General features: G+C 33.6%; 1 protein-coding gene and 47 non-coding genes across 49 annotated transcripts; 23 read left to right on the plus strand and 25 right to left on the minus strand.

The window, feature by feature from the left end:
- Window positions 1-14,425: 14,425 nt before the first annotated feature.
- Window positions 14,426-59,264, minus strand: LOC143042520 (uncharacterized). 2 transcript variants are annotated; one of them, XM_076214877.1, is made up of 6 exons: window positions 59,192-59,262; window positions 49,372-49,425; window positions 47,441-47,605; window positions 40,971-41,067; window positions 32,188-32,318; window positions 14,426-14,839 (listed from the first exon to the last, which is right to left on the minus strand). In XM_076214877.1, exons 2-6 carry the CDS (start codon window positions 49,372-49,374, stop codon window positions 14,570-14,572), a joined length of 666 nt encoding a protein of 221 aa, XP_076070992.1. In that variant the 5' UTR covers window positions 49,375-49,425; window positions 59,192-59,262; the 3' UTR covers window positions 14,426-14,569. The 2 variants fall into 2 exon arrangements, with proteins under 2 accessions (XP_076070992.1, XP_076070991.1); XM_076214876.1 differs by lacking the exon at window positions 49,372-49,425 and having other exon boundaries at window positions 59,192-59,264.
- A 1,852-nt stretch (window positions 59,265-61,116) lies between these two features.
- On the plus strand, window positions 61,117-61,189 carry Trnav-aac (transfer RNA valine (anticodon AAC)). The gene has a single exon. It is a non-coding gene; the product is annotated as a tRNA-Val (tRNA).
- A 1,365-nt stretch (window positions 61,190-62,554) lies between these two features.
- Window positions 62,555-62,627, minus strand: Trnav-uac (transfer RNA valine (anticodon UAC)). Its single transcript has one exon. It is a non-coding gene; the product is annotated as a tRNA-Val (tRNA).
- A 406-nt stretch (window positions 62,628-63,033) lies between these two features.
- Window positions 63,034-63,106, plus strand: Trnav-aac (transfer RNA valine (anticodon AAC)). The gene has a single exon. It is a non-coding gene; the product is annotated as a tRNA-Val (tRNA).
- A 1,366-nt stretch (window positions 63,107-64,472) lies between these two features.
- Window positions 64,473-64,545, minus strand: Trnav-uac (transfer RNA valine (anticodon UAC)). The gene has a single exon. It is a non-coding gene; the product is annotated as a tRNA-Val (tRNA).
- Window positions 64,546-64,951: 406 nt separating this feature from the next.
- On the plus strand, window positions 64,952-65,024 carry Trnav-aac (transfer RNA valine (anticodon AAC)). The gene has a single exon. It is a non-coding gene; the product is annotated as a tRNA-Val (tRNA).
- A 1,365-nt stretch (window positions 65,025-66,389) lies between these two features.
- Trnav-uac (transfer RNA valine (anticodon UAC)) lies at window positions 66,390-66,462 on the minus strand. Its single transcript has one exon. It is a non-coding gene; the product is annotated as a tRNA-Val (tRNA).
- A 406-nt stretch (window positions 66,463-66,868) lies between these two features.
- Trnav-aac (transfer RNA valine (anticodon AAC)) lies at window positions 66,869-66,941 on the plus strand. The gene has a single exon. It is a non-coding gene; the product is annotated as a tRNA-Val (tRNA).
- A 1,365-nt stretch (window positions 66,942-68,306) lies between these two features.
- Trnav-uac (transfer RNA valine (anticodon UAC)) lies at window positions 68,307-68,379 on the minus strand. The gene has a single exon. It is a non-coding gene; the product is annotated as a tRNA-Val (tRNA).
- Window positions 68,380-68,785: 406 nt separating this feature from the next.
- Window positions 68,786-68,858, plus strand: Trnav-aac (transfer RNA valine (anticodon AAC)). Its single transcript has one exon. It is a non-coding gene; the product is annotated as a tRNA-Val (tRNA).
- Window positions 68,859-70,224: 1,366 nt separating this feature from the next.
- On the minus strand, window positions 70,225-70,297 carry Trnav-uac (transfer RNA valine (anticodon UAC)). The gene has a single exon. It is a non-coding gene; the product is annotated as a tRNA-Val (tRNA).
- Window positions 70,298-70,703: 406 nt separating this feature from the next.
- Window positions 70,704-70,776, plus strand: Trnav-aac (transfer RNA valine (anticodon AAC)). Its single transcript has one exon. It is a non-coding gene; the product is annotated as a tRNA-Val (tRNA).
- Window positions 70,777-72,141: 1,365 nt separating this feature from the next.
- On the minus strand, window positions 72,142-72,214 carry Trnav-uac (transfer RNA valine (anticodon UAC)). The gene has a single exon. It is a non-coding gene; the product is annotated as a tRNA-Val (tRNA).
- Window positions 72,215-72,620: 406 nt separating this feature from the next.
- Trnav-aac (transfer RNA valine (anticodon AAC)) lies at window positions 72,621-72,701 on the plus strand. Its single transcript has one exon. It is a non-coding gene; the product is annotated as a tRNA-Val (tRNA).
- A 1,365-nt stretch (window positions 72,702-74,066) lies between these two features.
- Window positions 74,067-74,139, minus strand: Trnav-uac (transfer RNA valine (anticodon UAC)). Its single transcript has one exon. It is a non-coding gene; the product is annotated as a tRNA-Val (tRNA).
- A 406-nt stretch (window positions 74,140-74,545) lies between these two features.
- Trnav-aac (transfer RNA valine (anticodon AAC)) lies at window positions 74,546-74,618 on the plus strand. Its single transcript has one exon. It is a non-coding gene; the product is annotated as a tRNA-Val (tRNA).
- A 1,366-nt stretch (window positions 74,619-75,984) lies between these two features.
- Window positions 75,985-76,057, minus strand: Trnav-uac (transfer RNA valine (anticodon UAC)). The gene has a single exon. It is a non-coding gene; the product is annotated as a tRNA-Val (tRNA).
- Window positions 76,058-76,463: 406 nt separating this feature from the next.
- Window positions 76,464-76,536, plus strand: Trnav-aac (transfer RNA valine (anticodon AAC)). Its single transcript has one exon. It is a non-coding gene; the product is annotated as a tRNA-Val (tRNA).
- Window positions 76,537-77,900: 1,364 nt separating this feature from the next.
- Trnav-uac (transfer RNA valine (anticodon UAC)) lies at window positions 77,901-77,973 on the minus strand. The gene has a single exon. It is a non-coding gene; the product is annotated as a tRNA-Val (tRNA).
- A 406-nt stretch (window positions 77,974-78,379) lies between these two features.
- On the plus strand, window positions 78,380-78,452 carry Trnav-aac (transfer RNA valine (anticodon AAC)). The gene has a single exon. It is a non-coding gene; the product is annotated as a tRNA-Val (tRNA).
- Window positions 78,453-79,817: 1,365 nt separating this feature from the next.
- Window positions 79,818-79,890, minus strand: Trnav-uac (transfer RNA valine (anticodon UAC)). Its single transcript has one exon. It is a non-coding gene; the product is annotated as a tRNA-Val (tRNA).
- A 406-nt stretch (window positions 79,891-80,296) lies between these two features.
- Trnav-aac (transfer RNA valine (anticodon AAC)) lies at window positions 80,297-80,369 on the plus strand. The gene has a single exon. It is a non-coding gene; the product is annotated as a tRNA-Val (tRNA).
- A 1,366-nt stretch (window positions 80,370-81,735) lies between these two features.
- Trnav-uac (transfer RNA valine (anticodon UAC)) lies at window positions 81,736-81,808 on the minus strand. The gene has a single exon. It is a non-coding gene; the product is annotated as a tRNA-Val (tRNA).
- A 406-nt stretch (window positions 81,809-82,214) lies between these two features.
- Window positions 82,215-82,287, plus strand: Trnav-aac (transfer RNA valine (anticodon AAC)). Its single transcript has one exon. It is a non-coding gene; the product is annotated as a tRNA-Val (tRNA).
- A 1,365-nt stretch (window positions 82,288-83,652) lies between these two features.
- Trnav-uac (transfer RNA valine (anticodon UAC)) lies at window positions 83,653-83,725 on the minus strand. The gene has a single exon. It is a non-coding gene; the product is annotated as a tRNA-Val (tRNA).
- A 405-nt stretch (window positions 83,726-84,130) lies between these two features.
- Window positions 84,131-84,203, plus strand: Trnav-aac (transfer RNA valine (anticodon AAC)). Its single transcript has one exon. It is a non-coding gene; the product is annotated as a tRNA-Val (tRNA).
- Window positions 84,204-85,567: 1,364 nt separating this feature from the next.
- Window positions 85,568-85,640, minus strand: Trnav-uac (transfer RNA valine (anticodon UAC)). Its single transcript has one exon. It is a non-coding gene; the product is annotated as a tRNA-Val (tRNA).
- A 405-nt stretch (window positions 85,641-86,045) lies between these two features.
- On the plus strand, window positions 86,046-86,118 carry Trnav-aac (transfer RNA valine (anticodon AAC)). The gene has a single exon. It is a non-coding gene; the product is annotated as a tRNA-Val (tRNA).
- Window positions 86,119-87,482: 1,364 nt separating this feature from the next.
- Window positions 87,483-87,555, minus strand: Trnav-uac (transfer RNA valine (anticodon UAC)). Its single transcript has one exon. It is a non-coding gene; the product is annotated as a tRNA-Val (tRNA).
- A 406-nt stretch (window positions 87,556-87,961) lies between these two features.
- Trnav-aac (transfer RNA valine (anticodon AAC)) lies at window positions 87,962-88,034 on the plus strand. The gene has a single exon. It is a non-coding gene; the product is annotated as a tRNA-Val (tRNA).
- Window positions 88,035-89,398: 1,364 nt separating this feature from the next.
- Window positions 89,399-89,471, minus strand: Trnav-uac (transfer RNA valine (anticodon UAC)). The gene has a single exon. It is a non-coding gene; the product is annotated as a tRNA-Val (tRNA).
- Window positions 89,472-89,877: 406 nt separating this feature from the next.
- Trnav-aac (transfer RNA valine (anticodon AAC)) lies at window positions 89,878-89,950 on the plus strand. The gene has a single exon. It is a non-coding gene; the product is annotated as a tRNA-Val (tRNA).
- Window positions 89,951-91,312: 1,362 nt separating this feature from the next.
- On the minus strand, window positions 91,313-91,385 carry Trnav-uac (transfer RNA valine (anticodon UAC)). Its single transcript has one exon. It is a non-coding gene; the product is annotated as a tRNA-Val (tRNA).
- A 406-nt stretch (window positions 91,386-91,791) lies between these two features.
- Trnav-aac (transfer RNA valine (anticodon AAC)) lies at window positions 91,792-91,864 on the plus strand. Its single transcript has one exon. It is a non-coding gene; the product is annotated as a tRNA-Val (tRNA).
- A 1,375-nt stretch (window positions 91,865-93,239) lies between these two features.
- Trnav-uac (transfer RNA valine (anticodon UAC)) lies at window positions 93,240-93,312 on the minus strand. Its single transcript has one exon. It is a non-coding gene; the product is annotated as a tRNA-Val (tRNA).
- Window positions 93,313-96,872: 3,560 nt separating this feature from the next.
- Trnav-uac (transfer RNA valine (anticodon UAC)) lies at window positions 96,873-96,945 on the minus strand. The gene has a single exon. It is a non-coding gene; the product is annotated as a tRNA-Val (tRNA).
- Window positions 96,946-100,504: 3,559 nt separating this feature from the next.
- On the minus strand, window positions 100,505-100,577 carry Trnav-uac (transfer RNA valine (anticodon UAC)). The gene has a single exon. It is a non-coding gene; the product is annotated as a tRNA-Val (tRNA).
- Window positions 100,578-100,984: 407 nt separating this feature from the next.
- Window positions 100,985-101,057, plus strand: Trnav-aac (transfer RNA valine (anticodon AAC)). The gene has a single exon. It is a non-coding gene; the product is annotated as a tRNA-Val (tRNA).
- A 1,370-nt stretch (window positions 101,058-102,427) lies between these two features.
- Trnav-uac (transfer RNA valine (anticodon UAC)) lies at window positions 102,428-102,500 on the minus strand. The gene has a single exon. It is a non-coding gene; the product is annotated as a tRNA-Val (tRNA).
- A 407-nt stretch (window positions 102,501-102,907) lies between these two features.
- Window positions 102,908-102,980, plus strand: Trnav-aac (transfer RNA valine (anticodon AAC)). The gene has a single exon. It is a non-coding gene; the product is annotated as a tRNA-Val (tRNA).
- Window positions 102,981-104,354: 1,374 nt separating this feature from the next.
- On the minus strand, window positions 104,355-104,427 carry Trnav-uac (transfer RNA valine (anticodon UAC)). The gene has a single exon. It is a non-coding gene; the product is annotated as a tRNA-Val (tRNA).
- A 407-nt stretch (window positions 104,428-104,834) lies between these two features.
- Trnav-aac (transfer RNA valine (anticodon AAC)) lies at window positions 104,835-104,907 on the plus strand. The gene has a single exon. It is a non-coding gene; the product is annotated as a tRNA-Val (tRNA).
- Window positions 104,908-106,283: 1,376 nt separating this feature from the next.
- Window positions 106,284-106,356, minus strand: Trnav-uac (transfer RNA valine (anticodon UAC)). The gene has a single exon. It is a non-coding gene; the product is annotated as a tRNA-Val (tRNA).
- Window positions 106,357-106,763: 407 nt separating this feature from the next.
- On the plus strand, window positions 106,764-106,836 carry Trnav-aac (transfer RNA valine (anticodon AAC)). The gene has a single exon. It is a non-coding gene; the product is annotated as a tRNA-Val (tRNA).
- A 1,374-nt stretch (window positions 106,837-108,210) lies between these two features.
- On the minus strand, window positions 108,211-108,283 carry Trnav-uac (transfer RNA valine (anticodon UAC)). Its single transcript has one exon. It is a non-coding gene; the product is annotated as a tRNA-Val (tRNA).
- Window positions 108,284-108,690: 407 nt separating this feature from the next.
- Window positions 108,691-108,763, plus strand: Trnav-aac (transfer RNA valine (anticodon AAC)). The gene has a single exon. It is a non-coding gene; the product is annotated as a tRNA-Val (tRNA).
- Window positions 108,764-116,211: 7,448 nt separating this feature from the next.
- Trnav-uac (transfer RNA valine (anticodon UAC)) lies at window positions 116,212-116,284 on the minus strand. The gene has a single exon. It is a non-coding gene; the product is annotated as a tRNA-Val (tRNA).
- A 407-nt stretch (window positions 116,285-116,691) lies between these two features.
- On the plus strand, window positions 116,692-116,764 carry Trnav-aac (transfer RNA valine (anticodon AAC)). Its single transcript has one exon. It is a non-coding gene; the product is annotated as a tRNA-Val (tRNA).
- The last annotated feature ends 23,820 nt before the right edge of the window (window positions 116,765-140,584 follow it).

Raw genomic sequence — 140,584 nt, forward strand, 5'->3', positions numbered from 1 at the left:
GCAAACTCGTGCTGTTGGATTGTTCTAGCTAGGTCTATTTAATTTCATACTATAGATGAAAAATAAATGTTTATCATCTTTTTCAGAAGCCTGTATATCTTCCAAAAACATTTACATTCGTTGAAATAATATCTTTAAATTATATTTCAAAAATTAATACAACCTTTTTAAAGGGGCACTAACTTTCAAATTCATGTTCACCGATTTTAATCAAGTTCTCATATTTGATTTATAACAATGTAAAACATTTATCCAAACTATTAAAAGTCTTAAATAGACAATAAACAGGACACGGGCATGAAAATACGTAGCTTCGTTTCGTGTGTATTTTAGTATAAGCGTGTTCATATAGATATAAATAGATTAAGGGAGCTACCATCTGATTTTTATGGGGGGGGGGGGGGGGGGTTGGCTAGGATGAAATTTGAAAAAAATAGGCAGGACAGGAGTTATGAGTAAAAAAAAGGCAGGATGAGACACTTGCAAAAAAAAGTCAGGACGACAATTTAGGTAAAAAAAAGTCAGGATAAACTAAAAAAAAAAAGGCAGGACCGAACAGTATGAAAAATAAAAAGGCAGGACAGAGATTACAGCTAAAAAAAATGCAGGACAAAATTTTCATCCTAGCCCCCCCATAAAAATCAAATGGTAGCTCCCTAACACAATCACAGATCTCAACAATTATTTCTAATTTCTCAAAATGTTTCAATGACAGAACTGATCACAATATTTGTCTTGATTTTTTGCAAATACAGATTGACGCAAAAATCTTCGACCACCTTTTGAGAAACCTGGATTATCATATAAAAAAAGAATATGTGGTATGATTGCCAATGAGACCACAAGAGACCAAAATGACATAGAAATTAACAACTGTTGGTCACTGTACGTCCTTCAACAATGAAAAAAGCCCTTACCACATAGTCAGCTATAAAAGGCCCCGAAATGACAATGTAAAACAATTCAAACCTGAAAACTCACGGCCTTATGTATCAAAGTACATTATGATGATTAGTTTCACTTGTATCTTTTGGCTAATAGCTTTCAACGGACTGAACTCAGTGAATCAAATCTGCCCATAATGGGGGATGCATCTATAACTGGAGTTTACTTGAGGCAATGAATATGAAGATACTCATATATTGGCATCACAACCATAAACCGCTTTGTATCGCAAAACCAATGTTATAGATTGGCAAGTAGAAGTCGTTATTCATGTCCTTTATCCAGAAAAATCTACTGCAGAAAATAACCATATGAATTATAACCAAATCATTCTCATCTTAAAAATGCATAAATTATTTGCTACTAAAATGCAAACAATCAGTCATTTAGGGAGCTACCATCTGATTTTTAGGGGGGGGGGGGGGGGGGGGGGGGGCTAGGATGAAATTTGAAAAAATAGGCAGGACAGGAGTTTTGAGTAAAAAATAAAAGGCAGGATGAGACACTTGCAAAAAAAACAAAATCAGGACGACAATTTAGGTAAGAAAAGTCAGGATAAACTAAAAAAAAAAGGCAGGACCGCTCAGAGTGAAAAATAAAAAGGCAGGACAGAGATTACAGCTAAAAAAAAATGCAGGACAAAATTTTCATCCTAGCCCCCCCTCCCCATAAAAATGAAATGGTAGCGCTAGCTCCCTAAGCAAACTCGTGCTGTTGGATTGTTCTAGCTAGGTCTACTTAATTTCATACTATAGATGAAAAATAAATGTTTATCATCGTTTTCAGAAGCCTGTATAAGAATTTTTTTTTTGTGTGGATCGATCAGTCAATCAAATGATTTACCTTTGTTTCACTTTCAATGTTGACATTCTTTTCCTTTAAATAACTTTACACATAAAATTCACGTGTTATCCATCTCAAGCTCAGGGTTAAATTGAAGTTCACATGAATACTTGCAAGTGAATAATTCATAATCTAATGGTTTTTTTAGCTTATTTTGACAAAATGGCTGCTAAAAGCGATTTATTATTTCACTATTCAGGGGCGGATTTAAGGCGGGGCGTGGCGGGCGTGCGCCCCCCCCCTAAAATTTGAAAAGCATGGGTTGTTTTCAACTTATTTAAGTATCAGAAGAGACCATCACATCTTTTTTAACATTCAAATATATATATAAAAAAAGTCAGTTTAACAGAATAAACTTGACCCACGATTTATTAAAGTTCTATAAATTATTTCGAAGGAAGGTGTGCAACGCGGAGCTGCGTTTGATGACAAATATAATAGTTTTTTTTAGCAGTTAAAGTAAAAACAAATATTTTATTGTATTTGCGGTTTTATAATCAATTTCTTTGATAATCTAAGTTCCAAAACATCCCTTACTCACTTTCACAATTTCATCATGGCACGGTCAAGAAAACAGTTTGGCAGCCAGTTCTTTCATAATATCCGTAATGAAAGATAGAAATATTGTTTCAAGCAAAAGGTTAGTTTATAAATTTGTATCTCTGTGGCTATATTTATTTCTCACTTGCAACCTAAAAATTTAGTCGAATTATGTACCGTATTACATGCTTGAGATCCCAAGAAAATAATCTTCGTAAATGCATCTCAATCTGATTTTAGTTGTTTGTGGCGAACACAGTTAAGTCTGCCGGCACGACCTCCGAAAATTAAAAAAAGTAAAAATCAGATATTATGAAAGGACAATTAAAAATCGCTGGTAGAATTTAAAATTTTCGTTAGCAAAACATAATATTATTATTGGTCAGGTGAGCAATTTTGATCTGTCTCGTCTCACTTTGCGTCCGTCGGTCCGCCCGTCTATATCTGTCTAACTCTTCACATTTCCATTGTCTTAACCAAATTTGGCAGTACTGGTGTTATGGAGTGTTAAAGTAATTCTTAAGTAAGATTAAATTTCACATTATTGAAACAATTGGCTTAGACATATTTGCGATGTGCAAAACAATTATTTATTTGTGGTGTTCCTGTATTTCTTTATGTCACAACTACCAGCACCATGTCTTTCAATTCTTTTAGTTAAGATATTACCTGATATTTCTATATAAATAATTTTACAACAGGTGCTGGTGTCTTGATTGTAGATTGGTTTGCACAGAAACACAGAATCAAAATAAAATGTTTCATGACTACGGCTGCAGCTTTATAACTGTAGCTTTATAAACTCATTCATATATGCAATATAAATCTTTTAGTGCGTAAGTTAGAAGATTGTTGTAGATTTGTGGGAGATCTTGCCATCATAGCTCGGTGGTTCTTCGAAGAATAGGGACATATCTGTCCGTTCATCTGTCGGTCAGTCACTTGATCTTTGGTCCGGATGATCCACTCAGAAGCATACAAATCTATTACTAGTATGTCATTATTGTATTTTCCCTCTGAAGATATTCGATTGACTAAATAATATGAATGTAACACCAGTTTTTGAAGCAACCATTGACATTCGCTAGATTTTTTTATATGGAGGGTCAGCTTGTGTACTCCTGATTGAGGTCTGCCTCTATCCTTATTGTCTTCAGTCCCGTTTTCTGGGAAATATATGGGGATAGTCTCAATGACTTTTAGAAGCGCACATATTTCTTGTTAATTGCGGTGATTGTAGATTCTTGTAAGGTGTGGATTAAGGCGGTTTTAGCTTGAAACTTTAATTTCTCGCTAATTTTACCACACAATAGCTGGAGATATCTACATATCACCCCTATAGAAGAATATTTCAATAATTTTACCTCAAAAATTGTTTCGCCTCGCTGCGCGCCCCCTAAACGGAAATCCTGGATCCGACCCTGCTATTTGCATTTCATTAATGATTGAGCAAAAACAAATAATAATATATTAGATTTTTTATATGTCTCGTAGCTAGTGTATGAAAGGCCGATCATGTCAAAAACCCGATAAAGTAACGCGTTAACATTTAACGCGATAAAATCACATTTAACGCGATAAATACAGTTTTAACGCGTTAAAACAAGATTTTAACGCGTTAAGAAATCAATATATTTAACGCGTTAAACTTTGCAATTATCAAGTTTGGGATTTAAACCGTAGGTGAAAAAGACGTTTATCGCGTAAAAATACCCGTCGCACTGGCCATATGTGTCATAATGAATCGCATTAACGCGTTAAATTCAACACAATTACGTTGCTACGATACATTACTTTAACGCGTTAAAACATCATTTAACGCGTTAAAATATCATTTAACGTTTAACGTGATAAAACATCCTTTAACGCGTTAAAACATCGTTTAACGCGATAAAACATCCTTTAACGCGTTAAAACATCGTTTAACGTGTTTAAACATCGTTTAACACGTTAAAACGTCGTTGGATGGAGTTATGGAATAATGTTGCTAACGAATACAATGATCTGTTCGCATTTTGTGGAGTATCGTGGTGTTCTGGACATTACAGACGATGAGGATAATGAAGATATTACATTTCGTCTTCCTCTCACGATTAAACCATTCTCTTTAACAAACCAGATTTCAAAATAGCAAACACGGTTTGTTACCTGAAAACCATACAAGTTTTAATGTCCTATTTGTAACAGGTATCTTGACAACATACTATCAAAATCAAGTGCTGCAAATGAAAAAAAAACACCACAAACACAAGAAGATGACACCAATGAAGACGATAACATTTTAGCACAGCCTTCAACTTGTAGCCTTGGTTCACACCGAACAGCAAGGTATAAAGGGTCTTAAAAAAGACTAGTGTAAAACCATTCAAACAGGAAAGCCAACGGTCTAATCTATAAAAAGAAAATGAGAAACACTTATGAAGCACATCAACAAACGACAACCACGGTACCAGGTACCTGACTTAGGACAGGTGCAAACAAATGCAGTGGGTTAAAACGTTTTAATAGGCACCAACCTTTATCCAACTTGAAACAATAGTGTGATATCACAACGTAGAAAGACACACTTTAAAATATCAACTGAAATGGCTTTACTCAATCAAATGACATAATAAAAAAAAAAATAACTAATGAAGATACACTGAACGAATAAATTTGATCTATGACTGAATGTAAATACAAAATAAAACAATGGGATTAGAGTCAAAAAATATCAGAAAGACAATCATAACCTTGAACAAAATTCAGGACTGATAACGGACAGAGAAAAGGACGGACAGTCAGAGAGAGTCTCTTTCAGCTTTACAGGTAGGGCATTAATTATAGCGCCCATTTTAAGGGGGGATAAATAATTTGTTCTCCATACATGCCATATTACAGAACAACGCAGTATTTAGAGGTAAAAATGTCGAAAATGAATGATTAGGCGGCAAACAAAAAAAACCTACTTAGTAAGTAGTAAAAATAAAGAATAACATCCTCTTTCCCTAATGGATATCAAATGGTCATCCTCTTACTTTTGGCACATATTCATTATCTTTATGGGCATGGTTTACTAGATACTGGATGCCTGCTCTTAAAAGCCTCTTGTTTTAAATATGTTCACAATTCACACATGATTGCTAGCTGATAAATTCATAATGGATACCAGGTTTGAAATTTTGTATTTGCGCCAGACGAGCGTTTCGTCTACATAAGACTCATCAATGACGCTCGAATGAAAAACTAGAGGCTCTCAAGAGCCTGTATCGCTCACCTGACTCTACTTGGGTTTTTGAAAACGTATAAAAAAAGATTTTTTGGTTTAATATTGCATTCTGTTCTGTGGTTTTCTAAAAGAAGACATTTGTATGTATTTCCCTTGGGTCCTATATTAAACTAAGTCCCTCGCTTGCGGCCATATTGGATGATGGATCGGCTACAAAGTAACAACACTTGGTCAGCACCTCATCAGGAACATTCATGCCATGTTTGGTTCTATTCCATTCCGTGGTTCTCTAGAAGAAGTACAAATGTAAAAAGTTAACGACGACGACGACGGACGACAGACAACGGACGCCAAGTGATGAGAAAAGCTAACTTGGCCCTTCGCGCCAAGTGAGCTAAAAATTAAAAAAGGGCGGTTATCTGACTGACAGCCGTGTAACAATATCCGATTGTAATGTTTAACTGAGGTATGGTTGATAGATATAGTAAAGATATGTCATGTTTTCACCATCTGCAGCAAAAAAACTTCACTTGTAGAGACTTATGTAAGTATACGTCAAACTAACATAGTTTATGTTAAACCCTAATGTTAGATACAGACATCAAAAGATGTAAAAAGACCAAGTAAAGTATCTGAAAAACCTGACATATAAACAAAATTTATTCAAGACGAAGAGTAAAGACAGGTTGACAAATTTAAATCTAGCTGGCCTTTTTAAATTAACATGATCAGTCCATGTAAGTAAGGTTAAGTTAAATTAAACGTTGCTTTAAACACGTTACAGTAGTTTTTAGCGCTGTAAAGTTGCATTAAACGCGTAAAAGTTGCATTTAACGCGTTAAAGTTGCATTTAACGCGTTAAAGTTGCATTTAACGCGTTAAAGTTGCATTTAACGCGTTAAAGTTGTTTTTAACGCGTTAAAGATGCATTTAGCGCGTTAAAGTAGCAATTAACGCGTTAAAGTTGCATTTAACGCGTTAAAGTTGCATTTAACGCGTTAAAGTTGCATTTAACGCGTTAAAGTTGCATTTAACGCGTTAAAGTTGTTTTTAACGCGTTAAAGATGCATTTAGCGCGTTAAAGTAGCAATTAACGCGTTAAAGTTGCATTTAACGCGTTAAAGTTGCATTTAACGCGTTAAAGTTGCATTTAACGCGTTAAAGTTGTTTTTAACGCGTTAAATGCATCTTTAACGCGTTAAAGTAGCAATTAACGCGTTAAAGTTGCATTTAACGCGTTAATGTTGCATTTAACGCGTTAAAGTTGCATTTAACGCGTTAAAGTTGCATTTAACACGTTAAAGTGTCATTTAACGCGTTAAAGTTGTATTTAACGCGTTAAAGTTGTATTTAACGCGTTAAAGTTGTATTTAACGCGTTAAAGTTGCTTTTGACGCGTTAAAGTTGCATTTAACGCGTTAAAGATGCATTTAACGCGTTAAAAACTGTCTGTAATGCGTAATGACACATTAAATGTATCCATTAATGGCCAAAAGATTAATGAAAGTCACTGTGAAAAAGTCCTGGGTATTTTTGTTGACAAAACTCTTTCTTGGTATGATCAAATTAATCATATAATCAAAAAAGTTAATTCTTCATTAGCTTTATTAAAAAGAATCAAGAAATACTTGAATCACAATGCACGAATTATATTTTACAATGCGTATATTCTTCCACATTTGGATTACTGTTGTTCAGTATGGGGAAACTGTAACAAGTTTTTAGTTGACAGTTTACTAAAATTGCAAAAAAGGGCAGCTAGAATTATTTTAAACGAACACGATATTCGTAAACCATCTATTGAACTATTTAAGGAATCTGGAATTATTCCTGTTACTAAGAGAATATTTTACCACAAATCATTATTAATGTATAAATCAAAACACCAACTGGCACCAAAATATTTATCCAATCTTATTGTGCCTACAAGTAGTAAACAATCGTACAATACTCGACTTTCATCATCGGATAATTTTATTGTCCCTAAATCAAATACAGAATTATACAAATCAAGTTTTTCTTTTAATGGTCCAAAAGTGTGGAATTCACTGTCCAGTGAAATTAAAAAATCAAAAAGTATATCTGCATTCAAAAACTCTTACAAGTCATTTTATTTTTTAAAGTGTTGAATTTATAAGTTAAGCCACAATGTATACCATAGTTGTTTTTGTTGTTGTTGTTATATTACTTTATATACTTCTATTGTTTACATGTGTGTAATAGTAGATTAATTATTTTTTATTCATATTGTTAACATTGTATGTAGAGAGCCTTATTGAACATTGGTTTAATCCAAATGAGTTACTCTCTTTAAATAAAGATATTATTATTATTATTATTATTATTAAAGTTGCATTTAACGCGTTAAAGTTGCAATTAACGCGTTAAAGTTGCATTTAACGCGTTAAAGTTGCATTTAACGCGTTAAAGTTGCATTTAACGCGTTAAAGTTGTTTTTAACGCGTTAAAGTTGCATTTAACGCGTTAAAGTTGCATTTAACGCGTTAAAGTTGCAATTAACGCGTTAAAGTTGCATTTAACGCGTTAAAGTTGCATTTAACGCGTTAGAGTTGCATTTAACGCGTTAAAGTTGCATTTAACACGTTCAAGTGTCATTTAACGCGTTAAAGTTGTATTTAACGCGTTAAAGTTGTATTTAACGCGTTAAAGTTGCTTTTGACGCGTTAAAGTTGCATTTAACGCGTTAAAGATGCATTTAACGCGTTAAAGTTGCATTTAACGCGTTAGAGTTGCATTTAACGCGTTAAAGTTGCATTTAACACGTTCAAGTGTCATTTAACGCGTTAAAGTTGTATTTAACGCGTTAAAGTTGTATTTAACGCGTTAAAGTTGCTTTTGACGCGTTAAAGTTGCATTTAACGCGTTAAAGATGCATTTAACGCGTTAAAGTTGCATTTAAACGCGTTAAAGTTGTTTTTAACGCGTTAAAGTTGCATTTAACGCGTTAAAGTTGCATTTTACGCGTTAAAGTTGCATTTAACGCGTTAAAGTTTTTTAAAAAGTTGCAATTTCTGCGTTAAAGTTGCATTTAACGCGTTAAAAATGCTTGTCACACGTGAAAGTTGCATTTTTCTTATCTTTTTACGCGGTAACCTTCTTTTAACGCGTTAAACCCTCTTTTAACACGTTAAACCTTCATTTAACGCGTTAATTCTTATTTCAACGCGATAAGTAATTAATGACGATGATATCAAAAATGTGCTGAAAATCAATAAACTTTATCGCGTTAATTGACAAAGTTATGACACATGTGGCCATTTCATTTAGGAAGTTTCGAGTAAAATCTGACGCCTTAAATTGTAGTTATGGCGAAAGAAGAAAGTATTTTCGGTAATTTTTTGTAGTTTTGTGCTTAACGCGTTAAATAATAAAATAACGCGTTAAAAATTATTTAAACGCGTTAAAACTGTATTTATCGTGTTAAATGTGATTTTATCGCGTTAAATGTTAACGCGTTATTTTATCGGGTTTTTGACATGAACGGCCTTTCATACTAGTGCCCCTTTAAGTGAACTACAATTTTAAGTATTGTTTCGTTTTCAAAACAAAATTACTCGTATTTCTTTGTGATATTTTGTTTCAATGGTCAGGTTGATTTAATCTGGTAAAAAATACGCAACTGAAGTCACATTATTTTTCAATCTGCTTTATTGGATATGTAAATTTTCATGAATATCCATTTTGTTATTTTCACTTCTTTATCCAGATTATTAGCATTTAAGCAACAACACATTTTTGCAATTTTTGCGCAATATAATTTGAATCAGGGAAAACAAAGATCATATATCTAAGGCAAAAGTACCAGTGGCGGATCCAGAAATTTTCATAAGTGGGGGCCCACTGACTGACCTATGAGGGGGCCCGCTCCAGTCACGCTTCAGTGATTCCCTATATAAGCAAACAAATTTTTTCCAAAGAAGGGGGGCCCGGGCCCCCTAGGCCCCCCCCTAAATCCGCCTCTGAGTACAAGGACCATTTGAAAAAGATTAAATTTTCAAAAAAACGGAAAATAAGGCAACTATACTAATAGACTATTACAATTTAAAATGGTATGATATTTTTTACCATTAGAAGTTTGAAAGACTGATACAAACTTTAGTTAAACAGAAAGATTACGGATATTTCAAAGTTTATATTAATATAAGGAGATGTGGTATGAGTGACATGAGACAAGCATCCACCAAAAATCAACTAAAGGGGAGAAATCGTTTCGCCAAAAATGCGTCCTTTTGCGGTTTTTTTTCCCAATGCTACGTTTGCGCCACCTGTTTTAAAATTACGTGGTATCATTTGCGCCAAAAATAAAACATACAATTGCGCCAATTAGAAGAAAAATGACTTCCCTCCTCCTTTATTCGGACTTGGAACCGGCAGTTTACACGGCAAATGTTTCCTTTCTTTTATAAAACATATCTTCTTCTTACTGCTGCTGCATGGGTACTTCCCAATTAGATGTATGTAGTAGCTTATAACTTCACTTTATTGTCCAAAAACTCAAACATTGAAGGATGAAATGCATAAAACAGTCAATTATAATTTCTGTTACTGGTACGTCTTGTGATAGATAGTTTCAGCCCATACGGGTGGTGGAAGAAATGCACTGTGTCATCAACATATGTGACTTAAACATAATCAGCAAAAGATTCTTTTTTCTTCTTTTTGGCATATCTTAAATTAAATATTCAGCAAAGCAATAAGTTTTCTTCTCCTTCTGTACATGGACTGTCTAATGAATTTCTCTCCAGATGCTTATCTTCGTGGTGAAATATCACCGAACATAATGATACTTTTTAAGCAAAAAAATAAGCATAAATATATATTAATCCTTAATATTTATAATAGATATGTGAACAGGTAAATTGGCGCAAATGAGTTCTGAATATTGGCGCAATTGATACATTTAGATAACAAAAATTGGCGCAATTGATACATTTAGATAACAAAAATGGGCGCAAATGATACCCCTGAAAAACTTTCTATAGGCTCCACTGTACAGCTACATTTACATGAATCACATCTAACCGTTTGTTTGGCAAGGCGGGTTAGTATTTAGGGGAGGATGGAAGGGACAGGAAGCACGCCCCTTTTAAAGAACTTTAAATATGGTAAACAAATGACCTATTTAATAGTATTTTCAAATGTTGGCTTGCTTTACCCCCACCCCCACTTTAAAGTGTTTGGTCCACACCCGGTTTATTAAACACTGCTGACATCTAAACTTTTAATGAGGCTACTCTATGTTTGACCGTTAAAATTAGATAGCGTTTCAAATTTTACTTTAAATTAAAATCGATTAATTAACCAGTCCTCTTCTGTAAAATTGTTTGAATAAAACGTGTTTTACTGCTACTCCCTTCCCACAAAATGGAATCATGGACAAGTTATAGATATTTCATATTTTTTGGAAAGTTTTGTGTTGTTTCGTAAATTATACCATAGTTTTTGTTGAAACCCCTCGGTAACCTCACTCGACTTCGTCTCGTGAGGTTATTGCCGGGGGTTTCAACCAAAGCTATGGTATAATTTACGATACACCACAAAACTTTCCAAAAAATATGAAATATCTATAACTTGTCCATGATTCCATTGTACTTTTACTTCCATTTTGTGGGAAGGGAGTAGCATTAAAACACGTTTTATTCAAACAATTTTACAGAAGAGGACTGGTTAATTAATCGATTTTAATTTAAAGTAAAATTTGAAACTAAAAAATAATTTTATTTCTTATGCATTTTGAGGCCCCCAGAATTTCGTGAATATAGGCCAAGAGACTTTATATCGTTTTCTTATGTAATTGTTTCCCGTACTTTCGCGCACACTATTGTTAATGTAATGTAACGTTATTGTTACGTATCTTATCTTACGATCATAAAGCATCTCAACTAGCAAGACGTTATTTTCTTCCACAACAAAGGTGAATAACCCTCAAGATAATACCCCTTAATAGACCCCAAATGCACAAACGCACGAGTGATGGCTCACCTAGACATATTAGTCTACATTTTATGAAACCCTAAGTTAATCTGACAAGTGGTTTTGGAGAAACGCTGCTGACAAGTTCATTTTTTAAAGTGGCGGAAGAAGAAAAAGAAAAAGAAAAAGAAAAGGAAAAAGTATAGTAAAAATAATAACTGAGCAAAAACAATAAGTCTCCAAACGTTGTTTGGGAGACTTAACAAGTCTTCAATCATGACTATGAAAAATGTAGAAATAATTGGTGTTCTGACTTCAAAGATATACGGGTTCGACGACTTACAGAAAAGAGCGACGATTTACAGAAAAGAACCGAAAAGGACCAAAAAGAACCGAAAAGGACCGAAAAGAACCGAAAAGGAAATCGACCTTTTTTTTGTATTCGAAGGAAATTATCAAATTGCAAATTATAATAAGTCTATAAATGAAAAGATATTTATTTACAAAAGTTTCTTGGGTTTTGAAATATTATACTGCGACAGGACTACCTAACTCAAATTTGGAAATTTACAGGTAGGTCGGATGCCTATCTTATATTAAAGAAAATATAGAATAGACAAAAAAATATAAGAAATATTAATATTTATATGTACTGTCAAACAATCGTTCTACGTGAATTATATTTATAAGTATCATTATTTTGTTCAATCTCGACCGCTAATTTAGTTGGAACATTACAACAGTTCCTTACAAATGTTTGGGAATGTGTATGTACATTCCATTAATCAGTTAATACACACACATATATATAATGACACGAAAAAAAGACCTTTTAATGTTACCATACCCATATACATGTATTATATATCTCTGTTATTAACAAACGAAACATTTTTTAAAATGTTAGGATTAACATTTATAGTACGAGAATATTGCTTTTCATTTCAATGATTTTTACCGCATGAAACTTGGTATAGTGGACTATTTTGAGCGCAAGGACGTTATAAGTATGACTTTGTTCGAATCCATCTTGAAGGAATACTATAACTGTTGATGGAAAAATGACATTGTGAAAACTCCAAAGTTGAGAACTTATGTGAATCTAAAGGCTAATTTTGGAATAGAAACTTATGTTAAATTAAATTTGAACAAAACTGAACAATCTTTCCTAACACAACTGAGTTGTGGAATTCTTCCTTTGAGACTAGAGACGGTAGATATAGCGGCGAGCAACCAAATGAACGCTTATATAAGTTTTGTAACAGCAATTCCATGGGGGAGGAATGTCACATTATTCTCCATGTTCCTTCTATAATGACTTGAGAGAATGTACTTTTAATGATATATTTTCTGGCAATGAACTACTAAATATTACAAACGATGAAAAAATTATCTTTTTGATGACAATCCTAGAAAGCTGGCTAAGTATACAGTGAAATCATTCTGGCATAGGCGTGTAGTGTTATATACACGAACAGTTTGATAAACAGTATATTGCAATTTTAATTATGATCGTGTAGTTGACATTATTGATTGTATTTGACTGTAATATGAAAATGTAAAAGGTTACTTCATGGTCAATCTGAATATTTTCAGTTTCTTTATTATAAATATTAATTTATTATGCATTCAACTTGCCATTTACTAAATCGATCTTCTAAAAACTTCATTGTTTTATTTAAGTTTGAATTTTTCATTATTAATTAATTATTTTAAAATTAGCTTAATCTTACTTTTCATTATTTTGTTTGAAATCCGTGATAAAAGAATTACGTTTTATGAGTATAAAGTGACTTATAGACCCAATGGGTCGGGTGTATTTCATTGTGTATGTCATATATTTGTACTTTACTGATCTGTGATTACACATGTCACTATAATAAAAATTTACTTACTTACTTACTTACTATATATTCGTAAGTAAAAACATCAAATTATTACTGTGGAAAAACCTATTGAATTTCTTCTGATTATTTTGTTTTCTTCCGCCTAATTTTGTTCTTGCGATAAATATTTGTTCTGCAATATGTCGCTTAGATATTTGGTATATGATATGGAACAATTTATGCTCCTTTGAAATTTACCCTGCATAACCAAATAATTTTCTTTGTAGGAGTTATCTGCCCGAACACTGTTTTCCTTGTAATCGTAAAAGAATGCAACAAATTTATTTTATAAAATTGCTCATCACATCCTTTGCCTGATTTGTCCTATTTTGACCGAAGCAATATGAACACTCCATATGAGAGTTATTTCACATTATGCATTTGATATAAGTGATATGAATTTCTATCTTAGAAAGTAAACCATAAGTGATAGAGACCTAAGATTTTTAGATTTGAGGTCCTTGGTATAAAAAAATGAAAATTAGGTCAAGGTCAAAGATCAAGGTCATATTCTAAATTTTGATTTTGGCTTATTTTCAGTTATTTCCAAAAACAGTATAAGTTATTGACAAATTATTTTTACTAAATTGTTAGTTGCGACATGTCGTAACACGTAAATTTTGATTGCAAGGGTATGTTGAATGTAAAAGGAAGTTTTTCCCCTCTTGTATTTAGAAATATGCGTATGGTGATACATGTATAACTCATTAACCAAATATAATTAAGACCTATGGTCTTTTGATTTGAGGTCCTTGGTTTAAAACTTTCAAATTAATCTCAAGGTCATAGCTTAATTTGACGTTTTAGATTTTGACCTTTGCTTTTACCTCATATGTATACATGAAAAAGCCATGGGACATTTGCAATAGGTTTCAAACCATTTAACCTTGAAAAAACAACCGGAAATGACCTTGTTTAAACCGAAGTAGCTATATTTTGTACTTTACTAATTTAAAAGTATATAAAACGAGATATTTTTGGAATCAGTGTCAAGTAAACACTCAAATAATACCGAAAGTAAAATTTTTCAAACCGGAAGTAACAAATTATCGCCCTCATTTAAAAAATATTGTATAGAAACCATATATTTTTTTAATCAGCGTACTAAAACGCTGTTTATGACATTTTAAACCGGATTTTTACTGTTATCATATCAACATACTTGGTTTTTTTTTGGTGGAAAGACCTTCAATTGTTCTCTTGGTTTTTAATTTCAAGATTCGTTTTGTTCACGTTTTACCCTGCCAATAAGGTGAAACTCCTCGTTTGGTTTCATATTAGTTAGAAATGCCATTCGATTTGATAAGGCAAAGAGTGCAACGACCGAACCAATATCCCAAGCATCATCTTTCGTTAATCCAAATTCGTACAATTTTTCGAAGTTATCGTCGGTCAACGGTTTGCAATGACAAAGCTGATCAGCAAATTCTAGAATAGCACGCTGTCGGTCTGTAATGTCTGCTGTTTTCCAATTCGCTGCAATCTAATAAAGAGAAGGCAAACTACAATACAATAAACACATCATAGATACAAACTTAGATTCAACATTTAATAAACATTCTATTAATTTTGAATTTACATTCGTATAAAAAAGAGACATATTCATATAGATATATATATGTATATATTTTGTTACAATATACTTTTGTCCTTTTGAAAAATGCTGTTTGTGCTGTATTTAGAGCCAAGAACTTTGTTTTGTATGCATACGTATAAAAATTGCGGTTTTTATCCAACACAATCATATGTTTGAACGTTGTTTTCAATTTAGACTTATATATATTATATTGTATGACAAGACAAAGAGTAAAACGACCGAAGCAATGTCCCAAATATCATCGTTCGTTAAACCACATTTCATAATTATCATCGGTCAATGGTTCACTGTGTCTAAACCACACCGGCAAAAATTGTTCGGACTCGATGGTATCTAACATCCGACACAATGACGGATCATCAATAGACAGAAGAAAGATAGGTTTCTCCTTATTTTCTTATTTTATTTATGATATCGAAGTATATATATAACTATTTTCTATTGTGATATGCAATATTTTCTACAACCGTTCTATATTAACGGAGAAATAAGTAAAAATGCACATCAAAATGACGAATTGAGTGAACCTTGCCTCGAAATTGTTTAATTTCTCGTTAAATTGTTCACTTTGTACGGAAAAAAGGGTACGGGAAGATAGATACAGACACGGAGATTAGTGATTATAAACATTTCAATACTTGTATTTCTGAGTATGGAACGAAAGAAATGGGTCATGTCAATATGGAACTGGCCGGTTTTGTCAATGTTTACCACTCGGTTTTGTCATAGAATTCACAATGCATAACCCGGTTTGGTCAAATAAAAAAAAAATCGTAATCGCATCACATTATAATTGATCATAATTTAGCTTCAGCGTTAAAAAGAGGTTTTGTGGGTCGTTGGAAAACAAGTTCTTTCACAGGACAACGGCTTATTATTTATCTGATCAGTCTCAGATTCAAATAAATAATAAGCAAATACTTATAGAACACATGATAATTTTAGTCTTTGCATTCAAAAATTGTTAACAGCAGAATAGATAAAAATGAGTTATAACGCAAATTGAGGTTAAAGCTCTCAAATATTCGTTTTCTATATGAATTATGGAAAATATATTTAAACTTGAAATTAGAGTTTATGGTCTAAAAAATCCAAACACACAATTTGATATGGGCTTATGTGATTTTCTCTCACAATAGGATGGGCACCTTTACAAGTAATCTAATCTTTCTATGTATGTAAAGTTAAAAATAAATCTTCTTAAAGATAAACGTTGATAATAAGACAAATGTATATGCATGCATAATCGACATAGAAAATGAATGTAAACTTTATAGGAAGAAAAGGATTACAACTACCATGCATTAAAAATAAAAAAAACATTTATCACTAATTGTAACTATACTACTACACATGTGTGTATAAATTAGTAGTCTCAGGTCATCAACAAAATTCAATAATAATTATTTTGTTAACCCAGTTAACCTTACTATAAAAAACGGGTCTGTACTGTCGCCATTGTGTTATGATGATCGTACACTGACGTTGGTCAATATATTTTAATAATATATACGGACAGAGGGATTCAGTTTATTTCAAAGTCTTTAGAGGACGTAATTCGAACAGCTTTTACATACCGCCGAGCGTAGAGAGTCGAACAATATTTTCACTATATTTTGCTTTAAAAATCGTTAAATACATGGATTAATATAGTTTTGGCAATCAAAGGTAGGTTCGGGAGCGTGCAACCTATACGTCTTCTAGATTCGCCATTTGTCTTATAAAGTGTATACCGAATTAAAATATTGTAAGAAATAAGAAAACAGGGACACCCTTGAAATCGGATTATGTGAGTTTGATTATGTTTATTATAAACATTTTCATTGATATTTTTGAACAAGCGAGACCAAGTGATTCGAATTCATATAGCGTTTCGGACTATTTGTATAAAGCTGCATATATGTCAAAAGTTAGAAGGTTTGACTGCAATATATACAAGTATGGAACACAGATCTAACGATTTTTTTTTCTATTTGCCCTTGCCCTTGACCTCGTTTCTATATTATGTTTCCTTTGGCCACATGACGATTTAGGTCACAATGAACTTCTTTCCTTGATTAATTGGTAAATGTTAAGGGTTTGTGTTGTCGGTTTTAATAATTAGAATGTGTTTATGTCCGTCTGGCAGGATTCATTAGACCTCGAATTAAATGGTTCCATAAACAATCGGTTAAGTTTCTGTGACCATTTTATTTTTTTTTATCTTACAGACCTTTAAAAAAAATTGAATTGCGATCATTTAAGCATTTGTGACATGTCAGTGCGTACACTTAAATATCAATAATATGTCTTTTTTTGTTGAAAAAAAAACCGCCAGTGAAATTGTTTGCTATGTTCGATCAAGTTATCTCGTTCGTGAAATTTGTGAAATTTTCAGTTGTTACACAATTTTTTTTTCAAAAACGGTGCAATATTGTTTGGAATTCTTGGTTGTTTTTAGCTCACTTGACCCAACAGGAAAAGTCGTGTTTTCCATCACTTGGCACCGGTCGACCGTCGTTCATTATCTTTCAATACAATGTTTTACATAAATTTTCACATCTAAAATTACTAGGCTGCATTTCACAAACCTTATCTAAAATCATATGTCTTTTTCAATTATAATTAGGATACCTGGTTTTAAAAAGTTTACTCTGACCCCGCTTATCAACCAAAATGGCCGTCATGGCTAAATAAAATAAACATAAGGGGGCATGCAAGTGCATGATGTCAATTTTTTAAAAACGGCCGTAGACATAGAAAATTCGAAAGGGCCAGATGATTATTTTCAAAATGTTGAGCTCTACCATTTGTCCATTTACTTCAAAACTTTCACATTACTTCTTAAAAGAGTTATTGCATTGTCCTTAAAGGACGAATTTGAAGTTCTTTGTATCAATTTCTATCTATTGTTTTTAAACATTTGAAAGTAATATAGCAAAAATGATATAGGAACCAAGATATACAAATAAGTCGACTTGGCCGATTTCATTAAAAAAAATTATTGACCTTTAATTAAAGAGTTTTTTTTTCATTTCTTTGCGTTTTAACACGCCCGTCACAATTTTGACAGGACGTATTATTGTATAAATCCGTCCGTCATTTCCTCCATCTATAAGTCATTATGTCCGTCAGTCAGTCTATCTATCCGTCTATCCTTATGTTCAGCGTAAACATATCGCACCGTAACTTGAGAACAGCTTATCTTATTTTCATGAAACTTAAGAAAGATACTTCTTATAGTGGTCAAATGATCTGTAAACCTTTTAGTGAAAATCAAATTAAATCTTTTTGAGTTACAGGACTTTGTAAGTAAAACATGAGTATGTTTTTTTTTAACATGTTGCGCCATATCTAAATCAAAGCGCTGTAAGCGCTGAAGGCAGTTAACCAAAAACCAAGGCAACCGTAATTATGAAAACTGTGGCAAAGTTGCCTCAACATTAAACATTCATATATAGTACATTTATGTTTATCTAATGATTTATTTAAAAAAGGCAAATAATTTATACGTTATCAAGGTTTCAAAAGCAATGCATATAGCAATGTATATTTTTTATGGTGAGTCTGCAGTGGTACAAGTTCCCAATGATTGCAGTTGTTCTACTTGGTAGTTAACCTTGGTTTTATTTGACTGCTAGAAGTTCAAGTTGACTTAGTATGAACATGTAATAGTATGAATGGACTGGTTTCCCTGAAAAGAAAACTGAATTTGTGTTCTATAGTACAAAAGTTATGAGACACGAATCAGACAAATGTTCACTACAACAGGGATCACAGGTGAGGTCTGACCGACTTACCCATAGTAAATGTAAATGATTTTTTATTTTGTCCAATACATATGAATATATATAATTTAGGGGTGGGGATCTCAACGGTTTTCAAGTTCTCAAACAGGTAGGAGGGGAGAGGATTTTTTTGGGAAAAAAATTGGTTGCTTATATAGGGAATCACTGAAGCGTGACTGGGAGCGAGCCCCCTCTTAGGTCAGTCAGTGGGCCCCCACTTATGAAAATTTCTGGATCCGCCACTGGGGTTAGGGTGACCCTTGGGACTTCCCCTACATTTCATTTTATTTGTTATATTGTCCCATACATAAATATATATGGTTTAGGGGTGGGGATCTCATTGGTTTCCAAGTTCTCAAACAGGAGGGGTAGGGTGACCCCAGGGACTCCCCCTATATTTCATTTAATTAGTTATATTGGCCCATATATGAATATATATTGTTTTGGTGTGGGGATCTCGACCGTTTCCAAGTTCTCAAATAGGAGGGTTAGGGTGACCACAGGGACTTCCCCTATTTCATGTGATTTGTTATATTGTCCCATACATGAGTATATATGGTTTAGGGTGAGGATCTTGACCATTTCCAAGTTCTCAAACAGGAGGGTGTACAGTGACCCCAGGGACTCCCCCATCTTTCATTTGAATTGTTATATTTTCCCGTACATCAATATATATGGTTAAGAGGTGGGGATCTCAACGGGTTTCAAATTCTCAAACAGGAGGGGGTGGGGTGACCCAAGGGACTCCCCCTATATTTCATCTGATTTGTTATATTGTCCCATACATGAATATATGGTTTAGGGTGGGGATCTCGACCATTTTTAAATTATAAAACAGGAGGGGTGGGGTGACCCCAGGGACTCCCCCATCTTTCATTTGAATTGTTATATTTTCCCGTACATCAATATATATGGTTAAGAGGTGGGGATCTCAACGGGTTTCAAATTCTCAAACAGGAGGGGTGGGGTGACCCAAGGGACTCCCCCTATATTTCATCTGATTTGTTATATTGTCACAAACATGAAAATATACATGTATGCAAAGCATGGGTTGTTCTCAGCTTAATAAAGAATATTCCGATAATTTTACCTCAATTTTTTTTTAGCCTCGCTCGGCTCGGAGAAAATTTAAGTTTGCGCCCCTCCTAACCTAAAATCCTGGATCTGCCCCTCATATGGATTAGGGGTGGGTAGCTCGACCGTTTCCAAGTTATTAAACAGGAGGGGGAAGAGTGGCCCAAAGGATGCTACCTATATATCATATGATTTACTTACATTCAGGTATATATAATATAGTTGCATTATTTGTGAAAATAAAGAAAGAAACTTTCAGCTACTTTAATTGACCCTTCAAAATTGAGATAAAAAAATAACCCTTCGAAATTGCAGTAATATGTTTACACTTAAAAAGCATCTCACATGCATTATCATCATTTATCACTGATAAAGAAAATTTAGACTGTGACCATGAACATGTATATTGTTAGATATACTGTTCCCAGCTGTCACGTTGTATTGGATTTTTAAATTGAAATTTGTCAAAAAGAATTTTGAGTTTCTGTATTGAATATTTTTTCTGCTTTTTCTTTCTTTTACATATATCTTTTGGTTTACAATTCTAGTGTTTATATTCATTTACCATGCATGGATGTATTTTTTCACCTGCTTGGATTTATTTTGTAATTGACCGCCAAACCCGGAATTACCCTTATTCGCTTCCGGAATCGGATCCGATATTGTAAAGTTGTGTCTATACAGCCGCCATTGTTATGTGTTTACAATGTTGTTTTTGTCAATCAGATACGATTTTACTCGAATTTATACAATATTTATCGGCGATTTTCTGTATAAAGCTAGCGGTTGAACAAAATGAACATCGCTGTCATGAATAATAATGATAAAAATAAGTTTTTAGCTCGTTTAATTGGAGACTTTGGTGAACAGGTTTGCGAAGTTAATTCTTATTTTCTTTCAAAGTGGAAGGTGACTACGTCGGGCGTAGCTAGAAACCAACTATCCTAGTCGAAATTCCGCTTGCAAAAGTGGAATGTCGCGGACCTCGGAACAACGCTAATTTGCACACCTGCCTCCAAATTGAAAAGATACGAAAATTTCTTTTTCTAATTTGAAATTGCCGCCAACAGCATGAACAGTTGAACTTATTATATAATAGACTACTGACGTAGTTGTACTACGTATTGATGACAAACAATATTCCTACGACTTTTGCCATTTGGGAAATTTAAACTACTTGTCTTTAGAGATTTTCGGCGATTAAATATTTCATACGATTGTTCTTTGACATCTTGGCCAAAAGCACAAGTCATAATGAACTACACAAGGATTCTTAATAAGCACTACTTCCTATGTGTAACTTCAAAACTTTTGGATAAATCGACGATCGTTTAAGGTTTTTCTGGTCATATTTTTTGTAATCCAGAATAAAAAGTATTAAAAAGTGTTCAATTAGTTATATATAACATAGTAGCGAGCTAGATAATAACAATGGCAAGTATTTCAGCATTTATTGGGTAGAACACAAATCTAGGGTGCTCGCATAATGCAGCTTAACTGCATAAAAACGATTTATCATTGTTGCATCAAACTTTACACACTTCTTAGTTATATATAAATTTTAACTTCTGCATACTTTTTGTTGATGTTTTAAATTTTGTTTAAGCATTATTTAGTTTTTCAGTAAAAAAAAAGGGGGGGTGACATATTGCGATGTATCTCAAAACCAATATAAAAAATACCATAATGTTATAAAATATTTAAATACAGTGTTTGCTATTAAGTATTTATATTCCATTTAAAATTAGTTTGAAGATAAGTGAAATAAGGGATACGCCTTACATTAGGAACATGTCTATTACTATAACTACCTACATATATGTCCAAAAGTGCCCGTTTAAAATAAATGTAAACACGTCAAGTTTACTTTACAACAAATATATATTCAAATTCTTTCGAAAGACAATGTTCAGATCCGTGTTAACGTTGCTTTTCATAAATTGTTGGTTTAAAAAAAAAAACCGGGTGATATATATAGACGAAACCGGGTGATTGTGTAGTTAACAACATTGACAAAACCGGTGTATTTTAATTTGACATGACCCATTTTTTTCGTTCCATATTCAAAAATACAAGTATTGAGATGCTCATAATAGTATCAATCTTCCCATACCTTTCTTTCCCCACAATGTGAACAATTTAACGAGAAATTAAGCAATTTCGAGTCAAGGTTCACTCAACTCGTCATTTTGACGTGCATTTTTACTTATTTCTCCGTTAATATAGAACGGTTGTAGAAAATATTGCATCTCACAATAGAAAATAGTTGTATATGTATATATATTCTTCGATATCATAAATAAAATAAGAAAATAAGGGGAAACCTATCTTTCTTCTGTCTATTGATGTTCCGTCATTGTGCTGGATGTTATATACCATCGAATCCGAACAATTTTTGTCGGTGTGGTTTAGACACAGTGTGGTTTGCAATGACAAAGCTGAACAGCAAATTCTAGATTTCATGTTGTCGGTATATAGTACACTATTGTTGATGTTTTGTACACTTTTTTGGCGATTGTATAATCTATTGATTGTGTACAGGCCCACGTAAGAAATATCGTTGACTAAGACGGTATATAGAAGTTATATATATATATATATATATACATATATATATATATATATATATATAAGTACGTCTGAGTCAGTGACAACTCTACAACAGATGTATCCATCGGATCGCCATCAATGATGGTGATACATGGCTGTGTACATAATGTATATACAACTCGTCTAAACATCAACCCAACAATGTTAGATCTGTAAATTTGCTTTCGCAAATTTTTTATTCTTCCCTCGCCGGGATTCGAACCCATGCTACTGTGATATCGTGACACCAAATCGCCTGCACTGCAGCCGTCATTATATAAGGCATGAAGATAATAACATCTTCATGCCTTATATATCATGTACTGTAGTACGCCGCTAGATTAAAACTGACGAGGAAAGGTAACACACGGCCAGCGAAAGCTCTTTTTTTTTGAGAGCCCAGGTGGTCGTGTGGTCTAGCGGGACGGCTGCAGTGCAGGCGATTTGGTGTCACGATATCACAGTAGCATGGGTTCGAATCCCGGCGAGGGAAGAACCAAAAATTTGCAAAAGCAAATTTACAGATCTAACATTGTTGGGTTGATGTTTAGACGAGTTGTATATACATATATATATATATATAGACTTGTTTATAGTGCCTAGAAAATCAACCTAACGATGTTAGAGTAGATTTGATTCGTAACTTCCTCCCTGGCGCCGGGGCTGGAACCTGTACTTTTTTTTCTAACTTCTACGACAACACCGCCTAGCATTGCGCAGAGACCTTATCCCCTCCTCTAACTCTAGCTTATAGATTTGAACGTTGTTTTCAATTTGTATTATATATTCCCTCCGGTTTATATAATCCGTTCAACCTATTTTGACTGTTTAAAATTCAAGAGTCTATCCTAAATTGAGGTAAACTAAATGACCTTCCAAATACTTTTCGATCCCTAACATCACTGAAGAGCCATTAATTGTCTAAAACCGGATATGGTGTAAAAAAAACCTTAGCACCTCATGTTGTGGTTTACCATCTTTGCTGCAAGTTTTTTGTTTTCTACTTGGTATTAAGTAAATATAGAGATCCATTTTGTTACACCTTGTGATCAATTTATTTGGCGATCGCCAATGGCAGTCAGCAGGGTTTAAGAACATCAGCTGTTCAACCTGCTAGTCAAATGCGTTTTGTTAAAATATATTTTTTCCCTCTTTTGGTCTTTTGGAAAATGTTGTTTGTGCTGTATTTAGACCCTTCTACAGTTGACAATGTAACTATGTCTATGTATGATTGCTGATCACTTTATCTTGAATGATACCAGGCCCGTAGCCAGGAATTTCCAAAAGGGTGGGGGGGGGGGGGGTATTTGGACCCACGAACTCGACTTTAACAGTCAAAATTTGAACAGAACGTTGACTTTAACAGTGCTTATTTGTTTTCAAGGGGGGGGGGATTCGTCCGAACCCCTCGAACCCCCCGAACCCCTGGCTACGGGTATGGCTACATAATGAATAAATATTAGAAACCCCCTTATCTTCTCTTTTTATCAAGTAAAAATGGATATGCAGGTGTTTAAAGGAATGGAATTGTTGTTCTTTTAACAAAAAAGGAAGATATGCAGTTCAAACACACAACAAAACCATTGCGTACATCGATAAAAAGGTCGATAAAAAACCTCCAGTTATGAGACCAAAACTCCAGCTGAAAATTTCCAAATCTCCAGTTGTGGCTTGACAACTCTGTCACATGTAAAATCTAACAGAACTTTTTAATGTATTAATTAGCGTGTTTAAGGTGGTACCTAACACTACAGGGAGGTAACTCTGTAAAATCAGCTAAACGTTTTCATTACGTTGTGTTGTTAAGGGAATATTGAGCTTCTCAATGATCAAAATAAGTGTTTGTCAAACTGCTATATAACCAGTGTAATTTTTCTGATAAAACGGTTGGTTCAAATTTTTTGAAATTTTTATATTTTTGTAAAAGGGTCAAAGTAAATACTTTGTCAAAATTTTAAGAAAATTAAACGAGCCAAATTAATTTATTATAAGTTAAAGTGCTAGGTACCACCGTTATATTCTTAGACATTTAAGAATACAACTTAAACACGCTAATTAATACATTAAAAAGTTCTGTTAGATTTTAAATAGAAATACGCAATATTTCGCTAAACAAATTAGCTTCATCAGGCGTGTGCATCTCTCAAGGTGAAATCGGATGCATGACAAAAAAATATTTTTGTAGCTTAATAAAATTAACGGTACCAATTTTCATGCACCAGATGCGCATTTCGACAATACATGTCTCTTCAGTGATGCTCGTGGCCAAAATATTTGAAATCCAAAGGTTATATAAAAGATGAAGAGCTATAATCCAAAAGGTCCAAAAAGTATAGCCAAATCCGTGAAAAGAATTAGAGCTTTGCATGAGGGAGATACATTCCTTAATTTATAATAATTTCTATCATTTTGTAACAGTAAATTTTAATAACACAAAAAAATCCGTATTTTCATGCCAGTACTCTACCCTCGTTTAATCTGTACAAGTTTTGAGGAAAAGTGTAACATATTTATTGATGTTGCATAAAATATGTTTGTAGCTACAACTACATAAAGTTGGAATAAAAATTTTAACACATTTATAGTTTTTCGATTAATTGTATGAATTTCTATAAATTAATTTGTATGATTTCAAGATAATTATGGTTTTGATTTGCTTTTAAATCTTTTTTCGTCCCGTTATGACCCCAAAACCTCAAAGATATTCTAGTAACATCCAAAGTATCTAAACAGGAGATATCACAAATCGGAGGTTATAAACCGTGCATGCCGAAGGGAAAATTGTAAGTGCTGCAAAGTCGCAAACATCGAAACCCAATTCGTCAGCACAGTCACAAAGAAAAAATACAACATATTTGTAACATCAAATTGCAAAACGCAAAATTGCATTTATGTTTTAACGTGTGGAACTTGCAAATTACAATATGTTGGTGAAACAGAAACACCATTTAACATCCGACTAAATAACCATCGGTCATTTTATACAAAAGAAAGAAACTGCCCAATTACAAGACACCTTTTAAGAGCAGGACATGATTTTGAAAACGTCACATTTCAAATCATTGAGAAAAATTAAAATAGGGATACACACGGAAGACAAAAGAGAGGAGAGATTTTGGATGCACCAGTTACGAACTCTTGAACCTGATGGACTCAATGAGAGGGACGAAAAAAGATTTAAAAGCAAATCAAAACCATAATTATCTTGAAATCATACAAACTAATTTATAGAAATCATACAATTAATGGAAAAACTATAAATGTGTTAAACTTTTATTCCAACTTTATGTAGTTGTAGCTACAAACATATTTTATGCAACATCAATATATATGTTACACTTTTCCTCAAATCTTGTATAGATTAAGCTACAAAAATATTTTTTTGTCATGCATCCGCTTTCACCTTGAGAGATGCACACGCCTGATGAAGCTAATTTGTTTAGCGAAAAATTGCGTATTTCTATTTAAAATCTAATAGAACTTTTTAATGTATTAATTAGCCTGTTTAAGTTATATTCTTAGACATTTATATAATTTTAATTCAGTAACTGTATCAGTTTATTTTCACAAACTGATCCAGGTTTAAATAGATTGAATGTTGATTGTTGCTATTCTTAGACATTTTATATATAGCTGATCTGTAACAATAACATCTTCATGCCTTATATATCATGTACTGCAGTACGCCGCTAGATTAAAACTGACGTGGAAAGGTAACACACGGCCAGCGAAAGCTCTATTTTTAAGAGCCCAGGTGGTCGTGTGGTCTAGCGGGACGGCTGCAGTGCAGGCGATTTGGTGTCACGATATCACAGTAGCATGGGTTCGAATCCCGGCGAGGGAAGAACCAAAAATTTGCGAAAGCAAATTTACAGATCTACCATTGTTGGGTTGATGTTTAGACGAGTTATATATATATATATATATATATATATATATATATATATATATATATATATAATGTCTAAAAATAGCAACAATCAACATTCAATCTAATTAAGCGTGGATCAGTTTGTGAAGATAAACTGATACAGTTACTGAATTAAAATTATATAAATGTCTAAGAATATAACTAAAACACACTAATTGATACATTAAAAAGTTCTATTAGATGTTAAATAGAAATACGCAATATTTCGCTAAACAAATTAGCTTCATCAGGCGTGTGCATCTCTCAAGGTGAAATCGGATGCATGACAAAAAAATATTTTTGTAGCTTAATCTATACAAGATTTGAGGGATGGGTGTAACATATTAATTCGGTCATAAAATATGTTTGTAGCTACAACTACATGAAGTTGGAATAAAAGTTTAACACATTTATAGATGTTCGATTAATTGTATGAATTTTTATAAATTAATCTGTATGATTTCAAGATAGCTATGGTTTTGATTTGCTTTGAAATCTTTTTTCGTCTCTCTCATTGAGTCCATCAGGTTCAAGAGTTCGTAACTGGTGCATCCAAAATCTCTCTCTTTTTTGTCTTCCTTGTGTATCCCAATTTTGATTTTTCTCAATGATTTGAAATGTGATGTTTTCAAAATCATGTCCTGCTCTTAAAAGGTGTCTTGTAATTGGGCAGTTCCTTTCTTTTGTATAAAATGACCGATGGTTATTTAGTCGGATGTTAAATGGGGTTTCTGTTTCACCAACATATTGTAATTTGCAAGTTCCACACGTTAGAACATAAATGCAATTTTGCGTTTTGCAATTTGATGTTATAAATATGTTGTAATTTTTCTTTGTGACTGTGCTGATGAACCAGTTCATCAGCACAGTCACAAAGAAAAATTACAACATATTTATAACATCAAATTGCAAAACGCAAAATTGCATTTATGTTCTAACGTGTGGAACTTGCAAATTACAATATGTTGGTGAAACAGAAACCCCATTTAACATCCGACTAAATAACCATCGGTCATTTTATACAAAAGAAAGGAACTGCCCAATTACAAGACACCTTTTAAGAGCAGGACATGATTTTGAAAACATCACATTTCAAATCATTGAGAAAAATCAAAATTGGGATACACAAGGAAGACAAAAAAGAGAGAGATTTTGGATGCACCAGTTACGAACTCTTGAACCTGATGGACTCAATGAGAGAGACGAAAAAAGATTTCAAAGCAAATCAAAACCATAGCTATCTTGAAATCATACAGATTAATTTATAAAAATTCATACAATTAATCGAACATCTATAAATGTGTTAAACTTTTATTCCAACTTCATGTAGTTGTAGCTACAAACATATTTTATGACCGAATTAATATGTTACACCCATCCCTCAAATCTTGTATAGATTAAGCTACAAAAATATTTTTTTGTCATGCATCCGATTTCACCTTGAGAGATGCACACGCCTGATGAAGCTAATTTGTTTAGCGAAATATTGCGTATTTCTATTTAACATCTAATAGAACTTTTTAATGTATCAATTAGTGTGTTTTAGTTATATTCTTAGACATTTATATATATATATATATATATATATATATATATATATATCGGATTGGGATATCGAGACAACACTGTCTACACTGTGTCCAGCACTCTAGACCACTCGGCTATCTAGACTGAAATTCAGTTTTGGCTTGCTTCGTCAGTAGAATCTAGAGTTGTTGCAGAACATGTAATATTAGGCGTGAAGATGGAATTGATTGTAGATTAGCTAAAGTCTATCGTAAAGGATCATATAATAAAGTCACAGAAATAATTATTTTGATAGGTACGTCAAAACAAGTGAAAACTCTACAACAGATCGATCCATACGAGGGGATATACGTCTGAAAACACTTATCATATTCATAAGTACTCTTAATATTAGCAGATATTATATTGTAGATAAATCTGCAAATGTGGGGAAGCAATATGTGTTTCTGTCCTCGCCAGTATTCGAACTCATGTTATTGGGATATCGCCGCCACGCGGACAACACTGCCTGTACTGTGGCCAGCGCTCGAAGACCTCTCGGTCACCAACCAAGACTGAACTAATAATTCAGCTTTCGGTGATCTAGTGTGACCTTTCTTAGTCAGTAGAATCTTGAGTTGTAACACAGTTCATGATATATTATATCAAACATGTAGATGAAATAGATAAATTATCTATCGTGATGGATCGTAAGATGCAGTCTCAGAAATAATGTCGCGTACGGTGTTGGTGATAATACGACGTTTGGCTTTCCAGTTCGCTTCTATTGCAATTTGTTCAAAGTTTCGGAATTGATAACTATATACATATATACATCAAAATGTGTGGTATAAAGAGTAGAAATGGAAAATGCCTTAAAATCAATACATTATTTTCATTTTATAACTCGAATGATCCCTTAATAACCGATTTTGCGCGTGTGGACAAGTAACACCGCAAAATATGATCCCCGTTGCTTTGAAGCTAGTCTTGTCATTGTTCAAATTTATAATAAAAAAGGTAATATCCATAAAAAGAGCAGTCGTTGATGTTAATGGCGTGTGTTTTATTTATGACGTAACCGTTAACTGGACAGGTGTGACGAGGACGAAGAGTTCACTTTGTTTTGTGGCCAAGCCGAAAATAGTAAAAGAAAATATGGATACGGGAGAAGTTAAGAGTGATAATTTATATATATAATTCCGAAAATAATACATCATTTTATTCCGTATAGAAGAGGGTAAAAAAATAAAAAAAGTTTGTTACAATATTTCAAAGTATCGTGGCAGAATTTATGATTATTGTAATTTTTTATTTCTGTCACAAAACCCAAATCTCTCATTTTATAAAGAGCTCTTCAAAATTCGAACGAATGCTGCAGACCCAAATGACAATTTTCATATCCACCCTTCCCCTGTCAAAATTATACAATACAAGTAAAATATATTATGTATTCTTTAAGTAAATATTGTTTAAATTATGTCCTAAATTGATAAATTTACTAAGTCCGTTTAAATGTCACACTTGCCGTTTTTTGACGTTTCGGCGTAATTCTTAAAAGTGTCTTATGAAAAACAATAGGCATTTGCGGTCTTTGCTACGATCTGAAATTTTATTTAAACGTGTAAAGATGTTTTTAAGTGAATGAAAATAAAATATGTAGAAGTTTCAAGGGAAAATATTAAAAAGAAAATAAACGTGATCTTTTTGTTTGTGTCTTGTCAAAATGTCACAAAACGCCGTTTTTTACATTTTTGTTATAAATATGGATAGTCATATACTACAGTTTTGGTGGGGGAAACTTTTGAAATTATAGAAGCACAAAAAATACTATATAACTTTAAAATATACATTTCAGGGATTTATTTGAACTCATTTTCTACTATATGTCGAAAGTATACACGACACAGTCAGCAACTACTTTTGTCTAGTTGTAATGTCACACCATGCTTTTTTACTCGTTTTGACGTTGTCTATAATTTGACATGTCAAATATCTCATTCAAAACCATAACTTTTTTATGAATCTTTTTTATACAATTTCTCAACATATTTTTATCGAAACTAATTAAGATTAATAACTGTATCTCTTTACTTGTTAATTGTTGAGATTGAATTTCCTTTTGTATATGCAGTTGGCAAATTAGATTAAATTATTTTTGTTGTTGTAAATTTTGAATTTGCTTTCAACAATTGATACTTGAGACCAACACAGGTATTGCAATAAACGCTTCAACTTATAACATTTTTATCTGGAAACTATCAAAAGTGGCTAAAAGAAAGCAGCAGAAAAGACATTAATTTAAAAAAAAAAGAATGAAATTTCCTGTTACAATCAAAAGAAAGTGAAAATATCTTTGCTCCAAGGGAATACTATATTAATAAATAATAATTATCTGAAAAATTGATTAGCTGTTTTAATCTAACTGCTCTTTACGAAAAATTTGCTGCTTTTGCTTTTCGGTTCTATACGTAACAAGTCAAGCAAACCGCTCATATAAATTATGCTGTGAGCTGCACGAAATTAAATGAGTAGTTATTTATATATATACAATGCATGAAAAATGACGTCAAATTAATGTTACCGAAACTAACACCAACACCGTACGCGACAAGTGACAACTATACGACAGCTCTATCCATTGAATCACTAGTGAAGGTGATACACGACTGAAAAACATTATATTTACATAATGACTCTTCCCTAACCGAGATTAAAATTCATACATATATATATATATAAAAACTCATAAAAAGTGTGCAAAACAACACCAATATTTAAACAAGAGACCCAAGAGCCTTAATCGCTCCTATATTTTTTGCTTTAATCTTTCATCAATGATTTGTTTTTACTTTTTCAATAAATATTTCTAGTAATGAGTGGCTTTAAATGTATCTGTCATATTGTCTTCAAAAACAAAACAAAAACGCATTTACCCCTATATTACATTTTTTCGTTCCCTATTGTTAATTTTATCTCTTTGGATGTTGATGTTTCTTTGGCACCATCTAACGGTGTTTGAATTTCACAACTAGTTCGCTATGCCCGAGTCTGATGTGACGTTTTAGATTTGAACGAAAGTAATTTATGTATTACTGGTCAATTATTAAGGCAGGGATTTCGTTACCACAAATTACTTAAAACCTTTACTAAGTTCTTCCATAAATATAAAGATTTGGTTTTTGAAGTTCGATTGGACTTGTATAAAACTTATTTCAAACAGGATAGCACATCCTCATTTGTACGGAAACGCGGTTTACCGTGCCCGGAAATTTAGAACCAATCCTGGTAGACTTATAGTTCATTTCATAAACTTATTCTATTCTAAAAAAGTTTTCAATTCAACACTGTAATTATATCATTGAATATTGTTTTTATTTGTATTAATATTGAGTTTGATATCAGTAATCTAAAAGCAAACTAGACATCAATGTTATATACATATTAACATTCATGGATCGACAATCTTTCGATACCTGTATATTAGCATTGCACAAGGTCATGTTTTTCTCTGACTGTTTATGACGTCTTTGACTAAATCCATTGGATGTAGGATGTGTACTGATTGATAATTTAGTCTCAGATCTGTATGTAATGTCTTTATGTTGTTGGGACATACAAGTACACGGCCACGTCCACTCTGTGTATTATTTCTATTTGTATCCATCTGATGACTTCAGCCTTTTTCAACTGTATTTTATAGTTCGTTCTTATGTTGTAATGTTACAACACTGTCCCAGGTTATGGGAGGGTTTGGATCCCACTTTCACGTTTAACCCTGCCACATTTTGTATATTTGTGTTTGTCCCAAGTCAGGAGCCTGTAATTGAGTGGTTGTCGTTTGTTGATGTGTTACATATTTGTTTTCTCGTTTGAAATGTTTTACATTTGTCATTTCGGGGCTTTTTATTTCTGAATATGCGGTATGGGCTTTGCTCATTGGTGGAGGTCCGAGGCCGTACGGTGACATATAGTTGTTAACTTCTTTTTTATAATACATTGATGAATGATCTACCTTCAGTCATAGATAGTACCTGTGAGTATGTTACTCCTGATAATTCAAAAATCCCATGTCTTCTTTATGTGGACTATTTAGTTTTACTTTCAAACTGCGAACAGGGATAACAAGACCAACTAACAATTTTATATATACATACTGTATCAATCTCCTTTAACATTCCGAAAAAAAAACCAACATTTTTCTGAACAAAGAGGCTGCATTTTTAAATAGCGGTAAGTTACATATTGATATTTGGAACAGCCTCAAAATTTTACAGAATAAGACGCAATTACTGCGTATATATTGAATGAAAAATAATGAAAAAGGTGGCGTTGCAGCATCATTTTTTCCCCGCAGCAAATCTTCCTGGTACTGAAATAACACATACCTGATCAGCTAGATATGGGTCTTTTGAATATATTCTATGTAGAGCACCATGGGCAATTATACAATACAGGCAACTATTTACAGCTGATGTAGCTACGATTATCATTTCTTTATCCGCTTTAGTGAGGTTACCTATAAAGAAATAAATAAGTGACTAGCGGAAATGGTTTGATCGCAATTTGTTTAAACACGAAATTGAATAATCGTGTGTTATCTTAACCTGATGGACAGCTATTCTGCTTTGCTTTATATTTATTTCGATCAAAGAAGTACGATAAAAATTTGTTCACTCGTACTTTGAGTCCGAGTGATACGTATTTCTAACTTTTTATAAAGGCGCATCTTGATGTTGAACCCTGAACATTTGGGGCAAATATGGAGTATTGACACAACAATCAACATTGATTCAGCTCTGTATTTGGATTGGGATAAGATATTTGTCAAAACATATAGGTTTCTGACATTCAATGAATGTGGTACATTCTAAGAATTCAAAATTTTGAAATTTGACATTTACCTTTCAAGGTCCATTATCCAAAATCAAAATACATGTTTAGATTCAGCACACCAAAGAAAGTTTCATTTTGACCATTTTGACCTCAGTGTGGACCAACTTGAACACGGTGCTCAAGTCCTCAAAATCTAAATACACGGTTAAATCAGCATTTATACAAAAAATCCAAATATTAATTTATTTGTTGAAATAAAACATAGTTTAATGTGGGTCCCCGGTTCGAACCAAGAAAATATCTGTGCACAAAATCAAAAATCTAAATGCAGGTTTAGTTTCAGCATATCAATGATTTCAATTTTTGTTAAAATCAAACCCAGTTTAATTTTGGACTGTTTGGACCCAAATATGGATAAATTTGAAAACCAGGCCAGAAATCCAAAATCTTAAAACACAAGGTTACATTCATTATATCTAAGAACCCGAATAATTCAATTTAGGTTGAAATTAAACAAGGTTTTTTTGGAACTTTTGGACCTTAATATGGATTCATTTGAAAGACAGACAGACAGACAGACCGAATATTTGATTATAGTGTCACATACCAATACAGAACAATATCATACATCATAATATAAGTATAAAAATACAAATAAAAATTTTAATCGAAGTTAAAATATCGGTATCCAGCCACATGACTGACTTATGAGACACTTTTGCTTTAAAACTTATTGCTCTGAGGGATACGATTGCCATTGTTTTCATTGACACATGTATACATGTAGCTGGGTAATATTATTTTCAAAACTAATTCAACTGATGTAAAATGTAATTTACGTAATCTGAATAGTTACAAACCAGATGCTCCGCAGGGCGTAGCTTTATACGACCGCAGAGATTGAACCCTGAACAGTTGGGGCAAGTATGGACACAACATTCAAGCTGGATTCAGCTCTAAATTTGGATTGTGGTTAAATAGTTGACACAGAATGAATGTGTTCTAATGAACTTAAAATTTTTGTTTTCTCTTAGAGCAATTCACTATGCTGTTGAATAATAATCCTCTCAAAAAAATGTTTGAATCTTTTTTATTTATGAAATTTCAAATGAGAAAAATTGAACCCAATTTTTTTAATCACATCCCCCTTTCCCTTATTCCAAAACTAATCTCAATTAAAATTTCTAATGGAGTTTGCAACAATAACTACTCATTTAAATACATCATAAAATATTAAGATGTAAAAAAAACTGCTTGTTATCACTGAATGGTAAAGATTATTTTAATTTATCAGTTGGTAGTAAAAGTGAATATACATTGTATATTGTATATAACAAAGATTTAAGTTGATTCTGGACAAAGAAAGATAACTCCAATTAAAAAAAAATCTTGCTATTGCACAATATTTTGCAATTAGATATTTCTTGCTTACTATTCTGGACAAAGAAAGATAACTCTAATTAAAAAAAAATTGCTAATTCACAATATTGTGCAATTAGATATTTCTTGCCATTGCGCAATACTGTGCAATTGAAAAGACTTGCTATTGCACAATACTTAATAAAATAATTTTAGATCCTGATTTGGACCAACTTGAAAACTGGGCCCATAATAAAAAATCTAAGTACATTTTTGGATTCAGCATATCAAAGAACCCCAGGATTTCAATTTTTGTTATCATCAGACTAAGTTTAATTTTGGACCCTTTGGACTTTAGTGTAGACCAATTTGAAAACAGGACCAAAAATGAAGAATCTACATACACAGTTAGATTTGGTATATCAAAGAACCCCATTTATTCAATTTTTGATGAAATCAAACAAAGTTTAATTTTGGACCCCGATTTGGACCAACTTGAAAACTGGGCCAATAATCAAGAATCTAAGTACATTTTTAGATTCAGCATATCAAAGAACCTAACTGATTCATTTTTTGTCAAAATCAAACTAAGTTTAATTTTGGACCCTTTGGACCTTAATGTAGACCAATTAGAAAACGGGACCAAAAATTAAGAATCTACATACACAGTCATGACAGTTAGATTCGGCATTTCAAAGAACCCCAATTATTCAATTTTGATGAAATCAAACAAAGTTTAATTTTGGACCCTTTGGGCCCCTTATTCTGTTGGGACCAAAACTCCCAAAATCAATACCAACCTTCCTTTTATGGTCATAAACCTTGTGTTAATATTTCATAGATTTCTTTTTACTTATACTAACGTTATGGTGCGAAAACCAAGAAAAATGCTTATTTGGGTCCCTTTTTGGCCCCTAATTCCTAAACTGTTGGGACCTAAACTCCCAAAATCAATACCAACCTTCCTTTTGTAGTCATTAACATTGTGTTTAAATTTCATTGATTTCTATTTACTTAAACTAAAGTTATTGTGCGAAAACCAAGAATAATGCTTATTTGGGCCCTTTTTTGGCCCCTAATTCCTAAACTGTTGAAACCAAAACTCCCAAAATCAATCCCAACCGTTCTTTTGTGGTCATAAACCTTGTGTCAAAATTTCATAGTTTTCTATTAACTTAAACTAAAGTTATAGTGCGAAAACCAAGAAAATGCTTATTTGGGCCCTTTTTGGCCCCCAATTCCTAAAATGTTGGGACCAAAACTCCCAAAATCAATACCAACCTTCCTTTTGTGGTCATAAACCTTGTGTTAAAATTTCATAGATTTCCATTCACTTTTACTAAAGTTAGAGTGCGAAAACTAAAAGTATTCGGACGACGACGACGACGACGACGCAGACGACGACGCCAACGTGATAGCAATATACGACGAAAATTTTTTCAAATTTTGCGGTCGTATAAAAAGCCAATCCCGGTTAAAAGTGTATGAAACATGTACTTAGGCCTATTGTGTTTTATTTTTGTACTATCAATTCCAAGTTTACTTTCCACAGCAGTCACTGTGAGACTCAGAGTGAGAGAAGTATTTCACTTCGTATCTTATCACCTATTTTCCTACGTTAGTTCTAGGAGGAACCCCATTCCTAACTCTTTAAATATTTAATTTCCTTTGGGTCAGTGATGATGACTCCTTTTCGTACACATTCCTCGGTTTAAATTGCGATCGTTTTTAATTTAATTCTACGTTTATCGACAGAACGAGTTAATTTTTCTCAACGTGTTGTACATGTTTTGATTCAGAAATCACGGAAGTGACTTCCGGAAGGGAGACAACTCGAAACGATAATATGGAAGACTCCATTTCGCCTGAAGGGGTGTTGAAAGTAACGGACTACATTTCTTTTAATTTAAATGATGCATATGATTTATAATTATGCAACAACAATGACCCTCAATAGCAGACATACATAGAAAGGATCCCATGAGTTATAAATTAATCAATTGAGTGGGGAATCCAGAGCAACCATTTAACCTAGTACCCCTTGAAGTCAAGAAAACTATACGCATGCGCATAATTACCTAAACAAACCCTGTAGTATGAACGTATATAAACCTAAATGGTTCTCTATGTTTTATGGAAGTACAATATCAAATATCAGTTTATTAACGGCGACATATAAGTAAAACTCCACTTCAGTTCTTACATGACAGAAATAGATTTATCGGAATTCAGAGAACTCTCGCATTTTTATCACAACTGGGGAATTCCCTCTGACGTGTTTTTAAATTTATAAAAAACACTAAATATAAATACTGATTGATTCTAATTTTCCGTGTTGTTAAAAACACGCATATAAGTCAATGGAAATATCAAACATGAAGATTATGAAAAGAACACTATAGGAAAGTTGTTTAAGTTCAATCCCTTTGTTTGTTTTTACCTTTTAAACCAAGACAATCATAAGAATATGAGATGGTCCTTAATGTTTAGAATAAAACGGTTGACGTGAGGGAATTGTCCTGAGCCACTGGTATAAGTCTACAGATTGCTTGAAAGCAATCGTATCCCAAAAACACGGTTAAATTCGACATACCAAATGTTTCCCAATATTTCTAAATTTTGACGGTTCAATATTGACCTGTTGGACCTCAATGTACTTACTTACTTACTTAGTCCTTGTTATGCCTTTTGGCACATAGGGCAAGGACAAGTTGCCGCCACTCCTCTCTGTTTTCTGCTTTTTTCTCAATAGTTCCCCAGGTGTAGCCTCTCTCTTTCATCTCTGTTTCTATTGTTCTACGCCATGTTGTTTTTGGTCGTCCTCTTTTCCTTTTTCCCTCTGGTGTCCATCTTAATGCAACTTTGGTCATGTCTCCTTGTGGTTTTCTTAGGACATGACCAAGCCATCTCCATCTTTTCTGTAGCAGAGTGGTTTCAATATCTTGGCTTTTTGTTTTCTTATGAAGATCTTCATTTGTTATTTTGTTTGGCCAGTATATCTTCATGATTCTACGTAGGCAGGTGTTATGAAAGCTGGATAACCTGTTAATGTCTTTTTCGGTCATTCTCCAGCATTCAGCTCCGTAAAGTAAAACTGATGTTACACAGCTGTTATAGATTTTCAGTTCGGTCTTTTTTCTGATTGATGGTGTTTTCCAGATGTTTCTTAGTCTGTGAAAGGCTGATCTTGCCTTGCCAATTCTAGTTTTGATGTCCTGTTCAGCTCCACCTTCTGATGTTACAACACTACCTAGGTAAGTGAAGGACTGTACCAATTCCAGTTGTTCTCCATTTACTTTGATGTCTGGTGTATTAAGCATGTTTACTGTCATTATTTGTGTTTTCTTAGAGTTGATTTTCAGACCAATCATCCTGGCATTCTGTTCTAATCTCTCCGTTTTTTCTTTCATTTGATTTTCAGTATGGGATACTAATGCTAGATCATCTGCATAGTCTATATCCTCTAGGTTTGAAGTGAGTGTCCACCTTATTCCGTTGTTGGTATTTGACATTGTTGATTTCATCACCCAGTCGACTGCAATGATAAACAAGAGAGATGACATCACACATCCTTGTCTCACTCCAGATTTTACCAAAAAACTAGTGTCTTGGTCAGAGTCTACAGTGCATTTAAAGTTGTCGTAGAAGGCTTTGATGAGTTGTATTATTTTTTCAGGAATTCCATAGCTTTTTAAGATGGTCCATAATCCCTGTCTGTGTAAGCTGTCAAAAGCCTTTTCAAAATCTACAAAGTTGATGATTATTTTTCTTTGCCATTCTGTACATTGTTCCAGGATGTTTCTGAGGACAAATATGTGGTCTATACAGCTTCGTCCTGGTCTAAAACCTGCCTGTTCTTGTCGCAGTGTTCTGTCTATAGCTGTTTTAATTCGTGAAATTAGGATTTTGCAAAATACTTTGCTAGGAATAGAGAGAAGAGTGATACCTCTCCAGTTATTGCAATTGGTAAGATCACCTTTCTTTGGTATCCTTATGATGTCACCGTCGGACCAGTTGTCTGGTATGATGTTGTTCTCCCAAATTTCTTTAAAAACTGGGTAAAGGATATCTGATGTTTGCTTAACATCAGCTTTAAAGAGTTCAGCATTTAATTGGTCAATGCCTGGTGCCTTTCTATTCCTTAAACTTTTTAGTGCTCTCTGGATTTCTAGTTTGGTTGGCGCATAAAGATCTATATCTAATTCTAATGGTGTTTCTGTGATATCGATGCTAACTGTATTTTCTGGTTCTTTTCTATTGAGAACTTCTTGAAAATGTTCTTTCCATCTTTCCTTTTGTTCTTTTTCGGATGATAATGTGGTGTTTTGTTTGTCTTTAATTGGCATGCTCTTATTAGTTTTCTTGTTGCATAGCTGTTTTACAACTTGGTAAACCTGTCCCATTCTCTGGTTGGATGCAGCATCTTCTGCTTCTTTTGCAAGGTCTTCTGTATACTTTCTTTTGTCACTTCGTGTTGCTTTCTTCACTTTCTTATTGCATTCTGAGTATTCCTTCCTCAGCTTATCTTTTATTCTTTCTGAATAAGTCTGACAGAGTTTGTTGTTTATTTCTTTTCTTTCATCAATCAATTTCCATGTTCCTTGTGTAATCCATTCTTTATGTATTTGTCTTTTATAGCCAAGAACTTTTTCACTGGTTTCTTTGTATATTTCTTCTACTTTTAGCCATTTGTCGTTTATCGATGCTGGTTCTGATGTTTCTTCTATTGTGTCTTCTAGGACCTGAAATCTGTTCTTTATCTGCAGGTTAAATTCTTGTTTTACTTTGGTGTCTTGCAATTTATTTATATCAAATTTTCTTTTAATGGTTGTTGGTGAAGACATCTTTTTAAGTTTCAACTTTATGTTGGCTGTTATTAGAAAGTGATCACTTGCAATGTCAGCTCCTCTCTTTACTCTGACATCTTGTAAGGATCTTTTCCATTTTCCATTGATCATAATGTGATCTATTTGATTTTTGTCTCTTCCATTTGGTGAGTTCCAAGTTAGCTTGTGAATGTCTTTGTGTGGGAAGATGGTTCCACCAATTACTAAGTTGTTAATTCCACAAAAGTCAACCAGAAGTTCTCCATTTTCATTCATTTGCCCACATCCATATTTACCCATTACTCTTTCATTTCCTGTATTATCGTTGCCAACCTTTGCATTTAAATCGCCCATTACAATTGTCAAATCATGTGTTGGTACTTTTCTGATCTCAGCTTGCAAGGTGTTATAGAATTCAGTTTTTACTTCCTCTTCCGCTTCATTTGTTGGTGCATAGCACTGAATAAAAGTTACTTTGCCTTTCTTTGCATGGAAACGGGCTCTTATAATTCTTTCATTTACAGGATTGTACTCAATAAGTGATTTTGCTGTTTGTTTGTTCATAATTATAGCAACACCTTGTTGATGCTTGTTGTCTGTCCTTCCAGAATGTATGATTGTTTCTCCTGATCTTGCTATAGACTTTCCACAACCTGTCCATCTACATTCACTAATGCCTAGTAAGTGGAGCTTATAATTTTTCATTTCATTTAAAATTTGTGCTTGTTTTCCTGTTTCATACATTGTACGAACATTCCAACATCCTACCTTCAGTTTTGTTCTCGTGTTCAGAATACCATTCCTGCTGCTAACTTCCTCTTGGCTTTCACTGGCACCATTCATACTTGCATGTGATTGCTGGTATTCCGAGTGTCCGAGACGAGTTAAGTTTCTTGTCCTTGTTTCCGTAACTGTTTGTTTTTTTGCGAGACGAGATAGTTGGTCTTGTGCTCAACCCCCAACCTGGAGGACCAGGAGATTTTCTTTCAAGGTTCTCTTCCTTTAGATCAGTTGTCGTCCCCGACTATGAGTCATGATCTACCCATGTTTCAATTCAGAGTTGTCTCTCCTAGATAGATAGTCATCCCTGACTACGACCTCTATCTGACCGTTTATTTTCCCATAACTGGGGCAAGGTTGATGAGTGCTAGGGCGTATCCACACACCGATGGGCCTACACACTGCATCTCTAGGGTCCTTGCTACTCCGAGATCTCCAACAGATTAGCCTGACTAACTAAGTAATCAGTATCCATGTGTTACCGCGAGGAGGATTCTGCTGGAGTCTTGATAATACAGAGGCTATGTACTGGCAGGAAAGGCTTACACACTCGGCTTTCTTTTCACAATAAATTACTAGCCAGCGGCATAAGACATCCACAAGGGACAGTCCCATACACTAGACGCATGATATTACCCTGTGGTATACACCACCAACACATTGTGCTATCTTTAAAAACGTGACCCAAAATTCAAAATCAGATTCAGCCTATAACAGTCAGAACACAAATAGTTCAAGAATTTGTATTAAACCCCATTGAAATTGGACCAAATTGGTCAAGAAATAAGCAATTTATACTAAGACAAAAGTGTTACAATAGTATTGGGTTTGACCCCTTTTCCCAAACACTTAAGGCCATAACCCCCAAAATTAATCCTAGCCTTCTTTTTTTTTATATGCATACTTACAGTACAATTTCATAGAGATTCATAGACTTAGTATACTTACGTTATTGTCCGGAAAACAGAAAATCCTGGTTTTGGCTTCTTTTTGACACCTAATTCCTAATCGGTTTCAGACATAACGCCTTAATTGCTCGACACAATATAAAGCCACTGATAATTACATTCCAAAAATAGACCAAATATGGAGATTTTTTAGAATTAGACAAACATGTCAGGATTTCTACCGTCATGAAAAGAAATCAAGTAAGTAAATTTTTAATAAAAAGACACAATATCTATCTAAATCATTATATTAGTAAGTGTTTGTTTTGATATTGGTTATATAAATCCTAATTTGAAATAGTACCTAGAAATGGGGGCCATTTTATGGCCTTATTGAACCGGCTTCTCCTTTAGATGTAAGACCGACATGTAATCAATGTAAAATGGATGAGAGATTTCTGTAATGTACTTATTCCTTTTTACCTTTTTCATCCATTACTACATCGTAATACTGTATAAAAGCTTTCAATTCATCTGGTCTGTAAGAAAGTGCTTTGAAGACGTTTGGAACAAAGCCAGCCTAAAAAAGTAAAACAAAGTCCATAAATAGTTAAAACGCAAACAAAATAAACCAAAACAAAGGAAGGATTTCTTTCAATTCTTGATGTCGAGAGGTTGCTGTCTCTTAGGTATTTGCCGAACATCTTCAACATTTCGAGAAAAAAAACCGTACTATTTTTCTGATCAAAAGGGCTACATTTATAAAATCCAACTTAAAAAAATAATTTAATTTACTTTAATTTACGTTTAATGTAACGCGTTTTCTGATTGGCTGAGGTTGTTTTGTTTTTCAGCTCATAGACATAATTTTACCATGTGACTGTGACGTCCATTGTTTTCACAGGTTTAAAATGGAATTTAGAATTAAATTATAAGAAATGACTGTAATATTTTTTCTGTCTTATGAAATAGCATAAACAAGAATGTGTCCCCAGTACACGAATGCCCCACTCGCACTATCATTTTCTATGTTCAGTGGACCGTGAAAAATGGGGTAAACCCTCTAATTTGGCATTAAAATTAAAAAGATCATATCACAGGGAACATGTATACTAAGTTTGAAGTCGATTGGACTTCAACTTCATCAAAAACTACATTGCCCAAAAACTTTAACCTGAAGCGGGACAGACGGACGAACGGACGCAGAGACCAGAAAACATAATGCCCCTCTACTATCGTAGGTGGGGCATAAACATGTAGTGCACGCTTTGACATAACCTGCTAAGGCGTTATTCAATGTGCACCACATTTTTCATGTTATTTCTTCATAGACAAAAAAAAATGTTTCAGTCATTCCTTAAATGGGAGACTCTAGGGATTATTTATCATTATTATACAGTATTTATAGCAGCGCATTATATAATATTAACATTACCCTAAGCGCTTTACAATATAATTCCATATACATATATAAGAATTAACAATAAAATATAAAAGCCCATGTTTAAAACTTTTAAAACAAAAAGATTTGAAAAACTAGCATTGATAAAACAATAAAATTTATATAAAATGGGCATGATAAATTAAGGAGATATTGAATCGGTACCAATAAAAGTAAGTTAAAACTTCAAAATATTTGCTAAAAAAATCTAAAATAACCAGAATAAGTATACTAAGTTAAAAATTCGGGAAAAAAGTAGTTGCTTAAAAATTCAAAAATTACAATGATGTGGAAATACTTTAAGAACTATTAAAAGCATGTCTGAATAAATGAGTCTTCAAATTTTTCTTAAAAACGTTCACACAATGGGTGTTTCGTAGATCACTTGGTAGACCATTCCACAGAACGGCTGCTGCTTTGTCGAATCTTCTGTCCCCATATGTTTTAGTTCTTACACGCGGCGTTGTTAAAATCATGGAATTTTCAGATCTAAGTGCTCGCATTGGTTTGTATATTTTAACGAGTTCTTGTAGGTATAGCGGTGCCTCCTCGTGCAAAGCCTTGAACACATACACAAGAAGTTTATACTGGCATCGGTATGTTACAGGCAGCCACTGGAGAGACTTGAGGATTGGTGTTATGTGGTCGTACTTCCTCTTCCTTGTAATGACCCTAGCTGCTGTGTTTTGGACTCGTTGTAACCTTTGAATAGATGTTGCTGGGAGTCCATACAGTAATGCGTTCCCACAATCTAAACGGGAGGTTACAAGAGAGCATACTAACGTTTTGCATGCTTCTTCTGTAATAAATGGTCGAATTCGTCCAATGTTTCTGATCTGATTGAAACATGATTTTGAAACAGCACTGATGTCAAAGTTTTCTCAGAATAAATGCCTAGGTTTTTTACGCACTCAGCATCACTAACAATGTTTCCACCAAGATTGAGATTCATGTTTGAAAGGTCCTTCACTCGGTTTTTTGGAGCAAATACTATCAGTTCCGTTTTATCCTCGTTTAATTTTAACATGTTCGAGCACATCCACTTGCTGATATCAGCTACGCAAGCCTCAAGTCGCTTTGATATGTTCGTCCAATTATCGAGTGGCTTGAACACGAGATAAACTTGTGTGTCGTCTGCATAACAGTGATAACTCATGTTATGGCGTTTACATATTTCGCCAATTGGTCTTGAGAAAATGCAATAAAGTTTTGGTCCCAGGACCGATCCTTGAGGAACACCAAAAAGAAGACGAATCTCATCAGAAAGAACAGATGATCAGTTTTTCTTTTCCGATTTTTGTGCAGTAAAAGGTTCATTTGAGCCAAACCGCTTGTCTCATATACACTTATCGTGAGTGCATTGATATTGAAACCAAATTTGGTACATAAAACCATTCCATTTTTCGTAAATAGTTATTTAATAAAATTCAAGCATGATGGCCGTAACTTAAATGTGTTTTGGTCGTAACTTCAATTATAGTATTTTGGGTGATGGGCGTAACTTTTAAAAATGACCGTTACTTTTTTTGTTTATCTTTTAAAACAAAAAAGTTATGTATATCTGTAGTAAGGAAAAATGCGTCCACAAATCCGAAAGTTACGGAAATATCCGAAATCTCGACCTCAATGTAATAAAAAATAAGCACATGAAGGTATATTTTTATTACATATTTAATTTTATCAAGTATAAAATAGCCTATAAGCAAATGGCTCATCAAAATTTCAATATGGATATGGAATCAAAATTGTATCCTTTGCCCTTACAGAACGGTTTCTCGAGTAACCATGTTAATAAACTCACTGAACCTCGCTGAGTTGAAGCAAAAAGTTCTATCTTTCAATATTATCTTGGCTACACGCTATTCATACATGTATTTGATTCCATTCTTTAGTTCAGTGTGTATAGTGGATAGATAGCAGCGTAGAGTAGCTATCAACAACCTCCTACGTTCGAAGCCAACACAAGGTTCTGTGCGACCCCGTGGATTCAGAATTACAACCCATGTCAAGAAATCCTCGCTCAAAACTCATGTGGACCCTACGGTATCCATCAGTAGTTACCGATTTGATTTTATTCAAATTAATTTATGACCTGCATTTACATGTAGCTTAGAACACGGTTATGATATAAATATAATCTTTATTGCAAAAGTACCCCCATAAGGGTTGAGCAATCAAACAATTTCACAACACAATATTATAGTAAGCCGTTGCGGAATTTATTCCCTATTTATTAATATTAAAAAAATCATTTATTAATATTAAAAAATGATTTTTTAATATTACAAAATCATTTTTCAATATTAATAAATCGATTTTTTAATATTAAATAATACGCCGATTTTTTAATATTAATAAATGAATATTTAATATTAAAAAATCATTTATTAATATTAAAAATCATTTATTAATATTAAAAAAATCATTTTTTAATATTAAATATTCAGTTTGATTTTTTAATATTAATTAATCATTTGTTAATATTTATAATTAATAATACGCCGATTTTTTAATATTAACAAAATCATTTATTAATATTAAAAAATCAACATCTATGTTACCTTAGCGTTTAATAAAAAGCAAAACAATCATGATTATCTGTCAAACGCTTTAATGGTGATTATTGGACAAGTCGGTCTGGAGATTTCAATGCCCAGAAAATGATCACTAAGCCTAAATTTTGAAAGTAACTGCCCATGAATGAATTATTGCAATTTAAATGTTCCTCAAGACTGACAATAAGTTTTTAATTTCCCATAAAGACAAAGTTTGGATGAGGAATCTAATTTTGAAAGTTTATCTAAAGTAGTTTGTTACATGTAGTATATCTCTTAGTCCGAGATTACTCTGACGTCCAACGGCTGTTTTGCCAGACAAGCTGGGGCCGTGGGACGTCAGAGCTCGTCCCATATCAAAAAGTGGATATTTCCCCCCCAAAATAGATGCGCTGCTTCGTCGCTATTGATGCCGACTGACCGCCTTGGAATTATATAAATCGGGCATCAATCTATTCATTTTTCATTTATCTCTTCATAAATGTTTTCAAAAAAAAAAAAGTTTCACCCACCTGCGAACCTTTATTTTTCCATATTTTAACAGTTTTTACAGTGACCCATCGATTTCGGCATTTTGACTTTCACTTTCAAATGGACGTCAAGTTACGAGAGAGTTCGTGGTCTCGAGACTCAAAATATTCAAATATTTATATTTTTTCACCTCCTTTGTAGGAGATCGATGTTTAACATTTAGTAGCCAACCACAATTTTTCACCTCCTTTACAGGAGATCGGTATGACGCATTTAGTTCCGACCACGTTACAATCGGAAGCTTTCGGACATTTAGATAACTTGCATCGTAAATGAACGAGGTGTTACATTATCGTCATTTGCATAAATCATCACTGTTTTCTCGTAGTCACATGATTATCTTTGAAAAAGAAAGGCAAAATGCCGAAATCGATGGGTCACTGTGAAAACTGTTAAAGTATGGAAAAATAAAGGTTGGCAGGTAGGTGAAACTTACATAAATAAAGAGATAAATGAAAAATGAACAGATTGATGCCCGATTTATATAATTCCAACGCCGTCAGTCGGCATCAGAAGCGACGAAGCAGCGCATCTATTTTGGGTGGGAAAATATCCACTTTTTGGTATGGGACGAGCTCTGACGTCCTACGGCCCCAGTTTGTCTGGCAAAACAGCCGTTGGACGTCAGAGTAATCTCGGACTATATATCTCTGAAACACACTTTTCATTATTACATTTTAACACGTTTTTTAATTGTTTAAAAGGTACAATAAAATTAAAGTAATTTGAACTTTCATGAAATTCTATGAAAGTTTATAATTATATCACGTAAAAAAAAATCCCAGACCGTCTGTTCATCCCATTGAGTTAAGTCCATCTGTCAGTATAATACTTAAAAAAAATGAACGATTTTTTTTTTTTAAACTATGCAATATCAATAAAAGTTTCTACCAAAGTTTCATGAAATTCGATGAAGGTTTGAGAAGTTAATTGATGTGTAAAAAACTTTAACTCCAGACTTTATACTTGTTAACTCCACTTTATACTTGTTAACTCAAGACTTTATTAATATATACTTGTTAACTGCAAAAAGGAATTCCTGTTATTCGGAAAATATAGGAAAATTAAACACATATTTCATCATTATGCGCTGGATACTCTTTTGATCATAAACGGTTTCTGTCTGACCCTTCCGTAAAATTTCACGAAGGTTTGACAAAGTTTTGATATTACTGATAGCTTGAACCCACATACTGAACCTAATATTGACGCCTCCAAAGAAATATAGGATTGCTTTGTTTCGCTTTCTCGACAAAAATTAAAACCACATATCGAATCTCAGCAGATAATATATTACTTTATCTAAAAGGAAAGTCGATAAAAATTACAATAGAAACAGACTTAGAGTTGACTCATTGGCACTCATAGTACAGAAACATTCCAAGAGCACAAAGATTATGTAAAAAATGGGGAGTTCTAGATGACGAATTCCATTTCTTTTTGTATTGTGACATTAACACATCATTGCGTTCTATTTTTTTTTGCTTATCTACAAGACTATGTACCATCATTTCAACATCTTGATGCATTTAATAAACTTAAACACATTTTAAACCCCATCCCTGAACTTGTTTGTCATATATAGGAGTCCTAATTAAGCAGTCTTTGTAACTGAGGGGATCAGACCCATGTCAGAAAAGCTTATGATTAAGTTTTTTTACATAAATTTATAATTGAACTCTTAATCAAAATATGTTCTATTTTATCCTGCAATCCGCCTTGTATTGTAAAAATAACAGGTACACAAATTAATGTCTGCTTTATTTGTACTTGAACAAATAACACCTCCTGTAACACCACTTCCATGTTGAGCAAGCGGTATTGTGGATATTTCTTTTTCCGTACCAGTTCCTTGTGGGGCCCTCTTCGCGGTCCGCGTTTACAATATGTCGATTTTTTTTTCTAGAAAGAATGCTTTAGATTTTAAAAACTAAAGCTTCAGGTGTTGGGAGTAAATTTATTTGTACTTGCTGCGAAACAGGAGAAAAGCTCGACAAGCCTCGCTCTTCGTCCTGTTTCTAAATAAATATAAATTATATATTTTCCGACAATGTACATATATTGTTTTTATCCTGAAATTTACTCCCAACACGGTTAAGATTTGACGAAATACCCATATCCAAATATCATCAGGTAAATATGCTACATATACATAATAATAACCAGTGTACACAGTTAACATGGTTAAGAAGGAAACAAAACGTACACAAAATAACAACCAAAGTAAAGTCATTATTATATTTCAGAAACTAACAACCAAAGTAAAGTTATTATTATATTTTAGTTTTCATTTTATAATATTATATTATAATTAACTTGTTTAATTAGGTATACATTTAGTGGAAGTTACATCGAGTCAATATAATACTTTTTGATTTGACATTAATTTACCATTCTCTATAAGATTATTGAATTATTGTAAATACCTTTTTTTTAGTCTCTTGAAATGTTGTCTGAACGTCTGCAGGTAGAGAATCATTTGAAGGAATAGGAAATCTACTGAAAGGTTCTAAACTGAACGTTTTACTTCGTAATGACGTGTAACATAACTTTCTATCAATACTTGCACCTCTAATCCATGGTATACAAATCTGTAATTAGAATATAATTGTTTTGCAGTTAAACTTATGTGCATAGATTCTAGAAGCTATATATCGAACTTGTCGAAAATGTGCATCTGTATTCAAAACCAATTTTAAGTTTTAGTCTCCAATAAAGGGGCGTATTGCGTTTCCGCTAATTTTTCAAAATTCCAAAACTGTATTGTACTACGTTTCCAGAAACTTAAAGAATACGTTTCCAGAATTTGTATTTATTACTTTTCTGGAAGTTTACATTTGAATGCGCAATGCATGCATACTGCTGTTACAAAAAACAAATCCTGCCGAGACAATCAGTTGTTCATTAAGATAGAAGTGGTGGCGTAAAGTTTAGTCGATAGATCTTTATAGTGATTATAACAAGGACAAAGATTTGGATGTTGGAAAATGAATGACACATTTCTTTGGTACCTGTCAGCGGTTTCAATTTTTTTTTCTATTTCGTTTCTTTTAATAATTCTGTGTGTGTTATTTTTCGTTTTGTTTTGTTTGTTTTTCTCCAATTCTCATATTAATATGGACTTATGTTTCTTGTTTAAGGTATTATCAGAAGTCAAGAAAACATCAGAGACATTAATCTACTTTATGATTTTCAATTGTATTTCCAGGTGCGGATTTCTAAAAAAAAATATGTAAAGCAGCAAAGTTTGCGTCAAACTAATGTCCTCTCCAACTATCCTTTCAGAGATATCACTGGTTTAGACAATGTTTACATCAGATATAACCTTGAGAGGTCATACCGGTGTTATGTTGCCGCAGAATTTTCTACTCACATTTCTTACCCTTTTGACTGATAATTGACCGGATTTCGTGAAAATACGCGGATATCTATTTTTAGAACTGTTAGAAACACATAACGTATTGCGCGGAAGGAACCAACCATAATCTATCTCCAGCAAGAAGAAACAGATGTTTTGTAATTCAAACACTTCTACTCTGTAATAATTAAAAATAACAAACTTAAAAGACTGAAAACGTCTGTTTCTGCTTTTAATTGAGTTAATTTTTGTCGAAAAAAGATATCGCCCATTTTTTCAAAATTACTGACTCAATACAAGAAAAAGTAGAAAATGCAGCTATGAGATAAGGCAAAAACTGTTCGAAATTATAAAAGTTTTTGGGAGAAAGAGTTAGATGAATTATTAAAACAAAGGCGCGAGGCAAATCAATTAAAGCGTACACATAATAAAAAAAATTCACACAGCGATGAAGTAGGCCAGCGACTAACAAATATCTATAAAAAACGAAAAAAAAGTCCACAAAGCTATTTTTAAAGTAGAGAACGTTTAGTAACAAGCGTGCACACACTGAAATGTCTCGTCTTCTTTACTTATCATTGATATTATGTTGATAGTTATCATTTTCACTATCTAAGATCCTTGAGCGACACGTAAACACTCATTTGATGAATTTTCTAAACAAATATAATCTATTGTATGTCATGCCATCAGTTTTTTTCGTGCAAACCATTCATGTCAAACTGATATGACTTCTATGTTAGATAAATGGTTAAAAGCCGTTGATGAAGGAAATTTAGTAGGGGCAGTATTTTTGGATCTGTATAAAGCTTTTGATATTCTAAATCATAAACTGCTCCTTCAAAAATTACAAATATATAAATGTTCTTATAATTCAATTCATTGATTTACTTCGTAATTGGATGATTCTTTTTTCAGATGTATCTACATTAAAAGCAGGTGTACATCAAAGGTCCATTTTAGGGCCTATTTTATTCTTTAAATTTATGAATGATTTACCATTATGCAATCCTAATCATGCCACTGATCTTTTTGCTGGTAATAGCACTATTTCTGTAATTGGAAAAGACAAAGGGTATACAAGTCAGACACTCAATGTTGTATTATAAAATATTTGTCATTGGGTTGATGAAAACAAAATGTTAGTTAATGTGTCAAAAACTAAGACAATATGAATCGGTTAAAAACAAAAAAATGTCTGTCATATATCCTTTAATGGCCAACAATTAATGAAAGTCACTGTGAAAAAGTCCTTGTTATTTTGTTGACGCCACTCTTTCTTGGTATGATCAAATTTATCATATAATCAAAAAAGTTAATTCTTCATTAGGTTTATTAAAAAGAATCAAGAAATACTTGAATCATAATGCACGAATTCTATTTTACAATGCGTATATTCTTCCATATTTGGATTACTGTTGTTCAGTATGGGGAAACTGAAACAAGATTTTAGTTGACAGTTTACTAAAATTGAAAAAAAGGCAGCTAGAATTATTTTAAACGAACACGATATTCGTAAACCATCTATTGAACTATTTATGGATACTGGAATTATTCCCATTACTAAGAGAATACTTTACCACAAGTCATTATTAATGTATAAATCAAAACATGAACTGGCACCAACATATTTATCCAATCTTAATATTGTGCCTATAATTAGTAAACAATCTTACAATACTCCGACTTTCATCATCGAATAATTTTATTGTCCCTAAATCAAATTAAATACAGAATTAAAAGCCAATTGTTCAGAGAACAATTGAAGGTCTTTCCACCGGTAAAGATCTATTTTGATATAAAAATATTAAAAATCAGTCTAAAATGTCACTTCCTATGGCTTTATGATGTATAAATATGAATTTAAAGCAAAGGTCAAAATCTAGAACGTCCTATTAACCAATGACTTTGAGCTCATTTTCAAGGTCACAAACCAAGGACCTCAAATCAAAAGATGCAAGGTCTTATAATATGTATGGATAATGAGTTATATCACTTTATGCATAATTCTAAATATAAGATGGGCGAAAACTCCCATTTATTGTTTACGCACCCTTTCAACCAAAATTTATAAGTTATGACATGTCGTAACTAACAATTTAGTAAAAATAACATGTCGATATGTTATACGGTTTTTGAAGAAAAGTGAAAATAAGCCAAAATCAAAATTTATAATATGACCTTGACCTTTGACCTTGACCTAATTTTCATTTTTTTAGACCAAGGACCTTAAATCAAAAGACCCTAGGTCTCTATTACCTATGGTTTACCAGTTAGAAATGCATATTACTAATATCAAATGCAAAAGGGGGAATAACTCTCATATGGAGTGTTCATATCGCTTCAGTTAAAATAGGACAAATCATGCGAAGGATATAACGAGCAATTTTATAAAATAAATTTGTCGCATTTTTCTACGGTTACGGAGGAGATGCACTCTGATGATAAACAGTGAAAGGGGAGATAACTCTTACAAAGAAAATGGTTCGCCTTAGCAGGGTGAAATTTAAAAGCGCATAAACTGTACTATACCATATGAGAAATATCTAAGGGACATATTGCGAAACAAACATTTATCGCAAGAACAAAATTTGGCGGAAGAAAAAAAAAAAAAAATAATAATAATCAGAACAAATACAATAGGTCTTTCCACAGAAAAGTGGAAAGACCTAATTATACAAATCAAGTTTTTCACGACTCCAACTTATATTTTTATAAATCTGCAGAAGCCCTTTCGAAAAAAGCTCTTAAAGTTATGTACTCTGTCAAAAGATATACAAGTGGTCTGAACGATTTACCTGCAAATATGTCTGTTCATTTATTTGATTCTTAGGCTCGTCCTATTCTTATACATATAACTGTGAAATATGGTAGTAGTACATGGATGTGTACAAATTATATTATAATGCTAGAGCCAAATAAAAAAAAATCTCCTTTGGATAAACTCAGTTATATAGATAAGAGTCTTCCTGAAGAAATTCGCAATGAGTTTTGTAAAACACTTGGAGTAAAGAAATGTGCTAGTAATATTGCCTCAAAATCAGAATTAGGAAGATCACTTTTGTATAAAGACCGACTTTTTTGAGTGAAAACTCATCTGATTTACTTTCAAAGTCAATTCCCAATCAAGGTATATACTCATGATACTCATATGTAAATCATATTAGCATAGGTCCGATAATATTATAAGCAAACCCAAAGATGAAACTACAAACAAAACTAGAGGCTCTAAAGAGCCTGTGTCGCTCACCTTGGTCTATGTGAATATTAAACAGAGGGAGCAGATGGATTCATGACAAAATTGTGTATTGGTGATGGTGATGTGTTTGTACATCTTACTTTACTTAACAGTCTTGCTGCTTACAATTATCTCTATCTATAATGAACTTGGCCAAGTCGTTTCAGTGGAAAATGTTAATAAAAATTTACAAATTTTATGAAAATTGTTAAAAATTGACTATAAAGGACAATAACTCCTTACGGGGTCAATTGACCATTTTGGTCATGTTGATTTATTTTTAGGGCTTACTTTGCTGTACATTATTGCTGTTTACAGTTTATCTCTATCTATAATAATATTCAAGATAATAACCAAAAACAGCAAATTTCCCTAAAATTACCAATTCAGGGGCAGCAACCCAACAACGGGTTGTCGGATTCATCTGAAAATTTCAGGGCAAATATATTTTGACCTGACGTGTCGTATAAACAATTTTACTACATGTCAGATTTGCTCTAAATGCTTTGGTTTTTGAGTTATAAGCCAAAAACTACATTTTACCCCTATGTTCTATTTTTAGCCGTGGCGGCCATCTTGATTCCATGGCCTGGTCACCGGACACATTTGTTAAACTATATACCCCAAAGATGATTGTGGCCAAGTTTGGATAAATTTGGCCAAGTAGTTTCAGAGGATAAGATTTTTGTAAAAGATAACTAAGATTTACTAAAAATGGTTAAAAATTGACTATAAAGGGGAATAACTCCTAAAGGGGTCAACCTATCATTTCGGTCACGTTGACTTATTTGTAAATCTTACTTTGCTGAACATTATTGCTGTTTACAGTTTATCTCTATCTATAATGATATTCAAGATAATAACCAAAAACAGCAAAATTTCCTTAAAATTACCAATTCAGGGGCAGCAACCAAACAACGGGTTGTCTGATTCATCTGAAAATTTCAGGGCAGATAGATCTTGACCTGATAAACAATTTTATCCATGTCAGATTTCTCTTAATGCTTTGGTTTTTTGAGTAATAAGCCAAAAACTGCATTTTACCCCTATGTTCTATTTTTAGCCAAGGCGGCCATCTTGGTTGGTTAGCTGGGTCACTGGACACATTTTTTAAACTAGATACTCCAATGATGATTGTGGCCAAGTTTGGTTTAATTTGGCCCAGTAGTTTCAGAGAAGATTTTTGTAAATTAACGCGGGACGACGACGGACGACGACGGACGCCGGACGCCAAGTGATGAGAAAAGCTCACTTGGCCCTTCAGGCAAGGTGAGCTAAAAACAGAGACTGTAATATTTCAGTAAAAATACTATAACTATGAATTTCAGCAAAGCTTTAATGAAATATATGACAATAAGATAACATGTCAAAATAGCAAACTTCTTCTGTTAAAGCATATAACCAGATGTCCACAGGGCGCAGCTTTATACGACCGCAGAGGCCGAACCCTTGGCTGTAAGGGGCAAGTATGGACACAACATCCAAGCTTGATACAGCTCTGAATTTGGATTGGGATTAAATAGTTGACACAGCATAGGTTTCTGACACAGAATGAATGTGGTCTTAAAAACTTAATTTTTATTTTGCTTTTGAGCTATTCACTATGCTGTTGAATATTAATCCCTCAAACACAAACATTTGTAGAATATTTTCTGAAATCTGAAATGAGAAAAATTGTACCCCCCCCCCCCCCCCCAATTCTTATTTACCCCCTCCCCCAATTTTTTTCACCTCCCCTTTCCCTTATTCCAAAAAATAATCTCAACTCAAATTTTCAATGAAGTATGAAACAATAACTACGTTGAGGCCTGGACTGAGTCGGGTGTGTCTATTCTGTGTTTGTCATTCATTATGTATTCGTGTTTGTTTTATGTAATGAGTTAATACTTCAGTTTCATTATGTATATCTGTTATATTCATTTGATAAAATTTACTGTTTGCAATAGCATTAATTGTTCTAAATAATAAGGATGTTCTTATCCCTAGCATAAAAACTTAGCGGTATTTGACACAACCTTTTTCAACTTTTGATCTTCAGTGCTGTACAACTTTGTACCTTTTTTTTCGCTTTCGATCTTTTATATCTGGGCGTCACTGGTGAGTCTTGTGTGGACGAGGCGCGTTTTTGGCGTATTAAATTTTAAACCTGATGCTTTTTGTTATTCATTAATCATGTGTTTCTTTGTCTAATACGTTTTCCTATTTATTTGTATTGTAGTCCTGTAATATTATGTTGTCATTTCTATGTTATATTTAACATTGCCATTAAAGCGCGAGGTTTGGCATGCCACAAAACCAGGTTCAACCCACCATTTTTTCCTTAAAAAATGTCCTGTACTAAGTCAGGAATATGGCCATTGTTATATTATAGTTCGTTTTTGTGTGTGTTACAATTTAACGTTGCGTCGTTTGTTTTCTCTTATTTTTGAGTGTAATTTGACATTGGGATAAGACGTGTCACGGTACTTGTCTATCCCAAATTCATGTATTTGGTTTTGATGTTATATTTGTTATTCTCGTGGGATTTTGTCTGATGCTTGGTCCGTTTCTGTGTGTGTTAGTTACATTGTAATGTTGTGTCGTTGTTCTCCTCTTATATTTATGCGTTTCCCTCAGTTTTGGTTTGTTACCCCGATTTTGTTTTTTGTCCATGGATTTATGAGTTTGAACAGCGGTATACTACCGTACTGTTGCCTTTATTTATTACTCATTTTAATACATCATAAAATATTAAAATATAAAATGACATACAGTCATGGTTAAAATAATATTAATGAATACTAACTTCTAATATTTTTTTACAGCTAATAATCTTAAGACATCATTTCTAAATACCTAATTTTCAAGCAGTATAAGGGAGGTAATCAAACATATATATAACAGTATTCTTAAAATGGATTTGGATTACCTCCCTTTTTCTGCTTTTAAATTGTCTGAATTGTCCTTTAACCAGAAAAAACTTGTTTTTCCCCTTTTTGCCCCTAATGGCTAAATGATTTGAGCCATAAGCCCTCATAATCATCCCTTTGTAGTATGGAAACTTGTGGTATAACTTCAGAGAGATTTATTCACTGTAACACAAGTTATTGACTTGAAACTACAAAAATGCTTATTTTGGCCCCTTTTTTGGCCCCAAATTATTGAAACCCCCTTGGAGCAAGAACCCCAAAAATCAATTCCATCCTTTCCTTTGTAGTAAAACACCATGTAGTATAATTTCAGAGACATTCATACACTTACACACAAGTTATTGTCCGTAAACTAGAAAAATGCCCCTTTTTGCCCCTTATTCCTACATGTTCGGGAAAATTAACCCCACACTCAATCCCAGCCTTTCCTTTGTTATATGGAACCTTGTGGTACCATTTCAGAGAGATCCATACAGTTAAACATAAGTTATTGTCAGGAAACTAGAAACAGTCATGCTTGTTTAGTACCATTTGGTCTCCAATTCCTGAACGGTTTGGGCAATTACTCCCAAAATAAATCCCAATCTTCTACTTATAGTATTGAACCTTGTACATGTGGTACAATTTCAGAGCAATCAAAAATATTTACCGCATTTTAAAATAAAAAAAAATCGAATCATTCTTAGTCACCAGTTATTGTATAAATTTCATAGAGATCCAAAGTTCCAAAGTTGTTGTCCGGAAACTAAATTTTTTCGGACGACGACGACGACCGCGACGACGACGACGACCGCGACGACGTGATAGCAATATATGACCTTAAATTTTTTTGCGGTCGTATAAAAATGATCAGCAAGATCTATTAAAAAGTCAAATTTGGATATATAGTTAGTATACTGTCACTTTTCATAAGAGTGATTGGCGTAACCCGAGAATTTGTTTCACCCCCGGGTTTTGAGCAAAACTAAAGAAGATAGAGTGAAACTAAACAGACTCAAAGGTCAGTAATACAAGATCAACAAAATGGAATTTTTTGTCATGAAGTCTTTTCTAGTCTACAATGTTGGAAAGTGTCCTTTGTTTGATTAGCACTTAGACCAAGGTGAGTTATTCAAAACTGGTTTTCACACTCAGGTCTTATGTTGTGATGTTACACGCCTGTCCCAGATTAGGGGAATGTTTCAGCTTTTAAACTTTTAAAAACCCAGTCATATTCTTTGTGTTCCTGTATCAATTAAGGCCTAAAATTCAGTGGTTGTTGTAGGATCATGTCTGCCAAATTTGGGTTTTCGTCATAATTAGACTATTTTCGCTTTACCGACTTATGACTCTAGAGTTTATATTTGTTCGACTGGTTAGATTTTCTGTGGTAGGACATCCTGTTACTCGGTCAAGTAAGAGCAACTTCAAGAGAAACAAGAATGTGTCCATAGTACATGGATGCCTCACTCGCACTATCATTTTCTATGTTCAGTGGACCGTGAAATTGGGATAAAAACTCTCATTTGGCATTAAAGTTAGAAATATCATATCATAGGGAACATGTGTACTAAGTTTCAAGTTGTTCGGACTTCAACTTCATAAACAAGAATTCAATTTTTGATGAAATTAAATAAAGTTCAATTTTCGACCCTTTAGACCTCAATTTGGACCAATTTGATAACAGGGTCTAAATATCAAAAATCTAAAAACATAGTTAGATTCAGCATATCAAAGAACCCCATAAATTCTATTTTTGTTGAAATCAAACAAAGTTTAATTTTGGACCCCGATTTGGACCAACTTGAAAACTGGGCCCATAATCAAAAATCTAAGTACATGTTCAGATTCAGCATATCAAACAACCCCAAGAATTCAACTTTTGTTAAAATCAAACTAAGTTTAATTTTGGACCCTTTGCACCTTAATGTAGACCAATTTGAAAACAGGACCAAAAATTAAGATTCTAACTACACAGTTAGATTCGATATATCAAAAAAAAAACCAATTATTTAATTTTTGATGAAATCCAACAAAGTTTAATTTTGGACCCTTTTGGTCCCTTATTCCTAAACTGTTAGGACCAAAACCCCTAAAATCAATCACATCCTTCCTTTAGTGGTTATAAACCTTGTGTTAAAATATTATTGATTTCTATTTACTTATACTTAGGGAGCTACCATTTGATTTTTATGGGGGGTGGGGGGGCTAGGATGAAATTTGAAAAAAATAGGCAGGACAGGAGTTTTGAGTAAAAAAAAAGGCAGGATGAGACACTTTGCAAAAAAAACAGGCAGGATGACAATTTTGGTAAAAAAAGTCAGGATAAACTAATAAAAAAAAAGGCAGGACCGAATAGAGTGAAACTGAAATAAAAAGGCAGGACAGAGATTACAACTAAAAAAAAATGCAGGACAACATTTTTCATCCTAGCCCCCCCCCCATAAAAATCAAATGGTAGCTCCCTTAAGTTATTATCCGTCTTCGGACGACGCTGACGCAGACGACGTGAAAAATTGACGAAACTTGCAAACTTTTTCGGCAAAACTATTTTATCATATGTTTAGTAGTAAATACAGTAGTTTTGCATATGTGATAAATAGCCTGCTGTTTAATCCATATCGCGCAACTTTGATGCGCACCCTTTATCGCATACCCTTTATCACACCCTTACCCTTTATCGCATACCCTTTATCACATCCCTACCCTTTATCACACCCCTACTTTTTTTTCTTTTTTTTTTTTTTACATAAAGTCAGTTTTGTTTTTTTGGCTTAAGAAAAATTTTCCTCAAAATAGGTCAATTTTTTGAATGACGTCATTTTTTGGTATGTGACGTCACGAACGTCAGGTTTTCATATTGTATGTGACGTCACGAACGTCAAGTTTTCATATTTTTTGGCACACTAAATACAACTATAAAAAATACAAAACACACAAATAAATACAATAATAAACAAAATATTTTTAAAATAACAGCACGCAAATTGTAAGGTTTTTAAACCCAGGTGCTTCGGATAAGTAATTGAGAAGTTCTTTTAAGGCATATGAAACAAGACAAAAGTAGAACTTAAAGTAACCCAGTGCTATGGATCAGAAAACAGTTCATATAATATAATACTCTTCTGTTGAAAAATATGATAAAGCATATAATACATGGCAAAATCCGTATCACATGCCGTATCACCCTCGACCAACATCATCCCTCGGGCCTAAAGGCCCTTGGGCTGATATTGATGTCTCTGGATGATACGACATATGATACGGATTTTGCCATGTATTATTCTCTATGTATTTACTACTAAACATATGATAAATAGAGTTATTATACTCAGTTCAATTCAATTCAAATATTTATTACGTATAAACTTTAAACATTAAGTTTGTGACATACAACATAAGTAAACAATATAACTATAATTCACACATATATATGTAGGCTATATATATAAAGTGCCTAGAAAATCAACCTTACGATGTTAGAGTAGATTTCATTTTGATTCGTAACTTCCTCCCCGGCGCCGCCGGGCTGGAACCTGTACTTTTTGTTTCTAACTTCTACGACAACATATATGAAAGGTAACATCCGGCCACCGAAAGCTTCATTTTAATGAAGCCCAGGTGGTCGTATGGTCTAGTGTGGTCTACAGTGCAAGCGATTTGGTGTTACGATATCTCAGTAGCATGGGTTCGAATCCCGGCGAGGGAAGAACAAAAAAATTGCGAAAGCAAATCAACAGATCTAACATTGTTGGGTTGATGTTTAGACGAGTTGATATCATTCAATTCAAGCTAATAGTCCAGTGTCCCCTGGCCTCAGTTCTAATGACTTTTTGATGTAGGGCCCCACTTTATTCACTTATGATGGAAAGGGTGGGAGAAAGGAGAAAGGGGGTAGGAGAAAGGAGAGGAAGGCTGGCATGGGAGAAAGGAGAAAAGTTGGAGAAAAAAATAAAATATGAAAAAATAAAATATCTCTCTTTTTTCAGGTAAATTAAAAAAAATAAAATAAGGAGAAGAGGGGTAGGAGCAAGGAGAAGAGGGTGGGAGAAGGGAGAAGGGTACCCCCTGTCCTCCCCCTGTCCTCCCCCTCATCTCTCTTTAAATGTATCACATTCTTTCTTTTGAGAAAGTTAGAGCCGTATTCGCGACTGAGATTTGTGATGACAAATGTAGGTTGGACTAATTTAAGAGGGGGAGGACAGGGGTAAGGAAGACAGGGAGAAAGGGGGTAGGAGAAAGGAGAGGAAGGCTGGGAGAAAGGAGAAAAAGTTGGAGAAAGGAGTAAAATAAAATATCTCTCCTTTTAAAAAATGATCTAATATTTCAAGAAAAAATATCTCAAAAGGAGATGTTTTATTCTAATGGGAGAAAGAAGAACGGGGTAGGAGAAAGGAGAAGAGGGGTGGGAGAAGGGAGAAGGGTACCCCCTGTCCTCCCCTTCATTTAACGCCTGACTAATAGTAGATATAGTTTTAAATTAAACCCGTTTATATTCTGATCCTGTATGATCCTATATCATGTATATGTATGTGTCTGATACTATTTTAACATTCGGCTAGCAAAGAATGGACATACCAATCATACAGTGAATAAGGCTATGGCAGTTATAAAAAAACAAGGATTATCGGCTATTTTTAAAATACCTAAAGAGCTGTCTCTAGACATTTATTTCAAATCATTGAGTACATACCTGAAGAATGACTTTACAAGGTCGATAACGGAGCATCTCGCTTGATAGTATAAATATACATCTATAAATAGAATACACAACAGCACTTACCAATCACTGTGTATCATCGCCACCGGAAATTTGGTACTAACGAAGCGGAGAGAAATAGAAAAAAAAAGGTAAACAAGTTAAGAATTCATCCAATTTAAAACTTTTCCACTCATTGGGTTAAGAAATGGTTTTCTGATATATAATTCTTTAAAGTATAAAGGCCGATAAGTACAAAATTAAGACAAGATTTTATTTTATGAAATTATATAATATTTTATTGTTATAAGATTTAATATAATAGTTATGTAAAACACATGTTGTGTTAGCTCTGATCCTGTCTATAACGTTATAGTATGGTATTAGTTTTCTGTTTTGCTTTTTCCAATCATATTGTGTTGTAAAATCATGCCCTTTATGGGTTCTTGATTAGATTAATATATCATAATTCTTTATTTGCAAAACATACAAAAACCAATTTTTGTTATGGCAAATACATTGACAAAACAAACATGTTCAAACATAATGAAAACTCGACAAAATTAAATTAATATTATAAGAGATATGATAAAAACATTAATAAAATTCTTCTATACTCCAATTTGAAACCGGAAAATTTTGAGGTCGATCGTCCTCTGTCGCCCCATTGTCAAGATATTGAACTGTTTTTCATACATATGCTAAAAATATTGTCAAAGAGACTAACGTTGACCTTAATATTCTTTCTACTTGTAAGGACATAAAAGATGTAAATAAAATAAAAAACGATATAAAGTTAAAAATGAAAAATAGATATGAAGATTTAATTCAAAATAAATTTCAAAACATCGATGATAAAAGTAAATTTTTTCTCTATAAAAAACTTAAAAAAGATTACAAACTAGAATATTATCTAAATACATCTAATTTTCAGATAAGGAGATTAATCACTAAATTTAGAATAAGTGATCACTCCCTCTTGATTGAAAAGGGGAGATATTTTAAAATCCCAAGAGAGGAACGTCTTTGCCATAAATGTAAAATACTAGAGGATGAGAAACATTTTTTACTATATTGTGAGTATAATAAAACTCTAAGAAATGAATTTTTTCATCACATATGTACAGAAAATAATAACTTTAATAATTTAAATGAAGAAGAAAAAAATCATTATTTACTAAATCCATCATCGCCTTTACAAACAAATAAGTTAGGATCCTTCTTGAAAAAGTCATTAGAACTGAGGGCAGGGGACTCTTAACAACTTGTTTGTTGTTATACATTTTAATGCTGTTGATATTTTGTATGTTTAATATGTATGTATATATGTTTATTGTGTTTATTGTAATAATATATGTTGGTCACAAACTATAAAGTTTACATGACAATAAAATATTTGATTTGATTTGATTTATTATTTTTCCAGACACGTTTTTAGATTATTATAGTGTGGCATCATATTTACTGAAATTTGTTGTCAAAAAGATGTTTTTAAAAGAATATAGACCATAAAAAATAATTAAAGTCTAGGGTACGGCAACTTGCTCGTGTTGACAAATTTACTGTATGGCAACTTGTTTTCAACTGTATGGCAAACTTTGACTTGCTAATTTTGAAATATTTATTTGCCGTCCTAGTTTCAAAGAAAATAAAGTATCAAGTTCAAATATCTAATTATGCATTTGAACCATTCCCTTGACAGCATTTAAGATGTATACAATATAAGGCCAGTACTTCTTTTAGGTTTTAGAAGTGCTTCCTATAAGTTTGCATGACGGACTCTTCAAATGTTTAATACAATATGCTTAAAAAAAAATCAATCACAGTAATGCAAATGAGTATTAAAAAAACACCAATATGCCAATGATCAGTCGGACAGCTGACTACTAAATAAATGAATAAGGCAAATCTCATTAATGGTTTCCGTGGTGTAGTGGTTATCACATCCGCTTAACACGCGGAAGGTCCTGAGTTCAATCCTCAGCGGAAACATACTTTTTTTCGGCCTGGACAAGGTTTTTTTTTTTTACATTGGTACTGACGCGTCAACTTCTACAAATGTGAGACTCTTTTGTCGAGAAATTTTCCTCTTTTTGTTTAATGTCAAATAGCTCTTTTTAACTAAAAAGAAAAGAAAAGAAAGCAGGATTAAGCCACGGTTACAATACACCATTAGATTTTATGGGCGCAGTCATTTTATGAGCATAACATGGTATTCAGAATTAAGAGTATAGCTAATCCTGATTGGTCGAAATGTGCGCCCGTTATTTTTTTTTTTTATTATTAGAGACTTCGTGCACTCTGCTTTATACAAAAGGCAAAATAAAAATCATTCCATAGCCCTATAAAGGCACTGATCGAGATGACTTTTCAACACTAGGTCAAGACACGTATGTTTTAAGGGCAAAATTGATAGGCATGGGAGATAAGTACAAAATACGCTAAGAAAAGCAACGCGAACCTATATTTTTTGGACCAAAAAATACTGTCCTAATAACTTTTCTTTGATTCTAGCAAGGTTTCGTTAAAAAAAAATCAACTTTCTAAAGTCGGTATCTCAAAAAAGGCTACCATTGTCGCCTATGGGGAAATTAATTGTTTATTTCAATCTTAACAACACTTCATTTCCTAGACGGTTTACTACGAAATCTCAAATTGTAACAATATCAAAATCGAGAGGAAATTGCATCAAATAGATATGTCATTACATGTATCAAACGGAACCAACAATCATTCCCAGGCAGCAATGACTGTTATTGTTTCATTGCATTTAAGGCAAGTGCATCATGAAAGGTGCACTTGAATAGGTCCCTATTTGTTTTGTTTTTAATGTACGTCTATCATTTGTCAACTTGTTTAAGTTAGATATATTATCGGCATAATTGCATGTAGTTATCCTCTTTTGATTCGACGCCGAAGTTTAACAGTTTAACAATTTGAGAAAACGGTAGCATTTGCTACACGGATTGTCATTAAAACTGTAAAAGGTCTCAATACAGCAACTATAAATTGTAACACGTTAAAAGCAATTGCTGTGGTTGTTTTCTTTTTCTTTTTTTTTTCTTTCTTCAACTGGCACAATTTAACCATTCAGTATGATATATAACACGTTAGATAATGGTAAATGTCAGTTTCTGAACCATTCTGTCATCTGCCAAAAGCTATATAGACCTCACATTTGCCATACTGTTTTGGAGATGATAGGTTTTTCAATAGATTGCCGCAGGACCTTGGGTGCCAACAAATATTTCTGAATTATTGTATCTAGCCAAATTTTAGGTTTCAAACAATTACAGTTACACAAACAATTTCTTTCGTTATTAAAAGTAATGGAGTGCCCATTTGCAAAAACAAACCAGGTTCTGGCGAGGTTCGAACTCGCGACCTTCTGCGTGTAAAGCAGACGTGATAACCACTACACCACAGAACCGGACAATATACTTATCAAATATTATCGAATTTATACTTCAGTTTATATATCATGTGAAAATCGCTATACAAATAGGCATATCATCAAAGTCTAACTTGGGCCTCTCAGCTTAGATTACTTTAGCACACACAGGTTAAAATGAAACCACTGACACACATGGGGAAAGCAAGATAAAAAAGAAAACTGCACCAGTCTTCCATATTTCAGAATGTATCATGTACTTCTTGTAGGTTTTAGAAGTGCTTCCTATAAGTTTGCATGACGGACTCTTCAAATGTTTAATACAATATGCTTAAAAAAAAATCAATCACAGTAATGCAAATGAGTATTAAAAAAACACCAATATGCCAATGATCAGTCGGACAGCTGACTACTAAATAAATGAATAAGGCAAATCTCATTAATGGTTTCCGTGGTGTAGTGGTTATCACATCCGCTTAACACGCGGAAGGTCCTGAGTTCAATCCTCAGCGGAAACATACTTTTTTTCGGCCTGGACAAGGTTTTTTTTTTTTTACATTGGTACTGACGCGTCAACTTCTACAAATGTGAGACTCTTTTGTCGAGAAATTTTCCTCTTTTTGTTTAATGTCAAATAGCTCTTTTTAACTAAAAAGAAAAGAAAAGAAAGCAGGATTAAGCCACGGTTACAATACACCATTAGATTTTATGGGCGCAGTCATTTTATGAGCATAACATGGTATTCAGAATTAAGAGTATAGCTAATCCTGATTGGTCGAAATGTGCGCCCGTTATTTTTTTTTTTTATTATTAGAGACTTCGTGCACTCTGCTTTATACAAAAGGCAAAATAAAAATCATTCCATAGCCCTATAAAGGCACTGATCGAGATGACTTTTCAACACTAGGTCAAGACACGTATGTTTTAAGGGCAAAATTGATAGGCATGGGAGATAAGTACAAAATACGCTAAGAAAAGCAACGCGAACCTATATTTTTTGGACCAAAAAATACTGTCCTAATAACTTTTCTTTGATTCTAGCAAGGTTTCGTTAAAAAAAAATCAACTTTCTAAAGTCGGTATCTCAAAAAAGGCTACCATTGTCGCCTATGGGGAAATTAATTGTTTATTTCAATCTTAACAACACTTCATTTCCTAGACGGTTTACTACGAAATCTCAAATTGTAACAATATCAAAATCGAGAGGAAATTGCATCAAATAGATATGTCATTACATGTATCAAACGGAACCAACAATCATTCCCAGGCAGCAATGACTGTTATTGTTTCATTGCATTTAAGGCAAGTGCATCATGAAAGGTGCACTTGAATAGGTCCCTATTTGTTTTGTTTTTAATGTACGTCTATCATTTGTCAACTTGTTTAAGTTAGATATATTATCGGCATAATTGCATGTAGTTATCCTCTTTTGATTCGACGCCGAAGTTTAACAGTTTAACAATTTGAGAAAACGGTAGCATTTGCTACACGGATTGTCATTAAAACTGTAAAAGGTCTCAATACAGCAACTATAAATTGTAACACGTTAAAAGCAATTGCTGTGGTTGTTTTCTTTTTCTTTTTTTTTTCTTTCTTCAACTGGCACAATTTAACCATTCAGTATGATATATAACACGTTAGATAATGGTAAATGTCAGTTTCTGAACCATTCTGTCATCTGCCAAAAGCTATATAGACCTCACATTTGCCATACTGTTTTGGAGATGATAGGTTTTTCAATAGATTGCCGCAGGACCTTGGGTGCCAACAAATATTTCTGAATTATTGTATCTAGCCAAATTTTAGGTTTCAAACAATTACAGTTACACAAACAATTTCTTTCGTTATTAAAAGTAATGGAGTGCCCATTTGCAAAAACAAACCAGGTTCTGGCGAGGTTCGAACTCGCGACCTTCTGCGTGTAAAGCAGACGTGATAACCACTACACCACAGAACCGGACAATATACTTATCAAATATTATCGAATTTATACTTCAGTTTATATATCATGTGAAAATCGCTATACAAATAGGCATATCATCAAAGTCTAACTTGGGCCTCTCAGCTTAGATTACTTTAGCACACACAGGTTAAAATGAAACCACTGACACACATGGGGAAAGCAAGATAAAAAAGAAAACTGCACCAGTCTTCCATATTTCAGAATGTATCATGTACTTCTTGTAGGTTTTAGAAGTGCTTCCTATAAGTTTGCATGACGGACTCTTCAAATGTTTAATACAATATGCTTAAAAAAAAATCAATCACAGTAATGCAAATGAGTATTAAAAAAACACCAATATGCCAATGATCAGTCGGACAGCTGACTACTAAATAAATGAATAAGGCAAATCTCATTAACGGTTTCCGTGGTGTAGTGGTTATCACATCCGCTTAACACGCGGAAGGTCCTGAGTTCAATCCTCAGCGGAAACATACTTTTTTTCGGCCTGGACAAGGTTTTTTTTTTTTACATTGGTACTGACGCGTCAACTTCTACAAATGTGAGACTCTTTTGTCGAGAAATTTTCCTCTTTTTGTTTAATGTCAAATAGCTCTTTTTAACTAAAAAGAAAAGAAAAGAAAGCAGGATTAAGCCACGGTTACAATACACCATTAGATTTTATGGGCGCAGTCATTTTATGAGCATAACATGGTATTCAGAATTAAGAGTATAGCTAATCCTGATTGGTCGAAATGTGCGCCCGTTTTTTTTTTTTTTTATTATTAGAGACTTCGTGCACTCTGCTTTATACAAAAGGCAAAATAAAAATCATTCCATAGCCCTATAAAGGCACTGATCGAGATGACTTTTCAACACTAGGTCAAGACACGTATGTTTTAAGGGCAAAATTGATAGGCATGGGAGATAAGTACAAAATACGCTAAGAAAAGCAACGCGAACCTATATTTTTTGGACCAAAAAATACTGTCCTAATAACTTTTCTTTGATTCTAGCAAGGTTTCGTTAAAAAAAAATCAACTTTCTAAAGTCGGTATCTCAAAAAAGGCTACCATTGTCGCCTATGGGGAAATTAATTGTTTATTTCAATCTTAACAACACTTCATTTCCTAGACGGTTTACTACGAAATCTCAAATTGTAACAATATCAAAATCGAGAGGAAATTGCATCAAATAGATATGTCATTACATGTATCAAACGGAACCAACAATCATTCCCAGGCAGCAATGACTGTTATTGTTTCATTGCATTTAAGGCAAGTGCATCATGAAAGGTGCACTTGAATAGGTCCCTATTTGTTTTGTTTTTAATGTACGTCTATCATTTGTCAACTTGTTTAAGTTAGATATATTATCGGCATAATTGCATGTAGTTATCCTCTTTTGATTCGACGCCGAAGTTTAACAGTTTAACAATTTGAGAAAACGGTAGCATTTGCTACACGGATTGTCATTAAAACTGTAAAAGGTCTCAATACAGCAACTATAAATTGTAACACGTTAAAAGCAATTGCTGTGGTTGTTTTCTTTTTCTTTTTTTTTTCTTTCTTCAACTGGCACAATTTAACCATTCAGTATGATATATAACACGTTAGATAATGGTAAATGTCAGTTTCTGAACCATTCTGTCATCTGCCAAAAGCTATATAGACCTCACATTTGCCATACTGTTTTGGAGATGATAGGTTTTTCAATAGATTGCCGCAGGACCTTGGGTGCCAACAAATATTTCTGAATTATTGTATCTAGCCAAATTTTAGGTTTCAAACAATTACAGTTACACAAACAATTTCTTTCGTTATTAAAAGTAATGGAGTGCCCATTTGCAAAAACAAACCAGGTTCTGGCGAGGTTCGAACTCGCGACCTTCTGCGTGTAAAGCAGACGTGATAACCACTACACCACAGAACCGGACAATATACTTATCAAATATTATCGAATTTATACTTCAGTTTATATATCATGTGAAAATCGCTATACAAATAGGCATATCATCAAAGTCTAACTTGGGCCTCTCAGCTTAGATTACTTTAGCACACACAGGTTAAAATGAAACCACTGACACACATGGGGAAAGCAAGATAAAAAAGAAAACTGCACCAGTCTTCCATATTTCAGAATGTATCATGTACTTCTTGTAGGTTTTAGAAGTGCTTCCTATAAGTTTGCATGACGGACTCTTCAAATGTTTAATACAATATGCTTAAAAAAAAATCAATCACAGTAATGCAAATGAGTATTAAAAAAACACCAATATGCCAATGATCAGTCGGACAGCTGACTACTAAATAAATGAATAAGGCAAATCTCATTAACGGTTTCCGTGGTGTAGTGGTTATCACATCCGCTTAACACGCGGAAGGTCCTGAGTTCAATCCTCAGCGGAAACATACTTTTTTTCGGCCTGGACAAGGTTTTTTTTTTTTACATTGGTACTGACGCGTCAACTTCTACAAATGTGAGACTCTTTTGTCGAGAAATTTTCCTCTTTTTGTTTAATGTCAAATAGCTCTTTTTAACTAAAAAGAAAAGAAAAGAAAGCAGGATTAAGCCACGGTTACAATACACCATTAGATTTTATGGGCGCAGTCATTTTATGAGCATAACATGGTATTCAGAATTAAGAGTATAGCTAATCCTGATTGGTCGAAATGTGCGCCCGTTATTTTTTTTTTTTATTATTAGAGACTTCGTGCACTCTGCTTTATACAAAAGGCAAAATAAAAATCATTCCATAGCCCTATAAAGGCACTGATCGAGATGACTTTTCAACACTAGGTCAAGACACGTATGTTTTAAGGGCAAAATTGATAGGCATGGGAGATAAGTACAAAATACGCTAAGAAAAGCAACGCGAACCTATATTTTTTGGACCAAAAAATACTGTCCTAATAACTTTTCTTTGATTCTAGCAAGGTTTCGTTAAAAAAAAATCAACTTTCTAAAGTCGGTATCTCAAAAAAGGCTACCATTGTCGCCTATGGGGAAATTAATTGTTTATTTCAATCTTAACAACACTTCATTTCCTAGACGGTTTACTACGAAATCTCAAATTGTAACAATATCAAAATCGAGAGGAAATTGCATCAAATAGATATGTCATTACATGTATCAAACGGAACCAACAATCATTCCCAGGCAGCAATGACTGTTATTGTTTCATTGCATTTAAGGCAAGTGCATCATGAAAGGTGCACTTGAATAGGTCCCTATTTGTTTTGTTTTTAATGTACGTCTATCATTTGTCAACTTGTTTAAGTTAGATATATTATCGGCATAATTGCATGTAGTTATCCTCTTTTGATTCGACGCCGAAGTTTAACAGTTTAACAATTTGAGAAAACGGTAGCATTTGCTACACGGATTGTCATTAAAACTGTAAAAGGTCTCAATACAGCAACTATAAATTGTAACACGTTAAAAGCAATTGCTGTGGTTGTTTTCTTTTTCTTTTTTTTTTCTTTCTTCAACTGGCACAATTTAACCATTCAGTATGATATATAACACGTTAGATAATGGTAAATGTCAGTTTCTGAACCATTCTGTCATCTGCCAAAAGCTATATAGACCTCACATTTGCCATACTGTTTTGGAGATGATAGGTTTTTCAATAGATTGCCGCAGGACCTTGGGTGCCAACAAATATTTCTGAATTATTGTATCTAGCCAAATTTTAGGTTTCAAACAATTACAGTTACACAAACAATTTCTTTCGTTATTAAAAGTAATGGAGTGCCCATTTGCAAAAACAAACCAGGTTCTGGCGAGGTTCGAACTCGCGACCTTCTGCGTGTAAAGCAGACGTGATAACCACTACACCACAGAACCGGACAATATACTTATCAAATATTATCGAATTTATACTTCAGTTTATATATCATGTGAAAATCGCTATACAAATAGGCATATCATCAAAGTCTAACTTGGGCCTCTCAGCTTAGATTACTTTAGCACACACAGGTTAAAATGAAACCACTGACACACATGGGGAAAGCAAGATAAAAAAGAAAACTGCACCAGTCTTCCATATTTCAGAATGTATCATGTACTTCTTGTAGGTTTTAGAAGTGCTTCCTATAAGTTTGCATGACGGACTCTTCAAATGTTTAATACAATATGCTTAAAAAAAAATCAATCACAGTAATGCAAATGAGTATTAAAAAAACACCAATATGCCAATGATCAGTCGGACAGCTGACTACTAAATAAATGAATAAGGCAAATCTCATTAACGGTTTCCGTGGTGTAGTGGTTATCACATCCGCTTAACACGCGGAAGGTCCTGAGTTCAATCCTCAGCGGAAACATACTTTTTTTCGGCCTGGACAAGGTTTTTTTTTTTTACATTGGTACTGACGCGTCAACTTCTACAAATGTGAGACTCTTTTGTCGAGAAATTTTCCTCTTTTTGTTTAATGTCAAATAGCTCTTTTTAACTAAAAAGAAAAGAAAAGAAAGCAGGATTAAGCCACGGTTACAATACACCATTAGATTTTATGGGCGCAGTCATTTTATGAGCATAACATGGTATTCAGAATTAAGAGTATAGCTAATCCTGATTGGTCGAAATGTGCGCCCGTTATTTTTTTTTTTTATTATTAGAGACTTCGTGCACTCTGCTTTATACAAAAGGCAAAATAAAAATCATTCCATAGCCCTATAAAGGCACTGATCGAGATGACTTTTCAACACTAGGTCAAGACACGTATGTTTTAAGGGCAAAATTGATAGGCATGGGAGATAAGTACAAAATACGCTAAGAAAAGCAACGCGAACCTATATTTTTTGGACCAAAAAATACTGTCCTAATAACTTTTCTTTGATTCTAGCAAGGTTTCGTTAAAAAAAAATCAACTTTCTAAAGTCGGTATCTCAAAAAAGGCTACCATTGTCGCCTATGGGGAAATTAATTGTTTATTTCAATCTTAACAACACTTCATTTCCTAGACGGTTTACTACGAAATCTCAAATTGTAACAATATCAAAATCGAGAGGAAATTGCATCAAATAGATATGTCATTACATGTATCAAACGGAACCAACAATCATTCCCAGGCAGCAATGACTGTTATTGTTTCATTGCATTTAAGGCAAGTGCATCATGAAAGGTGCACTTGAATAGGTCCCTATTTGTTTTGTTTTTAATGTACGTCTATCATTTGTCAACTTGTTTAAGTTAGATATATTATCGGCATAATTGCATGTAGTTATCCTCTTTTGATTCGACGCCGAAGTTTAACAGTTTAACAATTTGAGAAAACGGTAGCATTTGCTACACGGATTGTCATTAAAACTGTAAAAGGTCTCAATACAGCAACTATAAATTGTAACACGTTAAAAGCAATTGCTGTGGTTGTTTTCTTTTTCTTTTTTTTTTTCTTTCTTCAACTGGCACAATTTAACCATTCAGTATGATATATAACACGTTAGATAATGGTAAATGTCAGTTTCTGAACCATTCTGTCATCTGCCAAAAGCTATATAGACCTCACATTTGCCATACTGTTTTGGAGATGATAGGTTTTTCAATAGATTGCCGCAGGACCTTGGGTGCCAACAAATATTTCTGAATTATTGTATCTAGCCAAATTTTAGGTTTCAAACAATTACAGTTACACAAACAATTTCTTTCGTTATTAAAAGTAATGGAGTGCCCATTTGCAAAAACAAACCAGGTTCTGGCGAGGTTCGAACTCGCGACCTTCTGCGTGTAAAGCAGACGTGATAACCACTACACCACAGAACCGGACAATATACTTATCAAATATTATCGAATTTATACTTCAGTTTATATATCATGTGAAAATCGCTATACAAATAGGCATATCATCAAAGTCTAACTTGGGCCTCTCAGCTTAGATTACTTTAGCACACACAGGTTAAAATGAAACCACTGACACACATGGGGAAAGCAAGATAAAAAAGAAAACTGCACCAGTCTTCCATATTTCAGAATGTATCATGTACTTCTTGTAGGTTTTAGAAGTGCTTCCTATAAGTTTGCATGACGGACTCTTCAAATGTTTAATACAATATGCTTAAAAAAAAATCAATCACAGTAATGCAAATGAGTATTAAAAAAACACCAATATGCCAATGATCAGTCGGACAGCTGACTACTAAATAAATGAATAAGGCAAAGCTCATTAATGGTTTCCGTGGTGTAGTGGTTATCACATCCGCTTAACACGCGGAAGGTCCTGAGTTCAATCCTCAGCGGAAACATACTTTTTTTCGGCCTGGACAAGGTTTTTTTTTTTTACATTGGTACTGACGCGTCAACTTCTACAAATGTGAGACTCTTTTGTCGAGAAATTTTCCTCTTTTTGTTTAATGTCAAATAGCTCTTTTTAACTAAAAAGAAAAGAAAAGAAAGCAGGATTAAGCCACGGTTACAATACACCATTAGATTTTATGGGCGCAGTCATTTTATGAGCATAACATGGTATTCAGAATTAAGAGTATAGCTAATCCTGATTGGTCGAAATGTGCGCCCGTTATTTTTTTTTTTTATTATTAGAGACTTCGTGCACTCTGCTTTATACAAAAGGCAAAATAAAAATCATTCCATAGCCCTATAAAGGCACTGATCGAGATGACTTTTCAACACTAGGTCAAGACACGTATGTTTTAAGGGCAAAATTGATAGGCATGGGAGATAAGTACAAAATACGCTAAGAAAAGCAACGCGAACCTATATTTTTTGGACCAAAAAATACTGTCCTAATAACTTTTCTTTGATTCTAGCAAGGTTTCGTTAAAAAAAAATCAACTTTCTAAAGTCGGTATCTCAAAAAAGGCTACCATTGTCGCCTATGGGGAAATTAATTGTTTATTTCAATCTTAACAACACTTCATTTCCTAGACGGTTTACTACGAAATCTCAAATTGTAACAATATCAAAATCGAGAGGAAATTGCATCAAATAGATATGTCATTACATGTATCAAACGGAACCAACAATCATTCCCAGGCAGCAATGACTGTTATTGTTTCATTGCATTTAAGGCAAGTGCATCATGAAAGGTGCACTTGAATAGGTCCCTATTTGTTTTGTTTTTAATGTACGTCTATCATTTGTCAACTTGTTTAAGTTAGATATATTATCGGCATAATTGCATGTAGTTATCCTCTTTTGATTCGACGCCGAAGTTTAACAGTTTAACAATTTGAGAAAACGGTAGCATTTGCTACACGGATTGTCATTAAAACTGTAAAAGGTCTCAATACAGCAACTATAAATTGTAACACGTTAAAAGCAATTGCTGTGGTTGTTTTCTTTTTCTTTTTTTTTTCTTTCTTCAACTGGCACAATTTAACCATTCAGTATGATATATAACACGTTAGATAATGGTAAATGTCAGTTTCTGAACCATTCTGTCATCTGCCAAAAGCTATATAGACCTCACATTTGCCATACTGTTTTGGAGATGATAGGTTTTTCAATAGATTGCCGCAGGACCTTGGGTGCCAACAAATATTTCTGAATTATTGTATCTAGCCAAATTTTAGGTTTCAAACAATTACAGTTACACAAACAATTTCTTTCGTTATTAAAAGTAATGGAGTGCCCATTTGCAAAAACAAACCAGGTTCTGGCGAGGTTCGAACTCGCGACCTTCTGCGTGTAAAGCAGACGTGATAACCACTACACCACAGAACCGGACAATATACTTATCAAATATTATCGAATTTATACTTCAGTTTATATATCATGTGAAAATCGCTATACAAATAGGCATATCATCAAAGTCTAACTTGGGCCTCTCAGCTTAGATTACTTTAGCACACACAGGTTAAAATGAAACCACTGACACACATGGGGAAAGCAAGATAAAAAAGAAAACTGCACCAGTCTTCCATATTTCAGAATGTATCATGTACTTCTTGTAGGTTTTAGAAGTGCTTCCTATAAGTTTGCATGACGGACTCTTCAAATGTTTAATACAATATGCTTAAAAAAAAATCAATCACAGTAATGCAAATGAGTATTAAAAAAACACCAATATGCCAATGATCAGTCGGACAGCTGACTACTAAATAAATGAATAAGGCAAATCTCATTAACGGTTTCCGTGGTGTAGTGGTTATCACATCCGCTTAACACGCGGAAGGTCCTGAGTTCAACAGTTCAATCCTCAGCGGAAACATACTTTTTTTCGGCCTGGACAAGGTTTTTTTTTTTTACATTGGTACTGACGCGTCAACTTCTACAAATGTGAGACTCTTTTGTCGAGAAATTTTCCTCTTTTTGTTTAATGTCAAATAGCTCTTTTTAACTAAAAAGAAAAGAAAAGAAAGCAGGATTAAGCCACGGTTACAATACACCATTAGATTTTATGGGCGCAGTCATTTTATGAGCATAACATGGTATTCAGAATTAAGAGTATAGCTAATCCTGATTGGTCGAAATGTGCGCCCGTTATTTTTTTTTTTTATTATTAGAGACTTCGTGCACTCTGCTTTATACAAAAGGCAAAATAAAAATCATTCCATAGCCCTATAAAGGCACTGATCGAGATGACTTTTCAACACTAGGTCAAGACACGTATGTTTTAAGGGCAAAATTGATAGGCATGGGAGATAAGTACAAAATACGCTAAGAAAAGCAACGCGAACCTATATTTTTTGGACCAAAAAATACTGTCCTAATAACTTTTCTTTGATTCTAGCAAGGTTTCGTTAAAAAAAAATCAACTTTCTAAAGTCGGTATCTCAAAAAAGGCTACCATTGTCGCCTATGGGGAAATTAATTGTTTATTTCAATCTTAACAACACTTCATTTCCTAGACGGTTTACTACGAAATCTCAAATTGTAACAATATCAAAATCGAGAGGAAATTGCATCAAATAGATATGTCATTACATGTATCAAACGGAACCAACAATCATTCCCAGGCAGCAATGACTGTTATTGTTTCATTGCATTTAAGGCAAGTGCATCATGAAAGGTGCACTTGAATAGGTCCCTATTTGTTTTGTTTTTAATGTACGTCTATCATTTGTCAACTTGTTTAAGTTAGATATATTATCGGCATAATTGCATGTAGTTATCCTCTTTTGATTCGACGCCGAAGTTTAACAGTTTAACAATTTGAGAAAACGGTAGCATTTGCTACACGGATTGTCATTAAAACTGTAAAAGGTCTCAATACAGCAACTATAAATTGTAACACGTTAAAAGCAATTGCTGTGGTTGTTTTCTTTTTCTTTTTTTTTTCTTTCTTCAACTGGCACAATTTAACCATTCAGTATGATATATAACACGTTAGATAATGGTAAATGTCAGTTTCTGAACCATTCTGTCATCTGCCAAAAGCTATATAGACCTCACATTTGCCATACTGTTTTGGAGATGATAGGTTTTTCAATAGATTGCCGCAGGACCTTGGGTGCCAACAAATATTTCTGAATTATTGTATCTAGCCAAATTTTAGGTTTCAAACAATTACAGTTACACAAACAATTTCTTTCGTTATTAAAAGTAATGGAGTGCCCATTTGCAAAAACAAACCAGGTTCTGGCGAGGTTCGAACTCGCGACCTTCTGCGTGTAAAGCAGACGTGATAACCACTACACCACAGAACCGGACAATATACTTATCAAATATTATCGAATTTATACTTCAGTTTATATATCATGTGAAAATCGCTATACAAATAGGCATATCATCAAAGTCTAACTTGGGCCTCTCAGCTTAGATTACTTTAGCACACACAGGTTAAAATGAAACCACTGACACACATGGGGAAAGCAAGATAAAAAAGAAAACTGCACCAGTCTTCCATATTTCAGAATGTATCATGTACTTCTTGTAGGTTTTAGAAGTGCTTCCTATAAGTTTGCATGACGGACTCTTCAAATGTTTAATACAATATGCTTAAAAAAAAATCAATCACAGTAATGCAAATGAGTATTAAAAAAACACCAATATGCCAATGATCAGTCGGACAGCTGACTACTAAATAAATGAATAAGGCAAATCTCATTAACGGTTTCCGTGGTGTAGTGGTTATCACATCCGCTTAACACGCGGAAGGTCCTGAGTTCAATCCTCAGCGGAAACATACTTTTTTTCGGCCTGGACAAGGTTTTTTTTTTTTACATTGGTACTGACGCGTCAACTTCTACAAATGTGAGACTCTTTTGTCGAGAAATTTTCCTCTTTTTGTTTAATGTCAAATAGCTCTTTTTAACTAAAAAGAAAAGAAAAGAAAGCAGGATTAAGCCACGGTTACAATACACCATTAGATTTTATGGGCGCAGTCATTTTATGAGCATAACATGGTATTCAGAATTAAGAGTATAGCTAATCCTGATTGGTCGAAATGTGCGCCCGTTATTTTTTTTTTTTATTATTAGAGACTTCGTGCACTCTGCTTTATACAAAAGGCAAAATAAAAATCATTCCATAGCCCTATAAAGGCACTGATCGAGATGACTTTTCAACACTAGGTCAAGACACGTATGTTTTAAGGGCAAAATTGATAGGCATGGGAGATAAGTACAAAATACGCTAAGAAAAGCAACGCGAACCTATATTTTTTGGACCAAAAAATACTGTCCTAATAACTTTTCTTTGATTCTAGCAAGGTTTCGTTAAAAAAAAATCAACTTTCTAAAGTCGGTATCTCAAAAAAGGCTACCATTGTCGCCTATGGGGAAATTAATTGTTTATTTCAATCTTAACAACACTTCATTTCCTAGACGGTTTACTACGAAATCTCAAATTGTAACAATATCAAAATCGAGAGGAAATTGCATCAAATAGATATGTCATTACATGTATCAAACGGAACCAACAATCATTCCCAGGCAGCAATGACTGTTATTGTTTCATTGCATTTAAGGCAAGTGCATCATGAAAGGTGCACTTGAATAGGTCCCTATTTGTTTTGTTTTTAATGTACGTCTATCATTTGTCAACTTGTTTAAGTTAGATATATTATCGGCATAATTGCATGTAGTTATCCTCTTTTGATTCGACGCCGAAGTTTAACAGTTTAACAATTTGAGAAAACGGTAGCATTTGCTACACGGATTGTCATTAAAACTGTAAAAGGTCTCAATACAGCAACTATAAATTGTAACACGTTAAAAGCAATTGCTGTGGTTGTTTTCTTTTTCTTTTTTTTTTTCTTTCTTCAACTGGCACAATTTAACCATTCAGTATGATATATAACACGTTAGATAATGGTAAATGTCAGTTTCTGAACCATTCTGTCATCTGCCAAAAGCTATATAGACCTCACATTTGCCATACTGTTTTGGAGATGATAGGTTTTTCAATAGATTGCCGCAGGACCTTGGGTGCCAACAAATATTTCTGAATTATTGTATCTAGCCAAATTTTAGGTTTCAAACAATTACAGTTACACAAACAATTTCTTTCGTTATTAAAAGTAATGGAGTGCCCATTTGCAAAAACAAACCAGGTTCTGGCGAGGTTCGAACTCGCGACCTTCTGCGTGTAAAGCAGACGTGATAACCACTACACCACAGAACCGGACAATATACTTATCAAATATTATCGAATTTATACTTCAGTTTATATATCATGTGAAAATCGCTATACAAATAGGCATATCATCAAAGTCTAACTTGGGCCTCTCAGCTTAGATTACTTTAGCACACACAGGTTAAAATGAAACCACTGACACACATGGGGAAAGCAAGATAAAAAAGAAAACTGCACCAGTCTTCCATATTTCAGAATGTATCATGTACTTCTTGTAGGTTTTAGAAGTGCTTCCTATAAGTTTGCATGACGGACTCTTCAAATGTTTAATACAATATGCTTAAAAAAAAATCAATCACAGTAATGCAAATGAGTATTAAAAAAACACCAATATGCCAATGATCAGTCGGACAGCTGACTACTAAATAAATGAATAAGGCAAAGCTCATTAATGGTTTCCGTGGTGTAGTGGTTATCACATCCGCTTAACACGCGGAAGGTCCTGAGTTCAATCCTCAGCGGAAACATACTTTTTTTCGGCCTGGACAAGGTTTTTTTTTTTTACATTGGTACTGACGCGTCAACTTCTACAAATGTGAGACTCTTTTGTCGAGAAATTTTCCTCTTTTTGTTTAATGTCAAATAGCTCTTTTTAACTAAAAAGAAAAGAAAAGAAAGCAGGATTAAGCCACGGTTACAATACACCATTAGATTTTATGGGCGCAGTCATTTTATGAGCATAACATGGTATTCAGAATTAAGAGTATAGCTAATCCTGATTGGTCGAAATGTGCGCCCGTTATTTTTTTTTTTTATTATTAGAGACTTCGTGCACTCTGCTTTATACAAAAGGCAAAATAAAAATCATTCCATAGCCCTATAAAGGCACTGATCGAGATGACTTTTCAACACTAGGTCAAGACACGTATGTTTTAAGGGCAAAATTGATAGGCATGGGAGATAAGTACAAAATACGCTAAGAAAAGCAACGCGAACCTATATTTTTTGGACCAAAAAATACTGTCCTAATAACTTTTCTTTGATTCTAGCAAGGTTTCGTTAAAAAAAAATCAACTTTCTAAAGTCGGTATCTCAAAAAAGGCTACCATTGTCGCCTATGGGGAAATTAATTGTTTATTTCAATCTTAACAACACTTCATTTCCTAGACGGTTTACTACGAAATCTCAAATTGTAACAATATCAAAATCGAGAGGAAATTGCATCAAATAGATATGTCATTACATGTATCAAACGGAACCAACAATCATTCCCAGGCAGCAATGACTGTTATTGTTTCATTGCATTTAAGGCAAGTGCATCATGAAAGGTGCACTTGAATAGGTCCCTATTTGTTTTGTTTTTAATGTACGTCTATCATTTGTCAACTTGTTTAAGTTAGATATATTATCGGCATAATTGCATGTAGTTATCCTCTTTTGATTCGACGCCGAAGTTTAACAGTTTAACAATTTGAGAAAACGGTAGCATTTGCTACACGGATTGTCATTAAAACTGTAAAAGGTCTCAATACAGCAACTATAAATTGTAACACGTTAAAAGCAATTGCTGTGGTTGTTTTCTTTTTCTTTTTTTTTCTTTCTTCAACTGGCACAATTTAACCATTCAGTATGATATATAACACGTTAGATAATGGTAAATGTCAGTTTCTGAACCATTCTGTCATCTGCCAAAAGCTATATAGACCTCACATTTGCCATACTGTTTTGGAGATGATAGGTTTTTCAATAGATTGCCGCAGGACCTTGGGTGCCAACAAATATTTCTGAATTATTGTATCTAGCCAAATTTTAGGTTTCAAACAATTACAGTTACACAAACAATTTCTTTCGTTATTAAAAGTAATGGAGTGCCCATTTGCAAAAACAAACCAGGTTCTGGCGAGGTTCGAACTCGCGACCTTCTGCGTGTAAAGCAGACGTGATAACCACTACACCACAGAACCGGACAATATACTTATCAAATATTATCGAATTTATACTTCAGTTTATATATCATGTGAAAATCGCTATACAAATAGGCATATCATCAAAGTCTAACTTGGGCCTCTCAGCTTAGATTACTTTAGCACACACAGGTTAAAATGAAACCACTGACACACATGGGGAAAGCAAGATAAAAAAGAAAACTGCACCAGTCTTCCATATTTCAGAATGTATCATGTACTTCTTGTAGGTTTTAGAAGTGCTTCCTATAAGTTTGCATGACGGACTCTTCAAATGTTTAATACAATATGCTTAAAAAAAAATCAATCACAGTAATGCAAATGAGTATTAAAAAAACACCAATATGCCAATGATCAGTCGGACAGCTGACTACTAAATAAATGAATAAGGCAAATCTCATTAACGGTTTCCGTGGTGTAGTGGTTATCACATCCGCTTAACACGCGGAAGGTCCTGAGTTCAATCCTCAGCGGAAACATACTTTTTTTCGGCCTGGACAAGGTTTTTTTTTTTTACATTGGTACTGACGCGTCAACTTCTACAAATGTGAGACTCTTTTGTCGAGAAATTTTCCTCTTTTTGTTTAATGTCAAATAGCTCTTTTTAACTAAAAAGAAAAGAAAAGAAAGCAGGATTAAGCCACGGTTACAATACACCATTAGATTTTATGGGCGCAGTCATTTTATGAGCATAACATGGTATTCAGAATTAAGAGTATAGCTAATCCTGATTGGTCGAAATGTGCGCCCGTTATTTTTTTTTTTTATTATTAGAGACTTCGTGCACTCTGCTTTATACAAAAGGCAAAATAAAAATCATTCCATAGCCCTATAAAGGCACTGATCGAGATGACTTTTCAACACTAGGTCAAGACACGTATGTTTTAAGGGCAAAATTGATAGGCATGGGAGATAAGTACAAAATACGCTAAGAAAAGCAACGCGAACCTATATTTTTTGGACCAAAAAATACTGTCCTAATAACTTTTCTTTGATTCTAGCAAGGTTTCGTTAAAAAAAATCAACTTTCTAAAGTCGGTATCTCAAAAAAGGCTACCATTGTCGCCTATGGGGAAATTAATTGTTTATTTCAATCTTAACAACACTTCATTTCCTAGACGGTTTACTACGAAATCTCAAATTGTAACAATATCAAAATCGAGAGGAAATTGCATCAAATAGATATGTCATTACATGTATCAAACGGAACCAACAATCATTCCCAGGCAGCAATGACTGTTATTGTTTCATTGCATTTAAGGCAAGTGCATCATGAAAGGTGCACTTGAATAGGTCCCTATTTGTTTTGTTTTTAATGTACGTCTATCATTTGTCAACTTGTTTAAGTTAGATATATTATCGGCATAATTGCATGTAGTTATCCTCTTTTGATTCGACGCCGAAGTTTAACAGTTTAACAATTTGAGAAAACGGTAGCATTTGCTACACGGATTGTCATTAAAACTGTAAAAGGTCTCAATACAGCAACTATAAATTGTAACACGTTAAAAGCAATTGCTGTGGTTGTTTTCTTTTTCTTTTTTTTTTTCTTTCTTCAACTGGCACAATTTAACCATTCAGTATGATATATAACACGTTAGATAATGGTAAATGTCAGTTTCTGAACCATTCTGTCATCTGCCAAAAGCTATATAGACCTCACATTTGCCATACTGTTTTGGAGATGATAGGTTTTTCAATAGATTGCCGCAGGACCTTGGGTGCCAACAAATATTTCTGAATTATTGTATCTAGCCAAATTTTAGGTTTCAAACAATTACAGTTACACAAACAATTTCTTTCGTTATTAAAAGTAATGGAGTGCCCATTTGCAAAAACAAACCAGGTTCTGGCGAGGTTCGAACTCGCGACCTTCTGCGTGTAAAGCAGACGTGATAACCACTACACCACAGAACCGGACAATATACTTATCAAATATTATCGAATTTATACTTCAGTTTATATATCATGTGAAAATCGCTATACAAATAGGCATATCATCAAAGTCTAACTTGGGCCTCTCAGCTTAGATTACTTTAGCACACACAGGTTAAAATGAAACCACTGACACACATGGGGAAAGCAAGATAAAAAAGAAAACTGCACCAGTCTTCCATATTTCAGAATGTATCATGTACTTCTTGTAGGTTTTAGAAGTGCTTCCTATAAGTTTGCATGACGGACTCTTCAAATGTTTAATACAATATGCTTAAAAAAAAATCAATCACAGTAATGCAAATGAGTATTAAAAAAACACCAATATGCCAATGATCAGTCGGACAGCTGACTACTAAATAAATGAATAAGGCAAATCTCATTAACGGTTTCCGTGGTGTAGTGGTTATCACATCCGCTTAACACGCGGAAGGTCCTGAGTTCAATCCTCAGCGGAAACATACTTTTTTTCGGCCTGGACAAGGTTTTTTTTTTTTACATTGGTACTGACGCGTCAACTTCTACAAATGTGAGACTCTTTTGTCGAGAAATTTTCCTCTTTTTGTTTAATGTCAAATAGCTCTTTTTAACTAAAAAGAAAAGAAAAGAAAGCAGGATTAAGCCACGGTTACAATACACCATTAGATTTTATGGGCGCAGTCATTTTATGAGCATAACATGGTATTCAGAATTAAGAGTATAGCTAATCCTGATTGGTCGAAATGTGCGCCCGTTATTTTTTTTTTTTATTATTAGAGACTTCGTGCACTCTGCTTTATACAAAAGGCAAAATAAAAATCATTCCATAGCCCTATAAAGGCACTGATCGAGATGACTTTTCAACACTAGGTCAAGACACGTATGTTTTAAGGGCAAAATTGATAGGCATGGGAGATAAGTACAAAATACGCTAAGAAAAGCAACGCGAACCTATATTTTTTGGACCAAAAAATACTGTCCTAATAACTTTTCTTTGATTCTAGCAAGGTTTCGTTAAAAAAAAATCAACTTTCTAAAGTCGGTATCTCAAAAAAGGCTACCATTGTCGCCTATGGGGAAATTAATTGTTTATTTCAATCTTAACAACACTTCATTTCCTAGACGGTTTACTACGAAATCTCAAATTGTAACAATATCAAAATCGAGAGGAAATTGCATCAAATAGATATGTCATTACATGTATCAAACGGAACCAACAATCATTCCCAGGCAGCAATGACTGTTATTGTTTCATTGCATTTAAGGCAAGTGCATCATGAAAGGTGCACTTGAATAGGTCCCTATTTGTTTTGTTTTTAATGTACGTCTATCATTTGTCAACTTGTTTAAGTTAGATATATTATCGGCATAATTGCATGTAGTTATCCTCTTTTGATTCGACGCCGAAGTTTAACAGTTTAACAATTTGAGAAAACGGTAGCATTTGCTACACGGATTGTCATTAAAACTGTAAAAGGTCTCAATACAGCAACTATAAATTGTAACACGTTAAAAGCAATTGCTGTGGTTGTTTTCTTTTTCTTTTTTTTTTTCTTTCTTCAACTGGCACAATTTAACCATTCAGTATGATATATAACACGTTAGATAATGGTAAATGTCAGTTTCTGAACCATTCTGTCATCTGCCAAAAGCTATATAGACCTCACATTTGCCATACTGTTTTGGAGATGATAGGTTTTTCAATAGATTGCCGCAGGACCTTGGGTGCCAACAAATATTTCTGAATTATTGTATCTAGCCAAATTTTAGGTTTCAAACAATTACAGTTACACAAACAATTTCTTTCGTTATTAAAAGTAATGGAGTGCCCATTTGCAAAAACAAACCAGGTTCTGGCGAGGTTCGAACTCGCGACCTTCTGCGTGTAAAGCAGACGTGATAACCACTACACCACAGAACCGGACAATATACTTATCAAATATTATCGAATTTATACTTCAGTTTATATATCATGTGAAAATCGCTATACAAATAGGCATATCATCAAAGTCTAACTTGGGCCTCTCAGCTTAGATTACTTTAGCACACACAGGTTAAAATGAAACCACTGACACACATGGGGAAAGCAAGATAAAAAAGAAAACTGCACCAGTCTTCCATATTTCAGAATGTATCATGTACTTCTTGTAGGTTTTAGAAGTGCTTCCTATAAGTTTGCATGACGGACTCTTCAAATGTTTAATACAATATGCTTAAAAAAAAATCAATCACAGTAATGCAAATGAGTATTAAAAAAACACCAATATGCCAATGATCAGTCGGACAGCTGACTACTAAATAAATGAATAAGGCAAAGCTCATTAATGGTTTCCGTGGTGTAGTGGTTATCACATCCGCTTAACACGCGGAAGGTCCTGAGTTCAATCCTCAGCGGAAACATACTTTTTTTCGGCCTGGACAAGGTTTTTTTTTTTTACATTGGTACTGACGCGTCAACTTCTACAAATGTGAGACTCTTTTGTCGAGAAATTTTCCTCTTTTTGTTTAATGTCAAATAGCTCTTTTTAACTAAAAAGAAAAGAAAAGAAAGCAGGATTAAGCCACGGTTACAATACACCATTAGATTTTATGGGCGCAGTCATTTTATGAGCATAACATGGTATTCAGAATTAAGAGTATAGCTAATCCTGATTGGTCGAAATGTGCGCCCGTTATTTTTTTTTATTATTATTAGAGACTTCGTGCACTCTGCTTTATACAAAAGGCAAAATAAAAATCATTCCATAGCCCTATAAAGGCACTGATCGAGATGACTTTTCAACACTAGGTCAAGACACGTATGTTTTAAGGGCAAAATTGATAGGCATGGGAGATAAGTACAAAATACGCTAAGAAAAGCAACGCGAACCTATATTTTTTGGACCAAAAAATACTGTCCTAATAACTTTTCTTTGATTCTAGCAAGGTTTCGTTAAAAAAAAATCAACTTTCTAAAGTCGGTATCTCAAAAAAGGCTACCATTGTCGCCTATGGGGAAATTAATTGTTTATTTCAATCTTAACAACACTTCATTTCCTAGACGGTTTACTACGAAATCTCAAATTGTAACAATATCAAAATCGAGAGGAAATTGCATCAAATAGATATGTCATTACATGTATCAAACGGAACCAACAATCATTCCCAGGCAGCAATGACTGTTATTGTTTCATTGCATTTAAGGCAAGTGCATCATGAAAGGTGCACTTGAATAGGTCCCTATTTGTTTTGTTTTTAATGTACGTCTATCATTTGTCAACTTGTTTAAGTTAGATATATTATCGGCATAATTGCATGTAGTTATCCTCTTTTGATTCGACGCCGAAGTTTAACAGTTTAACAATTTGAGAAAACGGTAGCATTTGCTACACGGATTGTCATTAAAACTGTAAAAGGTCTCAATACAGCAACTATAAATTGTAACACGTTAAAAGCAATTGCTGTGGTTGTTTTCTTTTTCTTTTTTTTTTCTTTCTTCAACTGGCACAATTTAACCATTCAGTATGATATATAACACGTTAGATAATGGTAAATGTCAGTTTCTGAACCATTCTGTCATCTGCCAAAAGCTATATAGACCTCACATTTGCCATACTGTTTTGGAGATGATAGGTTTTTCAATAGATTGCCGCAGGACCTTGGGTGCCAACAAATATTTCTGAATTATTGTATCTAGCCAAATTTTAGGTTTCAAACAATTACAGTTACACAAACAATTTCTTTCGTTATTAAAAGTAATGGAGTGCCCATTTGCAAAAACAAACCAGGTTCTGGCGAGGTTCGAACTCGCGACCTTCTGCGTGTAAAGCAGACGTGATAACCACTACACCACAGAACCGGACAATATACTTATCAAATATTATCGAATTTATACTTCAGTTTATATATCATGTGAAAATCGCTATACAAATAGGCATATCATCAAAGTCTAACTTGGGCCTCTCAGCTTAGATTACTTTAGCACACACAGGTTAAAATGAAACCACTGACACACATGGGGAAAGCAAGATAAAAAAGAAAACTGCACCAGTCTTCCATATTTCAGAATGTATCATGTACTTCTTGTAGGTTTTAGAAGTGCTTCCTATAAGTTTGCATGACGGACTCTTCAAATGTTTAATACAATATGCTTAAAAAAAATCAATCACAGTAATGCAAATGAGTATTAAAAAAACACCAATATGCCAATGATCAGTCGGACAGCTGACTACTAAATAAATGAATAAGGCAAATCTCATTAATGGTTTCCGTGGTGTAGTGGTTATCACATCCGCTTAACACGCGGAAGGTCCTGAGTTCAATCCTCAGCGGAAACATACTTTTTTTCGGCCTGGACAAGGTTTTTTTTTTTTACATTGGTACTGACGCGTCAACTTCTACAAATGTGAGACTCTTTTGTCGAGAAATTTTCCTCTTTTTGTTTAATGTCAAATAGCTCTTTTTAACTAAAAAGAAAAGAAAAGAAAGCAGGATTAAGCCACGGTTACAATACACCATTAGATTTTATGGGTGCAGTCATTTTATGAGCATAACATGGTATTCAGAATTAAGAGTATAGCTAATCCTGATTGGTCGAAATGTGCGCCCGTTATTTTTTTTTTTATTATTAGAGACTTCGTGCACTCTGCTTTATACAAAAGGCAAAATAAAAATCATTCCATAGCCCTATAAAGGCACTGATCGAGATGACTTTTCAACACTAGGTCAAGACACGTATGTTTTAAGGGCAAAATTGATAGGCATGGGAGATAAGTACAAAATACGCTAAGAAAAGCAACGCGAACCTATATTTTTTGGACCAAAAAATACTGTCCTAATAACTTTTCTTTGATTCTAGCAAGGTTTCGTTAAAAAAAAATCAACTTTCTAAAGTCGGTATCTCAAAAAAGGCTACCATTGTCGCCTATGGGGAAATTAATTGTTTATTTCAATCTTAACAACACTTCATTTCCTAGACGGTTTACTACGAAATCTCAAATTGTAACAATATCAAAATCGAGAGGAAATTGCATCAAATAGATATGTCATTACATGTATCAAACGGAACCAACAATCATTCCCAGGCAGCAATGACTGTTATTGTTTCATTGCATTTAAGGCAAGTGCATCATGAAAGGTGCACTTGAATAGGTCCCTATTTGTTTTGTTTTTAATGTACGTCTATCATTTGTCAACTTGTTTAAGTTAGATATATTATCGGCATAATTGCATGTAGTTATCCTCTTTTGATTCGACGCCGAAGTTTAACAGTTTAACAATTTGAGAAAACGGTAGCATTTGCTACACGGATTGTCATTAAAACTGTAAAAGGTCTCAATACAGCAACTATAAATTGTAACACGTTAAAAGCAATTGCTGTGGTTGTTTTCTTTTTCTTTTTTTTTTCTTTCTTCAACTGGCACAATTTAACCATTCAGTATGATATATAACACGTTAGATAATGGTAAATGTCAGTTTCTGAACCATTCTGTCATCTGCCAAAAGCTATATAGACCTCACATTTGCCATACTGTTTTGGAGATGATAGGTTTTTCAATAGATTGCCGCAGGACCTTGGGTGCCAACAAATATTTCTGAATTATTGTATCTAGCCAAATTTTAGGTTTCAAACAATTACAGTTACACAAACAATTTCTTTCGTTATTAAAAGTAATGGAGTGCCCATTTGCAAAAACAAACCAGGTTCTGGCGAGGTTCGAACTCGCGACCTTCTGCGTGTAAAGCAGACGTGATAACCACTACACCACAGAACCGGACAATATACTTATCAAATATTATCGAATTTATACTTCAGTTTATATATCATGTGAAAATCGCTATACAAATAGGCATATCATCAAAGTCTAACTTGGGCCTCTCAGCTTAGATTACTTTAGCACACACAGGTTAAAATGAAACCACTGACACACATGGGGAAAGCAAGATAAAAAAGAAAACTGCACCAGTCTTCCATATTTCAGAATGTATCATGTACTTCTTGTAGGTTTTAGAAGTGCTTCCTATAAGTTTGCATGACGGACTCTTCAAATGTTTAATACAATATGCTTAAAAAAAATCAATCACAGTAATGCAAATGAGTATTAAAAAAACACCAATATGCCAATGATCAGTCGGACAGCTGACTACTAAATAAATGAATAAGGCAAATCTCATTAATGGTTTCCGTGGTGTAGTGGTTATCACATCCGCTTAACACGCGGAAGGTCCTGAGTTCAATCCTCAGCGGAAACATACTTTTTTTCGGCCTGGACAAGGTTTTTTTTTTTTACATTGGTACTGACGCGTCAACTTCTACAAATGTGAGACTCTTTTGTCGAGAAATTTTCCTCTTTTTGTTTAATGTCAAATAGCTCTTTTTAACTAAAAAGAAAAGAAAAGAAAGCAGGATTAAGCCACGGTTACAATACACCATTAGATTTTATGGGTGCAGTCATTTTATGAGCATAACATGGTATTCAGAATTAAGAGTATAGCTAATCCTGATTGGTCGAAATGTGCGCCCGTTATTTTTTTTTTTATTATTAGAGACTTCGTGCACTCTGCTTTATACAAAAGGCAAAATAAAAATCATTCCATAGCCCTATAAAGGCACTGATCGAGATGACTTTTCAACACTAGGTCAAGACACGTATGTTTTAAGGGCAAAATTGATAGGCATGGGAGATAAGTACAAAATACGCTAAGAAAAGCAACGCGAACCTATATTTTTTGGACCAAAAAATACTGTCCTAATAACTTTTCTTTGATTCTAGCAAGGTTTCGTTAAAAAAAAATCAACTTTCTAAAGTCGGTATCTCAAAAAAGGCTACCATTGTCGCCTATGGGGAAATTAATTGTTTATTTCAATCTTAACAACACTTCATTTCCTAGACGGTTTACTACGAAATCTCAAATTGTAACAATATCAAAATCGAGAGGAAATTGCATCAAATAGATATGTCATTACATGTATCAAACGGAACCAACAATCATTCCCAGGCAGCAATGACTGTTATTGTTTCATTGCATTTAAGGCAAGTGCATCATGAAAGGTGCACTTGAATAGGTCCCTATTTGTTTTGTTTTTAATGTACGTCTATCATTTGTCAACTTGTTTAAGTTAGATATATTATCGGCATAATTGCATGTAGTTATCCTCTTTTGATTCGACGCCGAAGTTTAACAGTTTAACAATTTGAGAAAACGGTAGCATTTGCTACACGGATTGTCATTAAAACTGTAAAAGGTCTCAATACAGCAACTATAAATTGTAACACGTTAAAAGCAATTGCTGTGGTTGTTTTCTTTTTCTTTTTTTTTTCTTTCTTCAACTGGCACAATTTAACCATTCAGTATGATATATAACACGTTAGATAATGGTAAATGTCAGTTTCTGAACCATTCTGTCATCTGCCAAAAGCTATATAGACCTCACATTTGCCATACTGTTTTGGAGATGATAGGTTTTTCAATAGATTGCCGCAGGACCTTGGGTGCCAACAAATATTTCTGAATTATTGTATCTAGCCAAATTTTAGGTTTCAAACAATTACAGTTACACAAACAATTTCTTTCGTTATTAAAAGTAATGGAGTGCCCATTTGCAAAAACAAACCAGGTTCTGGCGAGGTTCGAACTCGCGACCTTCTGCGTGTAAAGCAGACGTGATAACCACTACACCACAGAACCGGACAATATACTTATCAAATATTATCGAATTTATACTTCAGTTTATATATCATGTGAAAATCGCTATACAAATAGGCATATCATCAAAGTCTAACTTGGGCCTCTCAGCTTAGATTACTTTAGCACACACAGGTTAAAATGAAACCACTGACACACATGGGGAAAGCAAGATAAAAAAGAAAACTGCACCAGTCTTCCATATTTCAGAATGTATCATGTACTTCTTGTAGGTTTTAGAAGTGCTTCCTATAAGTTTGCATGACGGACTCTTCAAATGTTTAATACAATATGCTTAAAAAAAAATCAATCACAGTAATGCAAATGAGTATTAAAAAAACACCAATATGCCAATGATCAGTCGGACAGCTGACTACTAAATAAATGAATAAGGCAAATCTCATTAATGGTTTCCGTGGTGTAGTGGTTATCACATCCGCTTAACACGCGGAAGGTCCTGAGTTCAATCCTCAGCGGAAACATACTTTTTTTCGGCCTGGACAAGGTTTTTTTTTTTTACATTGGTACTGACGCGTCAACTTCTACAAATGTGAGACTCTTTTGTCGAGAAATTTTCCTCTTTTTGTTTAATGTCAAATAGCTCTTTTTAACTAAAAAGAAAAGAAAAGAAAGCAGGATTAAGCCACGGTTACAATACACCATTAGATTTTATGGGTGCAGTCATTTTATGAGCATAACATGGTATTCAGAATTAAGAGTATAGCTAATCCTGATTGGTCGAAATGTGCGCCCGTTATTTTTTTTTTTATTATTAGAGACTTCGTGCACTCTGCTTTATACAAAAGGCAAAATAAAAATCATTCCATAGCCCTATAAAGGCACTGATCGAGATGACTTTTCAACACTAGGTCAAGACACGTATGTTTTAAGGGCAAAATTGATAGGCATGGGAGATAAGTACAAAATACGCTAAGAAAAGCAACGCGAACCTATATTTTTTGGACCAAAAAATACTGTCCTAATAACTTTTCTTTGATTCTAGCAAGGTTTCGTTAAAAAAAAATCAACTTTCTAAAGTCGGTATCTCAAAAAAGGCTACCATTGTCGCCTATGGGGAAATTAATTGTTTATTTCAATCTTAACAACACTTCATTTCCTAGACGGTTTACTACGAAATCTCAAATTGTAACAATATCAAAATCGAGAGGAAATTGCATCAAATAGATATGTCATTACATGTATCAAACGGAACCAACAATCATTCCCAGGCAGCAATGACTGTTATTGTTTCATTGCATTTAAGGCAAGTGCATCATGAAAGGTGCACTTGAATAGGTCCCTATTTGTTTTGTTTTTAATGTACGTCTATCATTTGTCAACTTGTTTAAGTTAGATATATTATCGGCATAATTGCATGTAGTTATCCTCTTTTGATTCGACGCCGAAGTTTAACAGTTTAACAATTTGAGAAAACGGTAGCATTTGCTACACGGATTGTCATTAAAACTGTAAAAGGTCTCAATACAGCAACTATAAATTGTAACACGTTAAAAGCAATTGCTGTGGTTGTTTTCTTTTTCTTTTTTTTTTCTTTCTTCAACTGGCACAATTTAACCATTCAGTATGATATATAACACGTTAGATAATGGTAAATGTCAGTTTCTGAACCATTCTGTCATCTGCCAAAAGCTATATAGACCTCACATTTGCCATACTGTTTTGGAGATGATAGGTTTTTCAATAGATTGCCGCAGGACCTTGGGTGCCAACAAATATTTCTGAATTATTGTATCTAGCCAAATTTTAGGTTTCAAACAATTACAGTTACACAAACAATTTCTTTCGTTATTAAAAGTAATGGAGTGCCCATTTGCAAAAACAAACCAGGTTCTGGCGAGGTTCGAACTCGCGACCTTCTGCGTGTAAAGCAGACGTGATAACCACTACACCACAGAACCGGACAATATACTTATCAAATATTATCGAATTTATACTTCAGTTTATATATCATGTGAAAATCGCTATACAAATAGGCATATCATCAAAGTCTAACTTGGGCCTCTCAGCTTAGATTACTTTAGCACACACAGGTTAAAATGAAACCACTGACACACATGGGGAAAGCAAGATAAAAAAGAAAACTGCACCAGTCTTCCATATTTCAGAATGTATCATGTACTTCTTGTAGGTTTTAGAAGTGCTTCCTATAAGTTTGCATGACGGACTCTTCAAATGTTTAATACAATATGCTTAAAAAAAAATCAATCACAGTAATGCAAATGAGTATTAAAAAAACACCAATATGCCAATGATCAGTCGGACAGCTGACTACTAAATAAATGAATAAGGCAAATCTCATTAATGGTTTCCGTGGTGTAGTGGTTATCACATCCGCTTAACACGCGGAAGGTCCTGAGTTCAATCCTCAGCGGAAACATACTTTTTTTCGGCCTGGACAAGGTTTTTTTTTTTACATTGGTACTGACGCGTCAACTTCTACAAATGTGAGACTCTTTTGTCGAGAAATTTTCCTCTTTTTGTTTAATGTCAAATAGCTCTTTTTAACTAAAAAGAAAAGAAAAGAAAGCAGGATTAAGCCACGGTTACAATACACCATTAGATTTTATGGGCGCAGTCATTTTATGAGCATAACATGGTATTCAGAATTAAGAGTATAGCTAATCCTGATTGGTCGAAATGTGCGCCCGTTATTTTTTTTTTATTATTAGAGACTTCGTGCACTCTGCTTTATACAAAAGGCAAAATAAAAATCATTCCATAGCCCTATAAAGGCACTGATCGAGATGACTTTTCAACACTAGGTCAAGACACGTATGTTTTAAGGGCAAAATTGATAGGCATGGGAGATAAGTACAAAATACGCTAAGAAAAGCAACGCGAACCTATATTTTTTGGACCAAAAAATACTGTCCTAATAACTTTTCTTTGATTCTAGCAAGGTTTCGTTAAAAAAAAATCAACTTTCTAAAGTCGGTATCTCAAAAAAGGCTACCATTGTCGCCTATGGGGAAATTAATTGTTTATTTCAATCTTAACAACACTTCATTTCCTAGACGGTTTACTACGAAATCTCAAATTGTAACAATATCAAAATCGAGAGGAAATTGCATCAAATAGATATGTCATTACATGTATCAAACGGAACCAACAATCATTCCCAGGCAGCAATGACTGTTATTGTTTCATTGCATTTAAGGCAAGTGCATCATGAAAGGTGCACTTGAATAGGTCCCTATTTGTTTTGTTTTTAATGTACGTCTATCATTTGTCAACTTGTTTAAGTTAGATATATTATCGGCATAATTGCATGTAGTTATCCTCTTTTGATTCGACGCCGAAGTTTAACAGTTTAACAATTTGAGAAAACGGTAGCATTTGCTACACGGATTGTCATTAAAACTGTAAAAGGTCTCAATACAGCAACTATAAATTGTAACACGTTAAAAGCAATTGCTGTGGTTGTTTTCTTTTTCTTTTTTTTTTCTTTCTTCAACTGGCACAATTTAACCATTCAGTATGATATATAACACGTTAGATAATGGTAAATGTCAGTTTCTGAACCATTCTGTCATCTGCCAAAAGCTATATAGACCTCACATTTGCCATACTGTTTTGGAGATGATAGGTTTTTCAATAGATTGCCGCAGGACCTTGGGTGCCAACAAATATTTCTGAATTATTGTATCTAGCCAAATTTTAGGTTTCAAACAATTACAGTTACACAAACAATTTCTTTCGTTATTAAAAGTAATGGAGTGCCCATTTGCAAAAACAAACCAGGTTCTGGCGAGGTTCCAACTCGCGACCTTCTGCGTGTAAAGCAGACGTGATAACCACTACACCACAGAACCGGACAATATACTTATCAAATATTATCGAATTTATACTTCAGTTTATATATCATGTGAAAATCGCTATACAAATAGGCATATCATCAAAGTCTAACTTGGGCCTCTCAGCTTAGATTACTTTAGCACACACAGGTTAAAATGAAACCACTGACACACATGGGGAAAGCAAGATAAAAAAGAAAACTGCACCAGTCTTCCATATTTCAGAATGTATCATGTACTTCTTGTAGGTTTTAGAAGTGCTTCCTATAAGTTTGCATGACGGACTCTTCAAATGTTTAATACAATATGCTTAAAAAAAAATCAATCACAGTAATGCAAATGAGTATTAAAAAAACACCAATATGCCAATGATCAGTCGGACAGCTGACTACTAAATAAATGAATAAGGCAAATCTCATTAATGGTTTCCGTGGTGTAGTGGTTATCACATCCGCTTAACACGCGGAAGGTCCTGAGTTCAATCCTCAGCGGAAACATACTTTTTTTCGGCCTGGACAAGGTTTTTTTTTTTACATTGGTACTGACGCGTCAACTTCTACAAATGTGAGACTCTTTTGTCGAGAAATTTTCCTCTTTTTGTTTAATGTCAAATAGCTCTTTTTAACTAAAAAGAAAAGAAAAGAAAGCAGGATTAAGCCACGGTTACAATACAACATTAGATTTTATGGGCGCAGTCATTTTATGAGCATAACATGGTATTCAGAATTAAGAGTATAGCTAATCCTGATTGGTCGAAATGTGCGCCCGTTACGTTATTTTTTTTATTATTAGAGACTTCGTGCACTCTGCTTTATACAAAAGGCAAAATAAAAATCATTCCATAGCCCTATAAAGGCACTGATCGAGATGACTTTTCAACACTAGGTCAAGACACGTATGTTTTAAGGGCAAAATTGATAGGCATGGGAGATAAGTACAAAATACGCTAAGAAAAGCAACGCGAACCTATATTTTTTGGACCAAAAAATACTGTCCTAATAACTTTTCTTTGATTCTAGCAAGGTTTCGTTAAAAAAAAATCAACTTTCTAAAGTCGGTATCTCAAAAAAGGCTACCATTGTCGCCTATGGGGAAATTAATTGTTTATTTCAATCTTAACAACACTTCATTTCCTAGACGGTTTACTACGAAATCTCAAATTGTAACAATATCAAAATCGAGAGGAAATTGCATCAAATAGATATGTCATTACATGTATCAAACGGAACCAACAATCATTCCCAGGCAGCAATGACTGTTATTGTTTCATTGCATTTAAGGCAAGTGCATCATGAAAGGTGCACTTGAATAGGTCCCTATTTGTTTTGTTTTTAATGTACGTCTATCATTTGTCAACTTGTTTAAGTTAGATATATTATCGGCATAATTGCATGTAGTTATCCTCTTTTGATTCGACGCCGAAGTTTAACAGTTTAACAATTTGAGAAAACGGTAGCATTTGCTACACGGATTGTCATTAAAACTGTAAAAGGTCTCAATACAGCAACTATAAATTGTAACACGTTAAAAGCAATTGCTGTGGTTGTTTTCTTTTTCTTTTTTTTTTTCTTTCTTCAACTGGCACAATTTAACCATTCAGTATGATATATAACACGTTAGATAATGGTAAATGTCAGTTTCTGAACCATTCTGTCATCTGCCAAAAGCTATATAGACCTCACATTTGCCTCAGTATACATACTGTTTTGGAGATGATAGGTTTTTCAATAGATTGCCGCAGGACCTTGGGTGCCAACAAATATTTCTGAATTATTGTATCTAGCCAAATTTTAGGTTTCAAACAATTACAGTTACACAAACAATTTCTTTCGTTATTAAAAGTAATGGAGTGCCCATTTGCAAAAACAAACCAGGTTCTGGCGAGGTTCGAACTCGCGACCTTCTGCGTGTAAAGCAGACGTGATAACCACTACACCACAGAACCGGACAATATACTTATCAAATATTATCGAATTTATACTTCAGTTTATATATCATGTGAAAATCGCTATACAAATAGGCATATCATCAAAGTCTAACTTGGGCCTCTCAGCTTAGATTACTGTAGCACACACAGGTTAAAATGAAACCACTGACACACATGGGGAAAGCAAGATAAAAAAGAAAACTGCACCAGTCTTCCATATTTCAGAATGTATCATGTACTTCTTGTAGGTTTAAGAAGTGCTTCCTATAAGTTTGCATGACGGACTCTTCAAATGTTTAATACAATATGCTTAAAAAAAAATCAATCACAGTAATGCAAATGAGTATTAAAAAAACACCAATATGCCAATGATCAGTCGGACAGCTGACTACTAAATAAATGAATAAGGCAAATCTCATTAATGGTTTCCGTGGTGTAGTGGTTATCACATCCGTTTTGATCGGTCGAGTGGACCTTTACATGATAGGACGTTGTTTATGTGTACAGTGAAAATATTACTATATTATAAGTTATTGCTCGGATTACCAAGCTGAAATACGGAATATTAACATTCTAACTTGTTTTAGAAGTAAGTTTTTTTCACTGATATTGAAAAAACCGTCTTTATTAACTGTTTTAAATGTTGTAAATATTGTTGGATTGAAAGAGGCTACCCGAGGGTGAATTTTACTACTGTTTTGAATTATATATACAATGGAGAGACTTCCATCTTTATTGATGAGTACTATAGAAAATGCATGCGAACAATTTTCTAATATATCATTTACTGTGCACGGTGAAAATGACAGAGCCCGTATATCGATAGTTTTTACAAATCAGGAAATTAGTAAAAGTAAAAGAAAATCAAATTCTACCGTCAACCGTGATAGAAAACGGATGAAAGAGTATAACAATGATAATGTACATATTGAGAATAGTGAGAATGATACAGATGTGATTTGTTCAGATAGTTTATCTGAAAATAATCATATACCGAGTGGAAAGGTATCGACGAATATTTCCGATGTGATGGATTTTGATGATAACCCGTGTGAGGCCTCCGCTTCTACAGGTAACATTAATAGTGTAGAAAGTCCAAATATAGAACTGTTAATCGACACAAGTTATGAATTGGCTATGTCACCAACCTGTTTACCGAGTAAAATTATAAACAATGGAAATAAAAGTAAACAAAGAGTATCTGTTGATATAATTGAAAAGAATCCGTCAACATGTGATAAAGTGAAAGAACATAATAAAAACATACAAGATAGTAGATTTATTCATAAAATTGTTTTAAAACAAAACCGAAGTGGTACGGACATATTAATTGGAAAAACGCAAAGAGGACGTCTAGTATTATTTCATATAGACCATAAAGAGTTTGAAGTTCTCCTTCGCGGTGAACGAGATTATCGTATATTTAACAAAGTGGTAACCGACGATTTTAAAGATGTAAGAACAACAAAACTGATGACTGATGCAGTGCGTCAAGGAATATTAGAGATGGAAAAACTTGTGGAAAATAAAAAGCTGTAACAGTTTATTTTTTTTCAGTATTTTATAGTTTGTTTTTGTAGTGAGAATTGTGTATGTTTCTGTGAGAAAATGGGGAAAATGTTTTTGCTGAATAATGATAATTATATTGTGATGTTGTTTGCTTGTCTTATTAATGTTTATAATTGACTTCATATTTAATACTTTTGATATTATTTGCGTTGTGGAATGGACACCATCCCTTTGCGATTTTTTTTTCGATTGTATCATTGTTCGTCATATATTCGACACTAAGACTGTAGAAACAATTAACTCTTTAATTTTTTCATTTTATTCTGTGTCAGCTTTTTATCATTTTGAATGTATGAGATGAATGGAAGATTAGAAAGTGATTGAATATAATTATAGGTATATATGATGTTTTTGTATAGAAGGTGATATATAAATTGATATATTTATATAAATATGAGTATACACAAGTTGATAATCAGACAATCATGTTCGTGACAAATATTTCACGCAATATATAATTAATGTTTCAAATATGAATCATTTCAGAGAAAAGACAATAACTAATGGCAATGTTTTTATTTTTGTGTAATTCAAACTGTGATATGTATATACGAATTGTGAATATAATAAAGATAAAAAAAAAAAATCACATCCGCTTAACACGCGGAAGGTCCTGAGTTCAATCCTCAGCGGAAACATACTTTTTTTCGGCCTGGACAAGGTTTTTTTTTTTACATTGGTACTGACGCGTCAACTTCTACAAATGTGAGACTCTTTTGTCGAGAAATTTTCCTCTTTTTGTTTAATGTCAAATAGCTCTTTTTAACTAAAAAGAAAAGAAAAGAAAGCAGGATTAAGCCACGGTTACAATACACCATTAGATTTTATGGGCGCAGTCATTTTATGAGCATAACATGGTATTCAGAATTAAGAGTATAGCTAATCCTGATTGGTCGAAATGTGCGCCCGTTATTTTTTTTTATTATTAGAGACTTCGTGCACTCTGCTTTATACAAAAGGCAAAATAAAAATCATTCCATAGCCCTATAAAGGCACTGATCGAGATGACTTTTCAACACTAGGTCAAGACACGTATGTTTTAAGGGCAAAATTGATAGGCATGGGAGATAAGTACAAAATACGCTAAGAAAAGCAACGCGAACCTATATTTTTTGGACCAAAAAATACTGTCCTAATAACTTTTCTTTGATTCTAGCAAGGTTTCGTTAAAAAAAAATCAACTTTCTAAAGTCGGTATCTCAAAAAAGGCTACCATTGTCGCCTATGGGGAAATTAATTGTTTATTTCAATCTTAACAACACTTCATTTCCTAGACGGTTTACTACGAAATCTCAAATTGTAACAATATCAAAATCGAGAGGAAATTGCATCAAATAGATATGTCATTACATGTATCAAACGGAACCAACAATCATTCCCAGGCAGCAATGACTGTTATTGTTTCATTGCATTTAAGGCAAGTGCATCATGAAAGGTGCACTTGAATAGGTCCCTATTTGTTTTGTTTTTAATGTACGTCTATCATTTGTCAACTTGTTTAAGTTAGATATATTATCGGCATAATTGCATGTAGTTATCCTCTTTTGATTCGACGCCGAAGTTTAACAGTTTAACAATTTGAGAAAACGGTAGCATTTGCTACACGGATTGTCATTAAAACTGTAAAAGGTCTCAATACAGCAACTATAAATTGTAACACGTTAAAAGCAATTGCTGTGGTTGTTTTCTTTTTCTTTTTTTTTTTCTTTCTTCAACTGGCACAATTTCACCATTCAGTATGATATATAACACGTTAGATAATGGTAAATGTCAGTTTCTGAACCATTCTGTCATCTGCCAAAAGCTATATAGACCTCACATTTGCCTCAGTATACATACTGTTTTGGAGATGATAGGTTTTTCAATAGATTGCCGCAGGACCTTGGGTGCCAACAAATATTTCTGAATTATTGTATCTAGCCAAATTTTAGGTTTCAAACAATTACAGTTACACAAACAATTTCTTTCGTTATTGAAAGTAATGGAGTGCCCATTTGCAAAAACAAACCAGGTTCTGGCGAGGTTCGAACTCGCGACCTTCTGCGTGTAAAGCAGACGTGATAACCACTACACCACAGAACCGGACAATATACTTATCAAATATTATCGAATTTATACTTCAGTTTATATATCATGTGAAAATCGCTATACAAATAGGCATATCATCAAAGTCTAACTTGGGCCTCTCAGCTTAGATTACTTTAGCACACACAGGTTAAAATGAAACCACTGACACACATGGGGAAAGCAAGATAAAAAAGAAAACTGCACCAGTCTTCCATATTTCAGAATGTATCATGTACTTCTTGTAGGTTTAAGAAGTGCTTCCTATAAGTTTGCATGACGGACTCTTCAAATGTTTAATACAATATGCTTAAAAAAAATCAATCACAGTAATGCAAATGAGTATTAAAAAAACACCAATATGCCAATGATCAGTCGGACAGCTGACTACTAAATAAATGAATAAGGCAAATCTCATTAATGGTTTCCGTGGTGTAGTGGTTATCACATCCGTTTTGATCGGTCGAGTGGACCTTTACATGATAGGACGTTGTTTATGTGTACAGTGAAAATATTACTATATTATAAGTTATTGCTCGGATTACCAAGCTGAAATACGGAATATTAACATTCTAACTTGTTTTAGAAGTAAGTTTTTTTCACTGATATTGAAAAAACCGTCTTTATTAACTGTTTTAAATGTTGTAAATATTGTTGGATTGAAAGAGGCTACCCGAGGGTGAATTTTACTACTGTTTTGAATTATATATACAATGGAGAGACTTCCATCTTTATTGATGAGTACTATAGAAAATGCATGCGAACAATTTTCTAATATATCATTTACTGTGCACGGTGAAAATGACAGAGCCCGTATATCGATAGTTTTTACAAATCAGGAAATTAGTAAAAGTAAAAGAAAATCAAATTCTACCGTCAACCGTGATAGAAAACGGATGAAAGAGTATAACAATGATAATGTACATATTGAGAATAGTGAGAATGATACAGATGTGATTTGTTCAGATAGTTTATCTGAAAATAATCATATACCGAGTGGAAAGGTATCGACGAATATTTCCGATGTGATGGATTTTGATGATAACCCGTGTGAGGCCTCCGCTTCTACAGGTAACATTAATAGTGTAGAAAGTCCAAATATAGAACTGTTAATCGACACAAGTTATGAATTGGCTATGTCACCAACCTGTTTACCGAGTAAAATTATAAACAATGGAAATAAAAGTAAACAAAGAGTATCTGTTGATATAATTGAAAAGAATCCGTCAACATGTGATAAAGTGAAAGAACATAATAAAAACATACAAGATAGTAGATTTATTCATAAAATTGTTTTAAAACAAAACCGAAGTGGTACGGACATATTAATTGGAAAAACGCAAAGAGGACGTCTAGTATTATTTCATATAGACCATAAAGAGTTTGAAGTTCTCCTTCGCGGTGAACGAGATTATCGTATATTTAACAAAGTGGTAACCGACGATTTTAAAGATGTAAGAACAACAAAACTGATGACTGATGCAGTGCGTCAAGGAATATTAGAGATGGAAAAACTTGTGGAAAATAAAAAGCTGTAACAGTTTATTTTTTTTCAGTATTTTATAGTTTGTTTTTGTAGTGAGAATTGTGTATGTTTCTGTGAGAAAATGGGGAAAATGTTTTTGCTGAATAATGATAATTATATTGTGATGTTGTTTGCTTGTCTTATTAATGTTTATAATTGACTTCATATTTAATACTTTTGATATTATTTGCGTTGTGGAATGGACACCATCCCTTTGCGATTTTTTTTTCGATTGTATCATTGTTCGTCATATATTCGACACTAAGACTGTAGAAACAATTAACTCTTTAATTTTTTCATTTTATTCTGTGTCAGCTTTTTATCATTTTGAATGTATGAGATGAATGGAAGATTAGAAAGTGATTGAATATAATTATAGGTATATATGATGTTTTTGTATAGAAGGTGATATATAAATTGATATATTTATATAAATATGAGTATACACAAGTTGATAATCAGACAATCATGTTCGTGACAAATATTTCACGCAATATATAATTAATGTTTCAAATATGAATCATTTCAGAGAAAAGACAATAACTAATGGCAATGTTTTTATTTTTGTGTAATTCAAACTGTGATATGTATATACGAATTGTGAATATAATAAAGATAAAAAAAAAAAATCACATCCGCTTAACACGCGGAAGGTCCTGAGTTCAATCCTCAGCGGAAACATACTTTTTTTCGGCCTGGACAAGGTTTTTTTTTTTACATTGGTACTGACGCGTCAACTTCTACAAATGTGAGACTCTTTTGTCGAGAAATTTTCCTCTTTTTGTTTAATGTCAAATAGCTCTTTTTAACTAAAAAGAAAAGAAAAGAAAGCAGGATTAAGCCACGGTTACAATACACCATTAGATTTTATGGGCGCAGTCATTTTATGAGCATAACATGGTATTCAGAATTAAGAGTATAGCTAATCCTGATTGGTCGAAATGTGCGCCCGTTATTTTTTTTTATTATTAGAGACTTCGTGCACTCTGCTTTATACAAAAGGCAAAATAAAAATCATTCCATAGCCCTATAAAGGCACTGATCGAGATGACTTTTCAACACTAGGTCAAGACACGTATGTTTTAAGGGCAAAATTGATAGGCATGGGAGATAAGTACAAAATACGCTAAGAAAAGCAACGCGAACCTATATTTTTTGGACCAAAAAATACTGTCCTAATAACTTTTCTTTGATTCTAGCAAGGTTTCGTTAAAAAAAAATCAACTTTCTAAAGTCGGTATCTCAAAAAAGGCTACCATTGTCGCCTATGGGGAAATTAATTGTTTATTTCAATCTTAACAACACTTCATTTCCTAGACGGTTTACTACGAAATCTCAAATTGTAACAATATCAAAATCGAGAGGAAATTGCATCAAATAGATATGTCATTACATGTATCAAACGGAACCAACAATCATTCCCAGGCAGCAATGACTGTTATTGTTTCATTGCATTTAAGGCAAGTGCATCATGAAAGGTGCACTTGAATAGGTCCCTATTTGTTTTGTTTTTAATGTACGTCTATCATTTGTCAACTTGTTTAAGTTAGATATATTATCGGCATAATTGCATGTAGTTATCCTCTTTTGATTCGACGCCGAAGTTTAACAGTTTAACAATTTGAGAAAACGGTAGCATTTGCTACACGGATTGTCATTAAAACTGTAAAAGGTCTCAATACAGCAACTATAAATTGTAACACGTTAAAAGCAATTGCTGTGGTTGTTTTCTTTTTCTTTTTTTTTTTCTTTCTTCAACTGGCACAATTTAACCATTCAGTATGATATATAACACGTTAGATAATGGTAAATGTCAGTTTCTGAACCATTCTGTCATCTGCCAAAAGCTATATAGACCTCACATTTGCCTCAGTATACATACTGTTTTGGAGATGATAGGTTTTTCAATAGATTGCCGCAGGACCTTGGGTGCCAACAAATATTTCTGAATTATTGTATCTAGCCAAATTTTAGGTTTCAAACAATTACAGTTACACAAACAATTTCTTTCGTTATTAAAAGTAATGGAGTGCCCATTTGCAAAAACAAACCAGGTTCTGGCGAGGTTCGAACTCGCGACCTTCTGCGTGTAAAGCAGACGTGATAACCACTACACCACAGAACCGGACAATATACTTATCAAATATTATCGAATTTATACTTCAGTTTATATATCATGTGAAAATCGCTATACAAATAGGCATATCATCAAAGTCTAACTTGGGCCTCTCAGCTTAGATTACTTTAGCACACACAGGTTAAAATGAAACCACTGACACACATGGGGAAAGCAAGATAAAAAAGAAAACTGCACCAGTCTTCCATATTTCAGAATGTATCATGTACTTCTTGTAGGTTTAAGAAGTGCTTCCTATAAGTTTGCATGACGGACTCTTCAAATGTTTAATACAATATGCTTAAAAAAAAAATCAATCACAGTAATGCAAATGAGTATTAAAAAAACACCAATATGCCAATGATCAGTCGGACAGCTGACTACTAAATAAATGAATAAGGCAAATCTCATTAATGGTTTCCGTGGTGTAGTGGTTATCACATCCGCTTAACACGCGGAAGGTCCTGAGTTCAATCCTCAGCGGAAACATACTTTTTTTCGGCCTGGACAAGGTTTTTTTTTTTACATTGGTACTGACGCGTCAACTTCTACAAATGTGAGACTCTTTTGTCGAGAAATTTTCCTCTTTTTGTTTAATGTCAAATAGCTCTTTTTAACTAAAAAGAAAAGAAAAGAAAGCAGGATTAAGCCACGGTTACAATACACCATTAGATTTTATGGGCGCAGTCATTTTATGAGCATAACATGGTATTCAGAATTAAGAGTATAGCTAATCCTGATTGGTCGAAATGTGCGCCCGTTATTTTTTTTTATTATTAGAGACTTCGTGCACTCTGCTTTATACAAAAGGCAAAATAAAAATCATTCCATAGCCCTATAAAGGCACTGATCGAGATGACTTTTCAACACTAGGTCAAGACACGTATGTTTTAAGGGCAAAATTGATAGGCATGGGAGATAAGTACAAAATACGCTAAGAAAAGCAACGCGAACCTATATTTTTTGGACCAAAAAATACTGTCCTAATAACTTTTCTTTGATTCTAGCAAGGTTTCGTTAAAAAAAAATCAACTTTCTAAAGTCGGTATCTCAAAAAAGGCTACCATTGTCGCCTATGGGGAAATTAATTGTTTATTTCAATCTTAACAACACTTCATTTCCTAGACGGTTTACTACGAAATCTCAAATTGTAACAATATCAAAATCGAGAGGAAATTGCATCAAATAGATATGTCATTACATGTATCAAACGGAACCAACAATCATTCCCAGGCAGCAATGACTGTTATTGTTTCATTGCATTTAAGGCAAGTGCATCATGAAAGGTGCACTTGAATAGGTCCCTATTTGTTTTGTTTTTAATGTACGTCTATCATTTGTCAACTTGTTTAAGTTAGATATATTATCGGCATAATTGCATGTAGTTATCCTCTTTTGATTCGACGCCGAAGTTTAACAGTTTAACAATTTGAGAAAACGGTAGCATTTGCTACACGGATTTTCATTAAAACTGTAAAAGGTCTCAATACAGCAACTATAAATTGTAACACGTTAAAAGCAATTGCTGTGGTTGTTTTCTTTTTCTTTTTTTTTTCTTTCTTCAACTGGCACAATTTAACCATTCAGTATGATATATAACACGTTAGATAATGGTAAATGTCAGTTTCTGAACCATTCTGTCATCTGCCAAAAGCTATATAGACCTCACATTTGCCTCAGTATACATACTGTTTTGGAGATGATAGGTTTTTCAATAGATTGCCGCAGGACCTTGGGTGCCAACAAATATTTCTGAATTATTGTATCTAGCCAAATTTTAGGTTTCAAACAATTACAGTTACACAAACAATTTCTTTCGTTATTAAAAGTAATGGAGTGCCCATTTGCAAAAACAAACCAGGTTCTGGCGAGGTTCGAACTCGCGACCTTCTGCGTGTAAAGCAGACGTGATAACCACTACACCACAGAACCGGACAATATACTTATCAAATATTATCGAATTTATACTTCAGTTTATATATCATGTGAAAATCGCTATACAAATAGGCATATCATCAAAGTCTAACTTGGGCCTCTCAGCTTAGATTACTTTAGCACACACAGGTTAAAATGAAACCACTGACACACATGGGGAAAGCAAGATAAAAAAGAAAACTGCACCAGTCTTCCATATTTCAGAATGTATCATGTACTTCTTGTAGGTTTTAGAAGTGCTTCCTATAAGTTTGCATGACGGACTCTTCAAATGTTTAATACAATATGCTTAAAAAAAAAATCAATCACAGTAATGCAAATGAGTATTAAAAAAACACCAATATGCCAATGATCAGTCGGACAGCTGACTACTAAATAAATGAATAAGGCAAATCTCATTAATGGTTTCCGTGGTGTAGTGGTTATCACATCCGCTTAACACGCGGAAGGTCCTGAGTTCAATCCTCAGCGGAAACATACTTTTTTTCGGCCTGGACAAGGTTTTTTTTTTTACATTGGTACTGACGCGTCAACTTCTACAAATGTGAGACTCTTTTGTCGAGAAATTTTCCTCTTTTTGTTTAATGTCAAATAGCTCTTTTTAACTAAAAAGAAAAGAAAAGAAAGCAGGATTAAGCCACGGTTACAATACACCATTAGATTTTATGGGCGCAGTCATTTTATGAGCATAACATGGTATTCAGAATTAAGAGTATAGCTAATCCTGATTGGTCGAAATGTGCGCCCGTTACGTTATTTTTTTTATTATTAGAGACTTCGTGCACTCTGCTTTATACAAAAGGCAAAATAAAAATCATTCCATAGCCCTATAAAGGCACTGATCGAGATGACTTTTCAACACTAGGTCAAGACACGTATGTTTTAAGGGCAAAATTGATAGGCATGGGAGATAAGTACAAAATACGCTAAGAAAAGCAACGCGAACCTATATTTTTTGGACCAAAAAATACTGTCCTAATAACTTTTCTTTGATTCTAGCAAGGTTTCGTTAAAAAAAAATCAACTTTCTAAAGTCGGTATCTCAAAAAAGGCTACCATTGTCGCCTATGGGGAAATTAATTGTTTATTTCAATCTTAACAACACTTCATTTCCTAGACGGTTTACTACGAAATCTCAAATTGTAACAATATCAAAATCGAGAGGAAATTGCATCAAATAGATATGTCATTACATGTATCAAACGGAACCAACAATCATTCCCAGGCAGCAATGACTGTTATTGTTTCATTGCATTTAAGGCAAGTGCATCATGAAAGGTGCACTTGAATAGGTCCCTATTTGTTTTGTTTTTAATGTACGTCTATCATTTGTCAACTTGTTTAAGTTAGATATATTATCGGCATAATTGCATGTAGTTATCCTCTTTTGATTCGACGCCGAAGTTTAACAGTTTAACAATTTGAGAAAACGGTAGCATTTGCTACACGGATTTTCATTAAAACTGTAAAAGGTCTCAATACAGCAACTATAAATTGTAACACGTTAAAAGCAATTGCTGTGGTTGTTTTCTTTTTCTTTTTTTTTTCTTTCTTCAACTGGCACAATTTAACCATTCAGTATGATATATAACACGTTAGATAATGGTAAATGTCAGTTTCTGAACCATTCTGTCATCTGCCAAAAGCTATATAGACCTCACATTTGCCTCAGTATACATACTGTTTTGGAGATGATAGGTTTTTCAATAGATTGCCGCAGGACCTTGGGTGCCAACAAATATTTCTGAATTATTGTATCTAGCCAAATTTTAGGTTTCAAACAATTACAGTTACACAAACAATTTCTTTCGTTATTAAAAGTAATGGAGTGCCCATTTGCAAAAACAAACCAGGTTCTGGCGAGGTTCGAACTCGCGACCTTCTGCGTGTAAAGCAGACGTGATAACCACTACACCACAGAACCGGACAATATACTTATCAAATATTATCGAATTTATACTTCAGTTTATATATCATGTGAAAATCGCTATACAAATAGGCATATCATCAAAGTCTAACTTGGGCCTCTCAGCTTAGATTACTTTAGCACACACAGGTTAAAATGAAACCACTGACACACATGGGGAAAGCAAGATAAAAAAGAAAACTGCACCAGTCTTCCATATTTCAGAATGTATCATGTACTTCTTGTAGGTTTTAGAAGTGCTTCCTATAAGTTTGCATGACGGACTCTTCAAATGTTTAATACAATATGCTTAAAAAAAAAATCAATCACAGTAATGCAAATGAGTATTAAAAAAACACCAATATGCCAATGATCAGTCGGACAGCTGACTACTAAATAAATGAATAAGGCAAATCTCATTAATGGTTTCCGTGGTGTAGTGGTTATCACATCCGCTTAACACGCGGAAGGTCCTGAGTTCAATCCTCAGCGGAAACATACTTTTTTTCGGCCTGGACAAGGTTTTTTTTTTTACATTGGTACTGACGCGTCAACTTCTACAAATGTGAGACTCTTTTGTCGAGAAATTTTCCTCTTTTTGTTTAATGTCAAATAGCTCTTTTTAACTAAAAAGAAAAGAAAAGAAAGCAGGATTAAGCCACGGTTACAATACACTATTAGATTTTATGGGCGCAGTCATTTTATGAGCATAACATGGTATTCAGAATTAAGAGTATAGCTAATCCTGATTGGTCGAAATGTGCGCCCGTTACGTTATTTTTTTTATTATTATAGAGACTTCGTGCACTCTGCTTTATACAAAAGGCAAAATAAAAATCATTCCATAGCCCTATAAAGGCACTGATCGAGATGACTTTTCAACACTAGGTCAAGACACGTATGTTTTAAGGGCAAAATTGATAGGCATGGGAGATAAGTACAAAATACGCTAAGAAAAGCAACGCGAACCTATATTTTTTGGACCAAAAAATACTGTCCTAATAACTTTTCTTTGATTCTAGCAAGGTTTCGTTAAAAAAAAATCAACTTTCTAAAGTCGGTATCTCAAAAAAGGCTACCATTGTCGCCTATGGGGAAATTAATTGTTTATTTCAATCTTAACAACACTTCATTTCCTAGACGGTTTACTACGAAATCTCAAATTGTAACAATATCAAAATCGAGAGGAAATTGCATCAAATAGATATGTCATTACATGTATCAAACGGAACCAACAATCATTCCCAGGCAGCAATGACTGTTATTGTTTCATTGCATTTAAGGCAAGTGCATCATGAAAGGTGCACTTGAATAGGTCCCTATTTGTTTTGTTTTTAATGTACGTCTATCATTTGTCAACTTGTTTAAGTTAGATATATTATCGGCATAATTGCATGTAGTTATCCTCTTTTGATTCGACGCCGAAGTTTAACAGTTTAACAATTTGAGAAAACGGTAGCATTTGCTACACGGATTTTCATTAAAACTGTAAAAGGTCTCAATACAGCAACTATAAATTGTAACACGTTAAAAGCAATTGCTGTGGTTGTTTTCTTTTTCTTTTTTTTTTCTTTCTTCAACTGGCACAATTTAACCATTCAGTATGATATATAACACGTTAGATAATGGTAAATGTCAGTTTCTGAACCATTCTGTCATCTGCCAAAAGCTATATAGACCTCACATTTGCCTCAGTATACATACTGTTTTGGAGATGATAGGTTTTTCAATAGATTGCCGCAGGACCTTGGGTGCCAACAAATATTTCTGAATTATTGTATCTAGCCAAATTTTAGGTTTCAAACAATTACAGTTACACAAACAATTTCTTTCGTTATTAAAAGTAATGGAGTGCCCATTTGCAAAAACAAACCAGGTTCTGGCGAGGTTCGAACTCGCGACCTTCTGCGTGTAAAGCAGACGTGATAACCACTACACCACAGAACCGGACAATATACTTATCAAATATTATCGAATTTATACTTCAGTTTATATATCATGTGAAAATCGCTATACAAATAGGCATATCATCAAAGTCTAACTTGGGCCTCTCAGCTTAGATTACTTTAGCACACACAGGTTAAAATGAAACCACTGACACACATGGGGAAAGCAAGATAAAAAAGAAAACTGCACCAGTCTTCCATATTTCAGAATGTATCATGTACTTCTTGTAGGTTTTAGAAGTGCTTCCTATAAGTTTGCATGACGGACTCTTCAAATGTTTAATACAATATGCTTAAAAAAAAAATCAATCACAGTAATGCAAATGAGTATTAAAAAAACACCAATATGCCAATGATCAGTCGGACAGCTGACTACTAAATAAATGAATAAGGCAAATCTCATTAATGGTTTCCGTGGTGTAGTGGTTATCACATCCGCTTAACACGCGGAAGGTCCTGAGTTCAATCCTCAGCGGAAACATACTTTTTTTCGGCCTGGACAAGGTTTTTTTTTTTTACATTGGTACTGACGCGTCAACTTCTACAAATGTGAGACTCTTTTGTCGAGAAATTTTCCTCTTTTTGTTTAATGTCAAATAGCTCTTTTTAACTAAAAAGAAAAGAAAAGAAAGCAGGATTAAGCCACGGTTACAATACACCATTAGATTTTATGGGCGCAGTCATTTTATGAGCATAACATGGTATTCAGAATTAAGAGTATAGCTAATCCTGATTGGTCGAAATGTGCGCCCGTTACGTTATTTTTTTTATTATTAGAGACTTCGTGCACTCTGCTTTATACAAAAGGCAAAATAAAAATCATTCCATAGCCCTATAAAGGCACTGATCGAGATGACTTTTCAACACTAGGTCAAGACACGTATGTTTTAAGGGCAAAATTGATAGGCATGGGAGATAAGTACAAAATACGCTAAGAAAAGCAACGCGAACCTATATTTTTTGGACCAAAAAATACTGTCCTAATAACTTTTCTTTGATTCTAGCAAGGTTTCGTTAAAAAAAAATCAACTTTCTAAAGTCGGTATCTCAAAAAAGGCTACCATTGTCGCCTATGGGGAAATTAATTGTTTATTTCAATCTTAACAACACTTCATTTCCTAGACGGTTTACTACGAAATCTCAAATTGTAACAATATCAAAATCGAGAGGAAATTGCATCAAATAGATATGTCATTACATGTATCAAACGGAACCAACAATCATTCCCAGGCAGCAATGACTGTTATTGTTTCATTGCATTTAAGGCAAGTGCATCATGAAAGGTGCACTTGAATAGGTCCCTATTTGTTTTGTTTTTAATGTACGTCTATCATTTGTCAACTTGTTTAAGTTAGATATATTATCGGCATAATTGCATGTAGTTATCCTCTTTTGATTCGACGCCGAAGTTTAACAGTTTAACAATTTGAGAAAACGGTAGCATTTGCTACACGGATTTTCATTAAAACTGTAAAAGGTCTCAATACAGCAACTATAAATTGTAACACGTTAAAAGCAATTGCTGTGGTTGTTTTCTTTTTCTTTTTTTTTCTTTCTTCAACTGGCACAATTTAACCATTCAGTATGATATATAACACGTTAGATAATGGTAAATGTCAGTTTCTGAACCATTCTGTCATCTGCCAAAAGCTATATAGACCTCACATTTGCCTCAGTATACATACTGTTTTGGAGATGATAGGTTTTTCAATAGATTGCCGCAGGACCTTGGGTGCCAACAAATATTTCTGAATTATTGTATCTAGCCAAATTTTAGGTTTCAAACAATTACAGTTACACAAACAATTTCTTTCGTTATTAAAAGTAATGGAGTGCCCATTTGCAAAAACAAACCAGGTTCTGGCGAGGTTCGAACTCGCGACCTTCTGCGTGTAAAGCAGACGTGATAACCACTACACCACAGAACCGGACAATATACTTATCAAATATTATCGAATTTATACTTCAGTTTATATATCATGTGAAAATCGCTATACAAATAGGCATATCATCAAAGTCTAACTTGGGCCTCTCAGCTTAGATTACTTTAGCACACACAGGTTAAAATGAAACCACTGACACACATGGGGAAAGCAAGATAAAAAAGAAAACTGCACCAGTCTTCCATATTTCAGAATGTATCATGTACTTCTTGTAGGTTTTAGAAGTGCTTCCTATAAGTTTGCATGACGGACTCTTCAAATGTTTAATACAATATGCTTAAAAAAAAAATCAATCACAGTAATGCAAATGAGTATTAAAAAAACACCAATATGCCAATGATCAGTCGGACAGCTGACTACTAAATAAATGAATAAGGCAAATCTCATTAATGGTTTCCGTGGTGTAGTGGTTATCACATCCGCTTAACACGCGGAAGGTCCTGAGTTCAATCCTCAGCGGAAACATACTTTTTTTCGGCCTGGACAAGGTTTTTTTTTTACATTGGTACTGACGCGTCAACTTCTACAAATGTGAGACTCTTTTGTCGAGAAATTTTCCTCTTTTTGTTTAATGTCAAATAGCTCTTTTTAACTAAAAAGAAAAGAAAAGAAAGCAGGATTAAGCCACGGTTACAATACACCATTAGATTTTATGGGCGCAGTCATTTTATGAGCATAACATGGTATTCAGAATTAAGAGTATAGCTAATCCTGATTGGTCGAAATGTGCGCCCGTTACGTTATTTTTTTTATTATTATAGAGACTTCGTGCACTCTGCTTTATACAAAAGGCAAAATAAAAATCATTCCATAGCCCTATAAAGGCACTGATCGAGATGACTTTTCAACACTAGGTCAAGACACGTATGTTTTAAGGGCAAAATTGATAGGCATGGGAGATAAGTACAAAATACGCTAAGAAAAGCAACGCGAACCTATATTTTTTGGACCAAAAAATACTGTCCTAATAACTTTTCTTTGATTCTAGCAAGGTTTCGTTAAAAAAAAATCAACTTTCTAAAGTCGGTATCTCAAAAAAGGCTACCATTGTCGCCTATGGGGAAATTAATTGTTTATTTCAATCTTAACAACACTTCATTTCCTAGACGGTTTACTACGAAATCTCAAATTGTAACAATATCAAAATCGAGAGGAAATTGCATCAAATAGATATGTCATTACATGTATCAAACGGAACCAACAATCATTCCCAGGCAGCAATGACTGTTATTGTTTCATTGCATTTAAGGCAAGTGCATCATGAAAGGTGCACTTGAATAGGTCCCTATTTGTTTTGTTTTTAATGTACGTCTATCATTTGTCAACTTGTTTAAGTTAGATATATTATCGGCATAATTGCATGTAGTTATCCTCTTTTGATTCGACGCCGAAGTTTAACAGTTTAACAATTTGAGAAAACGGTAGCATTTGCTACACGGATTGTCATTAAAACTGTAAAAGGTCTCAATACAGCAACTATAAATTGTAACACGTTAAAAGCAATTGCTGTGGTTGTTTTCTTTTTCTTTTTTTTTTCTTTCTTAAACTGGCACAATTTAACCATTCAGTATGATATATAACACGTTAGATAATGGTAAATGTCAGTTTCTGAACCATTCTGTCATCTGCCAAAAGCTATATAGACCTCACATTTGCCTCAGTATACTGTTACGGCCAGAAATCGCCTTTAAATTGTAGCCAACAAAAGACACAAATCAATAATAAAATTTAACAATATTTAATATACAAAAGATTACAAAAGTTTTACACAAATATTACTGTCAACTTAACTGTCAAAATATGAGTTCAATCTGTTATCTTTATCTGTATCCGGAAATCTTTCGGAATCCAATTTGAATATTACGATCACTACTAATGTCACAATCCAGTATGATGTTGTTTGTAGAATAAAAGTGTCAATCTAAATGCTGTGAATACTAATGTCTATCAATGTCTATGTCCAAGTTTAATTATGAGAGTTTAACTTTAGTGTCTGTATATATAGTGTTGTCATGGAAAATTCTAGAACACTCTATAATGGAACATTGTGGAAAATCCTGGAAAGTTACAACGGAAGTTTCTGGAATAACGTAGAAGTTTAAATTACGCATCTTTGATCAGGATCATTCTAGAAAGTTCCAATCATTCATAAACTGCACAGTTATAAGATTATTTGGTAAACAGCTATCAGGCCATACAACACAAATTAGGCCAACATAAATAAACATAATAATTATAATATCATAACACCTCCCCCCTTAAAAGAAGTTTTAGTGTAACAAAAACTTATCATGAACAATATGAACAAAAATACTTAATATATACAAAGTGATTTAATAAGCTCTAGATAAAGCATCAGCTATTACATTATCTTTACCCTTAATATGTTTTACAATTACATCATATTCCTGTAACAATAAACTCCACCTAGTCAACCTCTGATTCTTGTTTCTCATTTTATGCATGAAGGTGAGAGGATTTTGATCAGTATAGACAAGAATAGGATATACAGTGGGATTCAAATATACATCAAAATGTTGAAGTGCTGACAACATTGCAAAACACTCTTTTTCAATAGTTGAATAATTTTTCTGATGTTTATCTAATTTCTTAGAAAAATATGATATAGGTTTTTCAACATTATCATCTGTCTCTTGATATAAAACAGCTCCAATTCCTACATCACTTGCATCAACGGCAAGTTTAAATTGTTTTTCAAAGTCTGGAGTAATCAGAATTGGACTATTAATTAAAAGTGATTTGCTATTTTCAAAAGCATTTTGACAATTTTCACTCCAGATAAATTTAGAATCTTTTCGTAAAAGATGAGTCAGTGGTTGAACCACAGTAGCAAAATTTGAACAAAATTTTCTGTAAAATCCAATCATGCCTAAATATCTCATAAGTTGTTTTCTATTTGTAGGAGGAGGAAATTTGGAAATAGCTCCCACTTTAGCCATAATAGGTTTTACTTGACCTTGGCCAACTGTATGCCCTAAATAATCAACAGTGGCCTGACAAAATTCACTTTTACCAAGATTAACAGTCAAATTTGATTTTGACAATCTATCAAAAGTATCATACAAATGTTTTAAATGCTGTTCCCAGCTATCACTACATACAATAAGATCATCAATATAAGCATAACAACAGTCTAAATCTTTTATAACATTATTGATCATTCTTTGAAATGTAGCTGGTGCACTTTTCATGCCAAACGGCATTACAGTATATTGAAATAAGCCATCTGGTGTAACAAAAGCTGATATTTCACGAGCTCTCTGTGTCAATGGAACTTGCCAATAACCTTTCAATAAATCAAATTTACTCACAAATTTGGCTTGACCAATATTGTCAATACAATCGTCTATCCTTGGAATCGGATAGGAATCAGATTTTGAGACTGAATTTACTTTTCTGAAATCAGTCACGAAACGATAGGTTTTATCTGGTTTTGGCACAAGGAGACAAGGAGAGCTCCATTCACTGTTACTCGGCTCAATAATATCATTGTCAAGCATATATTTAATTTCTTTTCTCATAACTTCAAGTTTGAGTGGATTGAGCCGGTAAGGATGTTGCTTAATTGGAGAAGCATCTCCTACATCAACATCATGACAAACAGAAGTGGTTTTGTTTGGCACATCTGGAAAAAGATTTTTAAAAGAAAATACCAAAGTTTTTATTTCTTCTTTACGATCAAAAGACAGATGTGCAACTTTTGAGTCTAAATTTGACAAAATTTCTGAATTTTTCAATCTAACTGTCTCTTCCATAGATTTAGAACTAAAAGGTTGTTCAATTACATCTGGTTTGTCATGATTGTTCTCAAATTGAACCATGCCTAAAGTGGCAACTGGTTTACTATCACATACATTAGTACGCTCAAAATATGGTTTTAACATATTAATATGACACACTCTATTTTGTTTGCGCCGACCTGGAGTTTTTACAATATAATTCAAATCATTAATTTTACTTTCTATTGTATAAGGACCACAATATTTAGCCTGTAAAGGATGTCCAGGGACTGGCAGAAATACAAGTACCTTATCACCAGGCTCAAAAATTCTGTCCCTGGCATCTTTATCATACCATATTTTCATCTTGTTCTGTACATTTGTTAAGTTTTTTTTGAGCAATTTGACAAGCAGTAAACAATTTTTCTTTAAATCTAGATACATAGTCTAAAAGGTTCAAGTCAGTATGTTCAGTAAGCCACTTTTCCTTAATCAATTTTAACGGTCCCCTTACAGTATGACCAAATACCAACTCAAAGGGACTAAATCCAAGGGATTCTTGAACAGCCTCTCGAACCGCAAAAAGTAGAAAGTGAACTCCATCATCCCAGTCTCTGTCAAATTGAAGACAAAAAGTTCTAATCATGTTCTTCAATGTTTGATGAAAACGTTCTAAGGCACCTTGAGATTCTGGATGATAAGCACTTGATCTGTACTGAGCAATCCCTAACTGGTATACGACTTGCTGAAATAAACCTGACATGAAATTTGATCCCTGGTCGGACTGTATAGACTTAGGAAGTCCTACTAATGTGAAAAATTTGATCAAAGCTTTGACGATAGTAGGTGTCTTGATATTTCTGAGCGGAATAGCTTCAGGAAAGCGGGTAGATGTACACATGATCGTCAATAAATACGCATTTCCAGTCTTGGTCTTTGGTAAAGGTCCAACGCAGTCAATTAGAACTCTGCTGAAAGGTTCGTCAAAGGCTGGAATAGGCAGAAGAGGTGCTGGTGGTATTTTCTGGTTAGGCTTACCAACAACCTGGCATATATGGCATGATTTGCAGTATTCTGCAACATCGTTTCTAAGTCTGGGCCAGTAGAAATGTTGCAATATTTTTAGGCAAGTCTTCCTTATACCTAAGTGTCCAGCCAAGGGGGTGTCATGGGCAAGACCAATAATTTCTTGCCTATAAACTTTAGGCACCACCACTTGGTACACCACTCTCCATTCCTCCTCTGGGGTAGCATCAGGAGGCCTCCACTTCCTCATTAAAATGCCGTCCTGATGGTAATAGCATTCGGCCACTTTGTCTGCTTCCTCCTGTGGTTGAGCTCTCTGGCTGAGCTGAAGAACCTCAGGGTCTTTATGTTGTTCTTCAAATAAATTCTTTCGGTCTAATGAATGGCTGGTAACGTCTGGCCATGGCATAATAACATTCTTGTTAACACTAGGTGGTTTTGTAATGGCCTTTTCTGAGCTACCAGGACCTTCAATGTCAGCTATAAAAGTGTCAGAAAGGTCCATGTAATCAAACTTGTCTTCTTGCAAAATCTCATTTTGTTGTTTTCTAGCCATCGCCCTAGTAACAACACAAGCTGGATACAATTCAGCATCATCTTCAGGTGATTTAAAATCCACCACCGGTTCACTGGTAACAATTGGTTCAGCAACCACTTTGTTCCTAGCTAGATCATTTCCTAGCAATAATGTAACACCCTCAACAGGGAGATTAGGACGAACACCCACAACAACTTGTCCAGTTATCAAATCTGACTTCAGATAAATACGATGGAGAGGAACATCTATACAACCCAACTCTACACCTTGTAACAAAACGGAGGCACCAACAGAAGTCTTCTTGGACAAAGGCAACACACCTTCTAACAATAAAGACTGAGAAGCTCCAGTGTCCCGTAAAATCTTAATAGGCTGAAGAGTGGTATCATCAACAATAGAAATAAACCCATCAGACATAAAGGGTTTATATTCCTCCATGTAATCACAAAAACTGGACTTAAAAGCCTGACTCGCAGGACATTCCAACGTACTGGTAATATAAGGTGTCGTACAAGCACTGGATTTTGGCTTATTATCTCGTTCATTCTTCTTCTGGAGTCTAAAACAATCAGCCATCAGGTGACCATTTTTCTTACAATAAGCACAAATCAGTGACTTCTTCTCAAAAATATCAAATTTTGGACTAGACATATTATAACTGGACTGACTCTTATTCTGTGCAACAGGCTTACTATCAGTACGCTCAGTGCTTTGATTTTTGTAATTTCCACTGGAAGTATTAACATTTTGACCCTTGAAACTTCTTTTATGTGAAAGAGTATAATTATCTGATATAACAGCTGCATCATGTATTGACTCAATAGTTTTGTCTTCTAAATGTGTTTTTAATTCTGAATGAACACATTGTTTGAACTCTTCTAATAACATCAATTGTCTTAGGTTATCAAAATTGTTATCTGTTTTCTTTGAAGTAAGCCATTTATCAAATAGATCTTCTTTTTCCCGAGCAAATTCCACATAGGTTTGCGAATCAAACTTTTTATAAGATCTAAATTTCTGTCTATATGCTTCTGGTACTAGCTCATAGGCTTTCAAAACTTCCTGTTTCACAGTGTCATAATCGGAACTTTTTTTCTGATGGAAGTGCAGAGTATATTTCAGCGGCCTTTCCTTCAAAAACACTTTGTAGCATTGTAGTCCAATATGGCTTTGGCCATTTCAAATTATTAGCAATTTTCTCAAACTGTGGAAAATATTTATCGACTGTTTTTTCACAAAATTTTGGAACCAAACGTATATTTTTTGCTGCATCAAAATAATCTGATTTTGACTGGACTTTAGTGTTGCTTTCTTCTTTGACCATTTCAATTTTCAGTTTTTCCATCTCTAGCCTTTCCCTCATTTCAAGTTCTGCCTGTTTTAATTTAAGTTCATCTTGTTTTAATTTAAGTTCATCTTGTTTTAATTTGAATTCATCTTCTTTTTCTTTTTCTTGTTTATCCATTTCCAATCTTTCCTTCATTTCCAGTTCTTTTAATCTAAGTTCATGTTCTAATTCAAGCTGTTTTAATTTAAAGGCGTCAACATTTTCGACCTTAAGTTCAAGAGCCTCTTCACCTAAAATTTCTGCGTCAACTAGTTTGTCTATAACCAAATTTTTTATAATTTGTTTTCTCATAGATACTTTAAAAACTAATTTCAGTTGTTTAGCTAGCAACACTAATTCCTCTTTCTTTAAATTATCAAAACTCTCCAGGTCTGGCGTTTTCAAAAATTTACCAGCATCAAATGCCATTTTGTAGAATTTTGTTGGCTAGTTATAATAAAAATATTAAACAAATTTTGAATAAAATATTTTTAAGATCTCCCGGACGAGCCCCCAATTTCTGTTACGGCCAGAAATCGCTTTTAAATTGTAGCCAACAAAAGACACAAATCAATAATAAAATTTAACAATATTTAATATACAAAAGATTACAAAAGTTTTACACAAATATTACTGTCAACTTAACTGTCAAAATATGAGTTCAATCTGTTATCTTTATCTGTATCCGGAAATCTTTCGGAATCCAATTTGAATATTACGATCACTACTAATGTCACAATCCAGTATGATGTTGTTTGTAGAATAAAAGTGTCAATCCAAATGCTGTGAATACTAATGTCTATCAATGTCTATGTCCAAGTTTAATTATGAGAGTTTAACTTTAGTGTCTGTATATATAGTGTTGTCATGGAAAATTCTAGAACACTCTATAATGGAACATTGTGGAAAATCCTGGAAAGTTACAACGGAAGTTTCTGGAATAACGTAGAAGTTTAAATTACGCATCTTTGATCAGGATCATTCTAGAAAGTTCCAATCATTCATAAACTGCACAGTTATAAGATTATTTGGTAAACAGCTATCAGGCCATACAACACAAATTAGGCCAACATAAATAAACATAATAATTATAATATCATAACAATACATACTGTTTTGGAGATGATAGGTTTTTCAATAGATTGCCGCAGGACCTTGGGTGCCAACAAATATTTCTGAATTATTGTATCTAGCCAAATTTTAGGTTTCAAACAATTACAGTTACACAAACAATTTCTTTCGTTATTAAAAGTAATGGAGTGCCCATTTGCAAAAACAAACCAGGTTCTGGCGAGGTTCGAACTCGCGACCTTCTGCGTGTAAAGCAGACGTGATAACCACTACACCACAGAACCGGACAATATACTTATCTAATATTATCGAATTTATACTTCAGTTTATATATCATGTGAAAATCGCTATACAATTAGGCATATCATCAAAGTCTAACTTGGGCCTCTCAGCTTAGATTACTTTAGCACACACAGGTTAAAATGAAACCACTGACACACATGGGGAAAGCAAGATAAAAAAGAAAACTGCACCAGTCTTCCATATTTCAGAATGTATCATGTACTTCTTGTAGGTTTTAGAAGTGCTTCCTATAAGTTTGCATGACGGACTCTTCAAATGTTTAATACAATATGCTTAAAAAAAAAATCAATCACAGTAATGCAAATGAGTATTAAAAAAACACCAATATGCCAATGATCAGTCGGACAGCTGACTACTAAATAAATGAATAAGGCAAATCTCATTAATGGTTTCCGTGGTGTAGTGGTTATCACATCCGCTTAACACGCGGAAGGTCCTGAGTTCAATCCTCAGCGGAAACATACTTTTTTTCGGCCTGGACAAGGTTTTTTTTTTACATTGGTACTGACGCGTCAACTTCTACAAATGTGAGACTCTTTTGTCGAGAAATTTTCCTCTTTTTGTTTAATGTCAAATAGCTCTTTTTAACTAAAAAGAAAAGAAAAGAAAGCAGGATTAAGCCACGGTTACAATACACCATTAGATTTTATGGGCGCAGTCATTTTATGAGCATAACATGGTATTCAGAATTAAGAGTATAGCTAATCCTGATTGGTCGAAATGTGCGCCCGTTATTTTTTTTATTATTAGAGACTTCGTGCACTCTGCTTTATACAAAAGGCAAAATAAAAATCATTCCATAGCCCTATAAAGGCACTGATCGAGATGACTTTTCAACACTAGGTCAAGACACGTATGTTTTAAGGGCAAAATTGATAGGCATGGGAGATAAGTACAAAATACGCTAAGAAAAGCAACGCGAACCTATATTTTTTGGACCAAAAAATACTGTCCTAATAACTTTTCTTTGATTCTAGCAAGGTTTCGTTAAAAAAAAATCAACTTTCTAAAGTCGGTATCTCAAAAAAGGCTACCATTGTCGCCTATGGGGAAATTACGATTTAAGGGGTAACAAGTGACCAAAAATCGAAAACGGCCGAACGAACCTAAGAAAAAATACACCACAAATTACGTTACGTTTGAGTTTTGAACCCCCGTATTCCCTAATAACAGGTATATCCTATATATCCTAAGAAATTTAATAGAAGGGGAAACAAAACCTATATAGTGAATATGTGGCACAGATGCGATTTTAGGAGTAACAACTGACCAAAAACCGAAAACGGCCGAACGAAAATAAGAAAAAAATACACCACAAATTACGTTACTTTCGAGTTTTGAACCCACGTATTCCCTAATAACAGGTATATCCTATACATCCTAAGAAAGGCAATAGAAGGGGGAACAAATCCTATATAGTGAATATGTGGCACAGATGCGATTTTAGGGATAACAAGTGACTAAAAACGGAAAACGGCCGAACGAACCTAAGAAAAAATACACCACAAATTACGTTACTTTTGAGTTTTGAACCCCCGTATCCCCTAATTACAGGTATATCCTATATATCCTAAGAAAGGTAATAGAACGTGGAACAAAACTTATATAGTGAATATGTGGCACAGATGCGATTTTAGGGGTAACAAGTGACCAAAAACCGAAAACGGCCGAACGAACCTAAGAAAAAAGACACCACAAATTACGTTACTTTCGAGTTTTGAACCCCCGTATCCCCTAATTACAGGTATATCCTATATATCATAAGAAAGGTAATAGAAGGGGAAACAAAACCTATATAGTGAATATGTGGCATAGATGCGATTTTAAGGGTAACAAGTGACCAAAAACTGAAAACGGCCGAACGAACCTAAGAAAAAATACACCACAAATTACGTTACTTCCGAGTTTTTAACCCCCGTATCCCCTAATTACAGGTATATCCTAGATATCCTAAGAACGGTAATAGAAGGGACGTTGCGCACGATATTGGTGTCACTTGGGAAATATGGGTTAGAAGGCGGGTTATTCAAATTCAAGCTCTTATCCTATACAATAAATATCCATGTTATGCATATTATTCGAAAGGAAATAAACCACAGAAATCAATAACATAGATGATTTTGTGCTTTGTCTATTTTTTAATGAAAAAACTTTGCTCATTTCGATGCCTATAACGTCATTTCAAGGGTGTCCCGCTGTTACAATTTTGTTTTATGTGAGTCTTTAAAATCCCAGTCCGGATTCATTAGTAAGTAGAATGGTTAAAAATTTTACAATTGTTTTGTATACATTTAACTTTAAATGAAGTAACATACGCTTTAAACTGTAAGAGAAGGAAGATCGTCAAAAGAGTTTAAATAAAAAAGAGAAAAAATGTCCCAATTAGCTGCTCAACCCGTAAATTTTTTTTTCAGTCTTCACTTTCATAAGATATAACGGACGAAAATGGATTTTAATAATATCAGAAAAATTATACATGTCCCGAAGAAGCTATCTGAAGTCACCATTATGTAACTGCGGTCTTATTTTAAAAACATCGTCATTTTTCCCGTGTCCAATAAAATGTCCCGATGGACAAAATAACATAAAGAATAATTCAGAGGCTTTTTATCAAACGAAATTCTACTATATCTCAGTTTTTTAACACCTGTTAACTGATATGAATGGAAAATACATTTAATTTCCTTTAAAATTATATTATACGGACTTTTGTTTGAGTTGCAGGTAGAAAATCCGAAACGATATAAGATGTCCAATGAAATGTCCCCGTAACCGTAATTTGACTTTCGCGATATAATAACGTTAAATTGTATACGAATTAATTATTTGCCTGATTTAAAAATTTTAATCAATGAAAACATTTTCTTTTTAAAAAAAATAATTTAGACCCGACCAACTTTAAATCATTGAAAGTTGGCAACGGCAGCATAAGAGCACCCCTTTCTTTTTAAACATGATGCACATTTTAAAAAGTTTTTTTTAGAGATTTTTGAAATAATGATGATATATTTAACATTTTCCATAAAATCGGATTGATGTTAAGATTGTGGACTTACTTATACTTTAAAATAAATAATATGAATTAAAATGTAATTATAAGTCACTGTTTAATTTTTTTTAAATAAAACCAAATTCTGGGACTTTTATAGTAACGTTAATATAATCGGCCCAGGATTAAAGCGTTGATAAAATAAGATTATGAAATGAAAAATAGCTGGCGATTTACTACCTACATCTTTCACATAGTCAAAGACAAATCAAGAAGCATTTGAATATTAACGTTAATTGAGGGAGCGAAATTACCAAATTACAACAAACATAATAAACGTGTAATTGGGGAAAAGAGACAGAAACAAGAAACGAAATATTTACAATTTCACTAGCAAAGATAGGAGACGTCTTCTGGAAGAGAAATCATTGCTTAATTTTAAGAAATAGAAGAAACTGATTGTTGAAGGCCGTACAGTGACCTATAGTTGTTTATTTCTTTTTCATTTTGATCTCTTATGGAGAGTTGTCTCATTGGAAATCATACCACATCTTCTTTTTATATATTTAAATCATTTTACAAGACATCAAATTGTCATTTTGTGCTATTGTTGCAGGCAATTCTTCGCAAAAATTAAAAAATGTTCATGTATCTAAAATTTTGTTTTAATTCAATGGAATTTTGCATTTGCACCGGCTTGAAAAAAATAAACCATATAAAGAAGCAACTTCGAACATCTCTTTACTTTAAGCGGCATTTTCACATGAGTAGAATATCAGGTCAACGTTTGAAACTTTCCGTGGAACAACGTCAAAATCGTCGTTTTATAGGAACGTCGTGTAACGCTGAGTGGCACCAATACCGTGCGTAACGTCAGGGGAAACAAAACCTATATAGTGAATATGTTGCACAGATGCGATTTAAGGGGTAACAAGTGACCAAAAACCGAAAGCGGCCGAACGAACCTAAGAAAAAATACACCACAAATAACGTTACTTTCGAGTTTTGAACCCCCGTATACCCTAATTACAGGTATATCCTATATATCCTAAGAAAGGTAATAGAAGGGGAAACAAAACCTATATAGTGAATATGTTGCACAGATGCGATTTAAGGGGTTACAAGTGACCAAAAACCAAAAACGGCCGAACGAACCTAAGAAAAAATACACCACAAATTACGTTACATTCGAGTTTTGAACCCCCGTATCCCCTAATTACAGGTATATCCTATGTATCTTAGAAAGGTAATAGAAGGGGGAACAAAACCTATATAATGAATATGTGGCACAGATGCGATTTAAGGGGTAACAAGTGACTAAAAACCGAAAACGGCCGAACGAATCTAAGAAAAAATACACCACAAATTACGTTACTTTCGAGTTTTGAACCCCCGTATCCCCTAATTACGGGTATATCCTATGTATCCTAAGAAAGGTAATAGAAGGGGAAACAAAACCTATATAGTGAATATGTGGCACAGATGCGATTTAAGGGGTAACAAGTGACCAAAAACCGAAAACGGCCGAACGAACCTAAGAAAAAATACACCATAAATTACGTTACTTTCGAGTTTTTAACCCCCGTATCCCCTAATTACAGGTATATCCTATATATCCTAAGAAAGGTAATAGAAGGGGAAACAAAACTGATATAGTGAATATGTGGCACAATTGCGATTCAAGGGGTAACAAGCGACCAAAAACCGAAAACGGCCGAAGGAACATAAGAAAAATACACCACAAATTACGTTACTTTCGAGTTTTGAACCCCCGTATCCACTAATTACAGGTATATCCTATATATCCTAAGAAAGGTAATAGAAGGGGAAACAAAACCTATATAGTGAATATGTGGCACAGATGCGATTTTAAGGGTAACAAGTGACCAAAAACTGAAAACGGTCGAACGAACCTAAGAAAAAATACACCACAAATTACGTTACTTTCGAGTTTTTAACCCCGTATCCCCTTATTACTGGTATATCCTATATATCCTAAGAACGGTAATAGAAGGGGAAACAAAACCTATATAGTGAATATGTTGCACAGATGCGATTTAAGGGGTAACAAGTGACCAAAAACCGAAAACGGCCGAACGAACCTAAGAAAAAATACACCACAAATTACGTTACTTTCGAGTTTTGAACCCCCGTATCCCCTAATTACAGGTATATCCTATGTATCCTAAGAAAGGTTATAGAAGTGGAAACAAAACCTAAATAGTGAATATGTGGCACAGATGCGATTTTAGGGGTAACAAGTGACCAAAAACCGAAAACGGCCGAACGAACCTACGAAAAAATACACCACAAATTACGTTACTTTGGAGTTTTGAACCCGCGTATCCCCTAATTACAGGTATATCATCTATATCCTAAGAAAGGTAATAGAAGGGGAAACAAAACCTATATAGTGAATATGTGGCACAGATGCGATTTAAGGGGTAACAAGTGACCAAAAACGGAAAACCGCCGAACGAACCTAAGAAAAAATACACCACAAATTACGTTACTTTCGAGTTTTGAACCCCCGTATCCCCTAATTACAGGTATATCCTATATATCCTAAGAAAGGTAATAGAACGAGGAACAAAACTTATATAGTGAATATGTGGCACAGGTGCGATTTTAGGGGTAACAAGTGACCAAAAACCGAAAACGGCCGAACGAACCTAAGAAAAAATACACCATAAGGCTTAAATTAAAATATTGTTTGTTTGCCCTTTACCGACCGACCCTATAAATTCGTTCCGCCTGAAAATCTTTTATTTGTATTTACCAGCAAGATTTTATTTTATTTTATTTTTTCGTTCCTACCAAAAATCTTATATTTGTATTTCCCGCTCAAAACTTTTTTTTACCGGAATCCTCGGGTTTTACCTTTATCGTATAACGTCTAGTCCGTTTGGTATCACGTGAGCGTTTGACATGAACACTTGCATTTAGAGTTTCAAAGCATTTGTTTGAAATCGATGTTGAACGCTTTGAAATCGTGATATGATGTATGTTTAAAACTCTGTATTTTTAAACTTGAAGAGCAGGGTTCATTTACAAAACTATCAACGTGTGTACAAACTATTTTGTAAACGGACGTTGTATTCTATGTAGGGATGGCCTTTTGCAAGGATGTATAACTAACATACGTCCTTGGCCTTTTTGTGATCCGTTGATCAGGATGATAATGTTAACGATGCTTTCGACCAGTATTGTTATATTCATTATATCTGACATGAACCAAAGGTGACAAACGCCTTTAAAGTGGAGAATATTTGGCAGTAAAATCGCCCAAGTTTTCCATACATATCATTTATAAATGCGATGTAAAATACGTGACAATTGAGTTTCAAGTCTTATTGCAATTTTATTGGCAACATAGGCACAAACGAAAATTTAAACACTAGGGACTTTTTCTACTAGTAATGTATGTCTGCCTAGGCATATTTTACCAGGACAATATTAACTCTTACAGAAAACCTTTAGGTAGAGGTAAGCGAACAAGGTACGTAGTACAGAATATTAGTGAAAGTTAAAACTCTTCAAAGTTCCAGGCATATAAACGTTGAAAATATATTTTGATATTTGAAAACAAAATAGTAGTGCATATGAATTAAATTCACATTCTACATGATATTTTTTTCAAAACTTCCTGGGACTATTATACAAATAGTCCCAGAAACTTTTTAGCAAAAGCAAAACAAACAAAAATGACATTATGAAGATTTTGTATCTATAAAATAAAATATTATACCTACCTGCCTACCAATGACAAAAAATATACCGACCCAAGTTATTTTTTTGGGGAAAAAAATAAAATATTTTACCTACCTACCTACCCTATTTCAAAACATAGGGTCGGAAAAGGGCAAACAAACAATATTTTAATTTAGGCCTAAATTACGTTACTTTCGAGTTTTGAACCCCCGTATCCCCTAATTACAGATATATCCTATATATCCTAAGAAAGGTAATAGAAGGGGAGAACAAAACGTATGTAGTGAATATGTGGCACAGATGTGATTTAAGGGGGAACCAGTGACCAAAAACCGAAAACGGCCGAACGAATCTAAGAAAAAATACACCACAAATTACGTTACTTTCGAGTTTTGAACCCCCGTATCCCCTAATTACAGGTATATCCTATATATCCTAAGAAAGATAATGGAAGTGGAAACAAAACCTATATAGTGAATATGTTGCACAGATGCGATTTAAGGGTTTACAAGTGACCAAAAACCAAAAACGGCCGAAGGAACATAAGAAAAATACACCACAAATTACGTTACTTTCGAGTATTGAAGCCCCGTATCCCCTAATTACAGGTATATCCTATATATCCTAAGAAAGGTAATAGAAGGGGGAACAAAACCTATATAGTGAATATGTGACACAGATGCGATTTAAGGGGTAACAAGTGACCAAAAATCGAAAACGGCCGAACGAACCTAAGAAAAAATACACCACAAATTACGTTACTTTCGAGTTTTGAACCCCCGTATCCCCTAATTACAGGTATATCCTATATATCCTAAGAAAGGTAATAGAAGAGGAAACAAAACTTATATAGTGAATATGTGGCACAGATGCGATTTTAGGGGTAACAAGTGACCAAAAACCGAAAACGGCCGAACGAACCTAAGAAAAATACACCACAAATTACGTTACTTTCGAGTATTGAACCACCGTATCCCCTAATTACAGGTATATTCTATATATCCTAAGAAAGGTAATAGAAGGGGAAACAAAACCTATATAGTGAATATTTGGCACAGATGCGATTTAAGGGGTAACAAGTGACCAAAAACGGAAAACGGCAGAACGAACCTAAGAAAAAATACCCCACAAATTACGTTACTTTCGAGTTTTGAACCCCCGTATCCCCTAATTACAGGTATATCCTATGTATCCTAAGAAAGGTAATAGAAGGGGGAACAAAACATATATAGTGAATATGTGGCACAGATGCGATTTAAGGGGTAACAAGTGACCAAAAACCGAAAACGGTCGAACGAACCTAAGAAAAAATACACCACAAACTACGTTACTTTCGAGTTTTGAACCCCCGTATCCCTTAATTACAGGTATATCCTATATATCCTAAAAAAGTTAATAGAAGGGGAAACAAAACCTATACAGTGAATATGTGGCACAGATGCAATTTTAAGGGTAACAAGTGACCAAAAACCGAAAACGGCCGAACGAACCTAAGAAAAAATACACCACAAATTACGTTACTTTCGAGTTTTGAACCCCCGTATCCCCTAATTACAGGTATATCCTATATATCCTAGGAAAGGTAATAGAAGGGGAAACAAAACCTATATAGTGAATAGGTGGCACAGATGGGATTGAAGGGGTAACAAGTGACCAAAAACCGAAAACGGCCGAACGAACCTAAGAAAAAATACACCACAAATTACGTTACTTTCGAGTTTTGAACCCCTATATCCCCTAATTACAGGTATATCCTATATATCCTAAGAAAGGTAAAAGAAGGGGAAACAAAACCTTTAGAGTGAATATGTGGCACAGATGCGATTTAAGGGGTAACAAGTGACCAAAAACCGAAAACGGCCGAACGAACCTAAGAAAAAATACACCACCAATTACGTTACTTTCGAGTTTTGAACCCCCGTATCCCTTAATGACAGGTATATCCTATATATCCTAAGAAAGGTAATAGAAGGGGAAACAAAACCTATATAGTGAATATGTGGCACAGATGCGATTTAAGGGGTAACAAGTGACCAAAAACCGAAAACGGCCGAACGAACCTAAGAAAAAATACACCACAAATTACGTTACTTTCGAGTTTTGAACCCCCATATCCCTTAATGACAGGTATATCCTATATATCCTAAGAAAGGTAATAGAAGGGGAGAACAAAACGTATGTAGTGAATATGTGGCACAGATGCAATTAAAGGGGGAACCAGTGACCAAAAACCGAAAACGGCCGAACGAATCTAAGAAAAAATACACCACAAATCACGTTACTTTCGAGTTTTGAACCCCCGTATCCCCTAATAACAGGTATATCCTATATATCCTAAGAAAGGTAATAGAAGTGGAAACAAAACCTATATAGTGAATATGTTGCACAGATGCGATTTAAGGGTTTACAAGTGACCAAAAACCAAAAACGGCCGAAGGAACATAAAAAAATACACCACAAATTACGTTACTTTCGAGTTTTGAACCCCCGTATCCCCTAATTACAGGTATATCCTATATATCCTAGGAAAGGTAATAGAAGGGGAAACAAAACCTATATAGTGAATAGGTGGCACAGATGGGATTGAAGGGGTAACAAGTGACCAAAAACCGAAAACGGCCGAACGAACCTAAGAAAAAATACACCACAAATTACGTTACTTTCGAGTTTTGAACCCCCATATCCCCTAATTACAGGTATATCCTATATATCCTAAGAAAGGTAAAAGAAGGGGAAACAAAACCTTTAGAGTGAATATGTGGCACAGATGCGATTTAAGGGGTAACAAGTGACCAAAAACCGAAAACAACCGAACGAACCTAAGAAAAAATACACCACCAATTACGTTACTTTCGAGTTTTGAACTCCCGTATCCCTTAATGACAGGTATATCCTATATATCCTAAGAAAGGTAATAGAAGTGGAAACAAAACCTATATAGTGAATATGTGGCACAGATGCGATTTAAGGGGTAACAAGTGACCAAAAACCGAAAACGGCCGAACGAACCTAAGAAAAAATACACCACAAATTACGTTACTTTCGAGTTTTGAATCCCCGTATCCCTTAATGACAGGTATATCCTATATATCCCAAGAAAGGTAATAGAAGGGGAGAACAAAACGTATGTAGTGAATATGTGGCACAGATGCAATTAAAGGGGGAACCAGTGACCAAAAACCGAAAACGGCCGAACGAATCTAAGAAAAAATACACCACAAATTACGTTACTTTCGAGTTTTGAACCCCCGTATCCCCTAATTACAGGTATATCCTATATATCCTAAGAAAGGTAATAGAAGTGGAAACAAAACCTATATAGTGAATATGTTGCACAGATGCGATTTAAGGGTTTACAAGTGACCAAAAACCAAAAACGGCCGAAGGAACATAAGAAAAATACACCACAAATTACGTTACTTTCGAGTATTGAAGCGCCGTATCCCCTAATTACAGGTATATCCTATATATCCTAAGAAAGGTAATAGAAGGGGAACAAAACCTATATAGTGAATATGTGGCACAGATGCGATTTAAGGGGTAACAAGTGACCAAAAACCGAAAACGGCCGAACGAATCTAAGAAAAAATACACCACAAATTACGTTACGATCGAGTTTTGAACCCCCATTCCCCTAATTACAGGTATATCCTATCTCTAGTAACCCGAATTTAGCTTGAACGGACAAAAACGTGTTAACGCTATTTAAATGAGATTAATCGTCATTTGATAAAGATTGACAGAATTTATTTTCGCTTGAACGGACAAAAACGTGTTAACGCTATTTAAATGAGATTAATCGTCATTTGATAAAGATTGACAGAAATTATTTTCAATTCATTTCAACGTCAGTCAAATAGATTTCTTTGCGGTCAATCAATTGAAATCAAAACTAATAGGTCACGCCCCCGTTAAACCATTTCAAACTGGTATCAATTCGTTTTAAACATTGTTGAGACCCGAACTTTGTACAGGTAAATAACTCAAGCAAAACAACCTTGATTTATGTATCGTTTATTTTTTTTCAAATTTTATCGAATTTAGTTAAATGCGTGTATTCTTAGTAAAGTCCCATGCTTCATAATTTTTCACAAATGAATGAACAATACACGTGACATTTAAGAAATTTTAATAAAACATTAAAATATTGATGCACGGTTTAAAAAATGTGAATCTGTTGAAAATAAAATAGAAAGATGTATAACATAATTTGAATTTGTCAAAATGCAGTAGATCTTAATCTCTCTATTCGTTTCAAAAATTGCTAAGTGCTATGAAAACTCGTGAAATGTAAGTAACGTGTGGTCCCTTGCAATTACTTACGAAACTTTAGGTTTTTCTGTATATTTACCATTTCTGTTTTTCTGTTTTACTATATTGTACTCGTAAATTAAATATGTCACGGAAAGTAACTTGACAGAAATTATTCAATGCGCATATAATTTAAAGCTTATATTTTCGGTAAACAAAAAATATTCACTAACTGTATATATGAAATAGCTTGAAATGAAAAACAAAGTTTTGTTAAATAAAAAAATTGATGAAGATAATGTTGACATTTGTTGAATTTAATAAACAGTTTATTTAGTCTTAACAGATCAATGAACTTTTAAAACTGTGTTAAATTGTAATACCGGTCGCTGGTGTAAATTGGGGAAGAGCAGCAAAATCAATATCTGTATACAATGTATTTTGAACATTCATTACTATATAAATAAAGTGTTTTAAGTTTACTAATCGATCCATGGTGGTCATTGATATAGTATACAAACCCTCTCTATTTAATAAACTCTGTGACCGCCGTGGATAGTTAACTTGAAAGTACACTTTATTCGTAGTATATATGTATGTCAGTCAAAGTATACAGAAAAAAACGCAAACCGGAAGTCTAATCTGACTTAAAATTTCGTACAATATCCGGATGCCTTTTTCTCGTTTTTCTCCGAAAATATTAACTCAATCTGACTAATCATATGAATGGATGACAAATGCGACTATGCACTGTACTTTATAAGGACACAGAGTAGAGGCGTGTTGATTAATTTATTTTGGCAAGAAGAGAAGCGACACACAAAATGAGGTCTTCACGTTTTGTAGATACATGTATACATAAGAAAGAAACATACATTTTGCGTCAATTAGGGTAAAAGTTTTGTAAATAGACTAGTCCACGTATGCCAACATTACGTAATCATCGAATGCCGATAGACTATAATTATTTGTATACCTAAAAGAAGAAGAAAAAGAAGAATTTGATTTAAATACAGATTGCTTTGGTTCATCGAAGTTATGGACGTGGTAAAATCACAGATTTATTTTCAATTAGATTTCAATTAGATTGTTCTCGAATAAAGGAAGAAATTCGTCATCCTCACAATTATTCCGACCTGCATGCATTATTTATATTGCTAACACATTCAGTCGAGGAAAAGTCACCTACGTAACTCTATATACGTGTTTCTTGCCACGTTGCTTACAAAAATCATCATATAACTTAAATATTTTTCAATAACACTTCCTTATTCAATTTGCTATTCGTCTACCCAAAAAAAATTAAAAACTTTTTTTTTCTTTTTTCCACTTTGTTTGAAGTTTATAATCTCTTGGATAAATATCAGAAATGAGTTCAGAGTTTTGACAGTTGTGAATTAAGCGTCTAAACACCACCTAGGGCGCCTTGGTGCACTAAGCTCATGAAAGCTCATAAAGGGATGGTGCTATGCATGAAAAAAAAAACATACCATTGGACGTAGTTTTTCAATGTATCTTAATTTTTTAGTCATTAAAAATTGCAGTTATGTCGTAATTTGATTTTTTTCTGGCATCAAAGGTTTTGTCAGACGGCACGTGCCAGTAATTAACCAGGTAATAAAATCACTGATTCATGAAGAAATAAAGAAACATAACAATTACACGGCTTATATATATATAATTACACCTTTTTGTTTGTCGTGTTATATATTTTGTTTATGCGTGTATTTTGTTTTTGTAGGATTTAAAACAAAACTTTGTATTTCTTTCTTTTTTTGTGTGTATTTTTTGATAGGTTATTTTGACTGGTCTATCATGGGCGCTTAGTGCACTTCCTGGCGCTTAGTGCACCAAGGCGGCCTAGGTGGTGTTTAGACGTACCGGTTACTTTATAGAAACTCATTTCGTTGGATGGTAATAAACGCTTGCATTTTGTCCTTTACAGTGTGTCTGTTTGATAATTTACAGTTTAAGGAGAATTCTTCGTCTTTTGCATATAGATAAAGAATAGTATGAAAGCTCACGATTGCATTTAGGTAGAGAGATATATGCTTTATTTTATTTCAGAAAATTATTTAGTACAGATATAAAAATATTCTTAATCTTTTTCAATTTACAAATAAAATTTATTGTGGTCCTATTATGCACATGGTAGATAAAACTTGTGTGATTCAACTTTTTCAGTGGTAGGACGTTCCGGAAAACACAATTTGCTATAAAAAAAAACTTGTAAAATTCCGTTACAAGTGGTACGCTCATATTGGAATACCTTTCTGTTGAATAAGAAAGTGTAAAAACAGTTATAGAAATTCAACTGAAAAGGGGAAAACGAAAAGTGACTACCTAACTTATTTTTCAAATATCGAATACACAAATAAATCTCTAATATATCCACGCCTGCAATTTTGACCCCGTTCACACTAGCATTTTTGTTAATCGATCTAATTTGAATCGATCTAATTAAAACCAGTTAGCGTTCACATTATCCTTAATCATAGCGATCTCTATCGGTCTAATCTGAACCACTGCGTTCACATTACAATTAAAAACGCAATCGATCTGACCTTTTTACCCGTAAAACTGTAAACATTGTGTATAAATAGAACTGATTTATCAAATTCATGTATAATACACTGATACACACACTTGAAAGAAAGTAAAAGTTATTGTTTATCTTGAATCACAAGTTAAAATTTTGATACCGGTGTTATTGCAGTATTCTTTAAATTTGAAAAAAATAACTGTAGCAACAAAGTAACAACACGACGAAATACTGCGGTTCCTGAAAAGAGAAAAAAATCAATATATAAGAAAAAAGACCCAGATTTCGCAAATCTATGCTACGGATAAGACAACATGTTTTCAGTTATTTTAAAGGCCTATTAACAGAGAAATATGGGTTAAACAACTAACCTCTGGGATAATTTTGACGCTATACATGCGCATAAGTTATATTCGATTCAATCGTACTAGTTTAAACCGATCTCTGCGTTCACATTTAACGTAAGATCGGTTTACTTTAGATCGATTCAAACTAAACTACCTCTTTTGGTGTTTTAGTTTAGACCGATTGAAGATCGATTCACAGCGTTCACATTGGCCCTTAAATCGATTTAAAGTGAACCGGTCTAGTTTAAATCGATAAAAATGTCCTAGTGTGAACGGGGTCTTTGTTTTTATTGACAGCTGGTATTTTGTCTGCTGGTATTCGATTGGACATCAATGTAGGCGTAGCAATCTATCTCATTTATCCAATCAGCAGTCTTGTTTGCGGTAACATACGGTCGACATGGTTTAGCTTTTTTATAATGCATTATAAATTGATTGCATTAAAAGTTATTCGTACACAATTATTTACATCCACTATAAAATAAACAATATCCTTCCCAAAAATGACTAACAAGACACTCTATCATACAAAATAACTATTTACAAATTGAGATAGCGTAAAAATAGAATTTAGTATTAATTACTATTTAACGGTAGACCCCTGATTTAACGGGGACAGAGACATATAACATTGTTTTATTATATGTCTCTGACGGGGTTGTTAGTATGATAGTTCCGGCAATTTAACAAATTGATCCTCGAAAGGACGGTGTTGCTATTGTGGGTCAGTGACTTACCGGTACGTCTAAAAACCACCTTGGTGCAAAGTAAAGGATTCAAAATAATCTATATGATAGTACCCCGATGATGTCTTAAATCAAACTTAAATGCAAAATGTTTATTTGCTTCATACATTTTGGCCTCTTTTACAACCTCGTATTTAAATTTTAATAACATTTCGTATTGATGTACGTGTCTGAGGTCAACAATCAACCATTCCTTGCCAATCGAGTTGACCTACACCGATAAAGGATTAACAACAAAAGGGGGAGTGCTAACTCCCGTGCATACCAAATCTGCAATTGCACGTTTAACGAAATCTTTATGTTCAAAAGCAGATGTTTTGTTATTCAAAAATACAGAAGTAGGTGCATCGGTTATTTTCAAAAAATTGCCAGATTCAAGAATAGGTAAAACTATTTTTTTTTTTTTTTTTAAATCGGCCAATAAAAGTTTTACTTTCCAAATTTGTAAGCTATTGTATAATAGACCTTTTACATTATAAACTTGTATTAACTAATTCTCATTCGTGTCTAAGCATAAATTAAAGTCAATCAAAGATTATACCTCATTTGGAACTGCTGATATTATTAGACTTGTTGGCTTTTTCTGGCCAGTAAGACGACCAATGTCCTGTGGAAAACAACGACAAAGCATCAGCTGTAGGGTTGCTTGTAGGATTGTCAACTTCACACCTATGATGACTTCTTGAAGATGTACATTCAGGAGAACTTAGGATTTCCTCGTCAGACATGAAGGAGAAAAAGTCAAACAGACCTTAACCGCAATTAAAATAAACGTGTAGACTGATTGAATGCAAACCGTTGAATGATTTAATTCCCGCTTTGGTATGCAGCCGTGTAAATTACTACGCATAACGGTATTCGTTAAGCCTTATAACGAAAAGAAATTTATTTTTTCATTCATATTCGAATGATCCGGAAATAGTCAATTCGACATTTTTTATCGTTAGGGACACGTTTGCAAAGCCCGTTTTCTGTTCACATAATAATTTTGACGGATTTCCCTTTTAATTTATATCCTACAAAAATTGCTCAGACTAGACAGCATGAAATACTTAAACTCTTTTAAAAGTGACTACAAACCTGTAATTTCTTCGCCCAGGGATATGAATAGACTTACAATACCCGGCCGTGTCATTTCCGTATAATGTAGCCAAAAAAAAATTTAACTTCAATAATGATAAATCGCTATTCCAAAAGCAAAACAGCTTATAGGGTGCATACAAATCCTTGAGTTATTTAATTCTTTAATATTTCTGACAATCAATGTATATTTGTATTGATTGCTAAATATGACAATTTTCCGAAAAGCAAAGAAAAGAGTATTGAATAACCCAAATATATTAATATGTTTGATGATGACACGGAAACTTTAGGTATTCGTCCGCAAGACAGCAACGAAACATAATTACCTATTAAACAAACTTACTAGTTTAAAGCTATCCGTCGGTGCTAATATTCACGACGGCAGCAACTTTATTAAAGATAGTTAAGGGATCCTTGAATTTTGTGTTCGTAAAATCCATTTATCATATTTTTAGTAGTAAATACAGTAGTTTTGCATATGTGATAAATAGCCTGCTGTTTAATCCATAACTTTGATGCGCACCCTTTATCGCATACCCTTTATAACACCCCTACCCTTTATGACACCCCTACTTCACATCACGAACGTCAAGTTTTCATATTTTTTGGCACACTAAATGCAACTATGAAAAATACAAAACACACAAATTAATACAATAATAAACAAAACAGCACGCAAATTGTAAGGTAACCCAGGTGCTTCGGATAAGTAATTGAGCAGTTCTTTTAAGGCTTTTGAAACAAGACAAAAGCAGAACTGAAGGTAACCCAGTGCTATGGATCAGAAAACAGTTCATATAATATAATACTCTTCTGTTGAAATATATGATAAAGTGTATAATACATGGCAAAATCCGTATCACATGCCGTATCACCCTCGACCAATATCATCCCAGGGCCTAAAGGCCCTTGGGCTGATATTGATGTCTCGGGATGATACGACATATGATACGGATTTTGAAATGTATTATACACTTTATCATTATTCTCTATATTACCAATGTATATGAGCGATGAGGACGTGAACTCTGATATGTTTTACGAAATTTCATGGTTGGATATTTATATTTCTTTTATTTATTAGATATTTTTTCTTCTCATTTTGTATTTTTTGGTTTGAATTGTTTACACTAATAAATTTTCGTCCCTTTATAGTTTACTTTTCAGCGTTGAAATAATGATTGCTTACTCTTTGTATCTTGGGTGGACAGATATCGCATTTGGCATTCATACATTTACCTCATCTTTACATCATATATATATGTCTGCTGTATAGTTCACCTACAAAATCGAAAACGGTCCTTTCAGAACAAGTATCGATTTGCGTATTTGTAAAACGTCATGTCGTTGATACACACATGCAGTGGCGGATAACATAGACATCGGGGGTTTATTCCCCTTTTGTTCTTGGAACATTAGATATTGAATCCTCTTCCTTTATCCCTTTTTAACAATAACTGGATCCGCCCCCTGTGCACAGAACTATACGCATTGTTTTCCGGGCGGTACGTCACTCTTTTTTTGTAGTAGTACACATGTAACTATTAACGCTTAATTTTCTTCATAAAGATTGGTGCACACATGACAATAGTGGAAAAAGTATCAAATATGTTTTAAAGAGAACAAAATTTACTATAGCTGTTATAACAATCTAGTTAAAATACAGATCTCTGATTTCGTTATACAACATATCAATATTAACTTGCATTTTCTTTCTTAGTTCTTTATCCATATTAATAGTCTGTAAAATTCATCTAGAATATAAATGGTTTTTGATTTTATTCACGTCAATAATAGCAAACAAACCAACAACAACAAAAAACAAGCCAGAAGACATCAAGAGAGCAAAGTGATTTTTCCTGCTTGCAGTAGTACAAACTATAATTACAAGTATAAAGAACAGTTATATTAATAACTATTCTTGGTGAACAGTTCTCTAGTTCCAGGCCACAGTAAAGTGAAAATGGCTTACTTTCATTTATACCTTTAAAGAGGCAAGATTAGTTGACGCAGATTTAGAAACTTATGATAAATGACATATAGTATAGCAAAATAAAATATTCATAAAAATTGAATTCAAACAGAATTCACAGCTTATTAATGTGAGCGTGAGGGAACGAATACAACGTATCTTGGAAGTTATATATTACAAAACTATGTATTATTGTTAATAAATCGATCAGAACTGTCACACAACAGCAATATTTATATAATCAATAATCATTGAAATACAAATCGTTGCGTCCCAAAATTTCAAAGTACCATTTCTGTTATATCCTGTTCGAAAGTTCGAAAGTTAAAAAGCTCCAGTAGATATTAAAAAATAGTCATTATTTCAATATCGGATAAATTAATTGACTTGTACAATCGCTTGCGAGTTTACTGTACTATCACTTGGACCTTTCCTGTACAACCGCTTGGCCAACTTATCAAAGTTCATTTTGAACAGAAAAATAAGGTGATGTATGTGATAAGATTTGCAATAAGACAACTATCCATCAAATTAAATGGATGTAACCTATGTTAGGCGACCACACCTTATAGTCGGCTATATATAAAAGGTTCGACATGAACAAATGGGGAACAATTTAATTCGAAAACTAACAGCCTAACTTATAAAGTAAAAAAAAAACACTGTGACAGACATGAACCAACGGCAACTACTGAACTACAAGCCACTGACTTGGGACAGACACAGAAAAAAGGTGACTTGATAAACATGTGTGTGTACGCTCAACCTCCAAAAATGAAGTTTGCGTAACCAATTATAGGAAACAATACGACCTTCCTTCAATAACGAGAAAAACCCTTCCGTAAAGTCAAACGATTAATTAATGAAAATTTGATTTTTTTTAGACTTTTACCACAGTGAATGTATCTTAGCTTACAGAAAAACTAAGTTCATGTATAAATAAAAAGACGGATAAACGGTTTTTTTTTTACAATATTTGCATCTGAAAGTTATCTTTATGATAAAAAAAAACAAGCTTCTCTCCTTGTTTGGTAGAAATCCAGGATAGTTTAAGAAAGTTATTAAAATTTTGATCAGAGTGAATATTTGTGAACGCAGAAGACGGAATGTATATGATGTAATAAATAAACTTTGCGAAATATATGCATCTTCTTTATCAGTATGTGTTGGTAAACAAACTCTTTTTTAATATGTGTATATTTTTTACTTTCTTAAAATATTTTAATAAAACATCACAAGAGAACTTAAAAAATAAAGTGAACTTACGGAACAAGCAAACGAAATAAAAACAAACAAAAATAAAAACAAAAATTAGTAGAATTTACATAGAAGTAAAAACTATAACAGACAAAAAAAAACAAAATGGATTCAGCAGTAACAACTAAACGAGAAAAAAAAACAACATGAAATAACATAATATACACATTTTTAATCATCAGTATATTAGTGTATTCAAAACGGATCAAGGTTGAACGAACATGAATTTCTATATATTACATTCAACTGAGTGTGGCACGTGTCGATAGAACATTATTTTTTTTGATTACTAAAGATATGATTATAAAATTTGAAATTATTTATCTTTACAACGTCTACTTCTGTATGCAATGTCCTTTTTGTCAAGTGTATCATTCCAGCCGGTATTTAGTACTATTTTTTGCTATAAGTGCACTAAGGAGGTCCTTTGATGTTATGGATTCTATTTTTTTTCGGAATTTTTTTCTTTTGGCAAACATTTAAAGAAAAAATCGACATAAACTTTTACATATTTTAACATGTTCAATACATTTTAGGTAAGCACCTAGAGTTACAAGTATACGAGCATACATTTTTGATAATTTTTGATAGAAAAAATGCAATGTCAATATCGTATGTAATAACTTTGATATAGAACTTCACATACGGAGATATATGTATAATACAATGTAAGGTAAACGGATGACGTAAGTGTGAAGTAGCCATTGTAATTGGTCCGAGTACACAGTTATTTCGTAGAGCATTTCTTTTAGACAATAAATGGAAATTAAAAAAATCCCACCTGCGCTTTCTCAATAATATTTTTACAGTGTGTTGTACTACTTTTGGGACATATTATATCAAAATTATAGAAAACTCCATCAGCTCTAACTCAAAATATGGACAATTATATTTTAAGGAGGTCTTGAAATCTTTTGACAGCTTACGAAGTGCTAATTTTTTTACCTTTTTCAGCTGGACCTACTCACATTCATTCGTCAGATGTGCCTTAGCTTTGACATTGGATTTACTGACATAATTATGACTGACTGTATTATGCGTGAAATTATATTTGCCACTAGACGTTAAGTAGAAAACATTCAAATACAAATCAAACCGCTCTATTTGATGCAAAACAAACGTGACAAGCAGTGCTATCATATGTATATGATCAGATTTTTTTTCAGCCATCAGTGCACATGATAAATAAGTGATGCACGAAAAAAAGAAGATACCAATGAGACAGCAACCGAACTACAAAAGACATCTAAACTGAGAGGGAGACGTGTCGATTTCAACAAAAGACAAATGTTCTAACATTATGTCTTATAAAAGACAAATGTTCTAACATTATGTCTTATAAGTGCTATCAATTATGTTTTCGACCAGAACTCGGACATCGTAGAGTCTTACATTTGTACTATATTGGAATTTCAATTTACGTATCGAAATGAAACATGAAATGAGAACACCTGGATTGAAAGTTTGCAAACTTTCAGTCCAATGAAATTCATTTATATATGTAACGCGAACTTCAACGAGAGCACCGTGATGAAATATTAGTTTTTATTAAGAAATATATATAAACAAACACCCCCTGAAAAAGTTTTTTTTTTTTAATAAAACAATCACTGAATACGTATACGACATAATTAACGATAATTTTTGTCGTTTGAGAGACATTAAAATGTACATAGACGTTATATCATTACATCTATGGCACGTGTAACGCGGACTTAAAAAGATGTTACATAAGTCGTAAAATCTTGTCTGTCTTATAACAGAAAAGTCATAAAAAAGTGCATCTATATATATGATTTCACCTTGAAAGAAGCACACGCCTGATGAAGCTTATTTGTTAAGCGAAATAACGCGTATTTCATTTAAAATATAACAGAACTTTTATAATGTATTATTTAGCGTGTTTAAGTTATATTCTCAGACATTTATATAATAAGATCACCATACAGCATTCAACAAAGAGCAAAATCCAAACCGCATAATCATTTATAAAAGTTCCCAAAATTACAAATATAAATTCAAACAACTAACAACCTGATTGATGTACAATACTTATATAAAAAAGATAAAATACAACAACGACAACCACTGATATCAGAAAAAAAGGGGGTTCAAACCTATGTCCCAATTAAAAAGCATGTCTAGTCAAACAAATCGGAGTTCTTACGGAACAACCACTGGACAGTCTCCTGGTGTTAAAAAACTGTTTTTTATTTATATTTTATTCCATTCAGTCCTGCAATTTATTGATTGAAAAATATTGAAGCAAATAATTTTATTAAGTTATTTAGATTTAATGACCTTAGATTAAAGGGTGCGAAAAGATATATTAATGTATAACTGTTTCAAAGTTAATCAATTATTGAAATTAGTGAATAAATAGAATTTATTTTCCCGTGGAATGAAATGTTATTTTTCCAAATTCTATTTGTTAACTCGGACATCATAGTCTAAACATTTGTACCATATTGAACACCTGGATTGAAAGTTTGCAAACTTTTCGACCAATGAAATGTATTTTAATATTTAACGCAAACTTCAACGAGAGCACCTAGATGAAATATTAGTTTTTAGAAATTACCGGTAAAATATAGCTAATAAAATAATATGAGATCAACTATTGCAGAATTGTTTCTTTTCCGTTCTTGTTTTTTTACAATGTGTATGGTCATTTCAATTTATAAGGTAGAATTAGATGCCTCAAACGTGAATATCGTTTTTTGAAATGTATTAAAAGGCGTAAGAAAATGCCGACTAATAAATACCCAGTCAAGATCGTTTAACTTAACCCACCCGTTGTTATCGCAAACTAAAATTTATCTCATATATACAGGATACATGTTCTTTTATTACAAGAATTTTTGTACGTCACGGTGCATGATAGCACGATAATATACCTTTCCAGAATCGTAACAACGCTTCAATATGCTCTTCCATAATTTACACCTATTTTGCTCTAGCGACCGGTATTACAATTTAACACAGTTTTAAAAGTTCATTGATGTTACTTCATTTACAATTTTGAGCAAGACTTAACTGTTTATTAAATTCAACAAATGTCAACATTATCTTCATCAATTTTATTATTTAACAAAACATTATTTTTCATTACAAGCTATTTCATATATTTATATACAGCTAGTTAATATTTGTTGTTTACCGAAAATATAAGATTTAAATTATATACGCAATGAATAATTTCTGTGAAGTTACTTTATTTACGAGTACAATATAGTAAAACAGAAAAACAGAAACGGTAAATATACAGGAATACCTAAAGTTTCGTAAGTAATTGTAAGGGACCACACGTTACTTACATGTCACGAGTTTTCATAGCACTTATTGAAACGAATATGTGACATAAATATCTTTGGCAAATTCAAATAATGTTATACATCTTACTATTTTATTTTCAACAGATTCACATTTTTAAATCGTGCATCAATATTTTTTATGTTTTTATTAAAATTTCTTAAATGTCACATGTATTGTTCATTCATTTGTTAAAAATTGTGAAGCATGCGACTTTACTAAGAATACACGCATTTCACTAAATTCGAAAAAAAATGAACAAAATATAAACGATATGTAATGATTTTATAGGGATGTGTATGCAATATATTACTTATAATATCACAATGGTTATCTTTTAGGACGCTCATCAAATGGGGACGTCCGATCAGGATAAGAACTATATTATGACTGCTCAATAATCCATAGGGAATCCCGGAATTCCTTTGTATCACGTCGTAGTGTAAATGGATAACGATCAAGCCAAGTGCATTTAGTTCCGAATAAACTGCTGGTATACTGAATATCATATTCTTCACATTCCTCCCTCTTTCATAGAAATGAACCCTTTCTGTAGAATAAAGTTATAGGTATTCCTTTTACTTAACACTAAAAGGTACAAATGGTTTGAAGTTTGATGCAGGAAAATAAATCCTTAATTTGGAATACAGTTGTCTGTAAATAGAAGTGTATACATGTAGCCATAACGTTGGAATGTCACAAAAGGATCACAATATACTATGTACAAAATGAGTACTATATACAAAATATCCGCCATGACTTAAATGATGCTGTAGACATCTGTAGCGTTCTTGGTCGTAATAATGGCTATTCTTCTACGCTACACAAAAAAATGTTTGCCAATTTTTCACAGATATCCTTTATTATCAACGGTGAGCCAAAATCCCCAAACTCATAATATAAATACGGGGCATCTGTCTCCAATACCATATCCTTCAATTTCATGTTACACACTATATTTTGGATATTTTTGGTCATTTAGGATGAAAGGTGAAATGCCAAATTTGCAGTTCGGAAATGACGTTTTCCATTTCAGATACATCATTTCATCTCCGTTAAAACAGTGCCTGTGTAATTTAAAGTGTTTCGGCAGCAACCGAACAAGTGTATTCAAACATATCTCATCAGTACGTCCATCTCCTCTGCAATGAATAATCTCTTTTAACTGCAATTACAATCTGTTTTTCTACATCCAATTTCCTCCCACTATTATCTAAACCACACTCACCGACAGCAACCACTCGATTCGGTTTTAACAGCCATTCCAAATCCGAAATCCATTCATTTAGTTTTGATGTGTTTTCACAATTCGTGGGTGAATGCCGAATGTTAGTTTAATCCTGTTATCCTGCCTAATTTTGGATCTTAAATCTTTAGACGGCCAGTTTCTGGGATAACAGTAATTGCTAATAAGATGGGAAATTTTATAATCTTTGTTGCTCCAAGTCCAAAAAAAGTGAGGTAATGAAATGGTGCCTATTTTTTTTTAATGGCATATCCAAATGAAAATGAGAGTCCGTAAGGTGTAGTGTCTCCTTAACCTCCAAAACTGGTCTTAAAGATTTAATTTTCACAACGGAAATAATGTTCTCGCCCATTTCTGTTTGTTGGATCTAATATTCGCCAATGTAACAAGAACGGTATACTGTATGGGGGTTGAACTATAATATTTTTACTATTCAAATACATATTCATTCGTGGCATTAAATATGGATACCAGTTTTAAATCTTTTCCCTGAAAAATGGGTTCTGAATGCTTGGGATAAAACACAGATTTTGTCAGCTAAATTGCAGAGATCTTGTCACATTCGAGTTCTTTGGAAACAACATCCAACAAACCATTCGTTGGGTTAACCCAGCGTTGTCTTCCGAGAATTTCATACTTGTATTCTTAATGTCAGATTGATGGCATTCTGCAATATGAGCATCTAAAACACTATTCTGGGCAAATTGTATTTTACACTGCCAGCAAGCATTTTGGGCGGCAACATACCAAAATAGATGCGTTCTTAACACATGTCTGCTGACATTAGTGAAAATTCCTGCACACGTCGGACACTTTCTTCCATTA

Source organism: Mytilus galloprovincialis, chromosome 8, assembly GCF_965363235.1.
Source record: "Mytilus galloprovincialis chromosome 8, xbMytGall1.hap1.1, whole genome shotgun sequence".
Taxonomy (NCBI): domain Eukaryota; kingdom Metazoa; phylum Mollusca; class Bivalvia; order Mytilida; family Mytilidae; genus Mytilus; species Mytilus galloprovincialis.

Bases quoted from the DNA above. Each gene is read 5' to 3' on its own strand.
- LOC143042520 (XM_076214876.1), bottom strand. From the start codon at position 59,227: ATGCTCCGTTATCGACCTTGTAAAGTCATTCTTCAG. The intron at 47,606-59,191 runs GTATGTACTCAA...TTCTAATTACAG, and splicing joins CTTGTAAAGTCATTCTTCAG to ATTTGTATACCATGGATTAG. The intron at 41,068-47,440 runs GTATTTACAATA...TTACTTTTTTAG, and splicing joins TTCAAGAGACTAAAAAAAAG to GCTGGCTTTGTTCCAAACGT.